Below are 144,179 nucleotides of genomic sequence, written 5' to 3' on the forward strand. Positions count from 1 at the left end.
ATTAGTGACGTAATACGCTAATAGAAATGGCATGCAAACTGAAAAATCAATTTACATGCCGACAGTATGATATTTTAATTATTAATAATAATATCAGCCCTGTCTTATATACTGTCCCACTGCTAGGCACGGGCCTCCGCTACTACTGGGAGGGATTAGGCCTTAGTTCATCACGCTGGCCTAGTGCGGATTGGCAGAATTCACATACCCTCTAAATTCTTACAGAGAACTTCTAAGCTATACAGGTTTCCTCACGATGTTTTCCTTCACCGTTAAGCCAAGTGATAATTCACACAGAATAAACACATAATATGTTTTAGAAAAGTCAGAGGTGTGTGTCCTTGGGTTTTGAACCCATGTATATTCGTCTCGGCAGTCCGTTCCACACCAAACTAGGCTATCGCCGCTTTTTTTTAATAAAAAATTTCAATTATTATCCAATATCGTTATTATGGCAATCGGTAGTTTTAATGTTTTAAGCATTTGTTAATATCAGGTCATAAATCTACGAAACTAATCATGACGACTGACATCTAGTTTATCAGGAACTACTCAACCGATCTTGAATATAATTTTACTAATAAGAACCTACATAACTTCTGAGTGCTATAGACTATTTTTATCCCGGGAAAATATAAAGCGGAACTCTAATTATTCATGAGTACAATACAAAAACAATTGCTTTTGCTTATTTCTTTGTTAACAAATCAAGCCTGATGGTGGTTTAACCCGGAAAAACTTATTCATGCCAGTGGATCCGCGAGCGCAACCTAGTAACATAATATAAAACAAATTCAATCTAAAAAAACAGGTCTCTATTCCACAAAACTAGAAAAAAACGTGATGAAACAATTGTCTTTCCTCAAACAAATTGCCTTGACATTCTAGAGTTGAAACAAACGCCAAAAACATAGGGCAGTACATAAACACGAGACAATTCAAGGATTACGAGTTAGGGACGTCACTGTATCTAGTATCTGTCCCTTTTACGTCGATGTAGATAAAATGTACGCTGGATTTCTTTGTAAAATTTAAAAAGAATATTTTTTAGCTAAGTATCTAGTTACAATATTTATGATAGTAGAATATTTTTAGCAACGAATGTAATAACTATATTTACGATAGTTTTGATTCAAGCATTTATTGTCTTGCGTTTAATAAATACCACTCGTTTTTTTGTATAATTTTATTCATTTTAATTTAATTTTTAATAACAACATAACTTTTAAAATTAATTTTGACGTTAATTTTATGAAAATATTTATCTAAATCTTTAAACATACAAAACCTGCATACTTATATAACTGATCATTACAAAGCATAATAGAAAGGTTTGGAAGGTTGGCAAGTTTTTAAACGTATACATCCTAAAGATATGATTTTACTACAATCCATTCTTCAGACATTCAACTTACGATCAGGAGCAGTGGGGTTACTTTGCTGTACATGTATAAAAAGAAAGTCTTGCATGCTTTAAAATTTGCAAAAGCCAACCATGAGTTATACACAATAAAATCATGATTGTTGATGTTTACGCGAATGTCAAACATTAAAATAAAACTATTTTTCGAAATTTATCGTGGTTTCTATATTATTATTTTCTCCCAACATTTCGAAAACCGCACTCATCGTGGTCACGGGACGGACTAAGGTGTTGTGTGTCTTCCGAAAAGTCAAAGTTACAATTATAATTTTACAATTACAATATTTATTTTTTATTTTTAGTATTGATCTGACTACCAACAACTAAAATTTATTTTAACAGTAAACTTACTTGCGAAAATCGACTTCTGCAAGTCTTGCAAATCTTAATCTCGCATTAATTTCGACCAATAAGCATACATACTATTATCTCACACAATCGCTCATCGTCTACAGCTCTAATGATGTTTACTGTGGCATCCGCAAACATATTGAAAGCAAACACGATCTCATTCAATTACCATTCGCGAAAACCGTGTACTGGAGCCGAATATATTTATGACATTCCATCGTACCACGATTGCTTGTGGCTTATAGTTTAAGGCATTTTAAGAGATATTATTTCTATTTTCATTTATACTTATATAGAGTCGAAATAAAACTATTTTTCAGATTTTATCGAGGTTTTATATTATACTTTTTTCTCAAGAAATAGAAAGGGGAAGAACTGTAATATAAATAACTGGGATAAAAATAGAAAAATATTTTTATTTCGATGTCTAACATTCACGCAAAAATAAAAATCATCATGTATATAGAGTAATAACTCGCTTAATGTATGTGCCAATACTGTCCCAAAAAAAGAGGAATGTAAAAAAATCCCTTCTAGCCGAATTTCGGCCACAGCAGCCAATCTCAACGGAGATCAGCCAGGTACGCAGGAGTTATTATAGTATACAAGTGTGTACGCAATACACAGGTGCACTCTCGGTTCCTTCACTCTCATAGTCCGGTGAGACGGCGATCCAACATGACGAGAGAAAGATTAGGCGCAATACCAACGGCTCGGAGTTATCATACCGCTAACTTCCTGACTCCGAGCTGCGATTAAGTAATAAAATGGAAAAACTCAGTTACTACTATTTTTGGTCCGACCCGGGATTCGAACCTCAGCCTCAGCGCGGCAGTCGTACTCGTACCGCGTATAACAACTACACCACCGATGCAATCAAATAAAAATATACCAGAGTTAATAATCTGATAATTCGATTTAATAATGTAATACTAATGAATAATATTTGTTTAGGACCTAACGATCAACATTTCCAAAAAAGGGGTTCCATGAAATAATAAATGTAAAAGAACGTTCTCTAAGTTACTCGTGGTCAGAATTAGTGTCCCATTATATGACAATACTTCCGGCCCCTATCCACATCATGGGATGAATAATATAGTCGGAATGTGGCCCGCATAAAAGCATGAACATTTATTTAAATTTATAAATGATTTTAGTTACATTAGGACGCAAAGAATTCGATCACCAAAAACATATATATCGCACCATTAGAACAAAGGTAACCTAATTCAAAAAAGACGATTTATTGGAAACAAATAAAAAATATTTGAAAATAAAATAAAAGGCAGTGAATTGGGCGGTCACGGCGAAAGAGAGAATCTTTTCTATTCTACAATTTTCACTTTTTCTCATCATAAAGTTATAAAGCATGCTTTGAAATGTCGTTTTTTAACAAAATCAGAAAATATATAAAGATTGAGTATATATATCTTGCAAAACGTAACCCTTATTTCTCAACTAGAGAACAAATATTTGCAGTTCGGACTAAGACAATAGTTCGGAGCAACCACAAGCGAAGACAATACAAATAGTCCCAACAGGCAACGTATCAAATAGCGGACCCTGCTCGCTCACACACACCCTATTATAACAAGAACCCAATTCCACTGGAACCAATTCTCTCCCTAAAACTTGAACCATAAAAAAAAAAAAAAAAAAAAAAAAAAAATAGTCCCAACATCTATTTATACTGAATTCGCACAGTTTTTGATTTATCACTGCGAAAGTCCTAAGAGGATTACACTACCAAGGAACATGATGCATATGCATGAGATTAGGTAGGGAATATGCAAAGCTTTCCGCCTAATACCTTAATATTTATACGTTCCTATCATTTGTGTCCGATATGGTGATAGGCTCGCCCCCTATCACATCATGAGACGGAACACGCCACCGAGACAGGCTAAAATATAACAATTTTAATTGTTAAATTAACAAAGCGAAAAGTTGGGGCCCTGGCTACACCTCTGCTTACCCCTTCGGGGATAAAGACGTGTTATATATATTTTTTTTGTGTATACAAACTTCATGAACCAATATTAAAAACTGCACCATATAACAATAGGCTCGTTTCACTACATATTCTAACATCACTAGCAAATATATCTGCCTACCCCTGAACATAAATGGCGTGATGCACCTACGACATTCGACACTCGAGGTCAGCTCAAACAATGTTGCATAACGATTGCGTTTGTTCCGTCCACATTAGCTCTAACTAGAAACGGAACTGAATTCCCGTAGGCGATGGGTTCTTGTTTGCAATACGATATTGACTGCCATTGTTATTGCATTGCTTTTTTTATCTAACTCCGCAGTGAACACTGGGGTAAACCTGTTAATGAAATACTGGAATCCCTCGGTTTGGCGACTGCAGAGTCCTGGAGGAAAGTTGGGACGAGATATCTGGGGAAGGAAGAGTAGCAGAACAAGGAACCCTCTTAGGATGGAAGGGAGAAGACCTGGAAATGTTCACGAGTCCTCATAGGGCTCAATGTGTAGTTATAACCATGGGGAATACACATTAGACTGTGCGCCTAGGGCCGCGGCAAATGTTCCCCTATGCATTCGGTGTGGAGACCAAGCGCATGAGATTACATTGTTAAAACGAGAATTTTTTAATACTAGGCACTTCGCTTGTGTGTTGGTTTCCGTAGAATAAAAATTCAAACGTTCAGAGTGTAGGTCTTTGGTATAAGAAACCTGTGTTAAGCTAGGATTTTCTATGGACATTCTGTTGACTACGATGTTCTTATACAAAGTACCTTCTAGGTTAGTACCCTACACATGTGAAGGTTGTTTTACAGTATAAAGATCTATATTAACACCGGCTTTTTATTCCGGACAAATATCTAGAATATAAAGCCGTTGTTAATTCAAGACATGGTCTATCCTTATGCCTACTTTCATCAAGGCGACTGCCTCGGTGGCGTAGTTGTATTGCATGTCCGGTACAATAGCGCTCTGAGGTCCTGGGTTCGAGTCCCGGGTCGGGCAAAGTGATATTTGGGTTTTTCTGCTCAGTATCGGCCCGGAGTCTGGAATTTGTGCCCGATATGGCGATAGGCTCGCCCCCTATCACATCATGGGACGGAACATACTTGGCGAAAAGTGGGTGCCCTAGTTGCGCCTCTGCATACCCCTTCGGGGATAAAATGCGTGATGTTATGTATGTATGTATGTATGTACTTTCATCAAAATTCGTTCAGCAGTCTTACAGTTTTATATCTCTTCAGTTTTTAAATTTCCTTTTGAAAAACAATCAGTCATTTTAGTACTCAAATTTAATCTTTACTGTACCCTCGTTGCGGTTTTTTCATTATTTTTTTTTACTAACATCCAAACCTCTTCAATTCTCCAATCTATATATATATATATATATATATATATATATATATATATATATATATATATATATATATATATATATATATATATAAATATATATATATATATAAAAATGAATCTCTATTTCCCTTGGTCATCGCATCACGCTTGAATGGGTGGAACAATTTCGCTAATTCTTTTTTCGTTGTATTAATTATTGTCAGGAAAAGGTTCTTATAAAAGAAAAATTGCGCGGAAAATTAAAAAATTTAAGAAAACTTAACGACAATATTAATTTTACATAACTGTCAGTGGTTTGAAGTAACTGTCAGCGATCGACAGAATGCGCGCGTGCATACATAGTTAAGACAGGACAAGTCTGTCGGGTCAACTAGTCTTTAATAATTTGTTCAGCTGTCTCACAATTTTCTATCGCAGCGGTTAAGAACAAAGCTAGCTTCTTGCTTTTGACAAACAATCAAACATTTTAATTCTCAAATCTTTAATATTTACTGTACCTTCGTTCGCGCAGTCGGGTAAAACATATCGATATTGAATCCCATTTCCGAACGACCTTCACGTCTTGTTTTTCCACTGTTATATCTTTCGGTTCGCTAACTCTCATAACAAGATTGTTCATGTTTATGTCAGGGCAAAATGTACAATTTCAGATTAACGGAACGTGTAGACAAAAATATTTCGTACATACATTATTTCACTGCTGAGCTGATCGTTTGGTTAATAGCTTTATTTATTTGCACTTCATGTACAATAAAATTTTGTACATAGGCGGTCTTAATGCCATTCTTTCCCAGTCAACCTTAGGGTGGAACGGAGCAAGGTTACCTGCGGTTCTGTCTGTATTAGTCAATTGTTGGTTATAAAATAGGCTATAGTAGTGGTATAATGTAGCTACCAATTGGTGAAAGAATTTTCAAAATCGATTTAGTAGTTTTAATGATATACAAAGTTAGAATCTACCTTTTTATAATTTCTCCATACTTATAATTGCAAAAGTAACTCTGTCACTGTTTTACGGCTGAACCGATTTCGATTAAATTTGATGAGGAGATAGTGTAAAAACCCGGGAAGGCCGTAAGCTAGTTTTATATCCCGAAAAAATGAATTCACGCGGGCGGAGTCGCAAGCCAAAAATTTATTTATTATATACAAACGTTTAACTGTTTCTCAGCATTTTTGGCATCACCATTTAAAGGTCAAATTGTACCGCTTATATCTATAGTCTCAATAAGACGTAATCTCCACGACTATAAAAAATATTTACAGTTAAAGCTAATACTAGCATTAAAACCATGCTACCACAGCCGGATTACACGTTCGAATATCGAATAATAATCGAATTGCTAGTTCAATATCGATGCATTGTGTACAAATCGATATATCCCTATCGAGGGCGTGGCGACACGATCGCGTAATGTCGTGTACACAAGTCATCCTCGTGCAAGGTAACGAGTTTCCGAGTGTACATCGATATACTATGTATGGGTATTTTCATACTGCGAGTATGTTGCCTCCTTGGTTTTTATAGGTATGGGTTCTGGTGGTTTATCTCTGTGGGTTTTACTAACACTTCGTATAGACCGCATCTAGCAGGAGCTGATGACGGACAAGTCGCGTAAAAATAATTTAAATCCTTTTTGTAACTTGATTAATTCGCCATTTTATACACATTTTTTTTTTATCAACCATCATTATTTTTAAATAAAGATTAAAAAATAAAGAAAAAAAAACATTTTGCGCGAAACTTAAGGCGATACCTCAAGGTCCATTTTCATACATTTTGTTTCGACTTTAATCTGGGTAACTAAACAAGTATTGGCAAGTAAAGAATTTAAATTCACGTCTAGTTAGTGATTAGTTCTCGCAGTTGAAAGAAAAACGTAAAAATAATTAATAATCATGGATATTTCGGCCTTTAAAATTTAATATGACGAAATTTTAAAGGCCGAAATATCCATGATTATTAATTATTTTTACGTTTTTCTTTCAATTGCGAGAACTAATCACTAACTAGACGAAAGTCGAAACAAAATGTATGAAAATGGACCTTGAGGTATCGCCTTAATAACAACGGCTTCTTTGGTAACATAGTCGCCTTACTGGCTAGTTCCAAACTGAATTGCAGTTAACCAGAGCAAAACAAATTGCAATAATCCTGGCAACCAACAAAACCTCCTTCGGCATTATTCCAAATTCAAATATAAAAAAACTTAAATCCTCAAAATACCAACGAACGCCGTACATAACCTCAAAACATCGCATAAAATCATAACGTGGTTTTAACTAACCGCGCCTCGACACAGACTGACAAACGACCTACCTAATACAGTACACACTGTAAGCACGCGAACTTTAGCCAAATAATGTGACGTTGATAAATTTGCATTGACGCAAATTGTCGACGAGGCCTATTAGCGAACTTCGCTGCGCCATTAGAAAGTTTGCGAAGAAAATTCCTGTTAACATTCGTATCTACTGTTTTTGGACGGCGTATGGACTAATGAACTAACTTTGTTTCGTACACACTTTTGCATGTGTAGCGATTGACCATTATAAATTGATCTTTCATATAACGGGAATATACTGCCACGATAGTTACATTGCGTACATACCAACCTACGACTGCGTCTTGCACTAACTTAGTTCATTTAATAGAATACAAATATTAAAATAAGGTAATCTATAGATATAAAAATGAATCCCTATTTCCCTTGGTCACGTCATCACGCGTGAACGGCTGGACCGATTTCACTATTTTTTTGTTGTGTTCGTTATTGTCAGGAAAAGGATCTTATGAAAGAAAAATTAAGGAAGTTGAGCGGAACGTTAGAAAATTTAGGAAAAGTTAATTTCAGCGATTGTCAGAATGCGCGCTGCAAATTCATAGTTGATAGGACATCGTCTGTCGGGTCGACTAGTGTCTTCATAAAGCATACTTGTTGCAACTTTGAAAAGTGGCCAATACCGCTTAATAAAATGCGCTCGCGTGCCAACATTCATTAGGGCTGGTGTCGGCGTGGAAACGAATGCACGTGGCCGGATAAATGTAGGTTAGAACGCTCACCTGCATCGCTGTAGTACATCTTTATGGAGTATTGGAATTTTAACTAAACGATAAGTTGGCTGCAAATTGATCTACAATCAATGAATCATAAAATCATATCGATGCAATACAAGTCGTACTAAAAATGTTTAGGGCACACACATTTGACATTTTCTTATTAAACCCACGGAACAAAAACCCCAAAATTATAACTAAAGCCAATAACAACTAATCTTTATCATAGTTGAGAGAATGACATTTGAGAAATCGTAGAATCGATTTTTTGGTTGGCGCGTTTAATAGCATATCTCTATTATAACGTCGGTAGCAAAGAATACACAGCTATCTACAAAATAACGGTTTTCCAAGAGAGAGTTTCTGAACGAAAATGTAATAACTTTAAAAACAAAGCAAGCTTCTTCAAATTTTGATAATTAATACAAAATTTCCAAGAACATTATAAAAGTATATAATAATATCAACCCTGTATCATATACTGTCCCACTGCTGGGCACGGGCCTCCTCTACTACTGAGAGGGATTAGGCCTTAGTCCACCACGCTGGCCTAGTGCGAATTGGTAGACTTCACACACCCTCAAAAATTCCTATACAGTATTTCTCAGGTATGCAGGTTTTCTCACGATGTTTTCCTTCACGGTTAAAGCAGGCGATAATTCACAAAAAATACACATATAATTTGTTAGAAAAGTCAGAGGTGTGTGCCCTGGGCATTTGAACCTGCGGGCATCCGTCTCGGCAGTCCGTTCCACACCCAACTAGGCTATCGCCGCGTAAATATATGTCTGTTGTAAATCATATTATTTACAACCAAAGACATTAAACAATATAGTTATAGAGCGGACATTAGAACCGAATTTGTGCTCCAAAAATTATTTCCAAGGTTATAAATCGCTGTCTGATTTGAAATGTCCGTGTGCTAAGAAGTCACAATGTCCTTAGATATTAATACAAAAATAACAAAGAAAATGTATTATATGTACGAATTAAAAATGTGCAAATCACGATATGGAAAAAATATAAAGTGTTTTATATCGGTGTTTTGCTATGTCACGATAGTCGATATACGTGTGTCAACTTTACGGTCAATATATTGTTGTTTCTTATCACAAAAACAAGTCAATGGGAAGTTGAGTTGTAGGCATCATTTTTATACAATAACTTATATTAGATCTTATTTAGCGAACGAACTTTTAGAGCGGAGTCACGAGCAAAACCTAGTCTATATACTGCTGATTTAATTGTAATACTATTTGGTGATTTTCCGCACCTAATGAAAATGTATACTTAATAAGGTATTATGATGGAAAAGGGACAGTTTCCTAACAAGAATCTCTATGTACTTAAGATTTTTTTGCGTTGTAATGCAAAAACAAAGTCCCATTTTTTGTTAGATCTTTAGTAATTTATAATATTTAGTGCAATTTTATCAAAGATTTTACTTTAAACTTTTTTTAAGAAACGACGTTATGAAGATTTTAAAATTAGGTAATCTTTCAAGGATTCTGTTACCTTAAAGTAAATTTCCACCAAAAACTTCTATACTTCAAACAGTTAAACAATTGTAAATATCAAAATAGTAAAATACAATAAAACATCGAGTAGAAACATCTATTTTCGTATAATAAACAAACTAAAACAATATTTCCATTAAAACATACTCCTTACTATAATCAGTCACGAATGAATTCAATTATGTCCACACTTCCAAATTGAAGGCTTTTACAGTATCATCCGAGATTGAAGGAAGCCGCCACACCGCCAGCCTTTATGATGCAGCTTAAAAGGGTCTTGACGGATAAAAGGTTTGCGGGCTACGGACGCGTTTTGATAACGGCTTGATACTATATCTGCTATATAAAAACGTTTTTAAGCCGAGACTTGTGTTTGTAACTTTTACATCTAATGTCTCAGGATCGCAAGCGCAGTGGACCACAAAGAAACATTGGTAGGTGCCATATGTGACAGTCCGCCTGGGTAGGTACCACCGTAATGTCTATTTCTGCCGCCAAGCAGCAGAGGTAGTCACTTTTGTGTTCCGGTTTGGAGAACATTATAGCCAGTATAACTACTGGACATAATAAGACCTAACATCTCATGTCTCAGGATGGCGAGCGCAGTGGAATACCAAACAATACTTTGTAATTCGAGGTGTTGGGTGGTGTTTCTACTGTTTATGTGCGATCGTATCGCTTACCATCAGGCGAACGGCAAGCTCGTCTCGTCATTCAAAGCAATAAAAAAAAAACTTAAAAGTTACGTAAGTTATAAGTGGTGAATTGTAAGAACGTTTGTAAAAATTACAATCATCATCAGCCACATAAAGTCTACTGCTGAACCTAGGAATAAACATTCAAAACTAAAGATTTTCATGCGGATCTGTCGAAAGCCTGCATCCAACATACTAAAAAAAAATGCTTAATTTAAATTCGTGAAAACATCGTTTAAAATAGTATGGAGCCGTTTAAAAGGTGCCTAAATCACCAGCTTCATGGAATCTTAATTTCTTATGCACAAATATTGGAAACTTACCGCTATTAAAAAGGTAATCTTAAAACAAAGAAGAAGCATATATTTTCAGCCTGGCGTGGTAATCCATTTTATTTATTCAAATTTTCTAAGATAAAGTTCAGTTTGGTAAAAATATTTGTTTAACAACTCTTTGAAATAATTGACGCGTCAATTGCTCACTTGAGAGGAAGGAGCACGACATTAAAACATAAGCAACGTGACCAAAAAAGTTCAACTAGAAACGCGAGCACGACCTAGAATTACGCTCTCCAGCCTTTGACATAAGTCGAATAACATCCAAAAATTATATCAACTACAGTGCCTCTTAAACCAACACATCAATGTCAACTGCTGCTTGCCATATCCGCCTAATATCTAGGAGCACTCTCGCGTACGAGGGACGGGCCCGTATTCACAAACGTTACTTAACTAAGTACGCAATGATAATACGTCTGTTTCTCATTGCTGACGTCATGACAGCCTTCGCATTGCGTACGCATAGGGCGCTGTGATTGGCTCATATTGAGATATAACTTTACTACAATTGGCTATCATATAAACAAAGATTAACAAAGCTAAAGAAATTTATGAAATTGCCGACACATTCTCATAGTGTTGTTTGTGTATAAAGGTTTTACTTCCTAAACGCTTCATACGCCCTTTTTTCAACACACAATCTTCCTATTTGATTAATTTTATTGCGGGCTAAAGAGAGATTAGTTTCCCAAAAACTCGCTACGCATAACTGTTCGATGTCATAAAATACGGCTGCCGATCCTAGCTTACAAAAGATGAAAATACGAGTGAAGGCACACTTGTCTATCTACAAGGTCATCTAAAAACATGCAAAGATTACTACAAACACTTAAACAAAGCCTTTAAAAACGAATAGTACTTCTACCAACTTTATACCTAAAACTTCAAAGTAATAATACCTCAAAATCCGAGCTCTTAGTCGAAAATCCGCCATTCAAATTAAATTTACATTAGTCCCGGTCTGGAAATTTTTACGTATCCAAAAACCGACGAGAACTTTAACTTGTTAAATATTTAATATTACATTTCAAAGGAATTTCGCATTTACAGACAATTAATCCCTCTACAAGAGTACGCCGAATTTCTAACAGAGACATAATTGTAATCTTTGCATTTAAATTAAGCGTTTTACTCTTTAAATCTTTTAAAATCCACATTTTAAGAGTTATTTTTGCCCTTTAATTCATTTTATAAAGCTAGACACTTCTAAAATCTAAGACAATTTAGATTTTTCTCCCATATATTTTATATACCTTATAGATTTAACCAGCTCGTATTAGACCAAAAGCTGGGTAGTTGATTTTTTTATGTGAGATAAAGAAGCAAAAAAAAGGTTCTACAACCTACATGCTATAGATGAAATGTGCATGGCATGTGTGGTAATTTGGTAAACGACCTATACTACGTCATTCTAAAATGATCTATAAAATATATTTTTACCTGCTTATAACTCACCTACACATATCTCTAATACTCTTCATCGAAAAATTTTTCGCCTACAAACTTCCAAGATCGAACTAAGTTTCAAAATCTCGCGATATTTTTAGAGTTCTTATTCGAATAGAAACTTGTTAGAACTGTTCGATGTACGGGTGAAAGAATATTTCAAATCGGATGAATAGCTCTGTCTTTGCTTTGAAATTGTTTTCTTTGTTACATAATTGTCGCTGTATTAACTTTTATTGAATAGGAATAAAATTGTTGACCTTTTACGGGAGAAAAGGATGAATTAATGCCTACTTTCCGAATTTCGGCCAATGCAGCTAATCTCAACGGATATTAGGCAGGAGATATTATAGTGCACAAGTGAGTGCGCAATACACACATGCACTCTCTATTCCGTAATTTTCTTAGTGAGAAGACAATCCGACATGACCGGAGTGAGATCAGGAGCTAGACATAACTGAGAGTGTAAAGATTGCTGGAGCCCTGCAAACGGCTTTCTTCGCTCTTTTCTTGAAACTGGTTATTCGTATCACGATTTTACTTCATTAATGTGACGTCAAAACCAGGGGTAGTCAATATCCATTAGATCGATTTACACTTTATATAAACCTTTGCTATATATATAAAAAGGTCCTAATTTAATTAACCTCTTAAGTCGTTAAATATATTTAATATGTTCCATCATTAAACCTTTCAAAAACTGAGAATAAAACTTTTTATCAAACTCACATTTGAATGTTACCATAAAACTTAATAAATGTAACTCAAAGACTCTTTACATAATTAATGCAACACTTTTCTTCGAGTAATTTATCATTAACTTTTACTACAGTAAAATTGATTGAATAATACAATTAAGCATTATTCAAGAGATAATCTAATTAAAATCGAAATACGACTTTTTGTGAAAAAATTTTGATGAGTTAAAAGTAGTAATAACTGCTCAAAAGACCTTAAGGCTTCATGTTACATAGACAGAACGTGTCCCGAAAGGAAAACGGAATGGGACTTTTGTATGCTAAAGAATTTCCCAACATCTCTGCATAACTATGTCGACTAGCTAGGGAAAATCACTTCTCGTCAGTCGGTACTCCATCTCATTGATTCCCACATAGTGGTCTAGATAATCCCCCAGTGGTCCACAGAAAACTCAACGGGGGTCTACGTCGGCGGGACCAAAAAGGGGGGTTCACAATTCTTAACGTGTGTCCACGAAAATTTATTTATTTCTGATAGTAAAAAACTAAAATGTTGACTTGACTTCACCTTTCTATGAAGGCAGATGATATTTTAAGAAGCATAGCGACTGTCATGTATGTTAAAATTTGCCTAGTCTGGGGAATAAGGTAGAAATTTAGCTGCAGACTCCACCGAAACCAGCCATATTTTGAAAGTGGTCTATAAGAAAAAAAAGTTTTGGAACCACTGTTTTATTTGAACGCTACATGATATCATGTTTAGCAATCATTTTGCCGAAATAATTTATATATTTCTGCCACAGATCTTCCATCAAGCTCTAGGTGTCGATGCGTTGTGTGGATCAAGTTGGTAATAGATTAATGCGCCGTCAATGGCCGAGAGTGATGTTAGGAAATTGACGTAACTGGCGAGTGGGTAATTGCTTTAGATAGGTGATAATGGTTTCTGCTGAGGTGCTGATGAATAAATAGTTCTATAATAGGATATGTATAATATTTATCTATATCTATGGAATTGTTTGTTTTCTATTAGCGTTAATGATTTTAAAAAGGCAACTTAGGCATTTTCTTGCTGGTGATAGAATATATTTTATATCCGCCCGGATAGCGACCACCGTACATTTTTTTTTTTTTTTTTACGTAGGTAAATCATCAGTTGACTATCTCCCGCCTTGGGATGGGCGGGAGGGCGTGTCAGACTTTTACTGACTAAAAACCTACGGTGTTCCCATCCTTTGCCTATGTGCCTAGGTCCAAGATCCGGTGGCATTGAGACCTAGGCAGGCACCGGCCCTAAAGGGCCCCGCAAATTACACTGACACTGCTCTTCGAGGCGCGCGTGGAACACTACGCGCCGTACACACGGAAGCCGTTAGGGGTGTTTCGGGCGACGAGCTACCCAATGCTCGTCACCCGACGGTCCGCGCCTACGGAGGCCGACGATCCTCAGCAGACGTTCGACGCCCGCGTCTTGTGCGTCTGCCGTGGCGGATGGGACGTTGGGCGCTTTGGCGCCGTATCCGTTCCGCCACCTCCTTTGCAAGCATCACGTCCTCGCAGAAGGAGGTGACTGCGTCCCACTCTCTCGCCCCGGAGCATGGCTTCTACCAGGCCCCGACGCGAGAGGTCTCCGCCACCGATGGCCGTTGTGAGAACACGGCGGTGCTCAGCCCAAGCTGGGCACACCTCCACCGTATGCTCCACCGTGTCCTCCGGCCGATCCGCACAGTAAAAACACGCGGGCGTATCCTCGTCGTTGTCGCCATTCCGCCATGAGGTTCTGCCGGAGCTCCGTCCGCCGCGCGGCAATTTGTCGCGGTAGCGGAGCTACGCCCCGGCTCTGCGCCTCCCCGCGCCACACATACAGTGACGCAAGGACCTTCGCCTCGAGACCCCATGGCGGTAGTCCGGCAAGGAGGCCCGCCGCCTCGCAGGAGATCGTGCGGTATCCCCGTATCAGCCGTATGGCCATCGCTCTTTGTGGCGCGTTCAGAAAGCGGCCTTGCCGCCGCGCCACAGCTGCGGACCATACGGGGGGACCACCGTACATACATAAGGTGTTAAAACCCGCCATAGTGGCTCCACGTAAGTGTGTCGCGTTTCGGGTTCAGCCTGTGTATATACGGTTCCAACAGGCCGGCATAATTGTGTCGACTATCGAGGGGCAATTATCACGTCAGTCAACAGTTTATTCTGTATCTTTTTGAAAATAGAAGAGTCAAATATTTATGATAATTTAGATTCTAGAAGTAGGTTCTCAAATGTTTCTCCATTTATTAAGCTCCTGTAGCGGTTTTTTCACAATGAATGGTAATTGTCAGATTACATTATTCGTATCCCCCACAAGCTTAATTCGATCTTCATACCAATTTTCTACATAATCAGATCCAATATTAGAATTCTAACATAAAATTACAATGTACGTCGCAAGTCCAAAGACGCGCTCGCAATCTAGAACAGTGTATAAAATTATGATAATAGAGTCGAAAGTTTGTTGCATATTTACATACCAAATAGCGTAACCCTTCTTTCCTCCTCTAGGACAGAAATGAACGCGTAATATTCTACGTTAGGAAATACATTTAAATAATCACTTTGTCTCCTTTTTCCACTTCGATACGTTTTGGGGGTTGCTTTGTAGTTTTTGTAGATAGGGCGTTATCGACTTTTCGTTTGTATTTTTTCGTTAATAACTATTGTAATCTCTTCCAAAAGCTTGTACATATATGTGAGAAATGTTAAACTTTTTGTTTGATTTGTTTTTCGTTATAAATACTATCTTATGACGGTAAGTAACTTTAAAATCCCTAGGTTCGAAGCAATATCACCCAAATAGATAATAATCCTACAAAGCCTTATTTTCTGGTAAGTAGAATTCAAAATGTTAAAATATACAGATATGAAACGTAGTAACTTTAAAGACTGGAGCGAAAGCCACCGAATTCTTCAATTGCTCCTCGTCGAGTTTGAATTGTAAATCGAGAATCGGATTCCGGCAAAGTTAGTGTCGAATGCTTCATTACTCTTGTTGCATAGTACTTACAGTGGGAAATTGCAGAGGTCTAGGATTTAACTTCTCTGACAGGAAATCAAAATCTATTTTGAGACTAGTCCGAGATTAAAAGTAGGTGACTAATATAAAACTTTTATTCAGATTTTATCGTGTTTTTTTATAGTATAAATTTCTCCCGACGTTTCGAAGATTTTGCAGCCTTCATGGTCAGTCCCCGTCATGACCATAAGTCCCCGTAACCAAGCAAAGTCTTGAAAACGTCGCGACAGAATTATACTATAAAAAACCGCGATAAAATCCGAATAGGAGTATTATTTTAAAGTCAACATTCGATAAACGTAACAAATCATTATTAACGTGAGATTTTAATGATACAAAAGATGATTTAAGCAACTTTACATCTCAAAAAAAAAACAAAAATACCTCGAACTTGATTATAAAGATATTCATGACTGTCAAAGTTTAAAGATTTCATCGTTCGTGCCAAATATTTACATATCCATACTCACTCCGTTATTCGTGTTAACGACTCACTTTCATTTCGTGGAAATTAATTATCAGAACCATTATGATGTTACTAATAGACAATTGACATGACATCCGCTAATAAAAAAAATAAGAGAAATAAAGTTAGAAACATTATACATAATTTCTGTAGACACTAGCCCCCTTATTTATAGACGTTATTTATCTAAAGACGGAGCATTGCTGTGATAACAAGTTTGTTCCTCAGCTTTGTTTATCTGACAGCCAATCAGATTAAAGTTGTATCTCAATATTAGCCAAACACAACGGTCCTATGTCTACGCACTGCGAAGGCTGCCATGCCGTCAGCACTGAGAACAGACTTGTTATAGCAATGCTCCGTCCTTAGATAAATAACGTCTATGAATAAGGGGGTAGGTGTATACAACACCTTAGTCCGCCCTGTGATCACGAAGGCTGCGAAGTCTTCAAAACCTCAGAGAATATAAAAACCGAAAAATAGTTTTATCAACATCACTACATAGTATAAAACAAAGTCGCTTTCTCTGTCCCTATGTCTCTTTGTATGCTTAAATCTTTAAAACTACGCAACGGATTTTGATGCGTTTTTTTAATAGATAGAGTGATTCAAGAGGAAGGTTTATATGTATAATAACATCCATTAAATTAGTATCAGCATTGCACCCGTACGAAGCCAGGGCGGGTCGCTAGTCATATATATTTTAAAGGTTAAATCTGCTTATTTATACCCCTATGTAAGTGTCATATGAAAATGTGGGTATCTGGTGTCAGAACATTTGTATCCGCCTGGATATCAACCACCGTACTCAAGTGTAAAATTTCATTTAGCAAGCCATTTAAGTGTGTTGCATTCCGGTATCACCCTGTGTATATCCGGTTTCAAATAGGATGTCAGAATTTTGACTGGAGTTGACTAATATCACTGCCCAACCCAGAATCGAACCCGAGACATCAGTACTGTCATCGTTGCAGTCGTACCGTAAAATAACTAAGCCACCGAGGCAGTCACATACGACATCTATAAAAATATTAATATTACAACTCAAACAAATCTATAGAATGTCTCATCAAGGTCAGAATCTCACAACTGAAATATTTTATCTAAAGCAAAATCTCATTTATGTAAAAACTAGCTTTTACCCGCGGTTTCGCCCGCGTGAAAGGGATAAAAAATACCTGTAGCACTCTGGAGTAATATAGCTTCTTATTAGTGTAAAAAAATTCAAATCGATTCAGTATTCCCTGAGATTAGCGCGTTCAAACTCTTCAGCTTTATATATAGATTAATATTAAAGTCAGTGAACAAGTAATTGTTCTGTAATAATTTATTTCGCCCCGGAGCCGTTTTCATCTCAGGATACGATCTATCATGAGTGTAACACAAACTGGATCGGAAAGTTAATAACGATAGGTCGCTCGAGTTGGCCATTAACGAACTTTTGGTTTTATTATGTTACAGAAATCGGAGCTGTATATAAAACTGGTCTAGTTTGTTTTTGCATGTAAAGAAAGGCTTTTTCTATCTGATTAAAATAAGGCATGGGTTTCTTTAATGTTTGTGAAAGATTTTTTACAATCGTCTCGATACTGGAAACTGTGTTAAATAAAGAACGTTAATTTTCATTCATATATTTTTAGCCATAATCCAGACATTACATCTGAAAAATAAACACTTAAACTTTAGAAATATAAAATATAATATCAACCCTGTATACCTTTCCGTTGTTGAGCACAAGACTCCTCTACTACTGAGGGAGATTAGGCTTTAGTCCACGCTGGTCTATTGCGAAATGGCAGACTTTACACAGCCTAAAAATTCTTACAGAAAACTTCTCAGGTAAGCAGATTTCCTCATGATGTTTTCCTTCATCGTTAAAGCAAGCGATAATTCACAAAAAATACACGCATAACTCTAGAAAAGTTAGATGGGTGTGCCCTTGGGTTTTTAAACAATATCTAAAATGATATTTTATGCTTATGCATAAGTACAGTGTTTATGTGATAGAGCTACAAAATACATTGATTTATTTACAGTACCAAGTGTAAATGTAACTACACTCTTGAAGCCCATTATTTTTAATAAGTGCATGGCAAAGTGACACCGCTGCTAATCTGACATCTAATGATAAGTGGAGTGGAGTCCAATAAAATGTCGCCTGACGAGCGATGATCACCCATCAGCCGTCGACACAATTATGCCGGCCAGTTAGAACCGGATTCTCGCTTAAAAAAGGTCATATTGCATTAGTGCCATGCACATTATTACACAGCTATTATTTCCATTAACCCATAACTCTTTTAAATCAACCTTTCCAGTGTAATAAAAACGCGTGATTTATTGCTCCAGTAATAGCTAAACACCCAGGTCCCAGTGACGCAAGACATGCAAATTCAGTACAATTTATGTGAAATATTTCCTGCCTCACAAGACGCATAGTTTACCCCGACCTTCTTATTAAATTATAACGCATGAGCTCCGATCAGCGCACTTTTAAACCGTATTTTGCTTGACCGAGTGGCCAATTACTGTACAATTTGACTCTACAATGAATATAGCCTCTGTGGTTTAATGGCTAAGATATTCGAGTTTGCTTAGCATTGATAAATATTCTCCTATAATTAACGTGTTAAGTGTTGAGTCAGGAAGTCTCTACATTTCAAGAGTGAAAACCATCTCTAACATCAAAGTTTCAAGATCATCCTATATACTAACATTGTGTACAAAACTACAATCATAAACTAATGTATTACATAAAACCACAAAAATATTACGCGTTCTTGAAAGCAAGTACCAGTGAAACATTCATAATATCGAAATGAATATCAACTACCTCCTCTCAAAGTAAAACGAGATCTGGTTAACTCCTACTTCGACTCTCAAGGCAAGTTTGAATAATGAAATTTGCTCTCAATTTAGTTCCACATAAAACTGAAATCAATAATCCCACAAACACCAATGTAAAACCATATTACATTTTGGAGATTCACTTTCAACAATAAAATTCGTGACTACACCCCACTAGCAATAGTTAGACCACAGTAGAGGTCGCTCATTAACCGCGAGATGTAGAGTTCATCATTAATGGTGTCGTACGTCACGCTCTACATGAATTTACAGTTTCAAAAAATATTGAAACCCACATTTTAATGATATTCAAGCAGTCAAATTTTTGTACCAAAAACTAACATCACGAAAATCTCTACATATAACGGAGAAAATATTGATAATCCATAAAAAAATAGACAAATCTCTACCCGTATTTTATTGATATAAAGCAGTAAATTTTTTGTTACAAAAACTAACATCACGAAAATCTACTACTATAAAGACAATAGGAGGAGAAAATATTGATATTCCTTAAAAAAATAGACAGATCTCTACATGTTACCACCATTACCACAGTAGATACCACCCATTAAGCACGCGAGATCTGGAACCCCTCATTAAACATCATTAATGACGTCATACTCAGATTACGCTCTATCTTTACAGGAATTTTCCGACGAAATTCTGAAGAGTTCGAAAAATGTTTGCATTCAAAAACTTTATTTTTACGTTTCCATGCATATGAAGTATTTAAATATAAATATTTGAATGCTATTTCCGTATTAATTTTTTTTTATATGTTATATTGTAATTCAGATTTTTTAAAAGATGTACAAAATTGGATAGAATTCACTGGAACAATTTTCTTCTTAATTTCGATAAAATTCCTGTAATTTTGTAATATTAGACGGAAAATTTATACTATAATCTAAATTTATAAATATTACATAATTTTAAAAGGCTTTCTATGATTTGGAAAAACAAAAAAATGTAATGTAAAATATTTTAAATCCCGACACATATCGAATATCAAATAATTATATTTTCAAGGTTACTACAAACACCACAGCAGCTTCTCTCAGTAACAATAATTACATAGAGTTTTAATTGTTCAACATAAGCATTTATAGAAAGGAAAATTCCCTTCACCCAGGGTGTGGTCTCTACAAGAGCATCAATACCGATGACTCCCCGCACAACCTGTAGAGCTTCCACCTGCGCCCCCCAGCTGACAACCTGTTACGCTAACTCTCATAAAAAATACATATATACATTTTATATAAACATTGTCCACTCACCCTTCGCATAACCCGCAGAGAAAACGATGAAGTCTTCATATTTATTTTTTCTTATATCCCAATCACTTAAAAATAACACAATCGGCTCAACAGTTTTTAAAAGCCACTATACTTAGCAAACACTGGCAAATTTCAAGGACATGCGTTTAAATATATAAAATGCGATAGTATCTACGTTTATGTAAACAGTAGTCCTCTACATCCAATATAAACTATAAAATATATGATCAAGTGTATTTATACTATATTTGTATATTTTATTTTTGTTGTCAGGTCAGTTGAAGCGGGCTGCGCTCCGGACGGTATATTCGCGACTGATTACTCACCCCGTGGTGGAAACAGGGTGAAAAGGACACACTGATAGCGTAGGGACGTATCGACGTATATGCCAAAACGATGCTTACAATCTGAACCCTATTACTAAGGAAAGTAGAGTCAATATTAAGTATAGTCGAATGGAAAGTTTTGAAGGATCCCTGTTGGCATCCCGCTCTCACTTTCGTCTGGTTGGATGGTACACAGATACAGGATGAATTCAATTTATACTCTCACCACGTACACACAGCTTCGATTTATTTCCCCGACAATTTTCCATTCATTTTGTTCCAATGCGTTTGATGATAAACAATAATCAGCGGACCTCTATAATCGAAACGCATTGGATGTTTTGTCAATTTATTGGTTGCGAAGGTTAGGATATTGCGTTTTATTTCGCCCTAACTTATATTAACTATTATTGCTTACTTGTGTTATTGGGATATATTTTACCCTGAATTAATACTGTCAACTATTGTGTATTAAAATGTATTTATGAATAAAAAATTGAAATTTTTATTTTTTTCAGACAAGAGAGCAATAAAGCTGCTTAGGAAAACTTTTAGTGGCTAGTCTGCTGATATAGCATTGGGAGAGACGTGATGCCGTCCATACATAGTTTTGACATCTGAATTAATATAAACTGAATAAAAAGATTTTACACAACTCAAAACCGCTCGTGAACAATAGGAAGCAACTGGAATTTTCAACTACAAAGCAATGCATAACGCGATACTCTGTGACATTAGGTGTTAATTCTCATATTAGAATTATACTGGTTAAAGTCTCGGGATTGAATTCCGGGACAGCGATATTGTATTTTTCTACATATCAGCCTGAAGTCTAGAATTGTATCCGATTAATGACTAGCCTTGCCCTGTATTATATGGGCCCTAACATATGGTAGAGTTGACTACCTCTAACAACTCATAGAAAGGAAGGGCGTGGTGCTATTTTCTACATATCATCACCAGCCGTAGGATGTCCACTGCTGAACATGGGCTTCCCCAAAGATTTCCAGATCGACCTATTGGAAGCGGCCCGCATCTAGCGACCTTCTGCGGCTTTTAGTAGATATTATAATAAAATGTATTGTGGCATACTGTCTCCATTTCGTATTGTCGACCTTTCCATTCGCTGAACTAACTGTAATTACGTTATCTCATTGTTCAGAATTTTGGAACTTTCGGTGAAATGCTACCTAAATTTTTCTGTTTCAGTCCATAGTTTGAATAATAAAGTAATAGTTATAATTAGACATAGCGTGTTGGAAACTCTAGAGTTGTTTGTTGTGTGTTCGTTTCTCTGGATGAGTAAATTAATTTGCGTTTGATTCTCAAATAAAACTCAGTTGACTGTATTTACTGACTGACTAGGTGGCGTAGTTGTAGGTACTGCATGCGCGATATGGCGGCGCTCTGAGGTCCAGGGTTCGAATCTCGGGTCAGGCACACAGAAATTTGGGATTCTCTGCTCAGTATCGGCCTATAGTCTGAAATTCGTGCCCAATATGGCGATAGGCTCGCCCCCTATCACATCATGGGGCGGAACACACTTGGCGTAAAGTGGGTGCCCTGGTTGCGCCTCTGCATACCATTTCAGCGATAATAGCGTGATGTGCGTGTATGTATGTCTGTATTTAGAATATGAGGCAAATATACATACTCTTACCACAAATAGAGAAAAAAGCGGATCCGAGCATTGGAATAATATCTGTTACAGATAAGAAGAATCTCGTTTTCGTCTCGAGTGAACAACTGACAGATCGTATATAATTTTCAATGAGTCGTATTTACATTTTATTTATTTATTGACACTTTTTTATGGCAATTTTCTAAATTATGCCAATTTTAATTTTTATATTATTCTATTTATATACATAAAGTTTTGTATACATCATGGTTCTCATTGATTAAAATTAAATGTCTTTTAGCCAGGTAAATATGAAAATTAAAATAATATATACAAATGGGATAAAAATACAAGAAGATCTCTTGAATAGGTATAAACATCATGATTCCAGGCGCTGAAAAGAACACTGACAACTTGATGTTACATTTTTAAATTGACAGTTTCATCTTGGGCTTAATAAATAAAAGTTAGTTTTTTGATACAATACTAATTCCTCCTTAAATTGGCATAATTATCGTATAAACGATACAGCCAAATAAAATAAATTGGATTGGATTGGATTAATTCCTCCATACATAATACATGGCTGGTATTATTGAACTCAACACCTATGAAATCACGGAATGTTAAGCGACGTACACATTAGTGTGTATATATCTCTTTGGCGACAAAGGCGCTCTTGTAGCCCCGGCATCAATTTAAGTAGAATCAAACTACTGTTAGCTCTTGAAATTAAACTAATTTTCGGATTCTATCGCGGTAATTAGTGTTTTATTTTCTCCCGACGTTTCGAAGACTTTGCAGCCTTCATGGTCACGGGGGGGACTGAGGTGTTGTTCATCCGCAAAGTCAAAGTTACAATATCTACCTACATTTTACAATTATACAACTTTTTAAAATTTTAAAATTTTAGCTGTTGGTGGTCCGATCTACGCAGAATGAGCTCACAGTGTCTTGAAGTCTGGCAGCCGGTCTTTTGGGTTCCGATTTAATTAAATGTAGAACTGGATCCCAGGCTTGTGCAAGCTTCCAACCATCTTCCCTATTGAAATTAGGATGTTTTATAATTTCAATAGCCTCGCGAATCATCCTAGGCAGGAATCGGTGTTCTTTGACGAGGATTTGTGGCTTGTCTAGTCGCAGATAATGATTGGCGCCTCCCTCAGAGTGTTCAGCGACTGCAGACTTCGTCGAGCGTCGGTGTTTCACGTCAGCTATATGTTCTTTTACGCGGGTCCCTATATTTCTTTTTGTTTGCCCGATATAAGAGAGGCCACAGTTGCAATCTATTTTGTATACTCCCGGTTCTTGTAGAGGTATGTGACACTTGACAGGTGGTAAAAATTGACTAATCTTCTTAGGCGGCTTAAAATAAGTTTTTATGGAAGCACGCTTCAGGATGTAGCCAATCTTGTCGGTGACTCCTCTCACATATGGTAGTACAACCGGAACACGTTCAACTGTGGCTGGTTTCACTCGGTTTCTGTGACGGCGGCGTGGAATTTGGAGCTTGTTGTCTCGCAGTACTTGCTTGACATGTTGTAGCTCAGCAGCCAGGTGTTTCTCGTCACAGATTCCTTGTGCTCTCTGAAACAAAGATTTGCCCACGGTAGCTAACTGTTTTGGGTGGTGATGAGATTCACCGTTCAGATATTTATCAGTATGGGTCTGTTTCCGATACACAGTATGACTTAAGGTCTGATTAGGATTACGGATGATTAAAACATCTAAGAAAGCAAGAGATTTATTGTTTTCTAACTCCATAGTAAATTGAATTTTATTGTTGATGGAGTTAAGGTGATTTAAAAATGCAGTTACTTTATCAGATGGTAAAATTGTGAAAGTATCGTCTACGTACCGTTTATAAAACCTTGGAGTGACCGGGGCTGTACTCAGGGCTGTCTCCTCGAAGTCCTCCATAAATATATCGGCGACTACCGGAGATACAGGGAGCCCATCGCTACACCCTCAACTTGTACATAGAACTGATTATTCCACAACATATAGCCAGATGTAAGGCAATGTTGGAGTAGTTCTGCATATTCCACAGGAATGTTATTCTCTGCTAACTTCTTAGATACAATTCTGATGCAATCTTGTACTGGTAAGCTCGTAAAGAGAGACTGGACATCAAAACTGACCATAGTTTCATTGTCAGCTAATTTTAGGTCTTTAATATCGCTGACAAATTGGTATGAATCCTTCACAGACGCTCTAGTGTTTCCTCTAAGTGGTGAAAGCACTTTTGCTACGTGCTGAGCCAATCTGTAAGTTGGTGTGTCGATCTGACTCACAATGGGACGTAGCGGAGCATTTAATTTGTGTATTTTCGGCAACCCATACAGTTTAGGCGGTTTTGCACACGAAGGAACGAGCAAATTTACGTCAAGATTTAACTTATCGGAGTAATCTTTTATTAAAGAGCTGGTAGCCTTTAATACTTTGGTAGTCGGGTCTGATTTGACTATTTTATACGTACTTACATCCGATAAAAGTTGTTCCATTTTATTATTGTAGTCTGACGTATCCATTACTACTGTCGCATTTCCTTTATCTGCACGGAGAATGGTAAGGTCCTTCATCGATCGCAAGTTCTTTAAAGCGATATATTCGTGTTTTGGAAGATTTGGTTTCGGCACTTTCTTTTGACGCAAAATTGACGAAATGTCCTGGCGTATCGCCTCCGAATCTTCCTGTTTCAAGTTATTTTTGAAGAGACTATTCTCAACATTGCAAATAATGTCTTCATACGGTATCCTTCGTGGAGTAACAGCAAAATTTAAGCCTTTTGATAAAACCTGAATTGTATTTTCATCCAATGTTTGTTTTGACAGATTTATTACTGCGCGTTGTCCATGGTTTGAAGATTAGTCAATTTTTACCACCTGTCAAGTGTCACATACCTCTACAAGAACCGGGAGTATACAAAATAGATTGCAACTGTGGCCTCTCTTATATCGGGCAAACAAAAAGAAATATAGGGACCCGCGTAAAAGAACATATAGCTGACGTGAAACACCGACGCTCGACGAAGTCTGCAGTCGCTGAACACTCTGAGGGAGGCGCCAATCATTATCTGCGACTAGACAAGCCACAAATCCTCGTCAAAGAACACCGATTCCTGCCTAGGATGATTCGCGAGGCTATTGAAATTAAAAACATCCTAATTTCAATAGGGAAGATGGTTGGAAGCTTGCACAAGCCTGGGATCCAGTTCTACATTTAATTAAATCGGAACCCAAAAGACCGGCTGCCAGACTTCAAGACACTGTGAGCTCATTCTGCGTAGATCGGACCACCAACAGCTAAAATTTTAAAATTTTAAAAAGTTGTATAATTGTAAAATGTAGGTAGATATTGTAACTTTGACTTTGCGGATGAACAACACCTCAGTCCCCCCCGTGACCATGAAGGCTGCAAAGTCTTCGAAACGTCGGGAGAAAATAAAACACTAATTACCGCGATAGAATTCGAAAATTAGTTTAATTTCAATGTCTAACATTCGCGTAAACATAAGAAATCATTACTGTTAGCTCTAATAATTGCTGATAAAGTAATTATTTAAAGTAACTGTTGACTAATCAACTGTGGATTAGTTCAACAATTTAGCTGAAACAACTGAAGTTACTAATAACAGTACAATGTAATTTTGTCAATTCTTTAAAATTGTGTTGCGTCTCGTGCAATCATATAACAGCGTCTGCGCGGTTTCTTATCATTTACCGCAATACTTGTCCTTATTAAAAAAGTTTTCAACGTATTTCTTGAAACAGTACCGGCTAAAGGAAGGGGGCGAGTTGGACGGTCGCTCCAACTGAATGGCTAAGGCCAGCCCTGTCCTGAGACAGCCAGGTTGACAGGCGAAATCAGGCTGTCGGGCAAAGAGAAAAGGGTCCTAATACTGTAATGTGAAATCTTTAAACTTGCACTTTACGTAGGGTCGTCGAATATTAAATTAGATAAGTCTATTTTTAGTACGGTTTATTTGGTTTCTTCTATATTTATCCTCTAAGGCGACGCGCAGATTCTTTCACCTTGCTGTCGCGAAATTCATTGTTATGAAACTTGATGTTTCTTTAGCAACTGCAACTTTAGTAACAGTTACCTAGTATTGTAGTGCTTCTAGGAATCAAGTTGACAACGTCCGTGCGAACATTAACGAGTTATCACAATAGAGACTATGAAACTGCACCTGAATGCAATATGCAAATTATAAAAACATAATTTATTTCTTAATTAGATGAAAAATTTATTATCGCCTTTAGGTGCTCATGACAGAGAGATATCCTCACCAAGCGGCTAATAAGCTTTAAACAAATATTCAAAATACGAATGACTACCTAATTTTCTAAGGGATTTTGTTTTTACAGAAAATATTTCTTCTCGGCCTTGTTTAAAAAGTACCTTATTATATTTAAAATAAAAAAACATTTCCAGTTTACCGATTTGTTTCAATACTTTTGCACGCCATTGAGCAATTAATAACAAGTATTACTATTTTAAGAACGCTCGGCTCAAGTGTGACAATATGTTACACAGATTAACTACTACGATAAAATGTTATTAATTGCCGTGAAATTTGGAAAATAAACTCTAAAGTTGACGATACAAAGTCATAAATTAAAGCGTTAACACGCGAATTTTCACTCACGTATAAATTTTTACTTATCGGCTATGAAAACATTAAAATCGGAATTATTAAAAATGGTGGCTGTTCTATAAAAATATTAATTAGTCTCTGTACTGCGAGACGTCGTTAAATTAACGGACCATTATCAGTTTTAGTAATTTGGTTATTGTCCCATAGAGTGCAAATTGACAAATGCATTATTTTGACTAGATACGTAGTCTTCGTAGTCTGCCCCGTGACCACGAAGGCTGCAAAGTCTTCGAAAAGTCGGGAGCAAACTATAATATAAAAACCGCGATAGAATCCGCTAAATAATTTTATTTTAGAGTGAGTATATTAGTGAGTAAGTGTTGGATGGTGTTTCTACTGTTTATGGGCGGTCGTATCGCTTACCATCAGGCGAACGGCAAGCTCATCATTCAAAGCAATAAAAAAATAAAAATGTATAATGCGTATAAAAATTAAAGGCTATTTCATCCCAAACTACTTACTGTAAATAATAAGTTACATTGTCACACAGCACCTCGTTAATAATTTTATAAAAAGTTATTTAATTAAATGAGAATAGCTACGGAGTTGTCTGTGAAACGAAAAGGTGCCAAGTTCGATTCCCGCATCCAGACGAATGTGTTCGTCAACTGGATATATTTCGTTATATATAGGTGTAGATAGTACATAATATATGTAATGTATTTAAGTCAGTATAATAAGTGCAGTCTAAAACCATCAACACGTCTCAACATAATCATTCTCCATTACATTTGAACTTTTCAATTTTATATTAAGTATCGCAGGCTTCAACTCTGAATGAATAAGGCATGACGCTGTATAAATAATTAATATATGTACCTAAATATATATTTTTTAAATATGTTTTAATTGCTTTGAATGACGAGACGAGATCGCCGTTCGCCTGATGGTAAGCGATACGACCGCCTATAAACAGTAGAAACACCACCCAACACCTTGAGTTACAAAGTATTGTTTGGTATTCCACTGCGCTCTCCATTCTGAGACATGAGATGTTAAGTCTCATTACGTCCAGTATTTACACTGGCTACAATGTCTTTCAAAGTAGAACACAACAGTGACTACACACGTCTGCTTGGCGGCAGAAATAGACATTGCAGTGGTACCTACCCAGGCGGACTTAAATATGAGAGACCTACCACCAGTAATTTCTGTCACATTTAAACATAACCTTACAATAAATATAATTACTGTAAAAACATCGTTTCAAATGAAACAAATAAAACACCCTACCCTACCCTGTATGAAGTCACCAGTAGCAGAACGACGTCCATTTAGTTTATTAACAACATCCACATTTAAATAAGCTGTAGACGCGTATTCCCATCACGACACCCATTAGAGACCCCGCATTGACTTTATGGACCTTACAGCAATTGAATTAATGCGCTGACAAAACGCGAAAATATATGTTTACATAATGGGTGATGTAATGTAAGGCACTTTTTACCCGTAAAAGGAATGATTTTAATATCTTATATTTGCGCCGACGCTGCCTTGCACCTCACTATATTTAACGATTTCTTATTTACGCGAATTTCAGACTAAGAAATACTTATCGAACGATGTACATCTCTGTCCGCCCCTTGACAATAAAGGGTGCTCAGTGTACAGTCTTCGAAACATCGGGAGAAGATTATAAAAAAAAAACACGATAAAATCGGAAAACTAGTTTTATTTTGATCACTGTACTTTTTATGATCACTGTATTTCTTATTTCATGTTTTTCAATTCGTTTTATTTTGGACTAGAATTTCCCCATTTTTTTTATTTTGTATAATGATTGTAAAATATAGGTAGATATTGTAACTTTGACTTTTGAGACGACCAACACTTCAGTCCCCCCATGATCATGAAGACTGCGAAGTCATGATGTAAAAAACCGCGAAATAATCCGTAAAATAGTTTTATTTCAATGTCTAACATTCGCATAAACATAAGATATTATAGCTCATTCTTTAACATCCAAGGCAAAAGCATTCACTACACCTGAGTATATTAATTGAGGTGAAAATATTTACAAAGAGCGTTTCATTCATCAATGGTCGGTACAATTATGCCGGCCTATCTAATCGTCAGAACTCGCGGCGTTTGTGAACATAATTGTTACTACCAAAGTTTACACTCACCACCGGTTGTCGCGTAGACAATTTTCCTTACCAGTATACTCAAATAAAAACAAAACCATACAAATAATCCATCAATCATGAAAGTAAAGGTTTTATGGAGCGAATGCGAGAAAAACTCTATTTGTAGAGGCCATTTGTCTTCGTTAAATTGAACTGCCTCGATACATCACATCCAAAAACACGCTTTCATCAACTTATTTATATCTGGATCTGAATTAGGTTTTATTAATTTGTTTATTAAGTTCAAAATCAATTGCACGCATCGTAATATACATTTTACAATATTTTAGTAATATGTTTATATTTAGTTCGATTGTTGTATTAAAATGATATCAATTTAATATTAGGGAAGACCGGAATTCTATCATATGAGTATAAGACTTAAGAAATCTGGTAATTATTGGTATTCAATTTGTTTACAACAAACAAAATTGAACTCCTAGCCTTTCCTTAGTCTCGTAGAAGCCAACAAAGGCACAAATAATGCACCCAAACAGAATCCCCAATCACATCATGGGACAGAAGACCTATTGCCACTTATCATACCCGTGTGCTTCATGATGGATGATAAGTTTGTTCCCTGTAACATAATAATATATAAATGATCACGTAGTATTGGCATTGGTTGTTTCTCTATATTTTACTCTTTGACGAATAAAGTTTACGTATAAAATGTATAATTTACTTACACAGTCTACTTGCAACATAAAACAGCAAAGTACTAGTGGCGAAAGGTGCAATTTTCCCAAACCCAACACAACATATAGGTACTAATATACATAAATGTGGTCCGCAAATCATTATAATGCTAATTTAATTCTTCATAAAAGGAAGCCAGCAGGAATTGTATTACATGGACTTCGCCTGTAATCTATATATATAAAAATGAATCCCTATTTCCCTTGGTCACGCCATCACGCGTAAACCCGAACGGCCGGACCGACTTCACTATTTTTTTGTTGTTGTGTTTGTTATTGTCAGGTGAAGGTTCTTATGAAAGAAAAAACTGAAAAAATTGCGCGGAAAATTAGAAAATTTAAGAAAATATTACGAAAATATTATTTTTATATAACTGTCAATTGTTTGTAATAACTGTCAGCGATTGACAGAATGCGCGCTGCAAATTCATAGTTAAGACGGGACGTCTGTCGGGTCAGCTAGTAATAAGTATTTTTTAAAGATAATGCCACCTATTCAGATAACAATCATATAATAAAGGCATATTTCAATTCATAATACCCAGCTTAACGCCAGTAAGACACATATATTCCCTGACGTAAAGTCTGACAATCCATTTTTATGACATAAGGATAAAGGGGACACAAGGCCAAGATCGCCCACTCGGCACGCGTGGGCGGAGAGCGTGACCAGCATCTCAACCCTCGACCACATCCCCGAGATGCCTTAGCGTTGTTTGCTTCAAATCTAATTGCTGGCTTTTATTTTGACCTGTGGAACGTGGCTTCTAAAGCCATGTTTAGGCTAGCAGATTCTTGCAGCAATATGTTGGGCAAATGCGATGATGTGTTTACACTAGAGGCAATATTTCAATAATTCTATACATACGCAATACGCAATTCCTGCGAGCTTCAAAATTTGCAGTAATCAGCTAGCAGTAACTGTTTACACAGTAAAAATCACTTACAAAAAATAATCTCTACAAAAATAAACTAAATACAAAAAAAAGTTTCTTACTAAACTCACTCATACACATCGCGTCTTTTTCCCAAAGGGGTAGCTAGATGTGCAAGTATGGCACCCACTTTTCGCCTGAGTGGTCCGTCCCATGATGTGATAGGAGGCGAGCCTATCGCCATATCGGATAGAAATTTCAGACTCCGGGCTGATATTAAGTAGAAAAACCCAATATCACTTTTCCCAATCTGGAATTCGGGCCCAAGATCTCAGAGCGGTGTTGTACCACACAAAGAATACAATCCACCGCATCTAACCTAAATATCTAAACCCAGCTTAAACAAAATTTATGTTGACGATATTAAGGTATGGTATCGAAGGTATGTCAAATTTGCGGGCTGTGAGGCAGTCCTGGATTTGTAAATAGGCCGTATAGGCCGCGGCCTATGGGCGGCAGCCTCTTAGGCGCGGCAGATTTCAGAGGACGCTCACTCGATTAATCATTCGTTTATTTAACTTTAGTTCCTACCTTTCATAATACAAAGGAATGAAAAATTATTAAGTATTTTAGAAACCCACATACATAAACCTACCTACATGGGGCGGCGGAAATAAAGTGGCCTACACTCATAAAAATATAAATCCGGCACTGCTGTGAGGTGGCTTAATGCTTCAACTCAGTAGTGGGTAAACAGTAATTTACATTTTTTTTTCCTATATTTTTATATAATTGTCAATAAAAAGAACTGGGTGTCAGTAACTTTTTATACGGGCATGGGAAATTGGTCTTAGTGCACCTGATGATAAGTGGAGTGGTGTTCAATATAATGTAAACTGACAAGAAATTATCACCCCTTGACATTCGGCCTAGGAACTAAACTATCTCTATACCAAATTTCATAAAAATTGGTTCAGTAAATTTTGAGAAAATCGATAACATACAAACAGACAGAAAAGGGGACATTGTTTTATAATATGTGTAAATAGATGATACAACAATCAATATAAACTAAAAATAACCATGACTTAAAACTAGTAACAAATATTCCACTTCTCTCTATTACATACGTAATTACGCTTTTTCAAGTTCGGGGGTAAGCAAAGGCATCACGACCGCATTTCGCTGTTAAACGTGCAGTATGAAGAATTAATAATCGTGATAATTATATCGACAAGTAATATTAACGTAAATAAAAATAATAATCTACTCAATAGAATTCTTAGTATTGTCTATTAGATTATACAGCATTAAACATTTATTAAAAAAGTTCCTTACTAGATTAATATATGTTTATTTTTTATTCAATAACGTTCGATCATCAAAGACCCATATTTACACACACTTTTTTTTATTTATTTATTATAAGAATACACAAATTCTTACAATATATTCTTACTAACTTTTAAGTTTAATGGCGAAACGCGCTCGTTTTCAGAAGTATTCTACCTTTACTGTACCTACTTATAAAGTATTTTCTACATAAGTAGAAATTAGGTATTACTAATTAAACTTACTAAATTAATTTTAAATCATCTTGCCTTAATATAAATTAAACCTTCTTATTTCATCGGCAACGACATCCCTAAATTTTGATTTTAATGATTGCTTTGATTTTTAAATTTTATTCAAATTTCATTTACTTTTATTCTTAAAAGACAAACGAAGTCGTGAGCAAAACCAAGTATTAAATAAGTATGCAGTAAGTAAATTAAAGTGGGGTGACGTCGGTTGAGAAATGCGTGATATTACTCGACCTTGTCCTTGTGGAGGCAGGGGGGGTGCGGGAGGCATGGGAGAGGGGAGAATAGCTTCCTCCGCGCAGATAGCGCGTTATAGCTTGCAGATAAAAATGTACGATGCTTAGGTAAACGAGCGGAGTAAAAGGATCTTTTAGATATTATACATTATATATGCAAAGTGTAAAATAAAAATTAACATAATATCCAGCATTAATAATAAATGCTATTAAACGATTGACGTATATTCTATAGACACGAACGTCCATATAAACTATTTGTTCAAAATCTAGAGTTAGAACTAAAGATCGCTGCAGCGCTAAAACATCAAAAACAAAAAACCGCGATAAAATCCAGAAAATTAGTTTAATTTCAATGTCTAACATTCGCGTAAACATAAGAAATAATTATCAATTGTTTACCAAACTTTTTAAATATACAGTACAAAAGCGCGTTAAATAGAGTATAAAAAAATGCCCGCCAGTACCGGATTGCACTACACTTCAGTTGAACACAGTGAGTGTTTTCGGAACGCCAGATCTAGTACGATATTTAATATCGATGTATTAAACAATCTTTTAAGATCAATATTCATTGTACAGTTTTTTTGTAAGAGACAACATTGTTTAGGCTAATTACTGATAAAAAAAGAATTATATGCGTTTTATTATATATTAAGAATTATATGCGAAACATCGTGGCTATAATGTTAATATTTTGATAATCTGACTTATGCCTGCGGCTCCGTTCGCGTGATAAAGCTTATTAGGATAAATAGCTTAAATCTCTCAGGAGTAATGTAGCTTCCTATTGGTGAAAACAATTTCAAAATCGGCTTTCCTGTTCCTGAGATTAGCGCGTTTAAACAAACTCTTTAGCTTTATCCATTAGTATAGATTTATTAATTCTCGTTTAGAATATTTAAATGATACCCAAGCCACAAGCAAATAAATATACCGTAAAATTGCAATAAACAAAATACAAGTTAATGTAAAACTGCCCAATGCTAAATAGAGCAATAAGACTACTGACCCATAAAAGTGGGTGGAGGCTACCCGGCCGAACTAAAGATTTATGGCAGGCCAGCTCTTCCGCTGTCGAATCACGTACTCTCAAAATTGTCCTCTTAACACCCCCAGTAACAAAGGGGACACTAAGCTGGGAATATTATAATGTACTTTGAAAAGATTTAGTGTGACTCAATTATTGAACAAGAACATTGAACAGACTGCCTCGAAGGCAGTGGTATAGCGGTACAACTGCGGTGAGGTCTCGGGTTAGATACCCGAGTTGAGCAAACGATATTTTTCTATTCAGCATCATCTCGGAGTCCAAAATTTGCGACAGATATGCCAATAAGCGCACCCCTAATCACATTATGGAACGGAATACACACGGCGGAAAGTCAGGGCACCAGTTGAGCCTCTGCCTACCCCTTCGTGGATAAAAGCCGTGAGTGTGTATGAGTTGTTTCTCTCAGCATAATGTAATAATTTCCTTGCTCTTAGCAATGAACACGGGCGTGACGTGGACATCTTTCTTGTTTTGGAGGGAGAGATAGAACGCCATCTAGCGAAGTGCATGTGGAACACAACACGAGCAGACATATAATTTTTTTTATATATTTTAGTGACGTCTTAAGTGACGTCTAAGGTTTTATATCCTTTGGTTTCGTTACCTATATTGTAAACGGAGTTTGCAGACTTAATGAATGCATATTTGCACAATTTAAAATACAAAACTGAACTATTATCAAAAGTCTCCAATGATTAATATAAACAACTTTAAAATTATTAATTTCGTATATAAGTATTTCACATGACATGGTTTCGTCAAACAACAGAGTGAATGGGACAGTGTTTGAGAAATGAAAACTGAAATAAATGCCATTTAATATTCTTATTAAGTATTCTTAATATAAAATTTACATATTTTTAATAACCGATATATCCTTCTTGTATATTTATCAAAATATAAACGCGGCATGAAAAGCAACGATTTACTACTCAAATAAAATGTTAGCTAAACATTATCAAAAGTTTTGATCGGTTCTGTACTGTTATAAACCGCTTTCAGAAACAAGTCAGTGTAAACGATGTAAAGAATTCAAAACTTAGTCGAAATTTAATTACAAACTTGATTGGTTGTTAATATAATACGGCTAGACTTTGTTAACGAGTAATCTGGCTACTGTTCAAAGAGTTAATTTTGTCTGTAGTGGACAGTTGATTTAATTTTATTTTTAACTAGATTTTGCTTGCGGCTTCTGCTTCTGTTAAAAATCCCTCGACATTTTTTCTTGGTATAGAAAGAAATCTATGTCCTTCCCAGAGTCTTAAGCTATCTTCATACGAAATTTCATCGAAATCCGTTGGGTAGTTTTTGAGTTTGTCGCGTTCAGAGACGGGAGACTTTGTTTTAATATATATTTTTTAGAACATTTTAAGGAAACATTTCCATCATAAATGATTATTGCTTTGGAAGCTCTCAAAAAGAATAAATTTTTTCCCATTTTTGCATCATTTTTCATTGATGTTGCGCTCCTATTGGTGCGTGAGATTATAATGCCTATAACCTACCTCGACAAATAGCTATCCTAAAATCTAAATCTAAAATTTTGTTTCGGGTTTTATTTATATCCCCTAAAGTACTTAATCCACTACGCAGCATGTCAGTGCCGAATTTAACTGCCAAGAAGAAATATCTTCAAACACCTTCTTATTTTGTAAACGGTTTGGGTATCTGCCCCCAATCAACATACTATATTACTACGGCTTCAGTGACACACACACATCACGCATTTATCCCCGAAGGGGTATGCAGAGGCGATACCAGGGCATCCACTTTTAGCTAAGTGGCGGTCGCCCGAAGGTCGTCATCAAATCCGGGCGGCTCAACGCCGGGCCGTAAGGCACGGTTACCCCAGCATAACCGCTCAGTCACCCCCCACGAAGGCTGGGCGGTAGTAATAAGGGACTTTCTCCGCGAAACCAAAAAAAAAAAAAAAAAAAAAGGGGACAGCAGGAAAGGAAATTTCATCGAAAATACTTCTAAATTCAATAATTATAATTAAGTATGATATAATATATTCTCTTTCCGATATTTAACATTCGTAAGTATTCTTAAAGTTTCATAACAGCGCGGTGTAAGCCAGCTTTTGTAAGGCGTCCGTAATATCAAATTTCCTATGACTAAACCAAGACATTGTTCTTAGTAAATGGTCATAGAAAATTTGTAGTACAGTAAAACTCTTTTAAATTGGCCTATATTATTTTTTTATTATAATATTATAATATAGGGTGCAATCTAGCATATAGTTCACTTAATGGTAAGTGACTACCGTCCATGAACATCTGTAATATCAGAGAGTACACATTACCGGACATAGAGAAGTAATACAGGACACATTTTCCCTTCATTTTCTTAACTCGTTAACACACATCACGCAATTATTCCCGAAGGGGTATGCAGATGCGCAACCAGGGCACACACTTTACGCCAAGTGTGTTCCGTTCTATGACGTGATAGGAGGCGAGCCTATCGTCATATCGAGCACAAATTCCAGACTCCGGGCTGATACTGAGCAGAAAAAACCCAAATAAAACGGTATTTTTTTGCTATAGACTAACTTCTTAAACCGTTAAGAAGTTAATCTATAATAAAAATATTTATACTCACGTCTTCGTGGAAACGGCCATTACTGAGCGGCTGTACTGTACCTAATATGTATTAGAGATGACCCTAATAAATTTTATCCTACAATTCTTGGGCGAAATCCAAAACAAAAATGTTTTAGGCAAAAAATAATGAAACAACTTATAGTGTTTTAAAAGGTGAAATGGTCTGGATACTAGATAAATAAAACTATAAAATGTTTATATGTTGTTGTATGTTTATAGTCTTTGTGCTGGATTTGTTTATTTTATTTTGTTGATGTGAAATATTTTACTTCATCATTAACCGACTTCAAAAAGGGAGTTTCTCAATTCGGCGTATATTTTTTAATATTTGTTATTTCAGAACTCAGTCAATTATTAACCGATCTGGCAAAATATTTTTTCATTAATTGAAAGAATTTAATTCCAGATTGTCTCACAGAACTATTTTTTTAAATCAGTTCAGTAGTTTTTCGTTATTTACGCTGTATTATCTAGAAATAGATTTAACTAAAATATGAACGGTTCATAGTGGTAACAAGAATTACTTTAATGATTGCTCTGATTACCAAATATTTGAGTGGATTTGAACCCAAGCTATCGCAGTAGATTTTGTATTCCAATAACTTGGTTATTTTTATGTCAATGACTGAAAATATTCTTCATTATAAGTAAGTACATACCATCAGGTGCAATGAAGTCCTAGTCATGCCAGATAAATAAAACACTAATCGAATATGAGTACAATATTCTGAAAAAGATGATAAAGAAAAATGACCTTTATGATAAAGTAAATGGTGTATATCATTGACATATATTCTATAGACACGAACGTCCATATAACTATTTGTTCAAAATCTGGAGTTAGAACTAAAGATCGCTGCAGGACTAAAACATCAATGGTCATCTAACCAAACATTCAACATGCAATACTAAAGCACTTTGAATAGAATATAAGTAAAATGGCAGCCAATACCAGATTACAGCACACTTTAGTTGAACACACTGAGTGTTCAGAATGCCAGATCAAGTACGTAGTACATATATATCGATGGTCTCTATAAGAATAATACAATTTATTAGAACGGTAGATCATGAACAGGCTCGCACTACCATCGACTCCTTTATAAATATCTATACATTTTACTTAAAGGTACGTATATACCACTAAAGAGATTCTGCGCAAACATATTTCAAGAATCTAAGATCGATCTAAAGTACGCGTGTAGGTTATGTAGACCAGATGAAAGAAAAATTGTGAGACAATGCACAAAAAGAAACGGCTACTGACAAATTCTTTTGAGGAAAAAATAAAAACAAAATAGCCTCATGTGAACACAGAGTACATTTGCACACGAAAGTGATAATGTAAAATTTTTATTGAAATGTATAAGTACACGTATTACGACAATATTAACTCAGATGACTTAATTTGATTAGTAGATAGCGTTTTAGAACCATCAAAACACTACAAGATACAACATAAAATTCTTGAGTTCTGGTCATTTAATTTTCAAACATAATAGTACTGTTTACGATTGAAGAAGATATCTTCTGAGCTTCAAATGATTCGGTTCTAATTACCGTAGCCTAGACCACCTGGTCAGCGACATTCCCGTCTCGTTACAAACATAAACTCAAGCCTTTTATCCACGAAGGGGTAAACAGAGGCGTAACTAGTGCATCCACTTTCCGCCGTGCGTATTCCGTCCCGTGATATATGTATGATATATTATAGGGGCCGAGCCTATCGCCAAATCGGGCACAAATTCCAGACTCCGGGCTGATACCGACTAGAAAAATTACTTTGCCCGACTTGGGGGTCGAAACTTCACTGCAGTCGTACCTTAATACAACTACGTTACCGAAGTTAGTAACAGAATTCCATCCTACTATAAATATATAACCCTTTTCTATGCGTCTGTACTTTGCTTGTGAGGGCAGATGTTATACCTGCCTCGCGTAGGCGTGCACATAAAACAGACGTTTTTATAGACGTAAAGCGATACGTGAGCCGGGACCCAAATGCGGTAACGTTCGTCTTTTATCAGTGTACGGAGATCGTTGCGTAAATGTACGTTTCTACCTTTCGCATTATAATGTTCACATACAATGAAGTCGAGTTTATGTTTGGTTGTAGAGAAGGGACCATATAACTCGATTCCTACCGGCTTCCCTTGGGAGGGACGAGTTATGTATCAAATAGCGGAACGACCTCCTCACCCTATGTGAGACACAAATGTCAACCACTATCGATAATTATGAGTACTTTTTCAAATAATTTGTAATAAAAAAACGATTCCTACCGGCTTCCCTTTGTATAGAATCTAACTATCATTAGAACGTTTTGCAGACCGCATTTATTAGTACCTATATGTTGTGTCGGGTTCTCTTTTGGAAACTTTCACCTTTCGCCACTGATGTTTGGCACGTAATCTCTGTACTAAACTGGTTCTAAAAATTGTTGGAATTGAATTCGAGAAACGTAAAAAATAATAATTTTAACCCGTTAAAAGTTATACATTATTTAGATTCCGTCAACGTTAACTCTACCATTAGTTCGGAAAGCAGTTCTCACCAAAGTAGAACGGGCAAGGATCTTTGGTGTTGCTCTTTCAGTCAGTTTAAGGTATAAACTATAGTACTTAATACAGAAAAGAAAGAAAATACAATTGGTTTGTTTATTGCTGTGTGTGTTTATATCAGAATAACATTAAGTTACATATCTTCTCCCCTTCCGACAAACATACATGTCATTTACAATTAATCCTTGTTCTCACACCACTAATTGGATGCAAAATGACATTAACAACGGAAACTCCATTCATAAACCCGCACACTCCCATGAGACTATTTGAGCAGTCTGTTTTCATTATCCTTATGATAACGACTAGGTTTTCAACAAGTGGTAATGGCTAGCTTGGGATGTGAACGTTTACTGTTGAAACAGCCATTTTGGGATTTCGAATGTCGCCTCGAAGCAGTATTTCGTGCGTTAATTCATGTGACAAATATCTGTAGTGTTTTAGTTTATAATTGTGTTAAATAATTTCTGTCCTGTATTATATTATAATTACTGCCCTATTGTTGGGCCTGGGCAGCTACTATGAGGGGATTAGGCCTTTGTCCACCACGCTGGCCTAGTGCGGATTGGTAGAATTCACATACCCTCAAAATTCCTATAGAGAAAGAACTTCACAAGTATACAGATTTCTTCACGATGTTTTTTCCTTTACCGCTAAAGCGATAATTTACAAAGACTATAAGTACATAACATTAGATAAATCAGAGGTGCTTACTCTTGGATTTTGAACCTGCGGACATTCGTCTCGGCAGTTCGTTCCACACCCAACCACGCTATCGCCACTATTTAAATCTAAAATGTAAATTATCAATGGATTACCTATACTATTAATAACAAAAAATTAATTAGTTGCAGCTCGGAGTCAGGAAGTTGACGGTGTGATACCCCCGTGCCTCTCAAATCACGTAAAGCCGTTGGTCCTGCGCCTAATCTCTCTCCAGTCATGTCGGATTGCCGTCTCAACAGACTATGAAAATGAAGGAACAGAGAGTGCACCTGTATATTGCGCACACGCATGTGCACTATAATATCTCCTGCGTACCTGGCTGATCTCCGCTAGGATTGGCTACTGTGGCCGAAATTTGACTAGGAGGGATTAAATAATTTAACTACCGCTATATTTATAATTTGCAAGTTCTTTGAATAGCAAAACACTGGTAACCAACGAACATAAAATGTACTTAGTGTGCGTGTACAAATACATACGAGAATCGTAGGTACCTACTACGAATTACATTCGTTTCTGTAGTGTGTCCCACCTAAAGCTATAAAAAATATATTCCAGTGACTTACAGTTTTTATAGTGTGTCCCACCTTAAACTGTAAAAAATAAATTCCAGTTATAAGTTATTCCTACAATTTAATATAAATCTTTAGTAAAAAACCTACAATTGTTTTATTTCCCAGAGAATAATGAAAAGAACTGAGAACGTTCATAAACTTATTTTTAATCATAAGATTATCGCTATAAATACAGCTCAAAGGATAAGAAACTTTGTTCATTTAAGTTTCCCGTACTTCGGTAATAAAGAAGTTTCTGAACGCAACTCTGTCGCAGGTAATGTTATTTTGTCGTTTCATGGAACGTTTTCATATAAGGTATGTTTCAGAAACTTATTAATTAACAAGATTGCTTGTAAATCTTAATTTGTTTAGATGAAATTTGTAAACTTCGATATGAGAGTACCTAAATTTGAGTCAAAATGTGGAAAAGAATTTTATTAGGTCTTTGACGCGTGTATTTTTTTCAACACGTATTTTTTTATGTTACGTCCAAATTGTTGCTTTTCAAAAAAGCAACGCGCGAGACATTAGATTATTTTTTATATTAAATAAGATTAATTCGCTTTAAAGGTCATTATTATACATCTGGCCTTTCTCGTAAAATCATCTTTAGACGACTTCCCATTTTTTTTAATACTTACATGAAAGAAAAATTTACTCGTGGTTTTTTAAAAAATACGGCCACACGTAACTCAACATATCATCATATTATATGAATATAATTATATTATTGTATAAAAATATCTAACTAAAGAAATCCCACCTACCTTATAGAGTATTTTGACGGTTTTTCTTCGTTGGTAAAATAAGATTAAAATAAAAACAATGAATACTTTCAAACTTTATTTAACAACAAATATAAAAATTTACAGTCACAAGACTATATTTTTTGGTTATATTACATTGACACATACGAGGTAGTAAAAATATATAAAAATATTATTAATTCATATTCTATGTTTATCACAATATGCACTTCACAATAAATAACACCCACTTATTCTTTCTTATTGATAGCAAAAGAACTTAGTTCTACATGTAAGAAAAATGTATTAAAAAAATATTTGTAGCTTTGAATTCAGGAAATAATATCTGGAACTAATAATTCGATTAAGAAAATTGTTTTACTAATAACAGACATTTTCTAAACAATCTCAATCCTAATCTTCATTCGATCCCGAAAATGAACCAATCAAAACAAGTCATTTGTAAACAGGTCAAAAATACTTTGTTCTGATTGGTCCATTTTTGATATAGATCGAAAAAGCGATTAGATTTGTTTTTCAAAAATGGCGGTATGAAACTTCATTGTCCACGAGTGCTACTAGGTACTTCTTATCCCAGAGCCGGGCTTTTACGCGGGAGGAATCGCGAGTCAAAATTAGTTCTAAATAATATGTTTAAAAACAATAAAATGTTACACAAATGAGGCATAAATAATATAGTTAATAACTTATAAATATATATTATTGTTCGTTAAATATATATATATATATATATATTTGTACTAGGAATGTCATTACTTTACCTTATCTAAATTAACTATTAAGCTAATATTGTTACTTTGTGAAACTGTCACCAAGTGTACCTGATTATATCATTGTGAGACAACCCTGATTTTACATTTGACGCCATGAAATCCTCTTCAAAAATTATAATTAATTGTATAAATAAAAATAATATGTAATGCATTTTTAACACATTAATACCTCTACATTATAATTTAAAACAAAAATATTCCACCCTCGAAAAAGTTAAGATATTATCTAACATATAAAGAAAATAATAGTATTTTTATAGGGGCTAATCTCAGAAAGCTACGTTACTCCTACTAGTGCTTTTCATCCCGGGAAAATATTAATCCCGAAAAACCTTTTTAACGCGGCAGGCAAAAGCAATTACCATTCTAGACTCATTCACCGAAAATAAGACAATTGTATCTAATTTGCTAGGGGGCCATTCAAGTATTAAGTAACGCAATTTTTAAAAATTTTCAACCCAATGTTACGCGCCGTAACGTTTTCGTGTATGCCCATGCCCACCTCCAAAAGTTACGTAACTCTAAAGTGTCATTTTTTTCTAATATTCACAATTATGTCATGCAAAGTACCGGAAAGTCGCAAAAATACCTTTGTTATTGCTTTAAATTAAAAAAAACAATGTTACATAACGCGTTGTACGTAAACCCCCTCCCGCCCCTGTAACGCATCGTAACGTTTTACGAGACATCCCCTCCCTTCCAAGTTACGTTACGTAATACTGAACGGCCCCTTGACTATGTGGTATCACGAAGAGTTCTGCATCAGTGATGATGCGAATATCTGCTGCATGATGTGAGGCAGCGCCGCCACCTCCAGGCACACGTGCGCGTGTCCCGCCGGCAGGCGCCGCAGCAGGCTGCAACCAACGACACATTCTAACTACTGGTGGGGATTCAAATTTTATTTTTCGGATTTTATCGCGGTTTTAATATTGTACTTTTTTCCCAACGTTTCGAAGACTGCCTTCATGGTCACGGGGGGAACTGAGGTGTTATTCATCCGTCTGTTTCATGAGATGAGTTTGAGTTTCATTTCATTAGAGATGGTCAATAAGTGATTATACTTACGCATTAGCCTCGTCCCCCAAGCTGCCTATAAATATGACGTGGGCTTGCACTCTGTGGTCAGAAGTTAGTATACTTCCCAACTCTTCAGGTTGTATACCATATCTAACAAAAAAAATCATACATGTAAGACATTATGTATAAAAAAAAGTATCATTAAAAACATTTGACAATAGACAAGACTCAACGATTTTCTGTTTCTTTAACCATTACCTTGTACGCTAAATAAAAAAAAACACATAATTTTTTAATATAATACAAAATGGCCACTTACCGTCTAAGATTAGCATCGGATAATATAAGAACTATGGCTTCGTCCGCATCCTCGTTGGCGAGCGTCGAGATGGCGTGCCGAGCGGCCGGCAGCGTGTTGTCGCCGGACCAACAGAACTGCGCGTGCGCATGCATCGTGCGGATTACCTGATAGACAGAAATCGAATTATATAGATTGTACAAAAATTACGAGAGCACTATATAAATGTTTGTATGAGGTAGGAATATAGGTATTCCAGAAGTACCATGGCACTTCTAGGAGTAGTTATGGATCCGGAAGTCACAATCACCATACGAAACGTCGCAGCAAGCTCTATGTGAGATATTACCCGTGTTGAATCTAGAACCAGCCAAACCGTGCTGTAGACAAATTAGTCTACAACGTATTTACCACTTCTAAACTACACACACACTTATACTCCAACATTGCTCATTTCCAGGGTTCTGTCCCCCCTAATAAGCCTGAGAGCGTGCTCCTCGCCAGATTAAGTCTATATATTGTAGCTAATACGCACTTTGTATGCTGTAAAAGCTTCAAGTACCACAACCCTCATCAAACGTAACTATACTACTTTTAATATCATCTATGTCTATCTCTCTCTATGCCTATCTCACTCACCTGTACCTTTGCTTCTCATTATCTGGGTGTCGGTTCACCTTAACCAACGCGAATGCACGCACATGTCGTATGCGAACTTCGTAGCGGTTTAGAGCCTCAGTGAAAAGTACCATAGCGTCCATCGAACACATCTCTACTAGTTTTAAAATCATCTATGCATCGATATATATATGTACTACGTACTAGACTTAGCGTTCCGAACATTCACTGTGTTCAACTGAATTGAACTGTCATCCATTCAAACTGATTTTAGTATGGTGTCAATATTGTGTACGGTTGTGGTCGTGTACGGAGTGACGCTCATAATATAAAAACGCGAGTCTAAGTGGAAACCTTGATTTGAATAAAAAATATTAGTCAAATAAGTAAAATTATTTGTTGTTCAAGTGAATAAACAGTGTCGTTTTGGTTGCTATTTTGGTTCAGATTTTGAACAAATAGTTTATATGGATGTTCGTGTCTATGGAATATACGTCAATGCACCAATGTCTATCTCTCTATGGCCATCTCACTCACCTGCAGCCTTTGCTTCTCATTCTCCGGGGGTCGGTCCACGCGGACCAGCTCGAGTGCGTGTTCCTCGCCAGAGTGCGCGTACATGTCGTACCGTATCCGAGCCTCGTAGCCCTTCAGAGCTTCGGTGAGGAGCACCACCGCCTCCATCGAACGTTCCAGACGGCCGTCATATGAGTTGAATCTAGTAGGAGGAAAGTGAACTTTATGGGTATTGAAATGTGTGCCTTTTGAGAATGTCAAGGAACATGACGAGCTATTGATAGTAAGCGGACTACAGTGTATTAGGTAGTCAGAAAAAACCACAATAAACATCCACAATACCAAAGAAATCCGTGTGCGGCACTGTACGTAAAAAAGGAATAAAATTCTTTTTAATCATTTAGTACAATGAGTCTTCCAGCACTTGGCTCAAAGGGGGACATCTAGCATTACACCCATTCTTCCAGATACGAGTTGGGTAGCAGTGGAAGAAAGAATCTTTACAAAAGGTAACCTGAAGCAAGAAAAAATTGCCTTAGTTAACGTATCGCGGAAACTAAGACAAACGTAAATAAACCTAAATAGGGAAGCCGGTAGGAATCGGGTTGAATACCCACGTGCCAATCAAAACTTATAGTATTACCTGTACATGCTTCCAGAAACATCTAAAACGAGCCTCAGCCGCTTGGGCTTGTCCGGGGGAGCGCCGGGCGGCGGCTCTTGTTCAGTGCGGCGACGGTATATCGACCGCTCGCCTGTTAAACCTGGAAAACAATATAACCGATAGAATATAAACTCTACATAACCGTTCGCCATCACAAAATGTATAAATTGCATTCATGTTAACCTACTTCAAAAAAAGGAGTAGGTTATGAATTCGACGTGAATGTTTTTTTGTATATATTACATAGTAAAATAATTTGCGTATCAAAAAAAAAATACATCGATCTATTAATAATTTATATGGCAAGATACTAAAATCGATTCGGGAAAATCGATACTAACATTACCAATAAGAAATCGTTACCAAAATCGAATATAAACAAAAAATAAATAAAACCTTCAATAATTTTGCCATCGTCTAATTCGCCACTGGTCTGATGCCGACTCCACTGCCGTTCTTTAGTTTTCGCCTGCAACTCTGCCAACACGCCTCGCAAGGCACCGATCTATAAAAAATATTTTTATTTTACTAATGTTATTGAAATGATTGTTATCTACAGAGTACAGACTCATGTTGACTTGACTAGATAAATTAAAAAAAAAAAACAACAAATAATGGACCAGACTTATTCTACCCACTATTCTTGTAATTAACTGTACACCAATAACTCCGCGATTCGTCAATAATAAAGCTAAAGGTAAGCTAGCCAGCTAATATGGTCAAATTTTATCATTTCAAATATGTAATAATTCTTCTTTTCTTCTATAATTTTTCTGTACATAAAATTATTACTTTTCATAGAACACTTCAATCCGAAACTTAAATAACCGTGAAGTAAAGTAATCAAAATTATAGATATCCTTTTTGAGCAACATCGAAATCCCATCGCTGTTACAGTGAAGTGATAATCTTTAAAAAGGATATGACCCATGATCTCCCGCAGTCTCACCTGCGGCTGCACGGCGCGGTAGAACTGTTCGTAGAGCTTGGCGTCGTACTCGCTCATCTTGATCTCCTTGAGTCGCTCCTCGAACGCCTTCCTGTTCATCTCGCGCGCTGCTTTCTTCACGTGCTCGGGGACGGCGTCTTTTTCCGCGTCTGAAAGCTTAAAATTAATTTAATTTATCATTTTATTGTAATAGTTTTGAAATTGACAGAAAAATGGTAGTATTATATTAATTTCAGTTTTTTAAATCTGATATCATATGACGTCACAGCCATTACAGTGGGTGTGTGCGAAAGAGACAGCGAGACGATTTCGCTCTATGCCCGCCCTTGCCAAAATTCGTTTGGACAATGTTGCGTGTAATGTTTCAACAATTTGTACACTTGTTTTTGTTAGTTGACTGTACAAGTATTAATTGTGATTACGTATAAAATACTACACAAAGTATCTGTTGATGTAAAACGGATGAATAGGCTTGCTAGAATGGTCTAATAGTATTTTTTTGTATACGGACTCGAAAAAATTAGCCCACTGCTCCCGATGATAAGTGAAGTGTGGCCAATAAAATGTCGACGCACGAGAGATGATTACCCCTCGACATTCGACGCAATTATGCCGGCCTGTTGGAACCGGATATACACAGGCTGATCCCAGAACGTGACACACTTACGTGGACCACTATAGCGGATTCTAACACCTTAAGTACGGTGGTCGCTATCCGTACGAATATAAAATATCCCACCACCAGGAAATATAATGGCAAAGACTAATAAATCCAGCTTAAATCAAGCCCTTGGTTCAAGTCCAACGGCCCTGACAACGACCTATAAATTCGGCTTAAATCAAGCCCTTCCTTCAAGTCCAACAGCCCTACCTGATGTACATCATTTCAAGTCCAACAGCCCTACCTGATGTACATCATTTCAAGTCCAACAGCCCTACCTGATGTACATCATTTCAAGTCCAACAGCCCTACCTGATGTACATCATGTCAAGTCCAACAGCCCTACCTGATGTACATCATTTCAAGTCCAACAGCCCTTACCTGATGTACGTCATGTCCCTTATCGAGCCGGTAGGGTCCGCCCTTGCCGCCGAGGCCGGCGGTGTCGCGGCCGCCGGTGCCGCCGGCCCACGTGTTGCCGCCCACGTGGGGCTGGTTGTCCGGGTCTTCCTTGCCGTGCTTTGGTGAGGATACGTCTTTGCTAAAGTTAATTATGGAGTTTATAACGAGATGATGATGATGATGAATGACGTTTAAAAATAAGTTTTATTCTTTCAGAATTAAAGACTAATTTGGTATATGAAAATATTTTGATTAAGGATATTGTGTGTAACGTGTTACTTATAATGGTAAAAAAGTAAAGCATTTGTTTTTTTTAATTATGGAAGAAAAAATATCGTAAACGAATATTTTTTTTAATGTACAATCAGTCACATAAGTAGCTTAATAAATGTTAAAAAAACTTTAAATCGATTCTAGGCATTAATTTTTAGACAAATATATTTTTTTCTTTATCTTAAATAAAGTTAATACTTTGAAATTTGTTTTAATAAAGAAAAGTTGAAAAAAAGAAGTTTTTTATGTTTTTCTACAAAAATTTTAATACCGTATATAGAGTACGCAAAAAACGTCCATACATCATATCACATAAGGTACCTACCCGCTAGTCCTCTCTATCGTCATCTGCAGCTTCTTAAGTGCCTTGGAGCGTCCCTCCAGCACGCCCTCCGTCGGCAGCCCGCTCGCGTGCAACACCTCCAGCAGCGTGTCGGCCATGTCGCGGCTGTACCGGTCGAAGTCGAACACGTTGCCGATCGCCGTCGCGAGGTCCTCTTCTGGATATCTCTAGAATTACGTAAAATGGCTTTTGTTCATTTATTTATCAATTGAATGAAAGTTTACAGCACTTCGCCAAAACACTTACATCTAACAATATAATCTAACTCTAAATTTAACAATATTAAGAAAGCAATAACAATAGTATAAAATAACAAAATAACTAAAATTATTTCCAATACTTAACTTACTAAGGAACATTCTAAAGCGTTTCTAAAAATAATAATACTATTGTAAATATGACATGGTTTGTTATAAAATATATCCATATCTGTTTGATGAGCATGGCATATTTATGAATATAGCGTCCGCCCGTGGGTACGCACGTGTGTAATTTTTTTGAGAATAAAAGGTAACGATGATAATGTAGATTCCTATAACACAAATAAATTATAACCACAAGTACTAATTCCTGAGATCGGCGCAGTAAAAAAAATACCTTCAGCTGTGAATGGGTACAGATAAGCCTCATGACATCTATCTGCTTGAAACGGATTTGTAGCCTAAGGTGGGGTCACCGCCAAAAAATACCACAAAGAAGAAACAAAAAAGAGAATATAAGCAATTAAAACTAGTTACCTGCAAGTGTTTAACAATATTGACAAGCTCTCTGGTGGAGTAGGGATAAGTTAACTGCCCCTGGTCAGCCTTATCTCTCAGCACGGCGAAGGCTTGTACCAACTTCTTCATGATATCTTGGGGTACGTCAGGCCCGTAGGACTTCAGGAGTTCCATCTCTGACTCTATCGACGGGTTGTCCACGGCATGACATGAGAAAAGGTCACCTGAAATAATAATTTACATTTAATGATGGATGAAGCTCCAGTGTCACTATAAATATGAAACGAACTTCATCTTTAGTGCTAAGTACTTAAAAAAATAACAACTAAAATATGAGCTCTTGAAAAAGTATAAACGAACCTAACAAAACCTCTAATAAAAACTTTCTTACCTAATGACGCAAAGAAATCATTGCCCAAAAACGGGAATCCAGGTCTATTTGCCAGCACGATCATTTTAAAATCATCATGTACGGGGATGAAAGTGGACACATCGCCTCCAGAACTTTCTAGCATGTTCTTCGGCACGATCCTTCTACCATCACTCAGCACCATCTCACCATTCTCAACCAACGTTTTAAGAATACACGTCACGTGTGTAGGAGCCTTATCTGCTTCATCTACTACTAAAACATGACCATATTTGACAGCCTTCACTAATGGAGAATCTTCGTAAACCACGATACCGTCTCTCACAGTCGGTTGTACTGTTAACGATTGGACTGTTGTATCTCTATGTAGTTGGATGTACTCCCTTGGCCTATTCAATAACTGGAGAAGTCTATCAGCTATTTTATTCTTGCCTACACCTTGATTCCCTACTAGAAGTAAATGGTTTCCGAGAAGAAAGTCTTGAAGCAGCCATTCCAATAACCTCATATGCTGGGGTACATCGTAGAACAAAATATCAGGCACTTTAGTAAGGGCGTCAGTTTTGAATATTTCTGTACTTGTGTTGCCAATTGTAAGGATATTATCTTTGATAGTACAGGCGACTTTAGTTTCTGTAGGATTGTTGCCAAAGATTCCGAAGCGTCGTGGAGGATCAATGCCTAGTTTCTGGCTAGCACTGTCTAACGCCCTTCTGGCTAAATTAGGCAGGAATTTAGCTAAGAAAGTGCGCTGGACAGTTTCGTAGGCGGAGTCTGTTGGGTACTTAGACATTCTGCTAGCTATCCTGAGCAATTGGCGAGTGGAAAGAGACGAGGAGAGATTCTTGAGGGTGCTGTCTTCTGACTTCCTGAGCTGGTCTGCTAAGTCTATAATCGATTGTAATGGTGGCGATATATCGCCGTGCTGAAATAAATCGAATGATAAATAGTAAATTAAATTTAAAATACATATAAACTCTTTCGGCAGTCGGATAAAAATCAATTGAATGTTTCATTAAAACCAAAATTGCAATATTTATAATTTTACAATGATCTCTTAGTCATATTTAAATTTAATGAAATAAAAGTAAGACTGTATCAATCATAAAGTATTTATGGTAAAATTATTTAAAGTAGTAGACATCCTGTAGTCGACAATCAACCGTAAATTTTATTTTCTGCACTACCTCTGTACAGAATGCAATCTCACACTCCTACATGCGCGCAATGTGCTTAAAAAGGGGTGCAAACATTCCTTCACATATTTATATTTAAATAATACTAATAAAACTCACCAAGCTGTTAATGATGAACATCTCCTCAGCCTTGCTCAAATTCCTCATCTCGTGGAAGATGAACAGACTCAAGATTTCCGGTGACAACCACTGCTGACCGCGGCCTATCACTGGCGGTTCTGCTAATGCTACAATCCTGAAATACACCATGACATAGTAGTCTCAAGCAAATTCAGACACACTCAAAGGGGTAGCCGCAACTGGTGCAAATAAATTTCAATATTTTTAAAATATTTTTTTTTTGTATAAGCAAACCAGATAGTGGCCTAAGACTAAGGAATAACCAGCGCCCATAATTAATAATAGGGGTACACATACAAATACACTACATCTTTAGCCGTAAACGAGTAGGGATAGGTGCAACCAGGGGAACCACTTTTCCCCATATACGTTCCATCACACGATGTGCTAGGGTGCGTGCCTATCGCCATTTTGGGCACAAATTCCAGACTCCGTGTTGATACTGAGCAGGAAAACCTAATATCCCTTTGCCCAACCCCAGATTGGAACGCAGGATCTCAGAGCAGTGTCGTACCGCGCAATACAACTACAGCACCGAGGAAGTCAATATACCAAAGGAATAAAACAAAATCTGTATTTATTCCAATAAAGATATTCTTGACGTTACAATGACATTCTCAATCATATTTTTAATCTCTGGACGCCCTTATTTTGATCTAACAACACTCAGAATAAAATCACAAATAACTATTACCTACACACTCTACTCCATTTGGCACAATAAAAGATCTAAAAATGATTTGCTGTTACCTGAAAGCTGGATGTATCTTCTTAACGCCGCTCTCTTCAAGTTGCTGCTCCGTCAGGCCTGAATTTAGCAACTCATCGTATCTATCGTGACGTAGTAACCTTGTACCGTCGTGAAGTTGCAGCTCTCGGTCGTGTACCAATCTGTGGAAGTAAAGAACTCAAGGATCTTGGACTTTATTTATAAGGCGTTAAGATTCTCAACGCAATTTAAATTTAGATTTAAAAAACATCAGCGACAGGCAAAGAACTATGTACCTTATTACGAGGTGATAAGTTTCGATATATTATAATGTCAACCACGCTGTCTTCCTTGTTGGTCTTCATACTGGATATACACCAGCTAGTAAAAAACACTCACCTGTGCAAAACAGCCAGAGTACTCGCATGGATCCTATGCAAGCCGTCTAGCACAGCCAACCGTCCCTTCAAAGCCGCCTCTACCAAAGCCGAGTTCCGCCACACAGTGTCTCCATTGTCCAAGGTGGTCCGTTGCTGTACCAGGTCTCTGGCTGTCATGTCCTGGTACAACACTATCGGCTCTATGGTGTATCCCAGGAGGTTTGCTAGTTGCGTCACTAGCAGGCTCTTGCCGCAGCCTTTGGGTCCTGTGATTAGAAAAGGTTAGAAGTATATTTCGTTTATAATTAATAACCAGGAAGTCCACTGAGTTTGTATCTTTTAATTTTATTTATTTTTTACCAGGTGATTCTAACTTATTAACATATAAAAGTACTAAAGTTACGAAATATACTATACATCTTTGACAGCATATAAAAACGGTTTAAAGACTAATTTATACACTGTTTTATTTGAGTACATTAAAATCAAAGAAACAAAATGAATACTTTGTCTACTGTTATGTCAGCAGACAACAAAATAATGTTACTCTACTTCTTACATTAATTTAAATTAGTTTTAAAAAAGCAACTTTAAAAATCTGTTAATTAACAAAAGGAACTAAGATCTAACAGTCATTTTCAATAAATGATCCCAATCTCAATCTTTCTTCCAATCCCGAAAACCAATCAAATGAAGTAATTTGTAAGCTTGTTAAAAAAACTTTTATCTGATTGGTCAATGGATCGAATAGAGCGATTTGGGGTTGTTTATTAAAATCAGCATTTACTGTATTACTGTTATAATCCAGTAAATTACTTACCAACAATACAAAAATCACCAACACTATGACTCAAAAGCAGTTCATTTAACAACTGGCTCTGATATTCTGTCTTCACTATACCCGTGTCCTCCACGCCAGCCTTCCTCCCACCACACCCCACGGCAAACTGAGACTTAGTACCGTTCACATCCAAACTCACTAAAGCCTGGTTTCCCTTGTACTCTAAACCTTGGAGTGACACTTGGTATTTTGAACTGGTGTTTATGTTCAAGTTCTTAAGGACCATTTCTACGTTTTTGACGTGGTCTTTTGATAAAAAGGTGTTGTACGGGTAAAGAAGGTATATCAGTTTGTGTATGGGAATGTTGGGGTTTTTCTCCTGTGAACAAAAGATTATATAAATAAACGATTTATTTGTATATCTATTTGTAGCCTTATTGGTGAAATTATAGCGCGGTTGGACTATAACCTGCAAGGCTGGTAGGCGGAGTTCTTGAACAAGTAATACAAAAAAAGGCGCGATAGCCTAGTTGGTTGTGGAACGGACTGCCGAGACATGTCCGCAGGTTCAAATCCCAAGGGCACACACCTCGATTTTTCAAAAAAAATATGTGTGTATTTTTTGTGAATTATCGCTTGCTTTAACGGTGAAGGAAAACATCGTGAGGAAACCTGTACACCTGAGAAATTCTCTAGTAAGAATTTTCGATGGTATGTGAAGTCTACCAATCCGCACTAGGCCAGCGTGGTGAACTAAGGCCTAATCCCTCTCAGGAGTAGAGGAGGCCCGCACACAGCAGTGGGACAGTATATAAATACAGGGCTGATATTATGTATTATATTATTATCATTAATACAAAAAAGTATTTTTGATTTATTTAACACACTTAAATTGCTCGGTATTAAAAAAATGCTATAATCGATAACACAAGTATTGCTGATGTGGTCCCTTTGGAGATATAAACATAAGTCTAAACTGTAGTTGGCATACGACCTACACTAAAATAAATATATTGTTCCTTCTAAAACAACCGCGAAAAATGATAATGAACTTTGTTTAAAACATTTATTTTGTTCAAAAACTTTTGTAATTACCGCATTATTCAATAGCGTGACTGACCTACGAAAACTAATTTCTATGATTATGGTATCACACTCGCGTTGCAACCGTGTTGGTAACAAACACGTTTAAATTTAGAACAGTAGCGTTTTTTGTGCATTCTGAATTTTATTTTATGTTTATTTATTACTAGTTGAGCTGACAGACGTTGTCCCGTCTTAACTATGTATGCACGCGCGCATTCTGTCAATCGCTGACAGTTATTTCAAACAATTGACAGTTATATAAAAGTAATATTTTCGGTAAGTTTTCTTAAATTTTCTAATTTTCTGCGCAAACTTTTGATTTTTTTCTTTCATAAGAACCTTCTCCTTACAATAACAAACACAACAACAACAACAAAAAAAATGTGAAATCGGTCCAGCCGTTCACGCGTGATGCGATGACTAAGGGAAATAGAGATTCATTTTTATATTATAGATTGATTATATTTTTACTCATTAAATGAATATTATGTAGCACCACTCGCCAAAACAAAATATATTGTTTCATGTTCAGTCATTCATTAGTTTTTTTCATGTTTACTATTATAGAGAAAAAAAAATAGGGATATAATTTTATTATTTAATTCTGACTGAGTCGGTAGCATAATTGTATTACGGTACGACTGCAATGCTGAGGTCTCGGTTTTGATCACCAAATCGGGCAAAATGATATTGGGTTTTCTTCACAATTAGTCAATTAGTCGCTCATCAGCCCGGAGTCTGAAATTTGTGCCTGATATGGCGATAGGCTCGCCCCCTAGCACATCATGGGAATACACACGGCGGAACGTCGGAACACAAGTTGCGCCTCTATATACCCCTTGCATGATAAAAGCCGTGTGTATATAATATATAATTATATATGTCGGATGAAAGGTTAATTGACGTAAGCAACATTTTTTTGCGACACTATACATATTTAAAATGAGCACTTTTTTCTATGTTTTTTTTTACTCTAGATAAATTAAAAAATAAAATGTCACTTAAGCAACCATCGATATATATTCTACAATCTATCGACAAGCGTTTCGCGCAATAAACACGCCAGTGCGACCATCAGATTTGAACATCCCTAATCGCCAAACTTTGTAAAGACAAACTGTGGTGTCACTTGACCTTGATCGGAGACAAGTTCGCCGTGATGGTGAGATCGCGTGCGTCCCCACCACTTGCCTGCCATACCACTGTTGTATGACGCGTGTTTAGAAACATAAGCAGTTTATATAGCAGTTGCGAAGAGTCCATGTAACCTGCTTCCCGCCGGTTTTCATTAGTAACTTATGTACAATCTAATTATCATTAGAACGATTTCAAGGCCGCATATTGCATATGATTACTACCTATAAATTGTGTCGGGTTTCCTTATGGAATATTTCACCCTTCGCTCTGTTATATAGCATGTTTTTTAGCTGGAGAGGAACGAACGTATGATTCTAAATAAATTTACCTATAACCTAACAAGAAACCCTAACAAGAACAGACAGTAATAAAACTAGCATTAAATTTATGAAAAAAATACCAAAACCTTCTTAACAGTACATCGTATTATACATGATACGACTGCATTTTTTTATTGCCTTAATAAGCAAAAGAGAAAGCGGTCCGCCTGACGGATTATTACTGTTAATAAAAATAATACAGGTCTTTTTAAAAAAACACAATGCTCGATAATATCTGCATTAGTTCGGTAACTGTGTCGCAGATATTAACGCCTACCTGCGTAAAGTCGACAGTTGTATTCCACAATGTAAAAAACTTATAACACAAAGAAAACTTTCTATGGGTACTTAAATCAAAAAATATATGTGTGTGTGTGTGTGTGTGTGTGTGTGTGTGTGTGCGCGTGCGTGCGTGCGTGCGTGCGTGCGTTCGTGCCTGCGTGCGTATGTGTTTGTGTATGCGTGTGTGTGTGTTTGTGTATATTATTTTCTATAATTAACTTTACCAGAACAAGTGCAGCGAAGTGTAAGCTGTCGACGGGGAAGTCTGGCAGGCTGACCTGCTGCAGCTCAGGGCTAATCAGGGCATATGCTGCGGACAGGAGCTGTTCCAACTTCGCAGGGTCCACGTGAGGCGCCTCTTCCCTCAACACACTGAGATGCTCCTGTAACAAATAATGAAATGAAATTATTAAATAAAATGTGCGCATGAATGGCGTTTTATTCCTAAACTGAATATGAAAAATGACTTGTGGAGAAAAATGCAAAAATTACCCGACTTTAATTTTTCATTTTATATTTCTATCAGCATAATTCATATTAACATGACCGATTTTTTTGTAAATCTGTATAAATAACGTCTAAGGGGCGACGTTGATTTCTTTTTATTTATTTCCATTTTTAATAGAAACTTAAATATTATAACATATTATACATATACAGAGACGATGCTCCTTGCCTCTTACCTACATTACGATCAACATAAAAAAGAATAATTATAAGGTTTATTTTAGAAATTATCAATTGTGATAATTTCGCCATTTATACTTCTTCCTGTTTAGCCTAGTCTCTATTGTATATTCATTTTCCCTTTTTACCTGAAATATGCCACAAAGAGTTTTAAATTAAGATTATTCGATTAGGTCACAACTAACTGTAATAAAATGTCTTCCATCGCTAGCAGAACATATTATTCTCATATATATGCTCTTATGAAAATCGTATGGTTATAAAAGTTAAGCAGCAACATTCCTTGTAATTTATTGCCCACTAGAATTCCCCTTAACATGTCGTCGGGATTTTTGCTTACCGAATTTATTACTTAGCCAAAGCACTTAGCATATTCTTATGTATGTGTATAATTAATAATATTTATTACAAATATATTAAATTCGTTGATCGCATTTTGACAACAGTACAGTTTATCATACATTGACTCATTGAGTTATAAAGAATGAAGAAAACTTCTAGGTATATGACTGATATAATATTTCTTTAATTATTTGCTACAGCATAATATTAATATTCAGCAATTTTCCATACTTAAATTGTTGGTAACTTTCCGAAAAACCTATCATTCAGTATAAAACTACAACATCAATAAGTAAAATCTATTACACAGCAAACTTTGCCAAAACACGATCGTACGTCACGAAATTTGTAAATTTTCCAGTACTAAATTATTACTTTAATAAATCATGGGGGGAATAGCAAAATGATGCTTAATTTGCCATCATAAACCGCTGTGGTACATCACGGTATCTCAGGAATTAATTTAGTATACGACACGACAATTATGAATAGTCGGGACTTGGTTGGCACGCAACGTACGTGTTTTGTGCTGTTCTGCCTTTTAAACGAAAGGATCGGCGAAGTTGCAAACTTTGGCGCTACGTCGCCCTGAAACACGCTTGCAACTTGTATTATAAACCAAGTATGAAAGTTATGCGTGTTGTAAAGAATAATCTAAAACTAGGCGTTATACTAACTAGATATCGGCTTATATGCATTTTCATTAAAGGCTTTTTAAAGCGTTGTTGCATATTTTACTACGTTTTAACTGACTTTAAAACGGAGGAGGTTATCAATTCGACGCGAATTTTTCAGGGATTGCATATTTCTGTAATAAAATGTGTTAGACGTGTTAAAAATATGATTGAACAATTTTAAATTCAATGTTCAAGTCCTTGGTAAATTATATACTGTTTTATTAAAAAACCTGGTTTGTGAAAAATTAAGATGTTAACGTATTTATATGACGGCATCGGCCAACTCTACTTAGGAAATTTCTGCACATAATGTGCCAAGTTTCAAGTTCTGTCTAGTCAGTCGACGTAGAAAGGTAATATTTGCTCTAAACAAACTTCAGAACTGTACTATATGAAATCTAAAACAAATTTTTAATGGTATATTGTCATAAGACTTACAATTGGTTATTCTAAAAATAAACATAGATTCTAATAAAAAATAATAAAATATAAAGAGTATTTTGATTGTGCATATTTTATGTATATTTTGCCCTTTTAGTGCATATTTTCACGAACTTTTTTCATTTTATAATGCATATTTTCCAATGTATAATACACTATACTTTTTTAATTTGGTATAAACACCGAACACCATCACAAACTTCTAGGAACCTTATGATAAAATAGATTTGAACTTCTTATTTCTTACATAACCCTAAGCATACGAACACTTCAATATTTCATGTCCCCATAACTCATAAAGAGCACACATAAAAACCAACCTAGAACGTATGTGATATATTCAGGTAGTCTGCATTCTAGACACGCCAACGCCTAAATCTGTATAAATCACATAGTGATAACGTTCAACTTGTCCTCCGACCTCTCTCGCCTTTATTATCTTTGAATTATGGATATAAAATACGGTTAAATCTAGGTGGATAGCTTTTGCGTGATGAGTAAGTTTAAAGGGAAGTTTTTTTTTTTTTTTTGTTAGACATGGCAAAGTTACCAAATCAAAGATTTAATTCATTATGATTATTAGCCTATATCCTTAGGAATAAATATGTGAAACTATGTATGTAGATAAAATATTTCCCATCAAATCCAACACAAAAAATTATTTTGCATTTTGCCTGTATTTTCTATTGTGGAAATTAATTTATTTTTATCTCAACATATTTCAAAACACGTATAAACTAAACCCCAGTAAAATGATTAAAGGACATTACACTCAACCCTAAAACATGCAAATAATGTCCTAAATTAACCCGACACTGCACCGTGCATGTCGGACTCCCATTACCCAGTCGACACGGCACGTAAACAATTCGTCCGCAATTAATCCAAGCTGCCGACTATTAATTCAAACATGTTAACAACACGACGTCGTTACGCCTGTATTGTACCTAATTGCGATACAATTCACTTACCTGCGTTTTAAGACTATGGTTTTTGGACTTGTTAATAAGGCCACGGCAAATCCCTACTCTACCAGAGAGCTTTTTTTTTTAGAGACTTTCCCGCCCTCACTCCCACCACTACAACTCCTGTAAGCCAGGATCAGCAGTGGCACGCATTTTGTGACACCGAGCAGTGAAGCTCGGCGAGTCTCAGGGAAAACTAATATGTCATTATCCCGCAACGAAATTAATCAAATAGAAAGATAGGGAGGAGTTGGAAATATTAATTGTCCACTTCCCTCAAGAGCAACCAGAGAGCTTGTCAATATTGTTAAACACTTGCAGGTAACTAGTTTTAATTGCTTAACTTCTCTGTTTTGTTTCTTGTGGTATTTTTTTATATTCGGACACTACAAAGTGACCCCACTGCACCTGATGGTAAGTGGAGTGGGGTCCAATAGAATGTCGACTGACGAGAGATGATCACCCCTCGACTGTCAACACAATTATGCCAGCCGGTTGGAACCGGATATACACAGGTTGATCCCTGAGCGCGACACTCTTACGCAGGCCAATATGGCGGGTTTTAACACCTTGTGTAAAGAGATCGCAATCCGGACGGATGTAAAATATGTCCTACTACCAGCAAAAACGGGCTGTGGATTTAGCAAAAGCATTTTAAAAGATAGCGAGGTATATTCCTATACTATATTTCAATGTAGGCATAGTTGTATGATAATTATGTATAATATGTATATATGCAAAGTTACGAATAACCTAGAGCTTCACGTGATTCATTTTGTGAAAACTCTTCACTACATAGTATAAAACAAAGTCGCTTTCTCTGTCTCTATGTGTGCTTAAATCTTTAAAACTACGTAACGGATTTTGATGCGGTTTTTTTTAATAGATAGAGTGATTCAAGAGGAAGGTTTATATGTATAATAATAACATCCATTAAATAGTGGAGAAATACTGTTATTTTGTTATGTTATACCCGTGTGAAGCTAGAGCGGGTCGCTAGTTTAAATCTATATATATAAAAGTCAATTGCTGTTCGTTAGTCTCGCTAAAACTCGAGAACGGCTGAACCGATTTGGCTAATTTTGGTTTTGAATTATTTGTGGAAGTCCAGGGATGGATTAAACGGTGACGAACACAAATAATAAATAACGGAAAATACTAAAAACGACAATCTAAGTTTTCAATACAAAATGTTCCTAGCCATGAAACATTTGATGTCTTTTGTCTTTTTTAGAAATAAAGAATTGGCCTGGCTGTCACATATATATAGGTGCGTTCAGAAATTTGTCTTTTTCATAGTTGTACTATGAGGTCCGATTTCTTTGGTTTATTTTGTTCAAATACAAAACATTTCAGAAATAAATAAAGTGTAAAAGTGTCAGTGGGTTCTTAAAAATAGAATATAAATAAATAAATTTCAAGACTATTATTAAAATCTATCATCAATTTGTCAGTGCGTGAGAACTTTATTTATTGTTATTGTCACAAAATGCCACGGAGAAGATGACTTTGATCGTCGAAGTTAATCAAATGTACGGCGAGCTACTTCACGTGCAAACCGTACTGTTGACTAACGGGAGACAGATAATGATAACGTACGTATTGGTATGGCAAAATTGCGTTCCACGATGAATAATAATAATAAATGTATGTAGGTGATACGAAGTTCACCGGGTCATCTAGTATAAAATATATCCAATAACGACTATTTTTAAATTCTATACAAAGACCAAGTAATATTTTTTTTATTGATATTGATCAAGTAACATATTATCGTGAAGACAATAAGACACTTGTTCAATAAACAAAGATTCGCCGTTATGACCTTTAATGCCTTCGATTAAGATTTACCGATATTAAATGTCCAAATACCCCATTTAACGGAATACCCCAGACAGTTACGTAAAACGAAACGTATGTGACACTGTGCGAGGCACAACGACGAACATAAAATACAATCCTTGACGTCCCGCTATCTGATCAAAGGAACATTTACATACAGCCGAGTTAGCGAACTATTCCTAGTTTACACTGTTCGCGTAACTGTGACTAGACTAGTTTGAATTTAAATTCAAACTTGTGCGAAATCTGAAAAGTAATCTATTGTTGCGCGCAGTTCGGTGAAAATAGTTTAGGAAGCTGAAGTATTAAACTGTTTGTACGAAGGTAAATTTAAATTCATTTCTGGTTTTTTATTTAAAAATATCCGACGATATTCGTAGGATCGCCGATGAACGCTAGATGATGAGAGCGGACGACCGAGCAGCATGGCGCATTTTATGAGAGGTCTATGTTCAGCAATGGACAGATGTAGGCTGATGATGATGATGATGATGATTTAAAAAAAAAACAATTAATTGGACTTATTGCACCACTCATTGGTTTTAAACTAATACATACTATAATTTACATCAACCTGATTAATTTATCGATGATATCTACTAACAAATACCACTGTAAGTTTCTTAAGTATGTTAAAATAAAATAAAAAACAAGCAAAAATAATAACACTCGGTAGATATTCAAGAGCCTTTGTTTTTCGAAAATCTTATAACAGCCAAAACTACTTTCCTTTAAACTTAACAAAGATTGTATCGATGGGGTCCATTAAAAACTTCAACCATTCCACTCACACACAAACTATTCATTTGCGGTCATAAAACGCTAATATTCCGTGAGACCAAACAGTTTCGAATTTATGCAAAATTATTACGAAATTTACAATGTTCTGTGCATTTTGAAAATTTAATGATTTACTGCCATTTGCATGTATTTAAATTTGCTGCCGCAGATTTTCGTGTTATAGCTGAAATTACTACGTCGCTGTTACTTTAAACAAAATAGGGTTATAATATACAAGACATTTTACATACAAATTATTAAACAATTAAAACAATTTTACACACATAGATTTTATTTATATTAGAACGACTTTTAAACCATCTTTGATCTTGAAGATATTTTCAGTACTCAAAACATTAAAGGCTTGTCAATTTAAATTTAGCTTAACGTAAATTGTACGTAAAGCTTGACCAGGAAAAGAAAACCTCGGAATGTTGTGGTAATATGTGAAACAAGCTTCTTGTAAAAACAACGTTAACTTTAATATGAAAAAGCAAAAGTGACGCCCTTAGCAGACTCTTTACTTTCCTGGTAACCATTTTTAAGAATATGCAGCGAGATTGAATCATAATATTCTTACACTATTATATTATTGTCAACCTGCTTAGCGACACAGGTTAACAAAAAGACAGAAAGCTAGCCAATTTTTTGGACAACGTTATATTTTATGGGGTATGTAATCATATCTATTATTAGAATGATTATAATCCCTACTGTTAATTATAAATGGCAAAATTGCTGTTGCATGTCTATGTAATGACTGTGAAATAATACTTTCTGTACTGTCATGGAGTTCATAGCGCGATTCCTCGAAATTTTTGAAGTTGTATTGCACAACATGAAACTGAAAAATAAACAACATTGAGTAGAGGGGGCGACAAATAGAAAAAAGCAATTGCAGAGTAAAGGCTTGTTCACAAATATAAGCCGATATATTATAAGTCTACGTGTTTATTATTCGTATAAAGTACACAGCAAATACGAGGTATCAGCGTATGAAATAACAAAGATAAATGAGAAGGGGTATACTATAAATATATGTTTGTTTCATAATTAAGGACCTATCTTATAAGAAACAATTTCTGTCAACTAATCTATTTGTGATGAGGTTAGCAGTAAGGAAGATAATTTGATATATTCTTATTGTCAACTTTATAATCATAACCGATTTATTTCTTTAAGAAATGTAAAAATCGATGGCGAAGGGTCTATGACTCCATATAATCCGATTCCTACCAGCTTCCCTTCATGTAAAGTTAGTATAGAATCTAATTATCATTAGAACGATTTGCAAACCGCAAATTTGCATATTAGTACGTATATTATATTATGTCAGGTTCTCTTACGGAAAATTTCACCTTTCGCTATTGGTAAAAAGTTCGCTCAATCGAATGCACTGGAATAAATATGACAGAAACAAGTTCAAACTTAAGAAACATTCCCACCGTAAAATACAAAAAAAAAACAAGGACGGAAATATTTACGAGTAAAGTTTTTACCACCGCGCCGCGATCACATTACGTCTACACGAATGTATGCAAAAGGATTATACCAAGAGTAATTCGGAAAACGTAATCTCATCGCGTGTGCAACTACCTTTAGGTTACGACAAAACCGCGCGCTACGCCGGGCCCGTCGTCAGTCACACGGCATAAGGAAATAAGCTACGACGACTACGATACACCGAACCATCGGATTTCGTAGCCGTATTCACGTAGCAGGACGTAGCAAAAACAATATTTAAAATTGTAATTTGTGCTCTCATAATAATACGACTATAATTACATTTGTGTCACGAATTTCGTTTAATTTACGTATTTTTGTAGCTTATTTTAACCGGATAAATTAAAAAAACATTGAATTATAAAGATCAAAGTGTTTTCGTAGCAGTGTTTAATGTTTATCGTGACATAAGCTTACTACACAGTATGGCTACGAAAATACTACGGCGTAGCTCAAAAGCTACGGACTTTCATTAAAAAAATGTAAGTAAATTGATTTAAATGTAAATTACCAAAAAATAAAAGCAATAATTTACATCAAAATAAATATCACATGTATAAAGGATGAACTGTTCCCTCATTATATTTTAACCAAGCTTCTTTTCACGGATCTGCTAGCATTCATGTCTTTTCCCAGTAAAAATCCAATATGCATCTTTCTGAGATAAATGTATGTTATGTTTGTATAATATATGTTAATGTGACATTTAGATTACCCTACCAAAGATTTATATTTAAAAATAAAAACAGGAGTGATCATAATATATAAAACGTACATAATTACTTTTACCATAAAAAAATAAACAATATGTTACATTCATGCTTCGCTCTAAAATAATAAAACACTTCAAATTCCAAAATAACAAACACAGCACCGAATTAAATTTGGAACTACCCTTTTAGTTAAAATGAACAGGCGCTAAATAAAGTACAATTAACTCAATTAATAAACCGTAATTTTAGTAAACCCGACCGTAAATACCCCAAAATGTACACGTTTACCCCACATTAGTCCGCCTGTTGCTCGGAAATGATTAACGCCTCAACCCCAGGCGGTTTGCAGCGCAATGATTAATTGAAACACTAGCATGATACAGCTTTATTCTTTGATAGCATTTAACGCTAACTGTTTTGTGGGGTAACTTGTGAATTGTATTATGACTTCACATCCTGGTTTGAATACTTTTAATCATTTTCTGAACTATTAGGGCTCGTTTACTGATAACAAAACGTCTTGTTAGCCGTTGTCAATATATTAATTATTGTTTTGCTTAAAATCAAAGCTAAAAACAATTTAAAAAAATATATTCCAAATCTAAATTGGGAGAGTATGACAATATTGCTGAATCACCCCTTTCTGTTCAAACCCATAATGATCCGCTAGTACCCTATAATTTTTCAAGTTTATTTTGTAAACATAAAAATATTGTGTAACATTGGAAGCCGTCGTATGTTTCGAGCTTCAAATAAAGGACGTTGACCTATTTCGTTTCATTCAAATACAAAATTTATGACCGATACAAATGAATCCCACGTTTATATTTGATTAATAGAATTCAGTATTATGTTCAGACATCGTTATGGCATTGTCAAATAAAGATTTAAAATAATTCAGGATCTATTTGTTTTTCTGAAATAAATGTGTTCTGCCATGAGCAACGTCGACTGCCAAACACGCCTTTTATTGAACAATATAAATCGTATAAAATATTAAGACATTACAACCATAATAATTATAATCATTATTTAAAAAAAAAGTTGTTTATGTTTTATTAAGACATTTTAATAATTTATTATACTACAGCAAAATAGTCAAAGAAAACTATAAATCACCTACGTGACACAAGTAGAACACGCATTCACGCTAAACATATTTTATGAAAACAAACAAAAACTATATTTAATATTTTCTTTCAGTTGGAGTTCACTCCTTGCGGCACGATAAATGATACGTATCAATTATGAACACAAAGAGAACTTTTGCACGCACTAATGGAAATGATCGCGTGATCAAGCCCGTTAAGTGAGCTTGGAGTGGTCTGTATCATGCCCGTGCTGTGGCAGTCATCACAGAGGCCTATGTACGTGAGAACAGTCTGGATCGACGGATTCCGACACGCCATACTCTCACACGACGACCCCTATTACAGACAACTCAAAAGGAAGAGACCTCTCTCCTCAGTCAGTTGCACCAAAGAAGTAAACCGTAGCTCGCGCCTCAGTCAACATACCGACTTAGATGGTTGCATGAGAAATTTCAACTACGTAATAACCAGTGCAAAACCAAATAGTGTGAAGAACCAATTTAGCCTTCATGAAGTGGCCATTGAAAAACTAAATTTAACTGGAATAGAACAGGAATCGGACGACGAGTTAATCCTCAAAGCCAGCCCGCAACCGCTATACGAAAATACTGCCAGAGCAAACCACGAAACTGATTTTAACATGAAAAATTTACGACCTAATAAAACCGCTCGAACTGAAGTTAAAGATAATACAGAACTATCTGATCGTGTACTTCAATGGCTTGATTTAGCCGGTAAAGTGGATTTATTAGCGCCAGAGAATGCCGAACGTATGGCGCAACCAAGACATAGTTGTCCCGAACTACAAAGAAGAGGATTCAACTTAGCAAAGTCAAGAACGGCCATCGAGATACGTGGCAAAGTAAATTCGCCAAAAGGCGCCGACAGTCCAAAAGCGCAACAAACTAATATCGATCGTCACGATTTTTATATTCCGACGTCGACAAACACGATCGAGAACTACGCACGGCAGTCACGGAACGTCAAAATCACGCCACGGGCTGAAAACACTATAAAACTAAAGGAGAAAACTAAATCAAAAGATTTAAAAGCTAATGTGATAGAGACTCAGCAGAAAATGGTCAACGAACGTAATGCTGTGGAGAAGCAATATGCAGAGTTGGTGAGCAAAAAATTAATACCTGACGTGAGCAAAAATGCAAAACGTCAAGTTCATATATTCATGCCGGAACTGCCGAAGAAAACTTCGTCCGACTTAATGAGTACGACTGAGAGTTTGCTATCGCAGACAACATTGAAACGCTGAAGCAATAAACTTTTTTGTTCGTTAAACATTAGAAATTTTTCAATTGTATATTTATTTATAAGGATATTGCTAATAATCAAACAGAACTTAAAAAATACAAAATATGTTTTAAATCACATTAAAAACTTTAAAGAATTTAACAAAAAAATATATATATTTAAGTTTTCATTTAAATCTAAATTATTGAACATTTCATCTCTGCACGGGTTATCTGATACCCCAAAATGAAAAACGATAATTAGATACCCCTAAATCAATAATAACATCGCATGCACGACATTATCGCCATCTGTTACCAAGATATAATACCAATAAAATAAGACTGTAGTAGTTTACTATACCAAATCTTTTTAAAAGCTATGTGGACTTACCCCATATCCGATAGTAGCGACATCTCTAGCCTGGAACCGAGACCGCAGTGGCGGGTCGAGCGGCTGTCCAGCGTACCTCGGCACCGGCAGCCCAAGAGCGATGACTCTGAAATTTTCGTCCACGCGAACAAGGCGCCATCTTTCAACTTCTTCTGCACCATGTTCCTAAAATATTAACTTGGTTATAAAACTTCTTTAAATTGTGTTTTTACATTATTTTTATTTTGAATTAACTGGGTAGGTATTTCAAAATGTTTCTTTTCGTTTGCAATGTTAATAAGCTAATCGATATAGATAATGAAAACAAATATATAGTATTACGAAACATCGTTCCCTCAAAATGTGCACTACATTTTGAAAAATATGTCATTTATTTTGTTAATAAGTCTAAATAAATTAAAATACTTATATGCTAATTTATTACCTCTAGTAACCTATCATATCTCGAGGCTGGTACTAAAAATCTTCCATCTTCCAAGTGCATTTCTCTATTTTCTAATAAATTATTTAACACTGGCAACACATTGCGTTCTGCTTTCTCTATGCCTTCTAACACTAGCACACGACCTTCAACAGCTGCCCGCACTGCACTCTAAAATTACGAAAACATAAAATTGATTCATTTGCCACTAAAAGCAAGTAATTAATACAACCTTATTTAATACAATCAACAGCCAAATATATAATTTCAAATACTACATGACAATTCATTTGTTTAAATCTCCAAGAGTTAGTAAGTACTTGGTAGTTAGATTTTGGTCCTTCAACCCACAAACTGAATATAAATATTTTCAGGTCACCCAAACATTCCTCTCAATACAGCAAAAGGATTCAATTTCAGATTACTTTATACAAGAAAATGTATTGAAGTTCCACAACAATTTAGTTATAACTCATATTGTAATTATAATTACAATAGAAACTATGAAATAAAATTACTTGTTTTTTTGTAAATCAAATTTAATATTGTATGATTTTTCATACAATATTAACCTTTAACAGTTTACCTGATCAAAATATTTTGCAGTGGAAGATATTATCTCCCTCCTCTGCTTCAGATCTGCCTCTGTGGTGTCACGGGAGAGTGCTACATATTCTAACTCCCTTTGCGTCAACTCCAAATATTGGAATGCTACTTTTCTCCTATTAAAAAAAACACAAATATAATAAAATAATTTTTCATACTGTGATTAAGACTATTAGAGTCTAATCAGAGACTGCCACGGCAGTGTAACTGTTGCATGCATGGTATGGCTAATGTTTTAAGATTTTGGGTTCAAAATCCCAATAAAACATAGTGTTATTGCTTACATAAACTCATTTAATGTAATATATTGTAAATATAATAAAGTTGCATAAGAAAATATTGCTCATAAATTATAATGTAGACACAACAATAAAAAGTATGATTATATATAATCTGTAATATTTCATTTTTTTATTGCATATATTTTTACTTAACATAAATTTACATAACAATCTACTGAAACGTCATGATACTGAAAAAAATATGCTTTATTTACTGCATCCAAGTTCAGCTTTTTATGTTAATTGTGAAAAATAAAACAAAACTAAAGAACACACCTGCTAGGTCCAGGCCGGCCCAGTAAAAACATATCTTGGCCCAAGAGATCTTTTTGCATCATCCATCTCAAATTCCTCAATGTACTTTGAGACAATGCCTTGATTTGTGCACTCTCTATGGTTACTACAACAAGTTATAGGTATATTACTAACACTTATTTGGTACTTATATAGTATTCTTCTTTTATTGTACATCATTGCAGTTGCTTCTCACATCTCCTTGATTACAATCCAGTTGGTTCTCATATAAATGCAAGTAATAATAAATTTAAAATAAAATACATTGTAATATTACAATTATGTAGAAAATCGCAGTTATTTATGAATTAAATACTTAAACACCCACAGACATTCATCTCAAAAACTATCACCACTCGACAACTGCGATATTTGGCAACAATACAACAGAATCACATGGTAACAACAAACTTTACTCACAGTACTTTCGAGGCACGTATTCAACCTTTTTAGGTCTTTCGATCTCCTTACTGACATCTCCTATGGTTACTTTATCTTCACTGGAGTAAGCTCTCACTGGATTCGCGGCCAAAATAGCCTTCCTTGGCCCCAAAATTCGAATCAAAACATCAATCCTTCGGACCGTCACAGCGGGGTTATACATCGTGGACTTCACATGAAATGATCACAGTATATAAGAATAATATGTAATTCATCAGTTTTTCACCATTGCACAAAATCCTAATGCTTGGTTAATTTATAATTTGATAAAAATCCCAAGTCCAAAGTCTACCGCATTCTGTGGTGATGACAGTGACGTTTCCCAGCTGACTGAACACGTTCCGTTTCAATGATAGATAAAAATATAAAATATAGCTTCGGATTACTATTTAATTCTAGGTAGATTATTTTTGGAACATAATTTGCCATTTTTTGCTGTACCAAAAATAATGAAGTTGCTATCACGTTTTCTATATAATCTGTAGATGTATATCTAAATAGACATAAAAAGTAGGAATAAATAGGTGCGGCATGAATATTTTAATATTTTGCTAAAGAAATTGTTTCTGCGAGCCGCTTATCTTAGTTTAGATACTAGATCGGCAAGACACTTAATAATAAAACCTCGCAACGGTCTGCGAGCTTATATTTCGTGCTTACTGAGTTTTTGAGTTACCTTGTGAAATAGCTAAATTATTGGGTAATCTGATTTTTTCCAAACTACGAAGATTTAATAATTTTAGTCTGAGGAAAAAATTTAGAAAAGATTGAGAAATAAAAACAAACTCAAATTAACTAATAGTCAATTGTTTATTAAATTTCTCTTAATGCTAAGTAAAATATGTGTAGAAATCAAAATATACATATTGCAAAGCCCTTGACCAAGGCTTGATTATCAAAATAATCAATCAGACAAACAGTACTGAATTTTCCTCACTATTCTTTCACCACTAAGCAGAGAAGCACATTACTTTGAAATTCAACATTTTCTAGCCTATTTATTACTACACAGCAAACTGAACTACACATTACTTATCTCTAAACTATTCTATATTTATAATTCATAACGAATATTCATAAAACTAACGAATATAAAAACTTGAATCCAATATATTGAGGTAGCTGATGATTACTATTATAATGTTGGTATTGGCAAAAATATTCTTATATATTGCACGGCCATATTATAAACCACTAGGTAAATGTCATATGTTCCATGTACAGCCATCAACCTTTCAAGCAAGTCTCAAGCTAGTTGAATACTTCTACGTTTAGATACGCCGGAACCAACGACTCCATTCGTGGCCAACTTCAGGTAGTTAAAGTTTGTAGGTTGCTATAATGCTGTATATTGAACAAAAGCCATCATTATGGGGGATGATTACTTCATGACTATTATTGTTAACAAAATTGGACAGTTTTATTAAGATATTAGTTCTGTATCATTGAGGAAAAAATTTAAAGTAAACAAAGAATTCTGGTTTGATTATTTTTTGTTTAGATCTGATTCACGGAATGCATCAATCATTGAAATTAGGGTTTGTTTGTTTACTTTAATTCCTGCCTACCATACGTATGATGCCGTTTACTAAATATAATCTATAGTCAAAATTCTGTTTTAACATTATTTATTCTATATTTTAAGACTAAATACTTCTAGAAGTTACATATACTCAGATATCAGGAAGAAAAATTATTCTAGCTAATCAAAAATCTGCCCTATCTAACTACTATTAACAAAAATATACAAACAGACACATTCTATTAAAACTGTTGTCTCCCGCCATTTTCAATACAACAAAATATATGACTTAATAAAAAAAAATTACCTAAGTACTTTAATAAAGTCAAATATCATCTCATAAAAATTGGAGGTCACTATTGGGCTAGTCAAAGAAGTATATTGACTTATGTACTTACAAGTATCAAAATATCGATACATGTGAAAAAATATTGATACTGGGAAAATATCACGTAGGAAAGGGGATTCGAAAGATTTTTTGGGAAATCAATGCAAATAATAAATTAGTAAACAAATTAAAGGCTTTGTTTACTGCCAAAAAATCGATGCCTAGTACTGAGACGACTCGTTATTACAGAACCGATAGTTTTTGGTATCGATATCGATAAGATATCGGCATAAGTATTCGCAAACGGTTAAACAACGAAAACACATCGTAAAATTACATATTCTCAGTTACATTATAATTTTTACGACAAGTTTTATATTCAAGTTTCAAGGGCTTTATATAGCAATCCGTTCATTTCACGTAAAAAGTATTTACAATATAAGGCCAAACAATAAGCACGACTACCGTTTATATTATTTCTAAAAACTTGAAAAAAATTATTGAAGATCGAATCAAATTAAATGTTTTGCGAACGCATTTGGATTTAAGATATCGGTCCATTACGGTTATTTTAAATAATGTACTCAGAACTCTCGTCATCCATTGGTTCAATTTTAACACTGACAAAGTCCGTAGGCTCAAGTTCCTCATTCCCCTCACTATCATCCACTTCTTGCTTTATAGGTTTAGGCGGCTTCTTAGGTTCAACAGTACTTTCATTAGTAGTTTCTTCAGTAACCTCTTCAGGTGGTTCCTTTTCAGGCGGTTTTTCTTCAACAGGCTTTTCTTCAGGCTTTTTAGTTAGATCTAGACCCGTATTTAAGTTCACAAAGTTACGGAATAGCATTTGTTTCATCACTTTCTTCGGAGGGCCGAATATGTTCGTCATTAGTTCTTCGTCAAGTCCTAACTCACATTCTCTAGGGTCTAGTCTATTATAGAAATCTCTTATGTTAATCTCATTGCCTTTCAGGCCATGTCGTCTACGTAGGTGTTTGACTATAGATTTCCTTGCCGAGTAGCCTTTTGGACAAATTTGACACTGAAAAAAAAATAGTTTAGAAATGAGGAGTAATAGTACAACCACAATAATATGATCAGCACTATGGCTATTAGGTAGACCATAAAATAACTTTAATGTCACTAAATTTATTGAAGAAGACAGCTCACAATATGAAACAATTAATAAACATGGATTTTTAAAATAAAGTAAGTTTAGGCTGAGAATGGTAATGAGTAATCATTAGCATTTTTTCGTCTTTACAATAATTATAAAACGAGGAACAGAGCTATGATTTTTCAAGACTTTTTTTTTTATTCCCAAAAAAACCATAATCGAAGTATCGATAGTTGTGACCGACTCTACCACTCACCTTATAAGTCTTCAATGGGCTATGAGTGACCACGTGGTGGCGTAGTCCGACGGCACTAGTTAATGACTTGCGACACAGCGGGCACGTGAAGTGTCCCTGCGTGTGCGACGTACGGAGATGCCGCAGCATGTACCGCTCGTCCTGATACTTGCGATCTGGTAACGGTAATGATATTATAGTATTTGTAATAATGATTCGGTGAGGGTAATGATTTTATACCCAACAAAAAAATATTTTTGTTTATGTTTAATTAATACATTTAGAACAAAAAAATCTCCCAAGTTATTAAAGATAAAAGGATGTGATCTAAAAGTAATATCATATATCAGTCTGCTGTATCAAGCTTCAAAATTCCTACAGTCAAAAGAAAATAAATTACCATCCATAGAATTTTCTTTTTATTATGTACTTATTTTAAAAACTACACCTACTTTATTTTAAATTGCTTCTATATTATTGGTAGAATATGAATTAATGCTTGGTGTTGTAGATTAAATAAAAAACTCACCACACAATGGGCATTTGACAGACTGTTTATTGAGTGTGTGTATTTTCATGTGTTCCCGTAATGAACAAGCGCTTGTAAATATTTTCGAACACACCGTACAGGTCTCCAAATCTGTGAAATAAAATATTATAAGTGATTATAATATAAAATTTAAGTTTAGAGTCGTCTATTTTGGTTAAAAAACTATGGTACAAATCATAATCGTATACACTTGATTTATTTTATTTTAATATTAATTTATAGGAAAGAGGCTAATACATTTACATTTCTTTCAAGGTATGTCACAATCAAAAAAATATAGATTCGATTTCAAATGCATTTTTTTGTGTACATTATACTTACTTTCTCCAGTATGTTTTCTAATATGATATGTGAGTTTTGATTTCTGCACGAACGTTTGGCCGCAGTACATACAGCCGTACGACTGTGTTTTGGAATGAGTCCTGTAAGATATACATGTCTTATACGACCACTAGTACGCAAAGGTAGATTTTTATGATATCCGAAATTGTCGAAATACGTCAGTATAGTACAAAATTACAAACAGAATAATAGAAGATTCGTATATTTCAGTATAAAAAAAACCGCCATTATTAAACTATATATCCGCATTCGACTTGCTAATTTGTCATGAAACCATATGATGTTCGATATTAACCTCGCGCTGGGATTATTATGTCAAAGTTACCTAGCGTGCGACGTGCAAGCCCCCTTATCCGCAAAGGTGCGTTCGCAGTGCGGGCAGGCGTAGGGCCGCTCGCCGGTGTGGCGCCGCTCGTGCCGCAGCATGTTGGAGCGCTGCACGAACCGCATGGGACAGTACGAGCACGCGTGCCGCGGACCCTCGTGGATCAGCAAGTGCTCGCGGAACGAGTCTTTTTTCTGCACATAATATAATTTCATGCGGATATATCCGCCACTTTTTCGATTTCGCTTTATGCATCAACTACCACCGGTAACACTATGTACTGATTGCAATCATGTTGCGTCGATTTAAGAGGATTTTTGCTCAAAATAGCATCGATAACAGAAGAATGTATTGTGATAAAAAACACAGCTTTATAACTACAATAATTAGGTAAAATAACATTCTTCATACATCTACTAAGTAATATTTTTTACTTCAAATAATGTAAAAAATATAACAAATTATACATACAGCAAACACTTTCTTGCAGAAGTTGCAAGTGTAGCTCTGCTTATTCGGCAAGTGCTCCTGCTTGTGCATGTACAGCGAGGACTTGTACTGGAACGACTTGCCGCACTCGTTACACTCGAACGGATGCTGCCCGGGGTGGCGAATCAAGTAGTGAAGTTTTCTACCAACAAGATATTATTTAACTCTTTAAAATTATAGTGTGAAGACTTGAGTAGAACCAAATTTTATTTTAAAAATACCCACAGAAATTGTTTTTCTGATAATAACACCCTGTAGATATGTATGTACCTCTTCTACATGAGTGGCAAGGCTTGACTGGATTAGTAGTAACCGCTGTACCATCTTTGGATACATTAATAGCAATTAAACTGAACTGAACGAAACGTGCAGGCGTTGTGAACATTTTCAAATATAAGGAAGAAACGCTGTGTAACTTCCACTCTTACGCCACTAAAAGCAGCTTCTCACAAGCGACGTAACAACTACCTTAAATCGACCGATCAGAATAAAGTTTGACATGTTTACAAATAAGTTATTTTAATTGGTTAATTCTTACATCAATAGTTAATTAACAGTAGTTTATACGAATTAACTGTTTACCTACCTTTCATCAGCAGTATTGAGCGCTGCTCTACATATCTTGCATTTGAACTTGCCGGGCCCGTGCACCTGCGCCATGTGAGCGCTTAAAGCTCTAGAGCTGCGGAACTCGCGAGTGCAGATCGGGCAGCTCACAGCACCGTCTAGACGCGACGACGGCTTGTGGATCGTCTGGTGTATGATTATTTTATCTTTATTATTATTACATGCTAGTCCGGGAAGAGCACACTGATAACAACCACATGCATTGCAGTCCAAATATAATTATGCAGATTATATGACAAAGAGATACAATGCGTCTTACACGGTAGCTAGAATATTGCCGACTTCCCTGAATGAACTGTCGGAGATATCATCACTATGGTGGGTTCTTCATAATGAAAATCCAGTTTTCAATAGAACAAAGCGCATTATATATCCTCTCAAAAAACATTACCATCCGGGACTTAAACAAGCTCTATGGGATCTATAAGTCCGCTGGATGGTAATGATTTGGCTATAATGTGAAGCCTTTACACATATTCCGTTGTACAATTTCTAATTTTTTCTCTGGATCATCATGAACATAAAATACTGGTTGTCTGACTCATATCTTATACATTTTTTTATCTTTTAATTAATAATTATGATAAATCATTGATTGGACAGGCTCACTTTCATGATATAAAAATAGAACTTAATTGATGGACCATTATCAGCACAAAAAAAGTATTGATACAAACCAATTACTATCATAATCTGTTAGCATACCTTCAAATGTATCTTGAATGATTTCCTCTGACTAAGCGGCTTATACTTGCACGGATGAAGGGAGCAGAATACTTTTCTTGCCTCAGGGTGGTTGCCGTCGAAGTGATTTCGCATTTCGTGTATGTCCATTAGCACAAGGCAGCAGAGAGTGCACTTATACAGGTACATAGGGAATGACTCCTTGTTCGTGTTGTGCTCAGCAAAGTAATGGTAGATGTACCATATCTGGAAATTATATTTTAAGTCAATAAGAAAGTTTAGTATATTCTGTAAGAATGGGAGTTCATATTTTTTCATCAACATATTACTATAATGTACAAATTACTAACAGAGATTTAGCTGTGAGGTTTTTTTACGATTCATGAATAATCTATATATATAAAAATCAATTGCTGTTCGTTAGTCTCGCTAAAACTCGAGAACGGCTGAACCGATTTGGCTAATTTTGGTTTTGAATTATTTGTGGAAGTCCAGGGATGGATTAAACGGTGACGAACATAAATAATAAATAACGGAAAATACTAAAAACGACAATCTAAGTTTTCAATACAAAATGTTCCTAGCCATGAAACATTTGATGTCTTTTGTCTTTTTAGAAATAAAGAATTGGCCTGGCTGTCACATATATATAGGTGCGTTCAGAAATTTGTCTGTTTCATAATTGTAATATGAGATCCGATTTCTTTGGTTTATTTTGTTCAAATACAAAACATTTCAGAAATAAATAAAGTGTAAAAGTGTTAGTAGGTTCTCAAAAATAGAAAATAAATAAATAAATTTCAAAACTATTATTAAAATCTATCATCAATTTGTCAGTGCGTGAGAACTTTATTTATTGTTATTGTCGCAAAATGCCACAGAGAAGATGACTTAGATAGTCGAAGTTAATCAAATGTGCGACAAGCTACCGCACGCGTAAACCGTACTCTCGACTAGCGAGAGACAGATAATGATAACATACGTATTGTATGGCAAAATTGTGTTTCACAATAAATAATAATAATAAATGTATGTAGGTGATACGAAGTTCACCGGGTCATCTAGTAGTAAAATAAATTTATTGGTACCTTATCACTGAAGATTTCATTACAGCTCTCGCATTTATAAAACTCCTCCTTATGTTTATTAAAATGCACTTTGACTTGATGTATTTCCCTATCAGTCTCATTCCAGAAGAGTGTTGGGCAATATTGACATTTAAAGCCTAAATGTGGACTGAAACAGTTATCCATTTGTATCAAGTCCCAATGCGTAGTCAAATGGATCCTTGCTCCTTCCCGATCATCAAACTCTTTATCACAGAACTGGCATATCCAAAGATCCTCAAAATTACCTAATTCTTGATTAGTGTGAGAGTCCAGTTCATTCTGAGTATCGAAAGTCGAAGTACACACTCTACAAGAATATATTGGCAAGCATTTCACACTGTGCATCTTTGACATATGAGATGTGTATTCTTGAGAAGTTTCTGATGTCGATTTACATAAAGGGCAGTCGGTAGGCTTCTCTGTAACAGTTTTTTCGTAAACAATATTGGAAACTTTCGGCACCACATTCATGTTTATCTCATTGGTTAACATCTTAACATAATCAAAATAGCATTTCTGTATCATTACCATTTCCATGAGTGTGACATCAAAATCTTCATCACCTTTGTATGTTTTGGATATGTCATCTTCGTTTTCATTCTCATTTTCCATTTCATTTTCTTCACATTTCATAATATCCACTTCACATCTCAATTCACGTAAAGGTTCAGGGGTGACTATTTCCTCTTTAACTTCTGGAATTATTGCAGATTCGTCTTTGATGGCTTGCCCTACATCTTTACCTTCAGGTGTATTCTCGATATCGAGGTAACCGCATTTTGTCTGGGTCTTTAACTGGTTTTCCACAAACTCAGCACTAACATCAGCTCCACAAACTAAGAATGGTGAGTCCTTCCCTGATATAATTCTAGTGAAGCATTTTAATGTGAAATGATGATAGCCCATGTAATGATTAAAGAACATGCGAGTCAAGTTATTTGTTTTAGAGCACAAAAAGCATTGAAATTTCGTACAACCTTCGAATTCCAATTCCCAAAGTACTTCATCATCTTTAGTGCTGACATTGGTGACATTATGTTTTTGGAAGAGATGTGTGTTGTACTGATCATCATCTGATACACGGAAATGGCAGAGACGACAATGGACTAGGTTGTGAGCGCTACTCAAGTGCTGACGTAAAGCATTTTCTGTGTGAAAGTTTTCTACACACTGAGAACATGGCCATGGAGTGTGGAACTTTATATGTTCCCACCATGCTTCCCTGTCTGGTACAAAATATCTGGAAAGAATTCCTAAATTAGTTATTATGGCAGAAGAGATTGTAATTACTGGCAGCATGGGTTCTTGCAGGGACGAACTTAAAGGAGACGGGCGAAACTTCATAGAACCTTGGGCTTGGTGTTACAGACATGATTTATGCATTATTTTATAGGAATAATCGAACCATTTCTAAATTAGAAAAAAAATCTGTCTCTACAATGGGAGTAAATATAGCATAAAAAACACTTTTCTGTGAATAACTTCGTAAATACCTGATAGCATAAGATGTTCACAGCACCTAATCATTGTCCATTGGATTGCCATATTGACTAATGAATAGCTGGCTTAGATAATAACCAGAATTAAAATTGTCGCATGAGACCGATGAAAACCGATATAAGGATACTTATCGCAAGATGAAACTAAGTGTAGGTTGCATATCTTCTTTTATTTACTCATTTATGGAATCAGGAGTTTATACTGTTTTTATACTAATTATTGAAAGAACTATTTCGTTTTCAAGTGGACGAATTCCTGTAGTGTTACAACGCCATGTAGCTATGCCACAATTAACACAATGGTGTTGATGCTACTTCTCGAAATTCCGTAGAACAAGCAAAATCAGTTGAACAAGCAAGAAATTAAAGTCTGTTGTGGAATAAGTGTGTGTCCTTCACTAAAGCAGCAATTGTCAAAATATTCTCTAAAAGCCGTAGTGGTTATGATATCAAACCAAAAACATTCAGTTGTGCAGAAATACAGAAAGGGTATAACAATAATATACATTAATAATAGACAGCCTGATATTCCTGATACAGGAAGTCAGTAACCTATTCATAATAAAAAACATTTTATTTTTCCATTGTAATACAATCTTATATTTTCTAATGGCAGATATAAAAATAGAAGAAGAATATTGATAAATGTTTCATAAGTGTATGGTCAAGCGCAATTTCACCTGTCTCCTTTGAAGCCCCTACATGTCAAGAGAAAGTTTTATTTTGAAATGCCACCTGTGCTGCCCGGATAACTCAGCCCTGATGTCCCAACTATGCTACCCTTCTGTCTGTACTTGGATTTACTTATTATTATAAACTTTTTCATGGACATAGATATTTTCTTAAACAAATTATGTTTAACGAACAACAAAGGGGAATATGCACCTTCAACTGCATATGGCAATGTAGTTAAATGTTTTATGGTCATTTCGAGGATACATTTTAAAATTTATAAAAATAATACTCCAGCATCTTAGCTATATAAATATATGAAAAAAATGTTGCTCCTTTTTAAGGACATTGTGTGAGATAGTGCAAGGTTTGGTATTAAGTTCATATAGAGAAATCTTGCAGAAATTAAAATTTATTATATATTTAATGGTAAAATTACTAGCAGTGAACAGCCCCTAATTGAAATAAATAAGGTTTCTGTAGCTATACTCCGTTTATTTTACGAAGAGCTTTGACAGTTGACAATTATATGAATAATAGACATTGGAAATAATAATTGATAGAAAGTTAAAGTGATTTTATGCAGAATCGATATTGTTTTGAATAAAATTAGTCTTAGATTTTGACTTTTTATAGAAGTATAATTAATTACAAATTGATGATTCAAACAATTCTTGCAAGGAATGAATTGTTTCGCAGCTGTCAAAGCTCTTTGTAAAGCAACCAGAGTATAATGTCTTATCACTCAATTTTAAAATTCAATACAAACAAATATAGTAGAATTATCTCAGTAGTTAGATATTTTTTATGAGCCAAGTTATCAGTGATTTCACATAAATTGAAATTTTTTTAATATAAACTTAATTTATTCCATTACCTTAAGGTATTTTCTTTAAGCCACAAATCTATATACATTGCTCTAATTTCTAATTGCAACCACGAATATTGTTTATTTTGTCGTAAACCCTTCTAACCAATGATAATTACACGTATTTTTCCTAAAATAATAGTTATTGTATACATATTACTCACCGGCATATCCCGCAGAAATCCTTTTTGTGATTCAGAACATAATGAATGATTATTTTGGACCTATTAACGAACCAATCTGAGCAAAGCAAACAACTGTAGGGGCCATTAGGGTTAAGATCTTTTAAATACAACCATACATCCGATGGCCTCTCGACAACAGGCGGTGCGGCATTTCTAAGTCTACTCTGGAATTTTATTGTTACCGATAAACCTTTTGGGGGCAATAACTTCTTCTTTTTCTTTCTCTTAGGCTCTATAACAATATCTTTAGGTAACACAATTCCCGCGAATTTCTCAGGATTTAACTTTTTATTGGCCGCTAAGACGGCTAGCGGTTCATCGTCTGATTCGTCTGAAGTCATCTTTTGGAAATTCTGTACAGTATTTCACATGAAATTCGATACCTATTGCTAAACAAACACAAATTTCTAGGGCTTGATTTTCGATTATTGACAGTTGTTGATATTTTCTTTCACAGAGGCAAGAAACAACGCTTTACACAGCCAAATTTTGACAGTTTGTGTATTACGTGTGTGGGATATTCCAGAGTTACATTGTTCATACATAGAGCAATATCTCTAAATAAATTATCTGTTTCACTCCCGGTTACCGAAGAGTAGTTTTCAATATTATGCAGTAAGAAAAGAGATGGAGTTAACTCTATGCTAAATATATAAAGAGTAGCATTGTAATCGCCACGGAATGCGATCATTATGAATTTATCCCCTTTGTTCATTAAAATGTTTATAATTATACTTATAAGCTGTTTATGAATGTGATTAATGATTAGAAATTTATTAATTAAAAATGTAAAAAAATATTGGTTTTCATGTCGATGCATAGACAAAAGTTATTACGAAACGTTTCGTTTCACACAGTATATTATAGATTTCTTAAGTTAACCTTGCCCTTAAGTTTCCTTTTTTATGCAATCCTTAGATCCACTTGCATGAACTATGTCGCTTACGATTATTTACTTTACTGTAATGTGATTTCATTAAAAATAATATTTTTTAATTAATATTACACATTTTTCTAATGTGTGAACTGAAACACCATTGAGAAAATAATGTCGTGGCAGCCATTTTATAGATTAAAAAGTTGTCTATGGTGAGAACCAAAGAAAGGCGAAGCTAAACAAAAGGGTAGCATGTAGATAACATTTACTAAATTTTAAGTAAAATATGCTTAAATACTAACAATAAAGACTTATTTTTATGATAAAGTTAAGTGAATTATTAAGTTATAATGCTCGTGTACCATACAAGATCGTAAAATGAAGCACAATGCATCGTGTAATGGTGGCCATTAGAAGCAATAATTATGTATATTGGCATACTTACTTCATTACAAACCAACAAATTTACGCGTAAAGGAGTTGCTAAAACACATTTCCAATATTGTGACTAAACAATATGTAAACTTCCTGACAGTTTTTGATGTGTGAAGGAGTGAAAGAGCCAAGTGTAAATATTCCATTTTGTGAACCATGGCCCAAAATCAGGGGGAGGTTCAAGTGGGGACACCGAACCAACCCGTGAAGGATAAGGATATATATGCGTGTTTACCTGACATGCGGCCGAACGGGCCTTTGGGAGCTGATGAGCCGTGTCCCGGGGGCGAGGAATTGCGCTGGTTGCCTGCACAAGCAACTGACAGAGACCTGGTTATGTACTTACGGGCGGCGCGCTCGATGGCTGCGTTCGCTGGAATGTGTGACGGAGGCTCCCCCGACGACGGCTGTGTTGCCGCCAGTCGCGACGACACCACCATCAACGCGCTAGACGTCCTCCACGACTCGGGATACGACCCTGGTCGAGCGCTTCAAGCCCTAGTTAAGTGCCCAGTGCCTAAAGGAATAGAGAAAAAGTGGACTGAGGAAGAGACAAAACGTTTTGTTAAAGGTATCCGTCAGTTTGGTAAGAATTTCTTTAAAATAAAAAAGGACTTACTCCCTCACAAAGACACTGCTGAGTTAGTTGAGTTTTATTATTTGTGGAAGAAAACTCCTGGTGCTAGTAGTAATAGACCTCATAGGAGAAGAAGACAAGCATCATTGAGACGTGTGCGCAACACTAGAAATTCTAGGGCAGGTACTCCCAAAGAACAAACGCCTGAAGCTACACCTACAGTGCCAGAAACAAACGGTTCTAGGCCATCACCTAACCCTAAGGAGGCTGGAGAGATGAGTTCAGTGACTGAAGATGAAAATTCAGAGGAGGATAGTGATTCCAGAGATGCAGGTGATCTCGCTAAAGTTGATATTGGCAGAACAGAGAGTCCAGAAGATTCACCAAGTAGGATGAGAACTCGTAACAAATCAAAAGAGCAGACAACACCAAACGGGAAGAAAGGTCAAGACGAAAGTGACAATGATTCCAAAACTAAAACAAAACCAAACAAACCTAGTGTTCAAAGTACAAATAACAATGTCACGGAAAAAGTTTCATCACCACTTAGTAAAGATACCAAAAAGAAGGTGACAAACGGTAAAGTGGATGTGTCGAAAGTTAAGAAGCGTCTTCCAGATGACACCAAACCAGATGGTATTATGGATGGTGATGTACAAATGAAGAAGAAAAGGGCCGACAACCCTCCTGAGAGCCCTTCAGAGAGTCTCACTAATGATAGTTTCCCAGCAATGGATGAAACGGAAAGTGCTGAGCCGGAACCTGAAGCATGTGATTTTAGTTTTAATAAGAATGACAAAGAGAACACCGAGCAGAATAAAGAAGTTGAACCTGACCAACAACAAACACAGCAACAACCTGTCAAACTGACTGAAAGCCATGTCAAACCGGATAATAATTCAGAACCAGTTATCAAGACGGAAAAGGACCCTATACCTCCTTTGTTCAAAGTTGTCCCGGAGAAGGATGATCGTAGTGTATTAGATCTGAAAACAGACTCAAATGTACCTAAGACTACTGAAAATGAACCTAGACCATTAGCAATGACAAACACAATGTATCCCAAAACGGAACTTATTATTCCTAAGGTCACTCCAATGTCCACTGAACCCATGGAAAAGATTAAAATAAAGGAAGAAATTGACACTGAAGAACAGTCAATGAACTTGCAGAAAGAAGAATATCAGAAAGACCCTCTCTCACACAACTTTTCTGGCCATCCTGTTAGTCAACCAAACAAGCCGCTCAATTTGGAGAATACAAACTTTTTTGTGAAAGACAGTCACATATACAATCCTAAACTGGGACATAGCATCAAAATTGAAAGTGTTCCTAGCAATATTTTTAACCCGGTAAATATTGCTAAGGATAGCCCCATGATGAGAAGTTCCAAGGATTATCCTGGAGGTATGCCACCATTTTCTTATCCGGCTAATCTTAATTTCAGTAATGATCCAAATAAACATAATCCTCATATTAATCCCATGAAAACTGTTATTAAATTAGAACCAAGAGATGAATCAAATGAAATAAAAAATCAGAATACCCCAGAAATATTTACAGCAACAATATCAACATCTAGTAAAGTGGATTCTCCAAATGCTCCAAGGCTAGACTCATTACAAAGGATTAGTCCTTCACCTACCAATACCAGAGGTTCATCACCACCTCCCATGGAACATCCAACTACTACCAATACGGAGCCTATATCACCTGCAAATTCGCAAGAAAATAAAGAAACAGATGTTGAGGATAAACAACCAACAGATTTGAAGACCCAACCTATTACCAAATTGGATAATCAAAATAACAGTTTAAGGCCACCATCATTCTCTCACCCAGTGCGACCAGAGAACCTTGGCATTCGGTCAACCGAGCCACCTGTCACATCTGTCTCTGGACAAAACATGCCTCCACCAGTGCTTAGCCAACCATCAATTACAGGATTGTTACCTCCAGGACCTCTAATATCAGTGGGAAGTGGCTCAAACGTTGGACCATATGGTTTTATGCCTACATCTTTATATGGCCATCCTGGCCATCCAAGTCATCCTGGACTGGAAAAACCAGGGTCATTACCACCTCTTATGCAACAAGTGCCATCAACACATGGCCTTCCTGGCAGCAATTTGATACCACCATCATCCAATCAAAATGACCCATCTATGCCACAAGATTTAAAAATTAAGCAAGAAGTACCCGATAACATGCCTGCCAACCTTTCCACTCAATCTGTGACAGATCCCTTACAATCATTGAAAGAAGTGAAAGTGCCTGGATACCCTATAGGCAGCGCCATAGCACAACATTTAAATACAGAAAGAGACAGGGAGTCTATATCAAGTGTTGAAAACAATAGTAGACCCCCAAGTCAACCAACCAATGAGAACTCTAATATGCAAAGTGCATTCTTAGGACCAAGAATAGAAAGTATAAAGAAAGAACCAGACTTCTTGCATCAACATCACAGTATAGCTCCAGTGACAACGGCACAAGGCAGTGGTTCGGACTCTTCAAGCGCCGCACCGCCAGTCAAAAGCCCACACACACCCACTCCTATCAAAAGTCAACCGAGCCACAATGGAACTCCTGGTCATGGGCCACATCCTTCGTCCACTACATCTCCTTTCTCGAGGCATTTAACAAGTCCTTCCCAACAGCGGCAAGTGTCTGCTTCGCCCGTCCAGCATAACACTCCAGTGTCGCATTCAGCACTTAACTTGATGAATCCCACGCCTATATCCATACCCGCGACCATACCTGGACCCGTCATGCATTCGGGACAACAGCCCGGCCCACCGCCGCCGCATCCGTTCGCATCACCTCTTCATCACCCACATCATCCCCTATTACATCACCCTTCAATATTTCAATTGTCTGCAGCAGCAGCCGCGCACGCCATGCATCCATATTACCCACATCCGCATCCGGGTTATTCTATGCCTTATCCATATCCTTATGGACCTCTTCCGCAGCCCCACCCGATTCCTCCTATGCATCCGGCAGTCAGTACTCCCGGACGACACGATCCAGTGAAGCCTTCGACTATAGAATCGACGACGATGCTTAGCTCGCACCACAGTACCAGTTCTTCAGTCACAACAAGATCACTTAGAGAAATATCTGAAAGCAGTGAAGATCCACGAAATCCGAACGCAACGACCGAGAGACACCAACTCCATGAAACTACAATGACCCATCACCATTCAACGAGTCATCACAGCGCAGTGCACACAAGTACCGAGAAACAGCCGAGTCATGCTGGCGGAGGTACGAATCATACATTGTCTATTTCTCATTCCACATCGAGCAGTTCTTCCCAATCGATACAGCATAAAATTAATACGCAACAGAAGACCAGTGCACATTCGAGCTCACCACATCACCTGTCGGCTAGCGTGTCTCAGACGACGAGTAGCTCCTCCAGCGTAAATGTGACAAATAATCACACACACCATCATTCGCATCATTTGGCCCACCATCCGGAGAGACTCTCTCCTGCAGACTCTATGCTATTAAGACATCATCCCAAGATGCTCCCAGGAAATCCCAATCATTTAATGATACAGCCACCCTCGATGGGTCATCCAATGGGATTAGGTTTGCCTCCAGGACCGGGTCCCAGCCCAATGGAAAGTCTTCGATTGCACGCTCAAGCTGCAGCTGGGTTACAGGCTTCCCATCCAAGACCGGGATCTCCACATCAAATCCCACATGGGCATCCACACCTCCGTGGGCCGCCTAGACCAATACCAGAGGAAAATCCCGAACTGAAGTTAGAAACGCAGTCGCAACCGGAAGAGGAAGAAATACCCAGTCCTGCGCATATACCCCACGGCCCTAGCCCTGAACCGAAAATAGAAGATACTGAATGTCATAGATCTCAGTCTGCTATATTCCTTCGGCATTGGAACCGCGGTGATTACAATTCTTGTACACGAACGGATCTCATCTTCAAACCGGTACCAGAGTCAAAGCTTGCTCGCAAACGAGAGGAGCGACTTCGGAAACAGGCTGAGCGTGATAGAGAAGAGCGAGAGAAGATTGCACAACAAGCGCATAGAAAGATAGCTACACCGGAGAAACCGGAGACTAAGCCACCCTCTAGAGGTGCTATCGAGACAATATCGTCTCCGTACGATAGATTCCCACGGCCTCCCGGCTACCCGGAATCACCTGCACTAAGACAACTATCCGACTATGCGCGACCGCACTCTGGTTTCAGTCCGGGCAATTTGCCTCGACACTGCATCGACCCTATGCTGCAGTATCAGTTGAGTTCGATGTATGCGCCCGGCGCTCGCGAGAGACTAGAGCTCGAGCACTTAGAAAGAGAGAAAAGAGATCGTGAGATACGAGAACTGCGCGAGCGTGAACTAAACGATCGACTCAAAGAGGAACTACTTAAAAACAACGTTGGGCCTCGCGCCCTGGATCCACATTGGCTCGAAATGCATAGACGGTACGGCATGCCGCCACCACCGCCCCAAGGAGCGATTCCAGTACAATTCGGATTGTATCCGGGTGGACACGGCCCGGGTGCATTGTCACAGTTGGAGCGCGAGAGATTGGAACGGCTTGGAATACCACCGGCCGCGCCGGGTGGTCCGTCCGCGCCCGGCGGTGCGCCACCGCACCATGCGCACCACCCGCATCCGGTAGCAGCCGCGCAACTGGAGGCCGCGGAGCGACTCGCACTAGCAGCTGATCCCATGGTACGGCTGCAGATGGCTGGCATCAATCCGGAGTACCACGCGCACACACACGCGCATACGCATGCTCATTCCCACACACACCTGCACCTGCACCCTGGGCAGCAGGCGGCGGCGGCGGCACAGCAGGAAGCGCTGGGCCTGGGCCCCTATCGACCGCTGCCGCACCCTGACCTGCTTGGGCGGCCGTACGCTGAGCAGCTAGCGCAGCAGGCAGCAGCGCACGAGCAGTTACAACGCCAGTTACTATTAGAGCGGGAACGCGGGTTCCTGCACCCGGCGCACCACGAGGACTTCCTGCGCCAACAGCGCGAGCGCGAGCTGAAGGTGCGCGCCCTGGAGGAGGCGGCGCGAGCGTCGCGCCCGTAGTGCCAGCGCCCGGACCGCGCAGACCGTGCCGACTGTGACGTCATACTGGTGGACTAAAGTGCCGGTGAGATGCGTGCACCACCTCGATAACAATGTTCCCGGGAACTCTTAGAGGGCGGTTTTTTTACGTGTGACAATTTGTAATTTATAATATTTATGATACAATTTTAACTTAAATATCTTTAGTTCTTACAATATTTTTGCAGTTGCATGGTCAAATAGTACGCTTACTCTCCATGCTCAAATTTTATTTCTTACCTACTAGTCATAATTAAAATTATTTGTGAGGGAGGACGATGGGTCGCGACGTTTCCGTCGACTGCAGTTTTTCATTAAATTATAATTTACTTTAAAAGAAGTGCTATTCAGTCGCCACAGACATCTCACCAAGAGGTGACAAAATTGTACTTTAGCATTTAAAGTTTCATCTCTTCTTTAGTGTCAATATCATAAAAGATGTCAATGGCATAAAAGCTGAATATTTTGCATCATAGCAAATAAAAGGGTGCTGGTTAGCATTCACGTGAATGGACCACATTACTGTGGTAATTACGTTCAATGTAAACTACATTGCTTTTTATGTTCATAATATAAATTATATATTATAAATACTATAAGAGATTTTTAATTATAAGACAGAGTAGGGACTGTGACTTGCCTTTCTGACCGACTTGCCTTTTCATATTGTCCCATAACGACTTTCACGGTGAATAATTAGTAAGAAACTGTTATTCCTTTTTCTTTATCACATATAGAACTAACTTGTGTATTATATTTTTGCTCTCATAGAGAAATAATGTGGGGATTTAATTGTCTCTAATTGTACGTTATGCAGTCATTTTATGTAACCACACTTGCATATCAATTATGAGATTGTTTCTGCGTGAGAATATTGTTAGTAATTGATACGTTGCCTTCTAATATTGATATTGGCAAAATGCAATAATTTTCCTATACTAATATTAATTTAATTACACTAGAGGTGTAGAATTGTAGTTGGGAACGGTTAAATCGGTCATATGTTGAAATGTGATAGAATTTTATTGACTGCAGTTTTGTTAGTCTCTATTTGATTGTACGGTGTTCGTTCAAGTTATGACTGCTAATAATACACCTTGAGAAAATAATGCGAGTTTTATGTAATGAGCGAAAATAAACACCGTCCGATGACGAAGCGCGCGGTTCAAATGGCCGACATTATGCCACATACGTTGTTTATTTAGATCTCAGTTTTGTTTTATTACAGTTTCTCTTGATGTGTTTAAGATGTTGTAAGCTATATATTAGAGTTTATTTTTGAACGGATCGACTATCGACGCGTGATTACATTTCAGTGTTGTGCTAACAACATTGAGCAGTCGTAACTTACGAATCGTACTTTCATCGATCACTTCAATTTTTAATGTAGATTCACCGGCTTTGTGGAGTCCACGTTGCAACTATAAAGTGTTCAAATATTCAGAGACTTGTCAGCGGCTGCTGGCCGCCGACGTAGTTTCCAAGTTTAATTTGTAGTGCTATAATATATTTACGGATGAAATAAGAGCCTCTCTGTTGCCGTGCGCACATGCTCACACATTTTTCGTCTCTCTATTTAAAATATTTCGTTTTTATCCTTTTAAAGCATGGCTTAGCCTCGTACAGTCAACGAATAATCGTCTGCCATTAGGCTTCCTTTGAACGAAGAATGTTGAATGGCAAGACATGAAAAGTGTACATAAAACCATGAGTTTTAACGACATACTTTTAATTAAGATGGTTACATTTGATAACCTCATTTGTGATTGGCTGTAAGAGGCCAAGATGGCAGAAGGGCTATGTGAGATTAAAATTAATATTGTCAATAAATAAATCTATACAGAGACGTTGTATACATTTGAAATGAATTCTGTAATAATAATGGTTAAAATATTCTTGTAAAATGTAAGAGTTGTAATTTTGCCCAAATGTACACATTCAGTAATTCTATTGCACTATAATGTAATATAAAATCATTTTGTAACAAATAGACGGTTAGAATGGATTTAAAAGAGGTTATAGATTATTCTAGAATAATTCACAGTGTCGCTTGTTAGGGTGTTATGTTGGTAATGCCATAGTTACTTTCTGATATCTAAAGAAAAGAGAAAATGAGTATTATTTTTAGAGACAAATTATATCTTAATTAAGAGGTTGCGTGTCGATTAAATACTTCATTTATTTAGACAATAAGGTTAAATGGATGTCTTAGTGCTTTTGTGTAAATTTTTTTGAATAATATATGTGAAAAAATCACTTGTTTTGTTATTGTTCGCTTAATTATGCCCAAAATCCCATTAGTACATCGGTAGATAATGTTATAAGATAAACATAAATCAATATAAAGTATTTATCAATGTCACAATCTGTTATTTTTAAAATAGAGCAGTAATAAGATTAAATCTGAAAATAATCGACTTTTATCCAAGCGAATATTAAATACCACACGTGTTATATTGTGAAAAATAAACTTCTTATCTTTATGAGGAAATCGTGACAGAAAAATATCAGCGAAAATAAGATAAAGCCTCGCAGATATTATGACTTATATTTAGGGTTCTTCTAAAACAATATTCAATGACAAATGCAATTGAGTTTTGTAGATATTTTTATTTTGGAACGAGCTGAATATGATTAAGTAATAATTAAGCACATTTCTTTCTTTTCTGTGAAAAAAAAAAACTAGAATCTACGTTCATTGTCACGTTGATTAGGTTAATGATGTGTCTCGTTTTTTTTAATTCAGCCTTTCATGACTCACTTCTGAATAAAGATATCCTTCCCCTCTTCCAACTTTTAATGATGTATTGCTGTTTGAGATCATTTTGTTGATACAAATTCATCTCGTAAATTATCCTAGAAAAAAAACTTCCTTCAGTTTTTTTCTAAGATGAGTTGATCAAAACAACAACAAAATAATTAATATGCATGGAGATTTCGGCCTTTAAAATTTAATATGACGAAATTTTAAAGGCCGAAATATCCATGCATATTAATTATTTTTACGTTTTTCTTTCAACTGCGAGAACTAATCACTAACTAGACGTGAATTTAAATTCTTTACTTGTCAATACTTGTTTAGTTACCCAGATTAAAGGTGAAACAAAATGTATGAAAATGGACCTTAAGCTATCACCTTAAAATATTGGTGAAATACCATAAGCCTCTTAGGCATTTACTGATTTTTTACAGTTTCAGTTTCAGAAAATATTTACTTGTTGTGCCATTGCGTTACCCTTTTGCAATAAAGTCGTGAATTGATTGTCATGTTATAATTGAAACAACCGCCTATCATATTGCATAAGTTGTTAGAAACGGTTTGCGAACTCGCGATCAATAAGGTTGGTATTTCTCAATAAATTGCCCGTACAAGCTTTTGTCAAGGTCGAGAATAAGGTACTTCGTAGTATGTCGTGATAAAACAAAGATCTGAATTAAGGTAAACAAAATCATTACACAATCCGGCTTGAAGGACCATTTTAATTATAAAAAGACGCTTGAATAGCTAAGTCTGGGCCTGAAGTTCTCAACCAAAAATAGACTTCCTTTCGTAATTTTGAATTCCTAACGTTACAACTGTAAAAAAAATCCAAGACTGCAGAAATACGAATTAAAACTTCATTCGTGCCAAGATAGACAATAAAATGTATGTTAAAAACTTTTGTGTATCCTGTTTCTGTGTTAATGTACAATATATTGATATTGGCAGCACGCTTAAAGAATCAGGAAATTGCCAACAAAGACCGTAATGGAATGCTTCCAACAAGAATTAATGAGGCAATTTGTTAAGCAGTTAAAAATGGCTAATACACAATATATTGGATGCACACTAAACGCCTTTTATCTCCGAAGGGGGAAAAGACGCACAATTGGTGCATCTTCTTTTCCGCTGTGTATTTTCCGTCCAATGATGTGATAGGGGCGAGCATATCGCCACATCTGATAGAAATTCCAGACTCCAGACTGATACTGAGTGGAAAATCCCAACGCCGATTGGATTGTGTCCCAGACCTCAACACTACATTCGTACTGTAATACAACTAAACTACCGAGGCAGTCAAAATATCAGGCAAATACCTACTAGGTATATGTCGTCAGCATAATTATTTACCTATTTTTATACAGGTTGATATAAAAGAATTTCAATATGGACAAACTTTATAATCAACGATTCTGGTGGCCGAATTTCTTTTATTATAATTTACGGGTTAACAGAAGCCAACTTTATTAATTACTTCATAAAATTGTGTTTTCTACGGTGTATCTATTCTTATTAAAGCTCTCCCCCCAAGCAAAACGACGAGCTAGCCGTTTTCAAGAAGCTATTCTAATTCAAATTTATAATACATATAGATAAAATAAGTTACCATCATGTTTAAACAACATAATACATATTGTAACCTTTACTTTGTTTGTTTAAATTTTTTAGTTTAGTGTTTCATTAATTAAGTAGATACTTAATGAAACTTTCACAAAAGTTTTTGATTCTGTGCATGTCTTCTTAAATTGTTTTCAACGTTAGTAGACAATTTAATAATAAATGTTTTGGTAGATTAAAATTTTCAAAGACACAAAATTGACTTTTTCAAGTGTTTTTTTGTAAATCTGCATTGTCCCGCCCGTAATTCGTGCGCCATAAATCTTTGGAACAAATGCTCAAGACCATGTGTTTAGGGGAAGGCCGTAATAAGGGACGTTGTTAAATTCTGGTAAATACAATATTATATACCTACTATGCTCGTATATTTAGATAGTATTAGGGGGTCAAATATAATAAAAAATCTCCTTACATATTTTATACGTGGATATTTTTATAGGTACTTATTTATCTGTCAAGTTTTTTTTTTGCCCCACAAGACAGCACGTAACGGAAGTTTATTAACTGCCTAAATAACTTAATACGACTGAGAGTTCTTAGAATACTTATGGTTCATACTGTTGTATCCCTGGGGGATATGCAGGTAGTCGAAACAAATAAGCCAAATGTTTTGCAACGCCACCCCTCCGAGGCAATTCTTGTACGCTGTCTTCATAGCGAATGCACGCCCATACACAAGAAGACATAAATCGCGGCCCGAAGCAAAAGGTGCAGTGTATACCTCTTGGCTGTAAATACACGTTGAGACCTAAAAGGACCCGCGAACATTTCCCCACCACCCATCCTAGGAAGTTCCCACCTTCCCCCTACTCTCAACCGCGCCTCGGCAGTCACAAAACCGAGGCATTCCAGTATCCCGTTCTCAGGTTTTCCCCGGTGTTGACTGCAGTGACTCCTAACATAAAAAACCGACCGCGTGAGAGCCAAAGTTTATGATGAAGTTGTCAATATGAATCACAAATAAGCACTTAATTTTTTTTCCTTTGACGCAATTTACCTACCTAATATCCGAAATCCTATAATTTAAAGCAATGAAGTTTAACAAATTAAATTTTATAATTTACAATAGTACCTAACTTTATTCTATTTTAATGTCTCATGACTACATACATCCCTTACGTTTCCAATCTAAACTAACACTTCTTTGTAACACGGTTGCTGGTGATGCGTGAATCTTATTTATAATTTAATATTAAATCCGAAGTACAATTAACCAGAAGACAGTTGGTTCTAAGTACCTATGACAAAACGTTACCGTCCTTTAGAATTCTTGTTTTACCAGTGTGTTAATAATAAAATACCCACACCTATGCACATTCGAAGGGGTAATTAGAGCTGTGTCGTGTACGCTTTGGTAAACTTTTTTCAATTATATGAGGGCACTGGCCAAGCTTATTGCAATTGGACACAAAAGATCCCAAACAATTCATGTGTCTTTGAAGCAGAGTAACGTTTTCTGGTTTGTAAACATTGAAAGTACCGAATGAGCATAATAATTACTTAGCATTGTTAGCGTAAGAACTCTTAATACCTATGTGTAAGTCTATTAATTTATTAACTCTACATAATTCTGCTAAATTATAACCGATGGACTTACAACCTCCTCAACATTCGGCACTTAATACCTAAGTTTTTGCACTTCTCTTTGACCTAAGTTAAAAAGAAGAAATGTCAGATAACGATCAAGATCATTAACTTCAAAATAATTTAGAATTGTGTGTTTACAAGAGTTTAAGACGGCATTTAAAAGTATAGATGTTACACTTGGGTAACTAAGAGATGGATTGATCAATAAAACGTTGCAATAGGTACTGCCAAGAAATAGCATTGAAAAATTCTTTAAAATGGGTCTAACAAGCAACACTGGGTTGTTGGCGAGTGTGTCTCATAAACCCATTCTTACAAAGCAAAAGGTTAGTACGAAACATTTATCAATGTTATGTAGTTGTAAATATACAAAATAAGTAAGCCACTTGCTTGGATAAAATCACACTTCGTGATGAATCTTTATCACATATTAAAGGCTATTATTTGCATGGTAATAGACATTGACTTTAAGTAGAGATCTTTGTTATGTTTTGTTATATATTGAACACTCAGCTCTTTAGGTGCAAGTGTCACAATCTGTCAAATCAAATCCACTTTCTTCTATTTTAGCACATGCTGTATAATATATAGGTACACATAGCCATAACCGAAGATTAACACAGGTTGTGTTAACGACCTGCTTACAACACAGACATATTACAGCAATTTCAAATTCCAAATCGCTCTACAACCTTTTTAGGTATTCTTAGTACTTTGCCTTAAATTTTATGGTACCCCCATTTTCGAAGTAGAAAATCTAATGCGCCTAATCATATGTTAATCAAAGTAATCTCTTTCTCAGTATAATGTCTTAACTTTTCAGAGCAACGTAGAGCTACGATGCGACGTGACGCCGGCCCCGTTCATGCTGCGACCGTACGCTGGGTTGTACAACCCGTTCCCTCATGGGTGTTCGGTGCTATGCAACCACCCGGCCGATTCCGAGGCAAAGGAATATGTAAAGCGGGTTAAGGATAACTGGGTAACATATACACTTTTTTTTTCTAATTTTCAAGTGGAGATGATGGTTTAAATGTGTGATGTTTTTATACGAGCACAGGAAGTTAACTCTAATACACCTAATCAATTGAAACAATTATGCCGGCCTGTTCAAAACTGGATATTTGACTACGTTTAAGTATGTATATAGCATGTTGCTAATGGAATGCAATTCATGTAGACCGCTATGGTAGTAAAATTTTGTAAACGGTTGTCGCTATCGGGGCTAACCTGCTACCAGCGTTTATTAAATCTATACAATGTTTAAACTTTTAAAGCAAACCGGTAGGTCTGCACGAAGAGCAAAGGAATTACAGAGAATACACTAATTATAGAGAATTACAGTTTCATGGAAGAACTTAACATTTCAGCCACTATATTGCGTGCGTCGGTGGATTGACCGTTAAGTAAATTCAAGACCCACTTTTTTTCCTTAAACGATGCACTCAATGTATTAAAAGACACGTGGGATGAACTACTGATGGCTACAAACACCATTAGCCGAAAGGGGTGCGGTTTTGTTACATCATGCATTTAGTGCATGACAAAGATAGCGGCTTGGGTATGAAATACTCTCTAGCTGTCTGTACCTGCGGCGGCGTCGTGTGACGGGTCGGCCACTTCCCTACAATATAGTTGAGGAGGCCGATGGCTGGCACATGCGTCATACTCGTGAACGGGTATTGCTTGTGTGGACTGTTCTGCCCATTTCGCTTACAATTTCTAATTGCTAGAGGTGCTAGGAGGAAATAATTATAAGGATAATAGAGAAATTTCATGATTCCTGAGAGGGTTGTGCAGTCATATGAAAATTTAAATTAATTTATTCCTTATTTCACGAGCCTATAAATGAACTGCTCTAAACTTTTTGTCTCTTCTCACTTTATCATGTACTATAGTCTTTACCCTAAACTGATTGAAAAGAGCAACACCAGAGTTTCTTGCCCGTTTTTCCCTGGTGAAAACTGCTTTCCGAACTGGTGGAAGAGTTAATATTGACGGAATCTAAATAATGTATAACATTTTACAGATTCATGTAAATCATTTCATTTCATTTATCAATCAAATCTATCAAGTTATTATGCTAGAACTTTTGTTTTAAAATTTTAGACTGTATTACCTGTGTTATGAACAAAAAACTGGCCGATCTAGCTAACCTATTCGTCTCTACATATATGATATGTGCTGCCGAAATTATTTGATACGAAACACGGTTAATTGTTTCTGTCACGAATTTCGAACGTAATGGGTTCAATTTAGAAATAATTACACGTTTGATGGTAATACTGAAGACACAAACAGTTTTTTTATTATAAAAACGCATCAATTTTGCTACTTGTTTTTAATTTTTATGTTCCGAAGTTATTGCGAATTGAAATATTAATTTATATAGACTTTAGAATTTGTTTAATAATATATTCGTCAATCACAAAAAAATTGCCTAAATTGTGTCGAAACTTTATAGTTTGGCATAGATATAGATTCATCAGACACAACAGCATAGGTAGATATTGTGATAAATAGAGATTCTATTCTATTTAGCCCATATTGGACTATGCAGCTACTGTTTTTCGTGTAATGTTTTTTATAGCTGAAATAAATAAGCAACCAAGTAGCTCATCTAGTAATGAATAAACGCTAACACCTGGTATGCCAGGAAAATATAGCAAATTTTAAAGGAAAAATTGTAGACCTTCTAAAAGGAAACAAACTGCTTGATGTCAGTTTTCTGGGAGATAAGTATTTCTAGGTACCGTCTTGGAGTCTATCGAAACAAACCACTAATCAGTCATATCGCCACCGCAGCCATGAACCTCATAACGGGGGATATGGTCGCGATCGCTATAGTATGGCGACTGGGTCAAACTTAAATGGGTTTTCAAGATATGGGACATCGTAGTTACGCCAACCCAAATTACAACAAAAATTCTATACCGAAAATTGGGTCACATCTCTTGACTGTACCAATATAAATATGTTTCTTTTGATTTAATCCGTTATAATGTTGAATTTAAAGGTCCTGGAAATATCTGCAGTAAATGAGACGTTATATTTCAGATGCTAGAAGGTAAAGCGCATTACTTCCATGAAGACTTGTCAAAGTTTCAAGAACTAAATGGCCCGGATAAAGAGAAGATCAGGACGCCACATGACATTGTCACGGAAGACATGTTTAGGAGGTAAGTATAAATACCTCGTAGAATACTTTGGCATATCATGTTTAGTAATGTAGAGTATCAAGTGTGCATCGCTAAATTCAGTTTAAAATGAGGTGGAGTTATTTAAATTTTGATACGCTTGAGAAGTAAGCATGGATTTTAGTTCGAAATCGGTAATTAAAATATGGCAAAAATATCTATCAATCTTGGCTCACTTAATTATTTTTGACTTAAAAAAACCCACTCCTACTTTTATCAGATATACTGAGACTGACTCAAGACCATTGACTCCAGCACCAACACTCGCGAGCGGCAAATCCAGAGGTTCTAGAAGATGTCTCACACCAGACCAGCCTCATCAGAGAACCACCATTGTTTTGGACTTAAGAAGAAGTCATAGCCAGGTGATCGGCATGAAATTATAACAAAATTAATTTGAATAACTTCGACACCAATTATCTTCTGCGACAACCCTGCTCATAACAATATAGGTTTAATTATATTCCATGATATAAATAAATAATTTAAATTAAATACAAAAAGATATTTCCTTATATAGAGAAGTGGTTGAAATGCCGTAAGTTGAATCCTACAAGCAATTGCTTTCTATTATCTTCACTATTAGTATGAAAGAAAAAAGAATAAAAATATAAAATGCTGAGGAATTAATCAGTTTAAACAATCAACAGGAAACTTTATACTACCACGGATACTCAACATCAGAAATGACAGCCGGCGCCAACACGAGTCCGATCAACGATCGCTCGACGCTACCCTCCTTGAACCTCTCTGAGGGAGCCCACAATCGACTCCTGAAGGGACAGTGCGAACAACTCCCTCCCTTAGCTTCGCCGTTAGTGCTGTCGAAAAGAGTTGTGCCTATGAAAGAACTTTCTAGTGTTAGAACTGCAAGAAAGGTGAGTAACCATTGCTTCCACTCATAATTCCACAATAAAAAACTTTTTAGGGATTAAAAGTCCTTTTATTACGAGAAAAGTACATTGTTTCCTCATAAAGGTAGCCTTTAAATTAATCGCAATTAACACAAAATCTATTGTACCAAATAGTATCTGAAAGTGTATAAGTAACTGTGTTTATTTGATTAACAAATATCCAAAGATCACCATCCATTTTAAAAAAACATTCAAATTTAAAATGAGGATACAGATTTTAATATGTTGCTGTGGTTTGTTTATCGACCATTACCTTTTAATTGCAAATTACGGGAACAGTTTATAAATAACACAGTACCTACTTCATGTGGGTCATGCTTAGGGAAAACGAGGAATGAGGTAAATTTGTACGTAAAATGTTCTGAGTTATTAAGATATTTGTTTATTTTGGCTCTCTCTATTTGTGGTTTTTAGATACATTGCATTGTATGATTATAATTAAATAAAACATTGTACTAATTCATTTATAATTTTGTATACAATATCGAATATAGGTGGCTAATGATATCTATTTCATTATATAGGGTATATAAAACAGTATCTACGTAATTTTATGTTTTCATAAAAAGCCGCGGCCTTGATCAAAGTTGTAGTATTATTCCATCTTGAAAACTTACTAGAGCGTTAAAACCTCATTAATTTTACTTATCACATGCAAAATCGATAGCTTTGCTGACGTTACTGGGATATCACTCTAGCATCGACGGATTACTCTACGATTCGGTTTTTAATTAAACATGCCAGTATTTTTCCAACATCCAACCATGTTGCCGTTCATAGTATCGCATAGTAAATTATTAGCGAATAAAAAAGATATTTTCAATGATAAAAAAACAAATAGTTTGATCAGGTTTAAACCGAAAGGCGCTAAGAGAAGACCTTTGAAGTTGCCTCCAGTCGTAACTGCTTCGCCGTGTGACTGTGATTTAATGCATTTAACAAAAATCGTCATCAATTATGCGCCTAAAAGTAGGAAAAGAGGCGGTTCTAATATTGTTTTTTCGATGACTGCTTGGGGTGCCGCTGGGCGAAGGAAGCGGATGAAACTGCCTAGCGGTAGAGTCATCGGGAAATATGTTAAACATGAGAGACCGATGTTTTATAACTGTGATGAGTTTTTTAAGAAACTAGAGGTAATATTTTGTTAAAACGCGTAGGTAACTTTCCGACCTTAGTAATAATTCCTAAAAAAAATCATAACGGTGTGTATTTTTTACATGAATTAGACATTTGATCGTAATAATATAATCTCCAGAATCAACTGAAAGCGCTCAATTTGGGAAAGTCTCCTAAGAAGAACAAAGGAGAGACTCCTGCGTCGCATCGTTCGAAAGGTGACAAGGATTTGAACGACGGCAGCGAAACCGGTCGCGCTGCTACGGATGATGGTAATGCACCAAGATACTATGCCTCTGTTCTCTCTTCTCTTCGTCAGCCTATATATTCGGCCAAAGCTGAGTGCAGGCCTTTTGCAATGCACGCCAGGTTGGTCTGTCCAGTGCAGAATACCTATACCTACGTATGTGATATTTTAAAATATCAGGTGGCGTCGCTAGGTACCCAAAGACAGATGAAAATAACAAATAGGCCACGGTCCATTGTATGTAACACCCCTAGCCAAGGCCCGGACCCGAGCTGGGGCTATAGCAAGAACAGGACCCCGATTAAACTTTTCGGTAGATAAGATGTTTTGTTACTCCTCATGGTGGTAGCCTAAAAAAAGTTCACTGGTCACGATCTGGCTGGCTCACGGACTTTGGCGCTCTACATAGTCTAGCCGTACGGTAGCTTGCCACCTCCCTACTTCTTATTCACAGGTCGTTCTACTCAATCATACAATCCACTACAAAGAAGTTTGCAGACTAAAATATCATTTCAGTAGATGTCAAGTTTTTACAATTTAAAATGTATATATGCCTATATAAAGTGTTTACTATGAACTATTTCATAGTGGCCACCAGAACCTAGAAGAAATAGAGACAAAAAGAGTCAAGAATACGTAGCTGTAAACAAATATTTAGGAGTTGCCAATTTTCCAAGTGCTATTTTTTATATGTATTTTATAAAACTATTCATTGAGATTTTTTTTGCTATCTTTGTTTAGGTGGTGGTGAAATCCGCAGACGTGGTAAGCGACGACGCAAGGGTCGTCAGGGTGGTAGCGACAGACTCACTTCAGCAGGACTAGCTGCGCAGACTCAGCAAGATCCCGAGACACAGGTAGGATAGTTATTTTTAATGTTAACTCAATAAAATGTAGGTACCAGTTGCTGAAACAGAGACCTTAAATTTATTATGCCATAGTCCATCTCAGAATGTACATCATTATTAAGTTTTAGTAAATACTTAGCCATGTCTGTCTCCGGACAATTATGTACTATTGCAGAAACAGAACAGAACCTGAATTCTTTGTAATTTAAATTTCTGGATGGCAGTTACCACATATCTACCAGTACCTAACCGAAGTGATTGTTTCTCAACCACAATTATCATGTCAGTTTTTATCATATTTTATAGTTGTAGTCACTTTCATTTTCGTAATATCAATCGCCTTCAAATAGATTGCAGGAATCGGAACAGACTCCCAAAACCCAAGTTCCCGAGGGTCGATAGCGCCAGCGGCTGACGATGAAGTGATAGTCCTGCCGGTGGTCAAATCCGGCGTATCAAAAAAGGCTGATTCGTTCCTTGATGATGAGATCCTCAAGTATTTACACAGAGAGGTGGATGAGGAGGCTATTGAGACTGAGTTTGATGTGAAGGTAAGATTGCCACAATTATGGAAAATGATTAGATTTTCGTTATTCCATATTTACTAGAAATAAACGTCCAATTTACTACGAAACCCCACACTCAAGCCTTTTATCCCCGAAATATGATATTTTACCCCCATTGAGTCTCCCATGGACCCCTGGATATCCACCTGGATCACATCAGAAATCAATAATCTATACCTTTACAGCGTCGCTACGTACTCGAGGAAGCTTTACGCACTCGCCCAGAGCGACCATACGGGCAAGAGATGCAGGCACTAATCCGAGAGCTGAAGGTGCCAGCAGTAAGCCTGGGTGACTGGCTGCACATACCGCGGGTGTTCTCCAGGCGAAACGCGCAGTTCTCGCTGCCTATAGACTCTAATGCGTTGGAAAGTGAGTTATTTTTATCTCTTTTATTGATTCAAATTGGCTATTGAAGATGAAGATGGATATTCTTGGGTGGTATTTTATATACAGTCTTTTACCTTTTTTGGTTCGACAGATGTGTATAACGCCTATTTCGCAAGCTTTGTTAAGTGCTATATCACAGGAAGCCTATGACCATTTTCCAGGGACATTGTCAGACGGCAGAATGATATTGACCATAAATACTCTAACCCGGGGTTAAACCTGTAATCTCAGTTCGGCAATCATACCTACCGTATACACTATGACTACAACAACGCAACGAAAACAGATAAAATAGTGAGGTAGACGATGCCAGCTTTAAGTGCAGAGGCGGTTTAGACGGCCAAGATGCCATATCCTAGGGAGAAAGCCATAAGCTCATATCTTAATACGCAAATGCAAAAATAGATGCTATTGGTTTTCTAATAAAATAGAAGGTTGCCGTTTGCTCTAGTCGTTCAAGTCCTGTAATGTCCGACCGTGGATAGAGACTACATACAAATATGAATAATATTTTGATTATAGCCTTGACTCCAATGAATTACGCCGCGAGGTTCGTGACCATCAAGAAGTCTAAACAACTGCTATATCTGACAGTTCTAAGAAAATTCAGACCGGAAGGGTATCGGATGCCAATTAAGGTTAGTATTTTTTAACAAAAGACTAGTCATACACACACACAATCACGCATTTAGCCCCGAAGGGTTATGCAGAGGCGCAATGAGGGCACTCACTTTTCGCCAAGTATTCAGTCCCTTGATGAGACAGGGGGCGAGCCTATCGCCATATCGGGCACAAATTCCAGACTCCGGGCTGATACTGAGCAGAAAAACCCAAATATCACTTTGCCCGACCCGGGATTCGGAACCCAGGACTTCAGAGCGCTGCCGTACCGCACATGCAGTACAACTATGCCACCGAGGCGGTAAAAGACATATCTATATAGGTAAAAGTGCAACACCACGTAATACGCCAATTAGAGTACCCATTTCTGTATTTCTGTACTATAATAGAAAATATGGCGAACATATCGCTAAATCGTGTACAAATCTCAAGCCAACTTGCTTTTTCGAACACAGACATTTAAAGGCTTGCTTGACCTAGAGATCTAACCAAGATTTTGGGTTTATTCAATATAAAAAAAGATTTTATTGACACTTAATGAAGTACGGTATTTAAACTCTTTTCGCTATAATTGCTATTGCTGTAAGCAGGATATAGAAGAAGGTTTAATCCTAATGATGGGCGGCATCCTCTCCGCTGAACAGGCGAGTCATTTCCAACACATCATGATGTGGACAAGTTATGAGGAAGAGGAGAATATTCCCGACGAAATCAAGTTAACTCTCCTCGATTCTGGAAGAAAGACTTCGATCACAGAAGGAGGTGATACAGGGGAGGTAAATGTCAAATATTTTTAATGATTTTTTTTCGTTTAGTTTACAAATAATTACACCTATAATAAAAAAATAGTTTTTTAATTAATTTTAACTGCAGAGTGACGTCACACTATATTATTCATGTAATCCAATATGGGAACCCACCCACAGTGGGTTGGTGAATAAAAGGGATTAATTTTTCAAATCCCTTTTCCCTGCCTTGTTTTATCGGACGACATTCAAGTCTCGTCACGAATTAAAGAAGAAAAATCGTATTTGATTGCATGGATAGTTATGTACTATATTTAATTTTGAATCTTTTTTTGTTACAGTCCATAACTGACACCATAAAGTTTCGAACTTGGTGCGGACTTTGTGCAATATGCGAGCGAATGTTTGGCAGATACCCGCCCCGAGACAGAGATCCTCCTGATGGGGTAATTTTTTTTATTCGGATATTTTTTTTCCACCTTTTCTTTATTTTACTCCAATGTAGGCTCTGCGCGTCATTCTTTTATGGCACATAGCAAAAACTATTTTATTTAGTTTTTACGTAGATACGGCACCTGCCTGACGGTAATGTCTTCTGAGGAATTCAGACTCGGACAAATGATATATGAAAAATCCATTAAGTGTTGCTCGGAATTCGTACCCAATACCTCAGTCCACAGCCTATTTTAAAAATCATATTATAAAATAGAATTATTTTCATTGGGAATAAAGTCCCGGAATAGAAAATTATATATTAATTCAGGACGTAGCACACTACGTGTGTGCCAAATTTCATATAAATCCTTGCTGTTTTTGAATTTACTTCTAACAAGAAAGTAAAGAAAAGTAGGATAAGATATACTTACGTAGTAAAATTTTATGAGAGATTTATATATTTTTTTTTAATTTACAAAACTAAAATACCTAATGATTTTAAAAATCATTGCTTTCAGATTGAACTAAGCGATTTTACCATGCTAGAAACAAAATTGGCGGTACTGAAGGTGCACAGTGGACTACGAGAAGTCTTGGACACCATAAGAGAACGATGATTTAACCTTTTTTAATATGTAATTAATAATTATTTATTTTAAGTATTATACTAACGTATATTTTGTTATAGTCTTGTTTACAATAAAATTAAATTACTTACTTACGTATAATTTTTTTTTGTTACTTATGTTTGCTCATTTACTAGAAAAATAAATAACTTATTACCGGCCGCTCAATCTCCTTGTTGATCACTCCCTTTAGGAAAGTGTAGGAGTACCTTATCTTTCTATATCCGTGAGATATATAGTTATTAAAAGTAGTCTGTAAGGCAAAGTGAGGCATACCGTTTCCAATTGCAATAAGACTTCGTTAACATGGTTATAACTAATGCTTGAACTAAAAAGAAGGTTATAGGCGTAGTATCATGAACTCACAATAGTTGACGCGCATATCGTTCACGAAATCATCGAAACCATCTAATATACTAACCGATTTCAATGAAAATTTGGATGTGTTGCATTGGTCCCACCCGTTGGTGGATTTGGTTGAACCCGATAAGCGGCGCTTTTGTAGAAATATAAAAGTTACAAAGAAAATAAAAATGTGTGAAACGAACTCTACATAAAATGTGGTTTAGAATATGGCCTGTGCCAGGACAACGTCTGCCGGGCCCACTACTAATATAATAATAATAATTATATTTGGAATCTAAGATATCCGAATTTAATTTGAAGTATCTGTAAGGAAGAAAATCCGAATATATTTTTGACATTACGTGACAGCTGGTGGAAGACATTGGTAGTGCTGCCCTCAATATATTGTAGATTTGTATCGATACTAAAGCAATTTAACTTTATTTCTTCATTCGATATTAAACTGTGGTAATTGATGTGATAAGTATGCAATTAAGAACCTTAATCTAGGTTATTTTTTAAAACATTTAGTATTTGAAATACATAATTTAATATTAAATTCGCATTTGCAAACTTTAAAATTGTCGTCTTGTCCCCCGGATTACGTAAAATATGTTTCATTATACTTAAGTACTAAATTTATTACCGGTGTTGGCAGATTATGTCATATTCAAAATTAAATCTTGAAGGATATCGGGGTGGCTAAAATTCCGTATGACGACCGGTCGCCATTTAATCTATTTCGTTTGGCGTTCAGTTGCCATTTAGGCTACCTCTTAAAGCTCGTGTCATAAAGCCCGTTTAAGCCCTTTTCATTTTAGCTTTAGGGAAAATATCGTACAAAGATCACCTTACTCATTGTTAAATAAAAATATGGGTACCTTTATGCTCGACTTCCTGAAGGAATTTGTGACTTTAGGTTATTGTGAATCAACGGGTAATTAGACCACCATCTATCTACACGTACCCACTGACTATTTTAAGTATATTTTGAGATTTGTACAGAATTGTTTGATTATTATCACTTACGATAATCTGAAATAGATGTTTGTTGAAACAATTTATCTTGGAAAATATTTAAAATAAAAAATTGTTTTATTTGTTAAAATCAGCTCTGCTTTATTTTAATCGATACTTAAATCGATTTTGTAAAACATAGCGCACTTCACTAATTCTGTTAAAGTTGAAACGGTTTTATTGGCCGGCTATTTATGTATTCCGTTCTAGCGTAACGACTAACGAATTTATTTAGCTTGTTAAAAACAAACAATTGTGACGGTTAACGCACATGCATGATATGATACACGCGTAATAGCTAATAAATACTGTAATATCTTTATAAAGTGAGTTTGCAGTGATGACGATGAATCTGTCTCGAGAATCAGCGAGCACTGATGGTATTTACCAAGTTATTATTACAGCGTCGCGTTGGTGTGCTAGTTATTCCCATTTTTACTAATTATAGAGTTGTTTTACAGAGTATTACGTGACGGCACTCCAAATATTTGAGTATTGTGGTGCACAGAGCTCGGGTGCGCTGCACGTAGAAGCATTGATGGATAAGTTTGCGCCCTTCGTCAAGACTAACAAGTAAGTGACGATTTATAACTATATTTTAAACTATCGCTTCTCTAAACATTGTTTTGACGCTTCCGCCTTTCGTGTATTTCCACTTGTTGTATTTTCAAAATAGATTTAGGTCACATTTTATTTATAAACAGTATCTTATACCATGAATACTATGTTATTTATACTCCGCAGTGTTTCTAAATGTTACGCACATAATTCAATCCAACATAACAATTATATTTTCATTCCTTGCATGTTTTTAAACCAGTAATGTACCATAAAGTGTGCCTAATTCATTAACTATTCTTGTAATGGCCAAATTCATTTGGTATGCGGTGCGATGTTGACATTGAAAAAGCTATAACGCATACCTCCTAAGTGGGATATTGTGTGAATGGAATTATAATAGTTTTTTCTATAGTTACTCAAAAGTTATTTATAAGCTAAGGCTCTAAAAATTATGAGGAAATTTGAGTGATAATCAGGTGTGTTATTTAATGGAAAGTTCTCACCATCCATAAACATAATAAATCTGGACCGAGATTCATATCAAACAGGGAACCTCACCCCCCCTCTCTGACCCAATTCAATAAACAAAACAAAAAATTGTAATTTTGTGAAAATTATATTCCATACCGTGTATTGGTTTTGTTAAAAAAATATATAATGTTAAATAAACTTGGGTTCTGAATAACTTACATAAAACAAAATTAAATAATATATTTTCTCCGTTAACGGTGAATGCTTACTACCCTTGTAGCCACTGTAGCCACTGAAAGACTTGCATAGGTACTATAAAAAAATACTAGTATAGTTGCCATTCTCTACAGATTTAACTTAAAAGAAACTATGGTCTTTAATACAGACCGTTAGATGTTAGAATTGATAATTGTGTTGAAACTGTGACCTCTCTAATCTAACTTGACCTTTTAACGGTCACAAATTGTCTCATGTGAAATTTTTTTTGTTGCTTATTAGAGAATGTGACTTTTTCGTCAATTAAACATTGTTTGAGGCATTTTATATAAAATATATCCAGTTCTTTTATCTTAACTATAATTAAAAAATGAAACCAAAATTCATAAAAAATTTACAAAATTGAAGTCCATCTAGTCCAAGTATAAATGGATACTCATAAGTCTGCAAATGTTTGCAAAGATGTTTGAATGTTTGTTAGAAGTAAACACTAAAACTGCAAAACAGATTTGTATGAAATCTGGTACAAAGATAAACTAAGTCCTTAATTACCTCATTTTTTAAACCTAAAGTCCATATTGAGACTAATTGTGGGAATAGTTTTTCATGCAGGTGAACTATGAAAGAAATTAATAACTGTAAATTATGCTAGAACTTTATCCAAAATAAACAATACATTCAGAGTAGCCTCTGTATTCTGTGGTGGCCTTAGGATGTGGACAACTACTAAGGGTCACGCATTTCAAGGAAACCTTGGGCTTGCAAGGGGCATGAAGCAATTATGCTCAGCAATCTTGTAAAATGCCTTATAAAGTCCATTGCACAAAGTCTCCCATTAGTTTAATCATAATGCACAGTAATCATTATGCAGCAGATAATAAAATTAGGCACTTCAATCATCAAGTCAAAGCAACAGGCCATCATCATTTTATTGACTGTCAAGAAGTAATCACCTCTCGTCAGTCAATATTCTATCTGAACTATCAGGTGCAGCGGGGGCACTTTGCAGTTCCCCTTTTAAAAAATAAGCATTAAATTCAATCTATTTGTTTTGTGGGTGGGTGTTTTGGAACTGCAAGTTTTCTTGAAAAATAGATTGTCACTGCATTTCACGTGGTCAAGGCTATGAAACTGATGATGTATGTAACATAATTGCTTTAACATCCTTGTTCCAACATAAACAGTTAGTTTATGAGCTTCTATTTATAGTTTATATGTACGCAGTTAATGTATGAAGCATTGGATTGTTTGAAATGGTGACTTCTTTTTATTTTAATTAATTAATACACACAGACACACAATCCTGAGCACACAGATGTGCATGCCTTACACGGATACCAAGAGTTACATTATACTTGGGAGTCTCAATGCCCAGATCCAGGTATCAGAGTAGGAAAAATTCCGCCCACTCTGGTTTAATCTAGTCATTGCCCACAGCTCTCACGGGAGGCTGTCTGATTTACCAATACTGTCTTTAGAAGCGGCTTGTACATGTTCTAAGCTTGGATATTTTAAGTTTTTGATAGATGTGGCTTTATTCATATCATTTGCATAGGATTGGATTGTCTGAATGTAAATTGTTAGCCAGTCATATAACTAAACCAAATGTGTTCTTCCTCAACATGTGGACACTTAAAATTATCTTGCGATGGCACAAGAAGTAACATACAAAGATATGATGAATCACGAGATATAGCTAACGCCAATTTTAATAGCCTTTGAAGAGAATTTTGGGATTACAGGAGCTTTAAGAGATAGCTAACTACTGGCAGAACAAAAAGATTAACTATCGCTCTACTATGAGCTACGATCAGCTTCCGTAGCTTATTTAGAGATGAGCCTACTAGGTAATGAACCGGTACTGGTTCGGTTCCCGCAGCAAAGCAAACTTTAATGCATTCTATCTATTATAGTTGAGGTTGAATGTCTCATAGTTTCCATTATCTACAAAATGTATTTTACTTACAGATATCTCATTCGAGTATAATATCATTTCATAAGTTATTTAAATGTACATATTCACAACAAATTTTATTTTACGGTCGTCACAAATCATTTCATTTTAAATGATTAATGGTCATTAATTGGTCATGTATATATTGTAATTCACATTTTGGTTATCAATTCTTGAAAATATATTTTAATTAATTTGTATTGACGTACTTCATTCAATGTAATGACTAAAAAACGGTTAGGGAAGAATTGCAATTTTCGTTATGCATCATAAATTGTGAAAACCGTAACATATCAGTAGCCTAGCTTACCATTGAGGGCCCTTATATCTATACTTGTAGAGAGCTCTTCAGGGCAGTACGAACTTTTGGGCACCCGCTTAGTTTAATGTAGGTATGTGCCAAGAGGGTCCCCAAAGCTCAGGGGCCCCGTGTCACTAATACAGCTGATACGGCGGTAGTTACGCCCCTGCATATAGTAGGTAGGCACCCCTACGTACGTAGGTTACTTTAGGGCCGTTGCGTAATAATGAAGTTGCGCGATCCATTAACATGCAAATGAAATAATATAAGTGAATCAAGACACAATATATTTCGAAAGTACTGTAATGTATATGTAAATACGATGAATCTACTATGGGGTAAGCAGATGCGCAATTATTGCATCTGCAGTTCCTGTATAACTAATTTATTTACATTCCTAAAATTCTAATTATTGTCCCCTTCCTTCGTCCAGAACTCCTTGACAGTGTGGCTAATTAGAGATACCAATAGCAACTCACATCAATGACTTACCATCTTCTTTGCCCTATTTACACCCTGATAAAGGTCACGTAGTAACATATATAATCGATAGGACCGCGCATAAACAGTAAAAACACCATCGAACACCCTGAACCACAAAATATTGTTTGGTATTCCACTGCGCTCGCCATCCTGAGACATGAGATGTTAAGTCTTATTATGCTCAGTAGTTACACTGGCTACATTGCCCTAAGCCCTTCAAACCTGAACACAGCAGTGACTACACACTGCTGCTTGGCGGCAGAAATAGATATTGCGGTGGTAGCTACCCACGGACTCCCATATATGGGAGACCTACCACCAGTAGTGAAAGAAAAAAAATTATTTCAATTGATTGATTGAGTAGAAGCGTTTTGAATATGTTAAGCTACTTTTGTGGCTGACTGTAGATATTGCAGTATACACAAGGATTACTCTCGGCTACACCAGCTCTTATGGAACAATTTTGTCCACAGGTCTGAATACAACTTTCTAAAATCACTATTGGACCCGGAGCAGAGTAATCCAGAGATAAATGTGACCAAACTAGCGAAGGCGCTGCACAAATACAGCGAAAGTCAGAAGACCAAAGTGGATCTTGATGAGAGGTACAAGTCTGTTTGTTCAGCTTGTGATATCAAACATATTGTGTACACATGTCCGTTGTAGGGTTTTCAGATTGTCGTGTTTCTTTTCTTGATAGCACATGTTGTCAAAATACCAACTTTATCTACGTTTTTTTTATTTGTACTAATTTGTGTTTTTAAAGCAGATCGATTTTTATTTAATATTTTTATATTCTTTAAAACCTTGTTATTTAATTTACCTTGTAGAAATTAATCGAAGTAAACATAGAACAGTAAAAGCTCTTATTTGTAAAATGTAAGAATTGCTTTAATATAAAAATTATAACTCACGCCCATTGAAGTATTTTCTATCGATACATATATATATATATATCGATTTGACAACCCTAGCGGCATGTTGACACGGAGCTGCATTATTGATTTAGGTCATGTATGTGTGAATGATAATGTTTCATAAATATGTTTTTGCATTTGTTGTTGCGTAGTTTTCCATGGAAGAATGTATGAATTCTAAGAATTGTGTTTAATAATACATGTAGAATAAAATAAATATCAACGTATTCGGATTTGCGATATTGTGCGGATTTTGATATTCTTTCCACTGTATATGAAATCCAAGTTTACAGTCAATATAATATCGCACGTTGTAAACAAAAGTGGCATTATACGAAATTTGACGGTACTGAGTTAGAGCGACATTTGAAATCTGCAGAAAAAACCACGTCATAATATCCAAAGATCCATTTCTTAATAGGTCACTTAGGGTATTACTAGATGTCACAAGTGTCTCTTCATACTTTTAAGTTTTGTGTTTGTCCGTTAAATATAAACACATTAATCCAGTCCGTGTCCAGTCGTCAGCGACAATTAATGTCGTTCTAACTCAATACCGTCAAATTTCGCATAATGCCTCTTTTGCTTTCAACGTGCGATATGTATAGCAGTGGCAAGGGGTTCATATAATCCGATTCCTGCCGGCTTCCCTTTATGTAGAATTTAATTATCATTAGAAAGATTTGCAGACCGCATTTATGCATATTAGATAGATAGATAGATAAAAAAGTTTATTTAGGCTACAATTAACACACAGTATAACTTAAGATATAACATAGACAAGTAAGTACATATCCATTTGTGAGATATTGCAGCCGCAATCGGGCCCCAGCTCAGCAATATGCTTTGCTCCAAGGAGCAAAACGCTGGTAATTCTGCTGGTACCCGGTATAACGTATCAATACAGATCATAACAAATATTTAGCTACTCCAAGTGGCATGATTAAACACGGAAGAAAGAGAAAACAAAAGTATATAAAAGTGATACAATATACAATAGAAAATATCATAGTGTTACATAGCGCCAAAAATTGTTACAGACAGACACAACTTTTTACTCTGGTTGTTTATATCTAATTATATTAAAAAGTAAGCAGGCAAAATGTAGGTCCCGGCGAGAGCATTAGTATACATATTATGTTGTTTTGGGTTACCTTTCGAAAAATTTCATCTTTCGCCACTAATAGATAATAGTAGACTAAGAAGGCAATGTACACTACCACTGAATAGTGTAGAAAATATAAATATATTACAATCTATATTTCACATTTTGAATAACGCTGGCGGCATCAGCATAAAAGTTTTTACCGGAGTAAATCTAATAAATCTTGATCAAAGAAAAAGGAAAGGAAGGGACGTGCTGCTAAGACCAATGTCCCCAGTTTCAAAAGACTTGAATCACCTCGCAATTAAATTAAAACACACGTGAACTCTCTTTAATTTTCCCCTAACTCTTTTTAAGATTTTCCTTCATTTAAGACGGTATTTGGACTAGCAATAGCAATTGCAGTTAGAACGGCAATGGGAACCTCTGTTAGCTAATAAACTTTTCTTTTAATAAAAAAATATCGATTGCAGTTTTAACCTGAAGACTGGACAGACTCCGCAAGATTCCGACTCGGGAATATCTACAGATGGTGAGTTTTTTTTTATACAATGACGTCATTAGACATGTGTATTTTATAATCCAAATAATATAATTACAAATAATGTACACCAACATGAGAGGTTGGCCCAAAAATAGGAATGACGGTGGCTTTTGTGTTATTAGGTTAATTAAATTTGTATTATGCTATTATTTTAGTGTGTCGTCTAGTGGTTAGTTTAATGACCTTATTGTGTAGTTACTAAGATGCATTATATTTTATCACGGAAATCTAGATTCTAGATGTTATCATAGACGTTAGTCATTCGTGTCAAAACAACACTGGTTGTCATTTTATAATCTACGGCTTAGGTTTTCACATTAACTGGTTAGCATTAAGCTAGTGCAGTTTCACTTCTCGACATTGTTAGATTTAACGTCTAATACTATAATTTTTGAGCCCACTTTCTTGTTCTTACTTTGTTTTTATGTTTGTCACCTCAAAAATCAGTCATTTATTTACCATTTGTAAAATTACTTTTTTTATTTGAAAGGATTCCAGATTAGTCCTTTTGTTTTCGTATATTTGTTCATTATTTATCCAGGTTAACTAGCAATTTAATTAAACAGCAACTCCAAAATTAGTGTTTAATGGTAATTTTTTTTTGTTATTAATGTTTTTTGAATGCAGTATAATTTTTTGTTATTATGTTTCACACCAGTCTCCGTTTATCCCTGGACCACCTAAAGGCTAAATGGGGCAGAACGCCTCTAGCATTAATTACGCTTGTGTATCATGTTGTTACGTATACGCGCTAGGACTTCAGTGAAACGTCAGATTGCTGGAATCGTACTCCCTTTATTTACTAAGTGACACGATATTTATAACAGCCAGTGGATGCAACTAACCGTACAAATATAACAATATAATAAAAAAAAATTTAAAAAAAACTTGTTTACTAAGCAGTGTCGTGTGTACCAGGATTCCAACTGCTAGAGGAGCTGCAGTGCGAGCTGCGCGAGAAGGCGCACCTGGCGGCGCAGCTGCGCAGCCAGCTCGAGTTCACCGACAAGCAGCACGAGGAGGCGCTCGCCACGCTCACCGCCGAGCGCGACTCGCTCAAGGCACATCTCAACATGTACGTACACTGCAGTGGTCCATATAACCCAATTCCTATCGGCTTCCCTTTCATAATTTATATCTATTTATGCGTAATAGTACATATATGTTGTACCGGCTTCCCTTTCGTAATTTATATCTATATATGCGTAATAGTACATATGTTGTACCGGCTTCCCTTTTGTAATTTATATCTATATATGCGTAATAGTACATGTATGTTGTACCGGCTTCCCTTTCGTAATTTATATCTATATATGCGTAATAGTACATATATGTTGTACCGGCTTCCCTTTCGTAATTTATATCTATATATGCGTAATAGTACATATGTTGTACCGGCTTCCCTTTTGTAATTTATATCTATATATGCGTAATAGTACATGTATGTGTAACCGGCTTCCCTTTCGTAATTTATATCTATATATGCGTAATAGTACATATATGTTGTACCGGCTTCCCTTTCGTAATTTATATCTATATATGCGTAATAGTACATATATGTTCTACCGGCTTCCCTTTCGTAATTTATATCTATTTATGCGTAATAGTACATATATGTTGTACCGGCTTCCCTTTCGGAAAATTTTACTGTACAGTTAACGCGCGAGCTCCGACCAAATTTTATCCAATGTAATGATTCGACGGTCCCTACGTAAAGTATCGAATCTGCAAAATTGCATTTTCCAGATTCAATACTTTGCGTAGTATTGAGTCTGCAAAATGCAATTTTGCAGATTCGATACTTAACGTAGGCACCGTCGGATTTAAGGCAGTGATTTTGTCGATGAAGCAACAACTTTTATATATTGACTAGTGAAAATTTTGTGATACCAAAATTTTTAATTTTCTATTATAGACCATATTTATTACATTATAAGCTATACATTAAATATTTGAATATATTTACGTAATCCAAAACCTCAGCTAAACTATCACAGTATTCGATTTCCACTATATTCAATATCTAACTCGTAAATCAATTTAAATTATGTCGAAAGTTGTAAATTCAATTACCATACACTGGCATTTTATTTCTAACAACTACTACCACGCTATGCTACAAATCAATGACACTAGACGTAATTGACTTTATTCTCGTTTTTTCTTTCGCCAGGTTACGCGACGAGAACATGTCGCTAGTCCACGTGCGGCGCGACTACGAGGAGGCGTGCGAGCGGCTGTGCGGCAGCGAGCAGGCGCTGCACGACGCGCGCCGCGAACTCGACGCCGTCAAGCGGAGGGCGAGGGTGCTGCACGAACAGGTCGCAACACTAGAGACTGAGGTAACTGTTACGCGACGAGAACATGTCGCTAGTCCACGTGCGGCGCGACTACGAGGAGGCGTGCGAGCGGCTGTGCGGCAGCGAGCAGGCGCTGCACGACGCGCGCCGCGAACTCGACGCCGTCAAGCGGAGGGCGAGGGTGCTGCACGAACAGGTCGCAACACTAGAGACTGAGGTAACTGTTACGCGACGAGAACATGTCGCTAGTCCACGTGCGGCGCGACTACGAGGAGGCGTGCGAGCGGCTGTGCGGCAGCGAGCAGGCGCTGCACGACGCGCGCCGCGAACTCGACGCCGTCAAGCGGAGGGCGAGGGTGCTGCACGAACAGGTCGCAACACTAGAGACTGAGGTAACTGTTACGCGACGAGAACATGTCGCTAGTCCACGTGCGGCGCGACTACGAGGAGGCGTGCGAGCGGCTGTGCGGCAGCGAGCAGGCGCTGCACGACGCGCGCCGCGAACTCGACGCCGTCAAGCGGAGGGCGAGGGTGCTGCACGAACAGGTCGCAACACTAGAGACTGAGGTAACTGTTACGCGACGAGAACATGTCGCTAGTCCACGTGCGGCGCGACTACGAGGAGGCGTGCGAGCGGCTGTGCGGCAGCGAGCAGGCGCTGCACGACGCGCGCCGCGAACTCGACGCCGTCAAGCGGAGGGCGAGGGTGCTGCACGAACAGGTCGCAACACTAGAGACTGAGGTAACTGTTACGCGACGAGAACATGTCGCTAGTGCACGTGCGGCGCGACTACGAGGAGGCTGTAGACTCGGGTAGAACGGCCATTTTTAATAAGCGAACCCTATCCTAATCTATGATCCGATGTCAAGTATAAATTGGTCGTTGGTAACATGTACAAAAATATATTATACCAATTGGTCTATTTTCGAGATCAATCAATAAAAGGCACTGGGGTCGCTCTCAAAACGGCTATCGCATTCCTGATGTAGGTGACGCTTTTTTCTTTAAAATTTTCTAATGGCTTGTAATTCGCAATAGTCTTCAATATTTCAATGAAGCTCCATATAAAGTACAAAAATACTCGAGTAATTATTGTATTACCTACATATAATATTAACTGCCTAAGTGCCTTAAGTTTTTAATAAAAGCCTCCACCACACATTCAGCTAATACATTGATTTACAGAAACTAACCCTCCAAGAGCTGCTGACGAAATCCAAAGACGAATGCCACCGCATCAACGAGATGTACGCGACGCGCCAGTCGGCCTTGCTGGAGGAGAATGAGAACTTGAAGACTGACCACGCCGACCTCGCCGCGCGGTTGCAGGACCAGGAGGAATTCATGCAGCAGATGATTAAGGAAAAGGTCAGTGACATAAACAGGTAGATTTTTAAAAATGGTACTGATCCCACTACAACTGATGGTAAGCAGAGTGGGTACCAGATAGAGTATCTACTGACTAGAGATGATTATGATATCCTTCACCAGTTTGGTAGAATATTTTATCTATTCTGGCGGATACATAAAATATTCTACCAACAGCTGATAGGTGCTTTTAGCGTTCCAATGTGGTATATGGACGTATTGAATTTATCGATATCTCGAAGCGTATGTTCTTTGTACGGTATCGATATCGATAACTCTTATAAAAATATCGATATTTAAAAACTAAATAGAAAATAACTACAATACTATTATTTACTAGTTAACGCCTTAACTCGGCTTACACGCATACGGTTTTTTTTTTATAATAAAGATTAGTAAATAGGTTTTACAAAACGTAACAAAAACTTTGGAATAAAAACCAAAATTCAGAAATAAAATAGCTTGAAGTATTTAAAATATCGACATTTAAGTCTCATATAATATATCGACAACTAGCATTGAGCATATAATTAATATTTTCTAATTATCAATTCCATAAAAATCAAAATTCTGAAAAAAAAATTAGCTTGTAGTATTTAAAATATCGACATATAAGTCTCATACAATATATCGATAACTAGCATTAAGCATGTAATTAATATTTTGCCAATTGCCAGAAAATTTACAACTAATTTAACAACAGGTGCTGTTAGAAATGGAACTAAAGGACGTGTTCAACAAATCTAACCAGACGCACCTGCGCATGGACCGCTCCATCGACATCAGCTACACCGAGGATCAGATGCTCAGTGCACTGGACAGCCTTAATGCTGACAGCAGATTCTCTAGTGGTAAGTATTACATTTGTGAGTGAGTGAATTAATAAAAATCTCGATCGGCGACATAATAAATCGTGATTTTATCGATAGAAAATTAAATAATATGTTCTTGCAGAAAATTAGGATATCATTGTATCATACGTGTTCACTGGTGATGTTTTAGTATTGAATCAGCAACAACAAATTTTCCAAGCTATCCTTACAATATATAAGTACATCAAAAGTCATTGTTGGCAATTAAATTAATTCAATCTCCTGTTTTCTCTTCTTGCCCAATAACCTTTTGTTTATTATCCCAAGCCGTTAGTACTTCAAACTATGTTTCCTTATTTCTATAGACCATCAGATCTTAGACGAAGAGTCATTCGTAAATGCGCTAAAAGAAGACCAAGGCCGTGCCACCAACATGTCATTGTTCGATGAAATACGCCTCAGTTTCTGTAACATATCGCGTCATAACATAATTAATATCGATAAAAAGACAGAAAGCATCTGCGATATCGACACATCGATCGTATCATACGTAGCTGTAGGCGTTCAGACTGAAAATATCGACATAAACAAACTTTGCGATGTTAAGTCGATGCAGACCGATATTGAACCGTATGCCAATAACAATAACGTGCACGATAGCTCTACGTGTCTCGAATGCGTGAAGGCGAATAAATACACGGCGAAATTGGAGAGGGACGTGAAACAATCGCGACGTACGCTAATGGACTTAGAATCGGAACTGGTAAAGTATGAAGATAACCTGGATGTGTTGCAAGAGATCGTACAAGATGGGAACGATAGGAATAAAATACTACAATCTTACGTGGACGGGTTACAGTCGAAAATAGATTTGCTGGAACAATCGTGCGAGAGACAAAGGAGTATGATCGATAGTTTGATTTGTGAGAAATGCTCCGCTGAATGTCAAACTCAGTGTGGTAATTGTGAATTATTGTGTTTGTAATTGGTGAAGGTGTAATAGGAGTTGATTTTGTAGTCGAGTATGTAGTTAGTTGTTTGTATTCAGGCGTTTTAGTTGTGTTGTCCATTTTAATGTATATAGTTGTAGCTATTTCGTAATGTCGATAGAAAACAAAGAAAACTTTTCACTTTAGATCAGATATTGATTTAAACCTGATGAGGCGTTTCTCGAAAGGTAGGTTTCTATTGCAGTTTGGTACTTTTTTATTTATTTTACATTTTACGCAATGAAAATATGAAATTAGTACGTGTGATATTACTGTTTTATCTCTTACCAGTTTACTGGTGGCCATAGATCCAAGTATACACATCACACATACATACATGGATAATGTGTAACTGTATTGATTTGGCTTAATACATCACACACACTCACTCATGCTTTTTATCCCTGAAGGGGTAGACGAAGGTGCAGCTGGTGCACTCACTTTTCGTTGTGCGTATTGCGTCCCATGATGTCATATGGGGCGAGCCTATCACCATATCAGGTACAAATTCCAGACTTCAGGGTGATACTGAATAGAGAAACTCAATATCACTGCCTGACCTGGGAATCGAACCCGAGACCTCAGCACTGCAGTCGTACCGTAATACAACTACACCATCGAGACAGTCACAATATTTTTATTAAAGATTACTAGCTTTTGCTCGCGAATTCGCCCGCGTGAAGGATGTTCCGGGATATTTTTTTTTTGTTATGTTATGACCAAATTACACAAAATCATTATAAATTATAGCCTATGTGTCATTCTGATGTATAACTAAAATTACTGTGAAGTTTCATCCAAATCCGTTCAGTAGTTTTTTCGTGAAAGGGAAACAAACATACATCCATACATCCATCCTCACAAACTTTCACATTTATAATATTAGTAGGACAATAATTCCATACCAAAGTCTGAAAGACCTCAATGTATTAACTACAACAAATCCACACCAATCAAACAATCACACCTTAAACTCGCATGTAAAATGTTTAACCTCACGTATGATTGTGTTCCAGAGCAAGTGTCGGTGTCGACGCAGGCGGACGCGCCGTGCGCGGAGTGCGAGCAGCGAAACCTCGCGGGCTCGCAGCGGAGCCTCAAGAAGTTCTTCTGGTCAGTATTCGTATTTACACATTATATTGTAGTTGACAACATTACAGAACTTATTCATTTCGTGAATAATAGTATTGTTGTTTTAGGAATGAAAAATGTTGTTCTGTGTAGATAAATGATTTATCCATTTTGTGTAGATAACTGATTAATTGAGTTTTATTTCAATTAGTTTTATAAAGAATTTCTATTAGCTATTAACTAATATGTCTAGTTTGGTTCTATTATCTCGATTAGAATAAGTATTTAGTTAATATGTACCTGCATATAAAATATACAAATTTGATCCCACCCTATATATATTAGTTTAAACACAATCCACCATTATATCCACACCCTGTATACGTAGCAGTTTCTCTAACCCTGCTACACGTGTTGACATTTATCCTTATATCGTTCAGTATGTGATTCCAGGGAGTCAGTGAAGTGTCTGTTCCAAGTCTTCGCTGTGGTTTGCTTCATGTGTGCCATATGCGTGTTGTATTCGGTGTCGCGGCGGGCCGGAGTGGGAAGCGTGGGGGGGTGTGCGCGAGCCCTCCCCTGGCGCTGGCTGCATGCACAAGACCTTATGGACGTGCTCTTCAGGATCGAGTATGTCGCCGATGTGCCGATGTGAACACGGGTTTATACTCCTGGAGTGAAGGTTGAAACGCGGACTCGCCGCCTCAGTGATTTTATCAAATATTTTTCATTGACGACCAGTGATATTTTTAGATACAAAAAACGGCAAATGTAAAATTTTAGATGTACTGTTTCATAAATTGGTATATCAAAAATTGTTATAAATTCTTTTCAAGATATAAAGAAGACGGTATATTATTGCCCTTAGGCGGAATGTCTGTCCACGTTTTTCTCCATAAAGTATAAAAACCTAATCGAAGATAACCCAGTTGAAAAAAGAGGCTCAAGTTTGAGACTAATCGTAAAGCAAGCGGATTTTGATAATCCCAGTAAGGCATGCAAATTAAAGCTGTTTTCATTTTGACTATAAACTTATATTAAAATTGCCTAATCCCATTTTGAACGTATGGTCACTGTTCCCAAGACTGACCGCACAAGCATTACTGCCAATTGCACTGTTGTGACCATATCGGGACATTCTTGTAATAAACATATTAAATGACTATTCCATAATAGGAAAAATACTGTCTAAGGTAACTGCACCAGTAGTGGGCCAGTAATAATATTAAATACTGTAATTCAAGGAAACTAGTCAGTGTCCCATTATTTTTTGTTAATTAAAATGCGGAACATTTAGATGACTATAAGTACCTCGCAAGATGCTAATATGATGCTAAAGTATGTGGATATAATACCGCTATTCTACATGCTAATGATCTTAAATTTTGCGCTTTCATTACATCTGTCTTTGCATTTGTAAAACAGAACACCAATGCGGTTATAAAATTGGTAGTGGCCAACATTCAAAACATTTTTGTCCTTAATTGTTCACTGCTGGTGTATTTACTCTATATTTGTTAAATATATTAACTGTTACAATATACATTCGTTTCCATTGCATTTTAACAAATATTTTTATTATACAAAGAGGTGCTTTTTCAGAGTTCACCTTCATAATTTTTGGATTTTTCGGTTTCATTATTATAGTAACTTAATGAGAATAATGGCCTGTATTTCGTTAAGCTTTAAGCAATTATTTTTAATTTTAAAATATAATAAATATGTAGCCATGACGTTTTAGTGTATTATGGTTGTGTTTGCGGCTGTGGGCTACAACCAAAGTATAAAAACTAGAATTTAGACATATTCTACATATTCTCCACCTCTTAACTATTTAAAATTTTAATTAAAAATTAATATTATTAAGTGAATTTCCTACACTTTGTCCAAAGAAGTGTTTTAAAAAAATGCTATTAATCATACAAATGTATTTTTCGTTTTAAATTTAACGTACTTTAGGCATTTAGATATTTTAAATGGTAATAGTTTTACCATAGTATAGGGTGGAGATATCCTTTATGGATGTTTGTATTAATATTTTCTAAGTATGGCTACTTACAAATATTTTAGAATAAATGAAAATCTTTATAGATCTGTAATTTTGAATAATTTTTCAAATAATAAAATTCCTTATTGTTTTAATTTTATGCACGATACCGCCTTACGTATGATTATTTCTGTGTTTTAAATCTCCTAAATTGTTTTTTTTTTTTTCATTTAAAAACGAAATACCTATTAGTTGAAACACCCTTTAGAAATTTTATGAATGAGGTGGCAAAATATTGAAATAATAAAATTGAATTAAAAAAACTGAATCTTAAATGTACAATTGTAATATTATATTAATTAATAATTTTAACAACTAATAATTACTATACATAGGTTTGAATCTATGGTCAAAATTTTGGAAAAAGATTAACTGAAAAATATTGATAAAATTTTAATTTGAATTCGCGAATCTGTATAGTATGACTTGAATAACGAAACTGTAATGTAAAGTCAATTAACTGTTTTTTTTATTTACCGACTAGTTTTGGGTCATGACTCTCTTTAAGTTTTACTAAGATTACCTTATACTCTAATTAAAATAAAAGTTAGTTTCTATCGGAAATGTTATTTAAAGCAAGCATTTTATCTACCTACATCATTTTGTTTGTATCTATAGTAAATTTCTTTCTACTTATAGTTTCACGTATGTTGTTTATTTTTAATCTTATATCTATAAACTATTGTATGTGTTCGCGTTACGTGGATGTTAATTGTATCGTTTTTCTGTAATTTTATATTTTCTAACTGCTGACATTGGTTATGAGAATGTGTTAATTCGTGTGCCTTTTTTAAAACTTTATTATGTGGGCGTACAAAATATTAATCTACTTTACATGTAAATAGTGAAATGTTATTGATTTTCATATTTACTTTTAATTAGTGGTAGTGTAAGCTGACTCAGTCAACACCTTTATGCATCAGTCAAAGAAAGCTATAGTAATATTAGTAACAAAAAATCTGAATATGATTATTCTATACATATGAGTACCCAATATTGCCAAGTTAGAGGTCTTTTAGTTATTATATTGAGTTCTTTAGTCGTGCGCCCATAAAACAATTCTGTGATAGTCTAGTGCCAGTGAAGTAAAAGTTAGTTAGCGTTTAACAGAATAGACTAATTAATACTAGAATATGTAAAAAAGATTTAGCTGTTTGGAAATTTGTAATCAAAATTTACCATATTTTATCTGTACATTGTATTAAAATGTACGCTGCGTTAGTCAATAGTATATGTAAGATGTTATGATGGCAGCTTAGGTTTTTGTGTATACATTGATTCGTTAATAACTTAAAAGCTATTGGATCATTTCTTTTCACTGAATTATTCTATTTCAAATGTTAGCAACATTGCGACATAAATAGATCCAAGTATTTATATTTTAACCACTAATTTAGTGTAGTTTTTATTGAAATGATACCTGTTTTATGCAACACCCTTTGAATGTATTTTAAAATTAGTCTAAAAATACAACATTTAAAGGTTTTAACTTGGAAAAAAGGCTTAAATAATTCGATATTTTACTTGAGAAACATAATGAATCAATGTTTAATGAAAATATATTTTAATGAAGACTAACATAGCATTTATTACGCATTTATTTTAAGTTAGTACAAAATGTTAATGAACGTTTTTGTATACAATTTCCTAGTATTACTATAATCTCGCGTTGACATTCTGGTATATTTTGTTAGTGTATAATTTTCAATGTATCACCTATTGTTAGTAAAATAAATAGATATTGCAATAGTTTGTTTTTTATTCACAACTTTTAACTACCTACAAATCTACATATCTACTTGGTACCTACATATATTTCAATATTCTATTACCTAAAATTGTCTTGGTGACGTAGTTGTATTACGTGCTTAATATGACACCATTATGTGGTCCCGGGTTCGAATCCCGGGTCGCGCATATTAATATTAGGTTTTTCTGCCTAATACAGCCCAGTCTAAAATTTAAGACTCGCCCCCATCCCATCATGGGATGGGACATACGATGGCAAAAACTGGGTTGCACCTTTTGTTACAACACTACCTACCCCTTTAGGGATAAAAGCGTGATGTGTCTTTGTTTTCTTTTTCTATTACCATAAACCCGATGCTCACTATACTATCTTAGAGATAGAAAGAGATGCATTTATATCATAGTTGAAATTTTTTGCTAATGGAACTTATAACAAGCCTTTATTTAACTTTCAATGTTTGTAATTTGTATGTATGTTCGGGTGATATCTTGCAACTGAATTTTAAAGCAGTTATATTAAATAAAAGTTTGTTTATAAAAATGTTTTTTTTTTTACTATTCTGAGATTTTGATAGTCTTGACGGAATACAAAGATTTTCTTTTCTTTGTGGCTTAGAGGCTACAATGCATAGACAATGATTGCCTTCAGACTGTCGATTTGAAATCCTAATATATAGGTTCATGGGTTCTTCAATAGTCGCGACATGTAAAATTTTACAAACGTACAGTTAGCATATTATGTGTAGTTAAACAAATTTAAATCTCAATTCGCTTCTATGCGTTTATAATTTTTATTTCCTTTGTGTGAAGGAAAGTAAACCTTAACGTTATTTTTGAAAAGAAAAAAATTGGTAAGAACACAAAAGTGAATAAGCGATTTAAAGCTTTAAATTTGTTCAGCTATTTATGTGACTGACTGTTACAGTTTCGGTTTTTTTTCAAATCCAAAATTAATGTTTATTTTTTTTGCAATACCTAAATCTAACGTTTTTCAACCGATTTCTAAAAATAATGTTTTGTATTTGATTAATATGTGTGTATGTTCGTGATTTTCTCAAAAACTAATGAAATTTGGATGGGATTTTTGTTATTCTATATTTGTTCTAATAAACCGTCAAAAGCAACGAATAAATAAATCTAAAAATCACACCGTATTTACATAGCTCTTTAAAAAATTTCATTCTTGCTGAATTCGGTTCTATATGCACAATGCACACAGGTAAATGGTGTTAAAAAATCGAAATAAAACTATCCGGAATAAGAGTTTAGCAAAAATAAATTATTGAGATAAATGAAAAATTTTACGGTTGCACCCACAGTCCTTTTATATATAGGTGTGGTACTACGTAATTAACTTCTAAAAAAAACTGACTCATTTTTATAGGCACAGTTTTTTTTAATTAATCGCATTTCGGCCGCAAACCCAACGTCAAGCTGTAAACGGTGCGTGATAAACAATAACTCCCACAAGTTCGAGTGGTATTTATTTACAAAGGGACCGGTAATCTTGCCTTTTGTGCCCGCAACAAAGGCGTCAAGGTGCGTTGCCAAGGGGATAGCTTGAACTGAGAAATGCCTTCGCCAATATTTCCCACAAGATGCATTTTTTATAAAGGGTCAGTGACGGAGATTACGTTCGGATGTTTGGTCATTATTTTTTTGGAGTTTTAAAAGTTTATTCGTAATTGAAGTAAGTAGTAGTGAAAGGTCCTTATAACCCGATTCCCGTCGACTTCCCTCTATATAGAAAACGAATTTCAGAACGATTTGCAGACTGCATTTATGCATATTAGTACCTAAATGTTGTGTCGGGTTCCTTTTTGGTAAATTTTACCTTTCGCCACTAGAAATATATAGATAGAATTTTATAGCGGTTATATACTATAATTTTTTCCCATTTCGAAGACCGCAGCCGTCGTGATTACGGGGCGGACTGACTTCAATAGTATACCAATCTTAAATGAACTAATAACTATTGTTCCACGTAGGACCTAGTAAATACGATATAATAACTGATTTCTAGTCTATAGATAATAATCTAGGCGCTCTCAGAGGGTGATAAGATTAGGTACCTAACATATTTATTGTCGTTGAAAATATTGACATTTTTAAATCAATTTACAGATTTCATTTTTCAATTTGTACTTTCCACTCGGGTAGCGCGGACAGTGAACAATGGATTTAAATTCGAAGATACATCTATTTCTCGAAAATGAACTTAATAAGCTCTCTTGTACTGAGAAATGATTTACAATAGGATTAGTATAGTTAGTACTCCGTTAATCTAAGTAATTTCTTTTTGTTGCATACTACTCTAAATGTTTTTTCAATGTTTTAAAATTTTTGCTATTTAGAAATAATACTGTTTTTGTATTGTATAACTGGGCTCATTCAGAAAGTAAGTAAGTATTTTTTTGCCTTGATTCAGACTTACCTTTAAATAGGTATAACTAAAAGAAAACTAAATTTCCCTATTCTATTACTCGAAGTTAACCCGTATCAATTACATGTAAATAGATTAGATAGAACTTGAACTTCATAAATTCAACTATAACACGATTGTGTATGGTCTGAATTCGCTTGTGCAGGAAGTAAGGGGTCCCAGCGGAACACCTGTCATCACACCGTGGGAATGCGTTTACATGGAAGGACATTTTTATGATTGATTCATAATATTGTGGCTTTTTAATTCTCACACAATTTTTCTTAAGAATAATAAAATATTCGGTTATACAAGTAATATATTTAAGACTTTTTTGTTTGAATTCGCTTTGATGGATTAAGTAAACGATATTTCCTATGCTTTGAATCACGTATTAATAGTAAATAGTGTTATCGCTGTAAATGTCCTTTTATAGGAAAAGCTAACATTGGACAAACGTCTTATAAAGTCTAATGTCGGTAGCTAGAAAATTCAAAGTGTAACGTGCCTACGGCCGCAATTTTCTGAAAAAACTGGTATTAGGTCTCTACTATGTGAGCGTCCCCCTGGTAGATACCACTGCAATGTCCATTTCTGTCGCCAAGCAGCAGTATGTAGTCACTGTTGTGTTCCGGTTTGAAGGACATTGTAGTGTAGGTAACTACTGGACATAATAAGACTTAACATCTCATGTTTTAGGATGGCGAGCGCAGTGGAATACAAAACAATACATTGTAATTCAAGGTGTTGGATGGTGATTCTACTGTTTATGGGGTCGTATCACTTACGATCAGGCGAACGGCAAGCTCATCTCGTCAATCAAAGCAAAAAATATAAAAAAAAAACACTATACAAACAAAACTTTAACTCTACCTACATTAAAAAAAAATCTATCCTTAGTTCTCGCACAATGTTTATTGCTGGTCATTCCCCATATTGTTTAAACCCTATCGTCATAAAAACCTCATTAATCCAAAATTCTCGCGTCATAAAGTGAACAGCATAAATATTTATCCATCAATCAGGACAATAGTTTTTTGAAGCGTCCGCCGCGACCCGGAAACCAGCCCCGGATACGATGGCTTTTTCATCTCAATAAAAACGAGTTGATAGTCAAAGGGAACTGTTTTTATAACCACCTGTTTCTGTGGGAATCCTTGTGTGAATGCAAAAAAATGTCGAGATTTCATTGTCCGCATAAAAAATATAATTTAATGATTATTCCTTGTTTTTGTTATAGGTATGTAGTTAGTTTTATTGTACAATTATAAAATCCTGAATGTGGAATAATTTACTGGACAAAATTACAGTTAATCATCCGATAGAAGCTTGTTGAAAGTTTTCTAATGATTGAAGAATGATTCAGTGCATTTAAATTAGCAGCATAAAACCCTATAATAAATTTTAAAGGACCTCTACAATTGGTATTCTACATTTTCTTATATAAACAAATCTTAATTGGTTTTATCAATTTTACGCAGAATTTAAGAAACCTGACTTTATTCTAATTTCTTATCCAAATCAATCTTAATATTAATTTTACCAGTTTTACGCAGAATTTCACAAACCGGACCCTTAACGAACGGAAATTAATGATCTTTATCTCTATCCCTGGCTAATTTTCACACAAAAGAAGCGACTGACCCTCCGAGAACGGTAACTTTCTTGTAACAACTCCGACCCCATTCGTTTTTGTAAGCATCCCTTAATCTCGGGAAGGAAGCGGGTCCGCTACGATTTGTATTATAACTAGTTCACACGATGTCACGGATTAAATGTGAGAAACTTCCTCGGAAGTCTTTTTGTTCGTCACGTATGACACCATTCCAGTTCTATCTTAACTATGGGAATTCTATAATGTAAAGAAAGGAGGATTAATTATTTGGAAAATTATAGTATAACATTAATAATAATATCAAGAAATATAGTATATATGTCAACAATATGAGCCTTTATTCAGCTTCTAACTGAAGTAGCAGTCGACTGATACAGCAGCGGTGATTTTCAATAAGGCATTTAGGTAACGTATGGATACTAAGCATGTGAGCTTTCACTCTTTTTCACTCGCATTTCTTGCCTGCACCACTCTATTATCCTATTTATTTTCGCAAATAAATAGTTTGCTGTTGAAAAAAAGTATCACTGTTCTCATTTTATTACTTACCGAAATTTTAATTATCCAAAGTTATGATGCATATTCATTTAAAAGACTGATTGAACAACTGCGTCGGTTTTTATCAATAACCGAAGAGCCTTTTTTGTCCGAGATTCATTCAAAAAGGGGCTGTAGTAGTTTCATTGGAATTTGACGAAGAGAAAGAACCCAAAAGTGTGAGACAATATTAATTATCTTTTATTTAAATCAGCTGTTTATAGTCGTTAATTTGCACGATTATAAAGGCAATTGTAGATATAATTTCAGCCAAGGGTTGACCCGATTATATTCTAACTCCTTACGATGAAATACCTATGTATGCTTTCCTTAAAATCGTCAACAAAATGACTAACTGAGTAATAAATCATTTTAAAACCACCATTTCCAATAAATCCTCGTTACTACGAAAAAATATAATTTGAGACATCAGTTCAGTTTGGAAAGTTATAATGCCACAAACAAGGCTAATTAATGGTCCAAAAACTGATGAGAGCAGCATACATCGCGTGGGATTCAGTTCCCACTGTCCACCCCCGTTAACTCATCAACATATGAACAATTATTCACCATTCATTAGCCATCACGCGATCGCGTGGAGACTCGTCACACTTCGGTACTTTTTTCCAGTTTTATTATGACAACCTTGTTATTTTACTACAATATTACTTAATTTTGAACCTTAGTTTATTGCAATAAAGTTTTCTACGACTGTGTTAATAACTTTGTACTATCTCGCCACAAAGTTATATTTGCGGTTGTGAAAATAAAGGTTAGGGTAAAAATGTATGCATGATGATGTCCGTATAGATAGGTCAAATGAATTATTAAGGTTGTTATAACTGCCCGGTACCGTGGGAGAAAGCGTTATTCTAATTGAATATTAAAAGCGAAGGTATGTGGACACCTGGGTGTGTCGATGACCTATTTCATTGGCTTATTGTTTTCACTTTTCTTCCCATAGAATGCTCGTTGGTTTGTGGTTAATGGATTTTAACTTGTAATTTAAATTGAAGGTAAATTAATGGCTATAGTTTAGATAAGGTTATATTTACGGTAATTTAATTTGTACATTAAAATATTTAATTGCAAGTAATGTAATATTTTCGATATAATTTTCTTCGTAATTTACATTTCTACCCGTAGCTTTAATATTTACCTGTAGCAATAAAAAAAAAAAAATTTAAGACAACATTTTGTTCAGACTATATGGTCTACTACCTTAGCAACTTTTACAATGAGGAAATTATATTAATATAACTGCGCAAATTCATACAGTACTGTATCATTATATCAAAACCCTTTGCACCTTTATGCATTCCCACACATCGTGAGAACTCAACTTACCCCACCATATGAAGTACCGAGTTTTAGTGTCAACTAAACCGTGACAAAAAACCCACAACTTTATGGCCACCTTCCCTTTACGTTACGATGGGCATGAAGTACGCTATTTAATCGTCAAGGTGCCGGTTGAAAGAAACTCTGTGCTTTATAGCCATTCATGAAGTACGGGGTTTGTTTGGGCGGGGTGGGAAAACTGTTAATGTGGTACTTGATGTGCGTGCGTTCGGTGTTGCATTCCCATACATACAGGATAAGGGGCAAAGAGTAGCTTCACTCGATTTATATTTTAATTAATGAGAAAATTATTGTTTTTATAATAAATATTGATATGAATACGGAAAATTGTGATGTTAGGACATAAAAAAAAAAAGATTGGATCTTGTGTTGATACATGTATATAAAAACATTTTTTTTTAATTTTAAAAATATCTTTGAGTTTTATCTTGGGACGCCTTTTACGTTGGTAGAATCAGGAGCAGAACTTATTAGTAATAAGTAGGTGTTTTCTACGTAATAAGTACTCACATATAACATCATAACACAATTATCCCGTTAAGTTTGTAGAATGATGTCACCGCAATTATGGAAATTGAAAATCCCTGTACAATATTCACAATAAAACATATTACGTATTTTTTGTTTTTGATGAAAGCATTTATTTTTCCGGGTTGTCGTTTCTCGGGAATTTCTAGAAACATTATTTTTTCCTCAAGTTCCGGATACATTAAAGCCGGAAAACCAAAAGCTATTATGTATAAATAATTGTCGAAAAAAATCCCCATAGATTTTCTTATCAAATCTAAGAGCTGATTTTATACAAACACCGCAAATCTAAACAAAAAAATATCGCAAACTTAAAAATAATCGAACCGACACCTTCTTTCACCCACGAACCACCAAACCATACGTTCCATTCACAACAGGTTCCCGTGAAGAGCGAGACGGAACGAAAACAAAACATTCCGACACAATTCCCATCGCACAACGTCGCGCGCGCGACTGAGATAGCAATATTCTCGCAGTACATTTCACAAACAGGATGGCTCGGAAACGACACAATTTTAATGTGCTCACAACTCCGCTACTCTCATACGAGGATCGGACGTCGAGGGGAGCGGACGTGTGACTAAGTGTACCCAAAATGCCTTGCAGTGAAGACGATGACTCCCAGTCTGGGTATGTGGAGCCTACCCAGGGAATGTCGAAGGCTGAACTCAGAAAGGTGATTATTGTGACGTGATTGTGATGTTCGATGTTGGATTATATGATAACGCAGATCCTGAAGTGTTAAGTGTTGCCAAAGTTATTAGTGTCCACACTAAAAAGTTACAAGCACCAAGTATACAAAAAAATGTGAAAAGTTTATGTGACTTGTTATCAAAATGTACAGAACAGTTCATTTTCCCATAGTGTAGTTTATGTGCCAAAATTATTGAAGCTAATGAAATATTTCCCTATTCCAGACCAATAAACCAATAATGGAAAAGAAAAGGCGTGCGCGCATCAATCGCTGTCTAAACGAGCTTAAGGACCTCCTCATGGATGCAGACAAAGACGTAAGTGCCATCATATTTTAAAAATGTTTAAATAAAAAAAAATGTATATATAATTAACTTATTCTTTGAAATCAGTAAATGAAATAAACGTTTCTTTTATAATCTTAATTGCGTTTTAAATTCCAAGTTGTTTATGAAATGCACACTGTTATTGTTTTGTTACTGTTTCTTACATCACAAAAGATATTTACGAACGCAATGTCTATTTAAAACTGATAAGATTCCAATAAGTATGTTCACTAAATGTTACTTTCTTATTCCAGCCAGCACGTCATTCTAAGCTGGAAAAGGCGGACATCCTGGAGCTCACGGTGAAACACCTGCAAACTTTACAACGACAGCAGTTAGCTGCAGCGATAGCAGCAGACCCCGCAGTGCTGCAGCGATTCAAGTCTGGCTTTGGCGACTGCGCAGTAGAAGTCAGGAGGTACCTCTCAAGACTGGCCAGCGTTCCAACAGGACTTCGGCATCGACTTGGAAACCATTTGAACTCGTGTATATCTGGGATAGATAGGCTGCACACCCCAGCTGATTATGTACCTTTAGTTCCGGATCCATTACGCTTGGACGATGAGAGACCAAGCGCTTTCCATTTCGTCAAATCTTTGAAGCCAACTAGTCCGCCCCTCAGTCCTCTATCGTGCGATTCGGCGTGTGATTCATCAACGGAATTGGAGACACCGCCACGGCCAGTTCAAAACTTCCCATTCCCTACTCCACCCAGCAGATCTGCGTCAGATCAAGATTCTAGTCCGGAAACCCAGAAGGCGACTGTTTCCTCAACAACTATATCACCAGAAACGTTGAAGCAAGAAGCGTTAAGAAACAAGAAGTTCATGGAACCTCTCTCAATAGTAATCGACGTCGAGAATTACAAAATTGGTATCGATGCATCTCCTAAAAGAGCTGTCGATTATTCTATAAGACATAAGTTAAAACGACCTGTGGTGGACTTGACTGGACCGCCGCCAAAATTAGTGAGACTAGAAGCAGAGAAGACCGTGACAATACCGGAGAAAAAACCTTACGAAACACCTGATAAGATGTCGGCATTCAGACGTGTTCCAGAGAGAGTAAACTTACCGGAAAGGAAGCTAACTTTACCTGACAGTATACCATTAGTAAGTGAGAATGAAAGATTTGTTGTGCCACGAACTGTTATAAGTCACACAGCCGAATCTCTTGCACAATCGGCTCACAATATTGAATTGGAAAAAGACCAAAAAGTGCCTCCACCTAGAATAGATAATGTGCAAGTGAGGGTGGAAGCTGACACCAGTTCCCGTTCTCCTGAACAGGGGAGTTCGAGTAGTACAGAAATGTGGCGCCCCTGGTGATAATTAGATGTAAGAATCGGTGACAAAGCTTTAGAAACGTACCTGTGCGGTATATAACTTTTATTAGATATATTATACAGATTTTTAGTTTTTATATGTGTTTTTGTCGTTCGATTACTTTGTTATCCCTTCGTCTTCCAAGTTATCCTTTTACGGCCATTTTGAATAAATAATTCTAATCAAGATCGACGCTTATTTCGGTCTACCACGAACATAGACCATCAGAACAAATTAATTTTGACATGATTACGAATGTGTCATTCTGATTGGTTTATTCTCGAGATCAAAACGAAGATAAAGATTGAGATCTTTTTATTGAAAGCGGCCGTTAGTGGTAGAACTACGCAGTATCTAGCTTCATTTGCACCAGGGATGTTATGGAGCTCCGTAACCGTAACTGAAACTATCGGATATCCGAATTAAAAATGTATCCGTAACCGTAACCGTATCCGTTATAAAAGTTTCGGATAAGTTACGGATAATATGTTCCGACAGGTTTTTGTTTCACCGCTAACGTGTTACGTACTAAATTCATTTATAAGGACAATATGCGTCCAAAGTAATTTAATTTGGTCATTTTTTTTTTTGTTCAAGTTGAAGGTAATTTTGCAAAATGTAAACAGTGTGATAAAAACTTTTCACGGAGTGGAGGTGGCACTACTTCACTGAAACTTCATATCAAATTAAAACACAGAGGTTTTCCTAATACCCATGTCCCCCAATTAGTTCATCGATAATTAATAATCGACGTTGACGACGAACGATAGTTAGTATTCGTCGCCCTACTGTATTACATAATAATATATATTTTTTTATTTATTTTACTTTAATCTAACATCCGTAACCGAAACTATCCGAAACTAACGGACAGTCCGAAATAATTACATATCCGTTATCGTATCCGAAACCGATATAATTTTATTCCTATATCCATATCCGAAATTTCATATCCATAAAATCCCTGATTTGCACTATGAACATCCAACTTAACCCGAGCAGTATCCGAGACATATTGCTTCAAGGGCCACAGAAAACTGAATTGTAGTGCAACTCTGTTTTGGTGTTTCATATAGTAAACTATAATGCTGGGGGTCATAACTCTCTTTTCTTATAGCCTCCAGCAAGATTTATATCATTTCATCTTTAAAATTAATCGTTTGTTGTCGACTTAACTCGTCCTAAAAATGAAATCCAAGACCTATAGTCCATATATATACTGCGACTAAACCGATGACGCATCTAGTTTAGTTTCTACAATGAAACAATCAAATTTATATAAATAGTTTTTTATTGGCAAATCTTCATAATATTACAGAGAAAAATTCATAAATATTACTAAGCACTCCACTCCACGCTAAAGCCCATACCAGCATACCGCTGATAGACGATTCCGATCCCAAAATAAACCAATCAAAACAAGTCATTATCTTGTAAAATAAAAACTTTATTCTGATTGGCCCATATTCGTAATCCATTCAAAAAGCGATTGGAATCCCTTATTAAAAAGGTTACTAAGTAGCGAGTGGAGATACCGTCATGGATTTTACTCGATAAACTTGACGAAACGTTTATACACACACGTTCCTTTAAAAGCGCGAAGTAGTCCCTCTTAGCTCTGTGCCAACTGAGTGACTATTGTAACTTTATGGAAAAAAAAATAACATTCATTACCAACCATTAGCATTGAGTAGCTACATTTGGTGATCCCAAAATCAAGATATTAAAAACAACTATGTATCTTTACACACACAGGCACGACACACACATACACAGTTTAAAAAGTTAACATACTTCTAAAACAGTCTACTTTATTGAACACACCTTTGAGATCAACATAATGCTTTTATACTAAAAAACAACCTTGGACGGACTAGGCTATCACACAAATATTTACCTAATTTATTTCCAATAAGATAATTAAAAATCAACACAATCATTACATTCTATAAAACTTTCAAAATATATCAAGATTATTTTAACAAATTGTGATATATTCACTAATCGATTATTTTTTTAAATCGATTTTCGATGACCAATCACACTAATATGATAACTAATCGATTATGTTTAATCGATTTGCATTTTATTGTTGTTTTGACGTTAGCAAGTTACTTCTGCTTGAGGAAGTCTTTCCTCTGCTGCTGTAGCTTCTGTTCTAGCACGGTGACCTTCTCCTGGTACTTGGCGGTCTCGCGGGTGAGCGCCTGGATCGCGGAGTCCTTGCGAGCCACCGCCACCTTCACTCTATGAAATTAATTATTACCATCGCATTACTTAGCTATGATTTCTAACTTCCATAATTACTATACAATGTTTATATAGTTAATATGACATGAATGTTATAATTGTTTGTGCGACAGGCGGAATCAAAAAAAGAGTAAACAGTAGTTAAACTGATACATAATGATTACCTATAACAGTTATGATTTATTCCCATTCAATCGCATTGACTAAGTATGTAGACAACCATTTGATTTAGTCTACTGTGTATAATATTATAAATATTAATAATACCACACTTGTATTATGTATTGCCCACTGCTAGGCACAGGGTGTTAAAAGCCGCCATAGTGTAGTGCAGCCTGTGTATATCCGGTTCCAACAGGCCAGCTTAATTGTGTCGACTGTCGAGAGGTAATCATCTCTCGTCAGTCGACATTCTATTGGACACCACTCCACTTACCATCAGGGGCCGTACCACTTTGCCGTACCAGGATAAAAAACTTTTTTTAAACTTTTTTTATAGAACAGGTCACAGCGTTCACGGTATTGTAGACCATATGAACTTACTTGGCATAAAGCTGGTGCATCTGCTCCTCATGCGTTTTCTTGGCGTCGTCCATCTCTTTCTGAAGCGCGTGTACGGTGTCGCGCCACGTCTGTTCGCAGCTGGCGCGGACCTCCTCCGCACGCGACTCCAGTTGTGTGTTTTTCTAAATTGTTGGAATAAAAATTACATCTGGCATTCTAGTAAGTTCTATCAAATGAGGCGAATACAAATGCCTTTTTGTTCGGCCACGGTGAAGTGACTCTACTGTACCTTATTAGGGCCGTCGACTGAGGTGAACTTGAATACTTTGTATAAGGGCAAGGTAAAGTGACTCTACTGTACCTTATGGTTATCCTTCGCTAGTTGGCACAATTATGCCGGCCTGTTGAATGAATATACATTCTAATAAGCCATAAACTTACCTCAGTCAAAAGTCTATTTCGCGTCTCTAGTTGTGATATCGTTACTTCTAGTTCCGCGCCTAAAACAAAATATTGTCTATGAAATTTTCACCTATTAAAGAAGAAATTATTTGCCCTCATTGAAGTGGCGATATTATAGGAAAAGAAGTGGGAATTGGGGAATGGGGTGACATTTATAAGGCCTCGGTATTACTTTTTCTAGTAGCATTTAGCATTGTCTTAATCCTTATTCGACTTTTTAATACAGATTACACGGTCTTTTACTTCAAAAAGATGTCTGAAGTAACTCAATATATATTTGGCTATTATCTACTTAAAGCTCTATTCACGGGAATTATTTTATGGTTCCTAATAACAGTACGACATACATCGATCCTCTGTTTGCCGCACTCTGGCCTGCGCCTCTTGATATCGTCGCAGCGTCGCTTGTTCCGTCTCTGCCAACTCTTTCAACTCCACTTCATATTGCTCCTTATTCCTCCTGATAACCAATACAACATGTATATTGATCAATGCTAATGAACATACTTGTATAAAATTGTTCGGTAACGGCATTTTTGATGTGAGAAAATGCAATTCTTATTTAGGCGTCTAGTATGGCTTCATCCTGTTCTATTATACCTTCGAAACCATAATTTAATCTAAAACTACGTATTTATATCTTTTTCTAGCTTGCGGTACTCAACTATCTTCATTACTTTCTTTCACGCCAATTTCTGTTTTACTATATATTTCCAAACTATTAGACATATTTCTCACCTAAGTGCCTCTTGCAACTCCTTCCTGCCCGCCTGTGCCTCTGCCTCCATGCTCTCTATCGCGCGTTCGATCTCTCTGTCTCTTTCTTGTTTGTGCTGAGCGGCTATCTCCGTCACTTTCTTCTTCAGTATCACTTGCTGTTCCGCTTCGTACTTCTTCTTATACTCTTCAAACTGTTCTTCTAGCTCTTGCTGTTTTTGCTTAACTTTTTCCTGAAATGTGAAGATATTTGGATTATGGTCGGTTCGTTCCATTTTGAATTTGAAGAAATCTATTGAAAATTAGCTTAAAAAATATTTCATTTATTATATATCTTAATGCCTCGTTACCTCCATTTTTTGTTTTTCATTTGCGATTTCTTTATCCAACTGCAGTCTCGCTTCTTCAAGTAATTTCTCTTGTTCCCTCTTCCAAGAATCTGTCACAGATAGTGCAAACATAATAAATAATATCAGCCCTGTATTATATAATGTTCCACTGTTGGGCACGGGCCTCTACTACTGAGAGCTATTAGGCCTTAGTCCACCACGCTGGCCTAGTGCGGATTGGTAGACTTCACACACCTTCGAAATTCCTATAGAAAACTTCACAGGTATGCAGGTTTCCTCACGATGTTTTCCTTCACCATTGAAGCAAGCGATAATTCACAAAGAATACACACATAATTTTAGAAAACTCAAAGGTGTGTGCCTTTGGGTTTTGAACCAGCGGACATTCGTCTCGACAGTCCGTTCCACTACCAACTGGGCTATCGCCGGTTTTTTTTGCTTCGCAAACAGAATATTACATACTAATAGATACAATATATTTAATAATATACTTAATAATTCATCATCATCGATGTTCCGATAGGAATACTATAAGACATAACATTGTAAAGTACCAAATTGTTGTTTCTGCGCTCTCTCCTTGTCCGCAAGGTCCGCCGCGACGCGTTCGTTCTCAGCGCGCATGTCGGCCACCAAACGAGTTCTTTGCTCTTGATACGTCACCTCCAACTCCAATATTTGTTTTTCTAAGCTAAAATATGACAAATTTTGTATCAACATATTGGGAAATTCAGTTCCTGCCAGTGTGATAAGCGCTATAGTATCATCATAGGTTTGTATTTTGCTCTCCGAACTTTTAAATGGTGTAACTATTCTGCACAGGCCGACATGAATGTGGCACTTGGATATGAAAAAAATTATATATAACGCCATGTTCCCTTGGAGTGTAATAGGAAGTGAATCGGGTAACAAGAGACCACGCATTATAAATACATCAGATATTGATCAAGACTGAAACACCAAAAGTCGATCGTCAATACTGAATCGCGGTAGCAAAATTTGATCGGCGGTCAGTACATATTAAAACCGCGCCGAATAGCCACAGAGGGGCCGCAGTAGGTCAGATTCGACATTCTCACACACACTAATCTGTTTGTCTAGAGTGGAGACTGCGTTCTCTATCAAGAAAGCGTCCTACGTGTATTCTGATTAGTTTTACAAAATCTGGATTTGTTAATTTCCACACCGTGAGCTAGCCAGTTGTCTCTCTTTCACCAATGCCATCTCCTTCTCTTCCTCTAGCCGCCGCCTCAACTCCTCCAACTCCTGGGCGTGCTTTGCCTGACTCTTCCCAAGTTGTTCAGCGTGGTTCATCTTCAAGTCCGATATATCTTTCTGTTGCCGCTCTGCCATTTCCCGGAGCTCGCCTTCCAGACCTTTTACTGTCAACTCCTGGATAGAATATTGCGGTGTTATTTATTTAAAACAACTTATTGAACTTTAATGTATTAAAAATATATATTTACTTTGATCTTTTCAGCTTTTTGTCGCACCCAGCGTTGCCGTGCCACCTGAAATGATAATAACAATTAGGTATATTATTCTACAACTATGCACTACATTAGGTAATATTTATCTTTTGTCTAATTTTTATCTCCCTTCAACAGTCTAAGCCAGACTTATTTTGCTTTTATACAGGCCACAAGATGTCTTTGTTATGGTGGGTATAGGCACAACGTAAATTCGTTAACCTATAGATATATAAGCGTAATTCAAATTTAAGTTTTATTTATTTCAATAATTAAGGCAATCATTTTATTCTTATAGGGCTGTCATACCACTAAGTGATCTAGGGCTATTATAAAACCAAGTGATCTTGGAAAAAGTTTCTTTAGTTTCAGTGATTTTTTTTCAGTCACATGGCGCACTTGCAAGAGCTCAGCGGGCCACATGAAAACGGCCGGAGGGGACCCGATTGAGTATAGTTAGTCTAAGCCAGAACTCTTAATCAATTTCTTTGAAAATGGCAAGTAAGGCAATTTATTTTTGAAACGATAAACCCAACCTGCTGCGCGGCGGCCATCTTGTCGTGTTGGTTGCGCAGCTCCAGCTTGTACCTGTCCTCTAGTACTTGGGCCGATCGCTTCCATCGCTCCTCGGCGCTGCGCCGCTCGTCCACTAGCTGCTCGATGCGATGGTTCAATGTCTTTTTGTCGTTTATCAGCTAAGCAAACATCATGCAAGTGTATAAATCGCATAAACTACAATATATTGCGGTGCCCGCAGTATCTAAGGCGCCTATAATATATAATGCGCATAAAGTATATGTGGCGCCCTTAGTACACATTGCGCACGAAGTATATGAGGCGCCTGTAATATATAATGCTCACAAAGTATATGCGGCGCCCTTAGTATATAATGCGCACGAAGTATATGATGCGCATGTAGTATATAATGCGCAGAAAGTATAAGCAGCGCCCTTAGTATACAATGCGCACGAAGTATATAAGAGGCCTATGGCATATATTGCGCACGAAGCAGTAATAAGTATAAGGGGTTGATTACCTGGTCAATAAAGTTCTGATGACGCTTAATCGCCTCCTCGCATTCTTGTTTCACTTTGGCTATATTTCGTTGAGACTGCTTCTCTAAATTGCTCACTTTTTGTATCATCTGCAATAATTATATGTGTTTTCACTTTCCATTTATTACTTTTCATTTTTAGTTTAAGTGCATACAATACAAAAGTTGGAAGACAGTGTCATTTCTGAAGAATCAAATGATTTGATAATTATGTTTTTCTTAAATTTTGTCACCATTTAGAGGAAGATTTTATATTACATATTAGTTCATATTCTGTTTTATAATTGTTTTAACTTTCAAATATAGATCTACCTGCTCCTTGTGATTGGCCAGGCTCTCCTGCAACAGTGCGATGCAGCACGACCTCTCTTCGAGCTGAAGCGATGCTGTCACCAACCGTTGCGCCAGTTCCGTTTGTGGCAGCTTTAACAGGCTGTCGAGGCTGGAATTATAGAAATAGCAGTATTTATTTCTGGTACTGTTAGAGCTGTTCAAAACTTTTACATATTAAAATAGTACAAATAAATTTAGAATTTTAAATAGCTGTTATAAATAAAAATTTCTTACTTGGGTATTGTTTGTGGAGTGGTATTTGTAACGACCGACAAGGCGTCATTGGCGCTCTGTTCTACTTTCTCCAAAAACTGGAATATTTCCCTAGAATATTTGAAAGAAAATATAAAAAGTTTAGTCATGCTTTGCAATTACTTTCTAAATGACAAAATGGCGATATACGTAGATGAAATTAAAAATATATTCTTACATAAAATTATCTTTAGGAGTCGGTGATCTTTCTTCTGCTACTTTGTCGTTGGCTTCTTCCACTTTCGCAGAAGCTACAGGATTATCACCATAACTTTCTATTTCCTTTAACATGGAGTATATGTCCAGAACCGTAGACTTAGAGCTCAGTTCTTTGACTTGCTGAATATCTCTTTCAGTGGAAGTGACAGGAGGGGGTGGTGGAGTAAGATCTTCTTCCATCTTATCATCAGCAATATTAGTATCGGTGTTGATTACTTCTTCAACTGGAGGCGACACTTCGTCTATTTCTAACAAAGTCGGCGATGGAGCGGTGAGTGACATCCAAGAATCTACGTCCTTGTCGTTTTGGACGCTTTCAATCCTTGCGCTCGACGGAGTCCGCATTGTGAATAGATTTTTTTGGGTTTGATTTCTAATAACTGGGATGTTTTTCGGCGAAGTTATTGATGTCCTGTTATTCCATTCTTGTTTGTATACTATTTCATCTTTTGGCGTAACATTATTCGCTTTCTTTCTTGTGTTTTTTGGTAAGTTTCCTTTAAAATCACCTTCCTTAACTTTAAAATAGTTTTGAATTAGTTCCTTGGTAGATATTTTTGATACATCTCTCTTTTTTGTATTTAAAGAATTTTTATTTTTGTCATGACATTTCAAATCATGGTTATTTGTTGATATTTCATCCTTTTTAATATCTATTATATTGGAATGGTCTTCAAATAAATTATCAATATTCAATGGTGTTGGCGATATTGCATCAGTTTTAATATCCTTCAATGTCAGTTCATGTAAATTATTAATTGTTTCCAGTTCTCTTTTGTAATCTTCTATAACTTTCGAAGTGTATGCTTTAGTGCTACTATTAACCAAATATGATGGATAGTCACAATCATCACTCATATTATCTACTTTCGTGTTTGCATCTCCATTATTTCCAGGCACATTATTCCCTTCATTTTTACTAGGCGAATTTTGCGGTGGAACTGCTATATGACCTTCTTTCTTCAAGAAGAAGTCTTTATACAGTAAGCGACTGTGATTTAAAGGTTCAGTCCACTGTTTATTTTTGTCCAAACCACAAATATTTCGATAAGTTTTGTCACTGCTATTCGTAGATATGCTATCTAAGCTTTTTGGTTGTTCCTCCATCTTGGTGACATTAGTTTTCTTTAACAATGATGAAGTTGGAAGAGAATAGTTTTGACTGTAAATTTTTTCATCATTCGGCCCACTATCTGGATAACCAGAGTCTTTAGACGATGAGTCTGTATGTACGACGGTACTAGATAATTTGCATTTATACGAATCCCTTTGAAAATCATCATAAAAATGTGTATACGTCCGAGGATCACGTATTATATTCTGCGTTATACCGTAATCAATTTTAATATCATCAACAACATAGGTTTTCCTGCCAGTTAAATCATCAATGGCATCGCCGTCATCCTTTGGACCCTCCAAAGAATTTTCTGGCGACAAGCTTGAGAGATTCTGGGAAGGCCCACTATCAACATCTGGTGTCGATTCTTCTTCAACGAGTGACAATTGTTGCTTACTAGCTGCAAGACGACGAGAGTACTTATCTATCGCTTGTTCTACTTCAATATCAATATTGGAACCTAAAGACATCCTTCCCAGATCCCCATTTTCTTCTAATGATACAAAATAGGACTCATAAGCACGAGTCGTTGGTGACGGACTTCTACCATATCCACTATTGGATTTAGTTGGAGATGGGGAACGTTCAGTTATTTTTATCTCCATACCATATTCTTGTCTTAATTCTTCATTCACTGTATTTTCCATGGGTTTCCGAGATTTTCTCGCTATATTTCTATATTTTAAAAGATTTTTGGGGTTAGTAATTTTAGGTTTAGGACTTAGTTGAGCTCTAGCTTTGATTTTCGTTCCTAAACTGATGAATGTGTCTTCAGAGCCGTAATCAGAAACATTGCTGCAGATTTCGTCTTTTTTTTGGAGATGCCTTTCACCGGCGTTATTATCCCCTAGTATTTCTAGTGTTGGTGCTACCACCTTGACAGTTGTCGGTGAATCTGCGAAAATTAAATGACTATTTATTTTAGTACAAAGAATACCTTACTTTCTTTATTACCTATGGATCAACATAAACTGAATTCCTTCTAGAACCTAATCCATTGAATGGGTAGATACAATAATTATTATTGAAATTTACATTTTGGTTTATAAAATATCTAATTACTATTATAACACTCAAGAAGCTCAGCACTGAATGCTTTGAAGAATGTCCTAGTTGAGGGCGCGCGGTCCTTCGTATCCGCTGAGAAAGGCCTCTTGAATCGTTCTTGATGATCCTGAAATAAATAATAAACTTATTTATAAATTATGGTTATTGGGTTATTTTTACCATCTTTTTTAATCTAAATTCTATTATTAGACATACACTTTCATATTTGTCAGAGATAAATTAAAATGGGCTATTTGTTTGATTATGTATAAATAGGCTATTACCAAAACAGTTTTGGTACAAAGTGGGTTGAGTCAATTTTTTTATGTCACATGAAACAATACCTGTTTGATAAAATGGTACCTTACAATAACTATAATGATGCTTGTGAGGTGAATGAAGATCTAAATTTATTTATTGATAAAATCCAATACACAGTGGAAGTATCCCAAAACAATTTGATAATTAAATATTTCAACAAGAACAGCAAAGACTATTAAAATATTGCTCAAACACATTAGCTTGTTACATATACTTCCACCCCTATAATCGCTGATCACGCATCCCCTGATGCGACCCAGCAACGACGGACACAACTCATCGGTCATCGACCACACGTGTCACCTACTCATCGGGCACGAGGCGCCGACGCTGCAATTTAGCTATATAATTTTTCCATTCCATACATATAATTTTTTATGTAATATCAGTAAGAAGCACTTTTAGACCTAACATTGGCTAATAGACACGTATTCTAATTGTAATTTTTATTTCTTCATTAAATTTATTAAAATAATTTTGTTTTTTTTTACAACCTCCGGTTGTGCCTTACGTAATTAGCTTAAAAACATTATGCGTTTTTACTCAACAGCGCCAACTATTTGGATGCTTGGTAGCAACTAACACCCCTAAAAGTGAAGGTGCAGAGTGACCACAGAGTCCTAATGCGCTTTTTTTTTATATTTCATATTTTATTGTAAAACTGAAATATATTGAAATGAAATGAATGAATTTATTTGCACCTGTAAAATATTATACACTATTTATATTCCATCAATATTAACTCTATCACCAGTTCCGAAATCAGTTCACACCAGAAGTCGAGCAGGAAACTCTGGTGTTGCTTTTTTCAAAAGCAGTTGAAGGTACAAACTACAGGGTATAAACTGAGAAACAAAATATTTTTTTTTTTATTAATAATATGAGAACAGAATATTAGATTTAAAAAATGCGTCACCTTTTTGGCGAAAACAGTGGTCAAAAATAACGGTCTCTATATAGTGGATCCTGATTGTTGTAAATTAAATAATAAGCTATGAGTTGAAAGTGTTGACAATTGCCATGGGTGAAAGCAGAGATTAATGAAAAATTAGACATAAAAGGTAATGACATACTGTGCAACGTTTGATTTATTAATTAAACTTAGATCTACTTACTCTTATAAAATACATTAAAGTTAATAGTCATTATACCTGAATTATAGAAGAGTTATTCACGGCAGATCGCGGACGATTGCGTACGTTCTTCCTATCTTCTCTTTTCTTGTTGCGGTATGACAAATTTACAGGTGAGCCGAGCAATCGCAAGTTAGCGTTTTCTTTCGACATTTCACACACATAACCAGGCTATAATTTATTGCAAGATACTTTTTACATTTCGAAAGGAAAATCATATTTCCATCACTTGTTTGTTGTCATTGGGAAGAGTTGCTTAGCAACGGAACTATGTTCCAGTTCTAAAAGATAAGACATGAAACATAAATAATATCGATTGCATTTTATTTATTTATTTTAAAACATTTATTATTTAGTTTTAGGGACTATGATTATGAAATCATAATGTTTTAAATGGAAAGTTAACAACAAACAATCCTTAAATAATTTTAATCATGAACCTGAAACAAAATAATGCATGTTACCAGAATACAAAAATATTCTATAATGGTAGAATTTGTATCAATTTTATAAGTATCGATTCATTACAACAAAACAAATAATAAAACATGGTTACTGAATATAACTATATTAGAATATGCTTACGTAATTTTCTTTGTACAATCCAAATAAAACATAATATTTTGTAATGTATAATATGCTATTAGTGCAAAAATAAAACGCAATACGGCAATGACGTCATCGATAAAAATACTGCGTTTCATGTAACAGCCGCATGAAGAGTTCAAATGTGTTAGCTCTTTAGTCGAGTAGAACCTTGAAAGTATTTCGATCGAGCCACACTCCGCCTGCAACGGCGCTCCAAGTACGTTCTCAGAATAAACTCAGTGCAAACTCGGTGCGAAGAAAAAAATATTGTGAATTAATTCGTGTCTAAGTAGTGTTAAAAAATAACAAAAATGTTCAGCGGTATCGCAGGTAAGAATTTTTCGAAATTTAAATGTAACAGTCACCAATAAAAAATCCTGATTTGAAAAATTGTAAGTATAATTTAAACTTGCTTTTATTATAGAAAATTAGTTTCGTCTTTTGAATTACGTCGAAACAGTATTCATTTTATCTATAATATAAGTAATTGGCACAAAAAAATTGCATTCAGTTGTAAGTAGCTTTAAAGCTTTTAGTGTTCGCATTACCATTATTGCATGTACAGTCGTAAAGAAAAGTATGTAATATGAATTATCTATATTATCAAATTAAATTTGCTCCCGAAGCGTCTACATTTTTACATAGGCATATACTTTGCTAGGAAATGTATTAAAAAATACAAGTTATGGGGAAAAAACAAACGTTCTAAACATGAAAATGCATTTATACTGCGTAAGGAAAATCAACGTTTTTTCTAGATGACTTCAATAAAATTAATAACACGAAGTTCGGAAAGTAAGCAACGCTATTAAACCAATATACTACGACTAGGCTCAACTTGCACGATTAGACTTGAGTTCTTAGTCAAAATATTAGACACTTATCGGCCGGCCGTGGCCGAGTAATTAGAGCAGCATAGAGTTTTAATGGGTCCACTGGTGATTTTATTAAGAACCAGAAAGAAGAAATTCCAAATTGAAAAAAATTGTAATTTGGGAAATAAATTTACAGGATGAATTCTGTATTGGTACGGTTGTTATTCGGCCTAGTTTTCACGGAATTGATCATTTTTTCCGTAATTATGTTGATATCAATTTTAAGTATTAAACTACCTATTCAGATATATATACTTCGGTTTTGGACATAGTCCTTACGCTTTTATGCGACACGGCGTCTCTATACTTCAATGTAGTTCTTGGGCATTATGGACTCTTATATCTTTGTTCAGGTTTGATTTGAATCAGTACGATATTTGCCGTAACATTAGGAACATACTAGAAACTCGAGATTGAGAAATCCTTATAATAATTAACAACATAAATTACACATATAAGTGAAAAAGGCCAGGACTTGAGACACCGGAAGATCATCATATTATAATTAAATTTTAAGCAATGGATATGTCAAACCAAATTCAACTAGCCGATTATTGCATTTGGGGGACAATGGGTCTTCAAATCTAATAAAATTTATTTCGAATAAAAACATTAGTATTAAATGAAGCCCTTCAGATATGGTGTGCAACCGACTATGAAACGAAAGAACGCAGGATCGATTACTGGAACGGGTCAAGTGTTATGTAACACGTAATTAACCCTCGTAATTTCTGATACCGATGACAAAAGGAAACCTGGTGTATGTTGCACTGCATATGAGACCATTAAATGAATTAATTATAACGAAGTTACAGTAACAAAGGAGTCGCTTTCATTGGAGAATGATATAGAAATTGAAGATTAGTCATAGAGAGCAATTTATTCTAATAACTTTAGTGATTTACATATTGTGACCATCTTTATTAAGCTCACCAACGATGACAGGAATAGAATCTTTCTCATTCACTAATTTATTAATGTAATTTGTTACACTTCTAATAAATATATGACATTCATATCTCAACATGACTTCCTGCAATATAATTCTAACAACCTTTGCCAAATTTTCCAGACACTATGTCTTTGACTCAATTACATTGTTTTTCTAGCTCCTTTTCTTTGTTTTAAATATTTCTAAGATAGTAACGGTCTAATCTAACGGAAACAAAAGAATGCCAAAGAAGCACGTACACTTTAAAAATTAAGATAAAGCATCCATTCCAAACAAAGGCAAATGACCCAATTTAGAACTCGTATACTGTATGACGTGTAAAATAACATTAGAATACAAGCGAATGATTTTTTTCTAGATAGGTACATACAAAATATGTCCTTTGTAAATGCTGCTTCTATCTTAAAGGACTAATACCGGAATCTCTTTTGACATGGAAGATGACGTCGTATCAAATTTACTTAGCATTTAAGTATCATTTCCAAGTTGACCTATGAGTTATGACGAGACCGATTAATCAGAAGTCGAGTTACAAGAACAATTCTTTAGAATCAAAAGTTAAAAACCTCCATTGTAAAGAGCGTCGCTGATCAGTCTTTCCACGACTTATGCAATCGTCTGGCAGAAAAATCCAATGTTACACATGCGCACCAGTTGTTTTTCGACCTACTTATTTAGATGATCATTTGTTGCTTTCTTTTTGGTGAGATGTTTCTGGTTACTTCTTTTGCCTTTAGAAAGGTTACTCTGATGTTGTGATTTGCATTAAGCTTACTGTGTTATTTTTTGTATATGTCCACTGATTAGTTGCTATTCGTTTAGGCAATGTTAGCTGTATTATAAATAATATGACAGTCGTATTTATCTTAATCGTTCTCTTTTCTGTTTATTTTCGAAAAAATCTGGCATATTAATTTGACGTAAAAAATAAAAAACAAGCTGTCATTATTTTTTTTATTTTTTATAATGGAAACGTATTCGAAATTCAAAAATAAAACAAAATATTAAAAGACATGGAAAAATAAGAAATAAGTACATACATTAAAAAATACTCCTCAGTTTCTTTTGGTTTACAGAGTGCGGGCGGTTCACCTTATGGCAGCGCCTGACCGCGACCGTACACGGCCATTCTTATGATTTCATTCTCTGAGATAAAAATGATTCATTCTTATTCCTATATGTTTATGCCACTTAGTATATGAGTAATATTTAAATATGTAAATACAATAGCAGTTACTTAGATAAAGGTAAATATTAACAATAGTTTGTACACAATAATTACGTTTAATGAAGTCTTATCATAAAGGGAAATAATAACATTACAAAGATATTTTAGAGACATCGTAAACTTATTGAATTTCTTATCGTGCCCACAAAACATAAAAATATGTATAAAGCAAGCTCAACTCTATAACAACGCTGACGCATTCTTTAGCATATACTTAATATTTTTGAGCCATAACACATAGAAATAGAACGCCAGCAATTAATAAAGTACACATATGGCATAAAAATGTTCAAATTACGATACTTCGTTATAAGATACATCATACATTACAGAAACTACGCATTATGGTGCAGTCATCCAACAAAATGTTGCTTTTAAAATTTATTTAACACCGTCAGTCACGTATTACATTTGGCATTCGAGCCAAGCACATAAATTTAATGGTGGTGCCTACTAAAACATTACTACTAATGTACCAGCTAATGTAGCGAATAGTCATTTTCTCAGTTTCTAGATCGCATTTAAAGAACCTTAGAAAGAAGGATGCATTAAACTTTATAAGCAACTTTATACCCTAATATACCCAAAAATTGGCATTTAAGTACTCATTTATATATTATAGGATAAATCAGTACTTATATAGCCTTTAGGTAAATTTAATACATAAAAATAGCAAAATTAATGCAATTTGACAATTCCAAACGATGTTTTGTGCCATTTGTTAAATTAATTTGTGCCATGAGCTAGTTCACAAATCACATTCTAGTAACGACGCAGTAAGCAATATTATATTCGCATTCGCAATTTTCTAAAACGCATTTCATGAGGCAGCAATGCGGTGCCGCTGCGGTCGATAGTTCCCCTGCATTCAAGTATTACGTAAAGAAATGCAGGACTGACCTATAAATATGTGTGTCAAAGTTCGCATATGTCGCGATGTGGCTCATTTTATATTCTTATCTTTGTTCTAATTTTGGAATCCTTCCAAAAGTCTGAAGCTTTCGGAGGAGTCATTGTGTTGGGAAGTATTAGTGTATATCCGACTTTTTCAATCCTTTCATATTTAATTTAAAATTCGATTATTATTTTGTTGGTTTTTTTAAGTTTATTAATGCTTTAACTTTAATGTTTATTTAAAACTACTTTGATTTTTTTATTTCCAAATTTGCATTAAAAAATTACCTACTGAAGAGCTGAGCTTTAAAATATATCGCACCTACGTAGTTCTTCTAACGTTATTAAAAAGAAAGTTGGTGAAATCTTCGTATGGGTTTTGAACTGAATAACAAATAGCAAATTCCAGTCTAGGTATTGTAGTTTCTACTACATCCTAATATCGCATTAATTAATTCTTCTACGTGTAAAAATAAAAGACTTAACTCCATATCTTATTAAGAAGTAAATTATAATTAATTCATTAATGTCATAAAATAATAATAATAATAATATTGCGTTGAATGCCTGCCGTAATTTTAAATATTAGATATTATAACCTCATTTTGTTATTTAAATCAAGGCATTAAAGATTATTTAGTGTTTAACACATAACAAACACACACACCTAAATAAAATAAAAATAAAATAAGTAAGTACCTGTTTTTTTTACATTATATTGTTCGTTGTGTAGACCTCCCTATATTACTTCACATCTGCATCACCCAAAGGTAGTGGAGAATACTTTCGGCATTAAGTCCGCCTTTGTACATTGATGTAAAAAAGTGATTAAATAAATAAATAAATTATAAGGTAAATTAATATGGTTACTTCTAATTAAT

General features: G+C 35.9%; 7 protein-coding genes across 8 annotated transcripts; 4 read left to right on the plus strand and 3 right to left on the minus strand.

The window, feature by feature from the left end:
• Window positions 1-40,980: 40,980 nt before the first annotated feature.
• LOC115439865 (von Willebrand factor A domain-containing protein 8) lies at window positions 40,981-67,591 on the minus strand. Its single transcript, XM_030163905.2, has 21 exons — window positions 67,240-67,591; window positions 66,802-66,925; window positions 66,225-66,360; window positions 65,642-65,809; window positions 65,218-65,382; window positions 54,763-54,921; window positions 51,753-52,092; window positions 50,952-51,198; window positions 50,594-50,734; window positions 49,823-49,958; window positions 48,549-49,452; window positions 48,176-48,381; window positions 47,421-47,605; window positions 46,802-46,961; window positions 45,760-45,915; window positions 45,207-45,315; window positions 44,790-44,910; window positions 44,168-44,348; window positions 43,034-43,179; window positions 42,763-42,864; window positions 40,981-42,551 (listed from the first exon to the last, which is right to left on the minus strand). Exons 1-21 carry the CDS (start codon window positions 67,421-67,423, stop codon window positions 42,440-42,442), a joined length of 4,182 nt encoding a protein of 1,393 aa, XP_030019765.1. The 5' UTR covers window positions 67,424-67,591; the 3' UTR covers window positions 40,981-42,439.
• Window positions 67,592-68,051: 460 nt separating this feature from the next.
• LOC115439866 (zinc finger protein 84) lies at window positions 68,052-78,331 on the minus strand. The gene is made up of 10 exons (XM_030163907.2): window positions 77,792-78,331; window positions 74,568-75,828; window positions 73,501-73,725; window positions 72,755-72,921; window positions 72,151-72,310; window positions 71,680-71,873; window positions 71,334-71,434; window positions 70,992-71,102; window positions 70,484-70,638; window positions 68,052-70,152 (listed from the first exon to the last, which is right to left on the minus strand). The coding sequence occupies exons 1-10, from the start codon at window positions 78,151-78,153 to the stop codon at window positions 69,682-69,684; spliced, it is 3,207 nt and encodes a 1,068-aa protein (XP_030019767.1). The 5' UTR covers window positions 78,154-78,331; the 3' UTR covers window positions 68,052-69,681.
• A 571-nt stretch (window positions 78,332-78,902) lies between these two features.
• On the plus strand, window positions 78,903-87,056 carry LOC115439835 (arginine-glutamic acid dipeptide repeats protein). The gene has a single exon (XM_030163851.1). The coding sequence runs from the start codon at window positions 79,281-79,283 to the stop codon at window positions 84,780-84,782; it is 5,502 nt and encodes a 1,833-aa protein (XP_030019711.1). The 5' UTR covers window positions 78,903-79,280; the 3' UTR covers window positions 84,783-87,056.
• Window positions 87,057-90,849: 3,793 nt separating this feature from the next.
• LOC115439856 lies at window positions 90,850-100,497 on the plus strand. Its single transcript, XM_030163891.2, has 13 exons — window positions 90,850-91,091; window positions 91,589-91,747; window positions 93,823-93,944; window positions 94,183-94,327; window positions 94,613-94,840; window positions 96,132-96,264; window positions 96,981-97,096; window positions 97,438-97,638; window positions 97,839-98,025; window positions 98,566-98,681; window positions 99,255-99,440; window positions 99,752-99,856; window positions 100,364-100,497. The coding sequence occupies exons 1-13, from the start codon at window positions 91,023-91,025 to the stop codon at window positions 100,460-100,462; spliced, it is 1,866 nt and encodes a 621-aa protein (XP_030019751.1). The 5' UTR covers window positions 90,850-91,022; the 3' UTR covers window positions 100,463-100,497.
• Window positions 100,498-101,979: 1,482 nt separating this feature from the next.
• On the plus strand, window positions 101,980-118,722 carry LOC115439854 (myosin-11). Of its 2 annotated transcripts, none has more exons than XM_037438531.1 (11): window positions 101,980-102,213; window positions 102,295-102,406; window positions 106,293-106,424; window positions 108,315-108,373; window positions 109,304-109,460; window positions 110,559-110,727; window positions 111,872-112,054; window positions 112,758-112,905; window positions 113,232-113,825; window positions 114,872-114,968; window positions 115,380-118,722. In XM_037438531.1, the coding sequence occupies exons 1-11, from the start codon at window positions 102,174-102,176 to the stop codon at window positions 115,579-115,581; spliced, it is 1,893 nt and encodes a 630-aa protein (XP_037294428.1). In that variant the 5' UTR covers window positions 101,980-102,173; the 3' UTR covers window positions 115,582-118,722. The 2 variants fall into 2 exon arrangements, with proteins under 2 accessions (XP_037294428.1, XP_037294429.1); XM_037438532.1 differs by having other exon boundaries at window positions 115,367-115,475.
• Window positions 118,723-125,708: 6,986 nt separating this feature from the next.
• LOC115439874 lies at window positions 125,709-127,626 on the plus strand. Its single transcript, XM_030163915.2, has 3 exons — window positions 125,709-125,865; window positions 126,107-126,199; window positions 126,463-127,626. The coding sequence occupies exons 1-3, from the start codon at window positions 125,785-125,787 to the stop codon at window positions 127,534-127,536; spliced, it is 1,248 nt and encodes a 415-aa protein (XP_030019775.1). The 5' UTR covers window positions 125,709-125,784; the 3' UTR covers window positions 127,537-127,626.
• Window positions 127,627-128,806: 1,180 nt separating this feature from the next.
• On the minus strand, window positions 128,807-139,003 carry LOC115439891 (centrosomal protein of 131 kDa). The gene is made up of 16 exons (XM_030163945.2): window positions 138,780-139,003; window positions 137,323-137,434; window positions 135,103-137,155; window positions 134,907-134,996; window positions 134,652-134,781; window positions 134,322-134,429; window positions 133,822-133,980; window positions 133,283-133,327; window positions 133,003-133,208; window positions 132,371-132,507; window positions 131,817-131,905; window positions 131,488-131,699; window positions 131,097-131,209; window positions 130,729-130,787; window positions 130,327-130,469; window positions 128,807-129,780 (listed from the first exon to the last, which is right to left on the minus strand). Exons 1-16 carry the CDS (start codon window positions 138,912-138,914, stop codon window positions 129,645-129,647), a joined length of 3,927 nt encoding a protein of 1,308 aa, XP_030019805.1. The 5' UTR covers window positions 138,915-139,003; the 3' UTR covers window positions 128,807-129,644.
• Between the last annotated feature and the right edge of the window lie 5,176 nt (window positions 139,004-144,179).

Source organism: Manduca sexta, chromosome 14 (assembly GCF_014839805.1).
Source record: "Manduca sexta isolate Smith_Timp_Sample1 chromosome 14, JHU_Msex_v1.0, whole genome shotgun sequence".
NCBI classification, from domain to species: Eukaryota; Metazoa; Arthropoda; class Insecta; order Lepidoptera; family Sphingidae; genus Manduca; species Manduca sexta.

Coding starts and splice junctions, on each gene's coding strand:
- LOC115439874 (XM_030163915.2), top strand. CDS start 125,785: ATGCCTTGCAGTGAAGACGATGACTCCCAGTCTGGGTATGTGGAGCCT. Junction 125,866..126,106: donor CGAAGGCTGAACTCAGAAAG/GTGATTATTGTG, acceptor TCCCTATTCCAG/ACCAATAAACCAATAATGGA. Junction 126,200..126,462: donor TCATGGATGCAGACAAAGAC/GTAAGTGCCATC, acceptor TTCTTATTCCAG/CCAGCACGTCATTCTAAGCT.
- LOC115439865 (XM_030163905.2), bottom strand. CDS start 67,423: ATGTATAACCCCGCTGTGACGGTCCGAAGGATTGATGTTTTGATTCGA. Junction 50,735..50,951: donor ACTCTGGCTGTTTTGCACAG/GTGAGTGTTTTT, acceptor TTACTTCCACAG/ATTGGTACACGACCGAGAGC. Junction 46,962..47,420: donor ACGATAGAGAGGACTAGCGG/GTAGGTACCTTA, acceptor AATTAACTTTAG/CAAAGACGTATCCTCACCAA.
- LOC115439891 (XM_030163945.2), bottom strand. CDS start 138,914: ATGTCGAAAGAAAACGCTAACTTGCGATTGCTCGGCTCACCTGTAAAT. Junction 131,210..131,487: donor GAGTTGCAAGAGGCACTTAG/GTGAGAAATATG, acceptor ATTGGTTATCAG/GAGGAATAAGGAGCAATATG. Junction 130,470..130,728: donor GAAATAGACTTTTGACTGAG/GTAAGTTTATGG, acceptor CCAACAATTTAG/AAAAACACACAACTGGAGTC.
- LOC115439854 (XM_037438531.1), top strand. CDS start 102,174: ATGACGATGAATCTGTCTCGAGAATCAGCGAGCACTGATG. Junction 106,425..108,314: donor AAAGTGGATCTTGATGAGAG/GTACAAGTCTGT, acceptor TATCGATTGCAG/TTTTAACCTGAAGACTGGAC. Junction 112,906..113,231: donor TGACAGCAGATTCTCTAGTG/GTAAGTATTACA, acceptor TTATTTCTATAG/ACCATCAGATCTTAGACGAA.
- LOC115439866 (XM_030163907.2), bottom strand. CDS start 78,153: ATGACTTCAGACGAATCAGACGATGAACCGCTAGCCGTCTTAGCGGCC. Junction 75,829..77,791: donor GATTTCTGCGGGATATGCCG/GTGAGTAATATG, acceptor AATTCTTTCCAG/ATATTTTGTACCAGACAGGG. Junction 70,153..70,483: donor GCCCATTGAAGACTTATAAG/GTGAGTGGTAGA, acceptor TTTTTTTTTCAG/TGTCAAATTTGTCCAAAAGG.
- LOC115439835 (XM_030163851.1), top strand. CDS start 79,281: ATGGCCCAAAATCAGGGGGAGGTTCAAGTGGGGACACCGAACCAACCC.
- LOC115439856 (XM_030163891.2), top strand. CDS start 91,023: ATGGGTCTAACAAGCAACACTGGGTTGTTGGCGAGTGTGTCTCATAAA. Junction 91,748..93,822: donor AGCGGGTTAAGGATAACTGG/GTAACATATACA, acceptor GTTATATTTCAG/ATGCTAGAAGGTAAAGCGCA. Junction 93,945..94,182: donor ACGGAAGACATGTTTAGGAG/GTAAGTATAAAT, acceptor TACTTTTATCAG/ATATACTGAGACTGACTCAA.